General features: G+C 47.7%; 3 protein-coding genes and 1 pseudogene across 8 annotated transcripts; 2 read left to right on the top strand and 2 right to left on the bottom strand.

Moving 5' to 3' along the window:
• The first annotated feature begins 7,692 nt into the window (after positions 1-7,692).
• LOC130872049 (60S ribosomal protein L32-like) lies at positions 7,693-8,145 on the top strand (annotated as a pseudogene).
• A 36,512-nt stretch (positions 8,146-44,657) lies between these two features.
• On the bottom strand, positions 44,658-60,071 carry Mis18a (MIS18 kinetochore protein A). Its single transcript, XM_057765645.1, has 5 exons — positions 59,735-60,071; positions 57,136-57,202; positions 51,244-51,366; positions 45,835-45,931; positions 44,658-45,127 (listed from the first exon to the last, which is right to left on the bottom strand). The coding sequence occupies exons 1-5, from the start codon at positions 60,048-60,050 to the stop codon at positions 45,053-45,055; spliced, it is 678 nt and encodes a 225-aa protein (XP_057621628.1). The 5' UTR covers positions 60,051-60,071; the 3' UTR covers positions 44,658-45,052.
• A 10,093-nt stretch (positions 60,072-70,164) lies between these two features.
• Positions 70,165-80,618, top strand: Mrap (melanocortin 2 receptor accessory protein). The gene is made up of 3 exons (XM_057765595.1): positions 70,165-70,456; positions 78,881-78,980; positions 79,926-80,618. Exons 1-3 carry the CDS (start codon positions 70,222-70,224, stop codon positions 80,122-80,124), a joined length of 534 nt encoding a protein of 177 aa, XP_057621578.1. The 5' UTR covers positions 70,165-70,221; the 3' UTR covers positions 80,125-80,618.
• Positions 80,619-82,016: 1,398 nt separating this feature from the next.
• On the bottom strand, positions 82,017-140,955 carry Urb1 (URB1 ribosome biogenesis homolog). Of its 6 annotated transcripts, none has more exons than XM_057764459.1 (39): positions 140,799-140,955; positions 136,454-136,593; positions 135,408-135,559; positions 134,316-134,448; positions 130,750-130,846; positions 128,310-128,395; positions 126,918-127,052; positions 126,293-126,417; positions 123,575-123,770; positions 122,089-122,226; positions 118,627-118,800; positions 117,805-117,934; positions 117,077-117,193; positions 116,608-116,720; positions 113,698-113,817; positions 112,346-112,462; positions 111,814-111,952; positions 111,042-111,212; positions 109,951-110,144; positions 108,043-108,258; positions 106,868-107,047; positions 105,386-106,235; positions 104,655-104,853; positions 103,579-103,765; positions 100,997-101,055; positions 100,104-100,297; positions 99,089-99,199; positions 98,938-99,001; positions 97,954-98,125; positions 97,569-97,677; positions 92,372-92,532; positions 91,356-91,467; positions 89,779-89,885; positions 89,140-89,283; positions 87,546-87,655; positions 86,025-86,222; positions 84,676-84,917; positions 83,495-84,094; positions 82,017-82,733 (listed from the first exon to the last, which is right to left on the bottom strand). In XM_057764459.1, the coding sequence occupies exons 1-39, from the start codon at positions 140,914-140,916 to the stop codon at positions 82,555-82,557; spliced, it is 6,789 nt and encodes a 2,262-aa protein (XP_057620442.1). In that variant the 5' UTR covers positions 140,917-140,955; the 3' UTR covers positions 82,017-82,554. The 6 variants fall into 6 exon arrangements, with proteins under 6 accessions (XP_057620442.1, XP_057620443.1, XP_057620444.1 ...); XM_057764460.1 differs by having other exon boundaries at positions 122,125-122,226; XM_057764461.1 differs by lacking the exon at positions 117,077-117,193.
• Positions 140,956-143,462: the final 2,507 nt, after the last annotated feature.

Genomic DNA, 143,462 nt, shown 5'->3' with positions numbered 1-143,462 from the left:
GGTCCAGGGTAGCTGGGAGGACATGGGGACAAGGGGTAGGTCCAAGGCAGCTGGGAGGACATGGGGGGGCAGGGGTAGGTCCAGGGCAGCTGGGAGGACATGGGGGGCAGGGGGTAGGTCCAGGGCAGCTGGGAAGACATGGGGGGGGCAGGAGATAGATCCAGGGCAGCTGTTTTTCATAGTTCTTAAAAATGTCTCCTTTTACTCCTGTGCAGGTGATGAATACTTTAAAAAATAAATATGCAAGTGTTAAAGAGGTCACATTTTAAATGCACCTTAGATAGCCCAGTGCTGGTGGTGTTGTAGAGTTACTTCCCAGGATATTTGGTCTGATGACAGATAACTTGTCTTCTGCCAGTCTGTCCCAGGTGTCTGTGTTCATGGGGCAGCCATAGCTTATAACAGCATGGGGAGGTAGGAAGATGGAGTGGCTTTGGATTTTGTTTATGTGTTTGTTTGAGTTCTGTTATTGCACTCTCTCTGTCTCTTCTCTGTCTCTATCTCTGTCTGTCTCTCTGTGTCTCTCTCTCTCACACACACACACACAACACACTTCCTTTCATTTTCCTCCTAATCTAGCATAAATATGATCTTCATATTGAGATGTAAAAGAAAATTATAATGCCAAGATATTGAGTTTTCAGGACACAAATTAAGGCAGTACATTCTGTTTAATATGGTTTATGGTTTCAGAAATGCCCAGAAGAGTTCACTGTGGCTTTTTTGCTTCATGGTCCCTGCAGGCACTTGGTGCGGGACAATTGTCTATATTCTGTCAATTGTGTTTTAAATAAATGCTGATTGGCCAGTAGCCAGGTAGGAAATAAAGGCGGGACAACCAGGCAGGAAGTAGAAGCAGGTCAATGGAACAGGAAAATTCTGGGAGGGAGGAAGCCTCCCCAGTCCTGCCCAGACACAGGAGAAGGAAGATGTAACCTACCCAGCCGAAAAAGGTACTGAGCATGTGGCTAACATAGATAAGAATAATGGGCTAATATAAGTTATAAGAGTTAATAAGAAGCTTGAGTTAATGGGCCAATCAGTTTATGATTAATGTAGACCTCTGTGTGATTTCTTTGGGGCTAAGCGGCTGTGGGACCTGGTGGAAGGACAGAAACCAGACAGGACAGAAACCCAGACAACAGGCACTCTGGACCTCATGCTCAGAAGAGCCCCAAGATCACTTCACTGTCATCTTAAGAGCTTTGGTACCTTTGAAACAAGGACCCTGTGGTTTCATCTGGCAGTGGGTCCAGCGAATCGGATAGCCACTCCTACATGCACCTGGAAGTTCCAGGCCTCAATGCTTAAGGCTTGGACCCAGAAAATGTGTCTTTTTATTCTCACATTCTCCCTTCTCAAACCCCTCCACCGGGACAGAAGCTTTTCTGGAGACCTGTGGCTGTGCATTTTTCTGAAGTGAATCTCCCTAGTTTTTAGCGGGATCTCATAGGGTCTGAAGGCAGCCCAGGAAACTCAGCAACAGAGAGATAGTCTAGCATTGCTAAGGCCCTGGGTTTGCTTCTCAGCTCAGGGACAAAGTTCTAGGACCCTCAAAAGTTCTGGGAAACTTGACCTTCTGTTTCTTCTGTTTATGAAGCCAGCATAAAGATACAAACTTTGCTGTGCCACTAAATCTTGAAGGTGGCAAATGGCGCATAAATTATAGCCACATCAAGGGCTCACTGTCAGCTGAGCCCTGTGCTTGCATTTCTCAGCACCAGGTGCCCTCCTTGTAGAGAGGGTGGCAAGAAGTCAGCTAACTTCTGTTATTCAAAATGGTTAGAAAAGGCACAACTATTAGCTGAGTTCTCAGACGCAATGGTTCCTTAGCTGTAGCTCTCTGTCTAAGAGGAGACATTTTCATCATGCAGGGCAGATCATCTGAACGGAAATTCATTTATTATAGTGTGGCTCTGAGTCATTTGTAGCAGAATCCTCTAGGTATCAGTAAATTCAGAAAACACGGACCTAGAGTGTTAAAACTGGGTGTTAGAAGCATGTCAGAGGGGCTATGTATATTAGAGCATTTTAGGAACCATTTGCCAGAGTTTATTTAGTGTTACAATCTTGATAAATTAAATGGACCCTTGAGATCTTTCTGTCCAAAACCCACAAGCTCATTTGCTTAACAAAGATCTCTCCACCCCAAGAAGAACGGGAGGCTGAGCCTCACTCAAGTCCTCCTTATGCTTGGAGAATGTCTTCCGAGTCTGTGTCAGACTGTAAGGCAAAACGCCTTTGAACAGTTCCCAATAGAGCCCTGGTTCCCCTGTGAACCTTCCTGAGCCTCAGGAGTCAGGCCTCCAAATCCGCACTTCTCTGGGCACTCGGTTCTCCACACTCCCACCTCAGTGGTCCATCAGTTCCCCCTACAGCCTCCTGGGGCTTCTCTAGCCCACAGCTCCAAACCCCACATCAGTGGTCCATCAGGTCCCCCTACAGCTTCCTGGGGCTTCTCTAGCCCACAGCTCCAAACTCCACCTCAGTGGTCCATCAGTTCCCCTACAGCTTCCTGGGGCCTCTCTAGCCCACAGCTCCAAACTCCACCTCAGTGGTCCATCAGTTCCTCCTACAGCTTCCTGGGGCCTCTCTAGCCCACAGCTCCAAACTCCCTCACATTTCACCTGCAAACCAGTTTCAAGGACCGAAGAACCACACAGTCAGGTTTTCAGCAGTCACGACCCCCCACATCCCGGGATTGATACTTTGCTTCTTCTCATGGTAGTGCTGGGATTGAATCCGGGGTCTTCTGCCTGCTCAGCACACTCTCTACCACTGAGCTACATCCCAAGCCTACTGTTCTCGTTGCTTTCACCAGACACCTGACAAGAGGCAATTTAAAGTAGAAGAGGCTTCTTGGGCTCACAGTTTGAGGGGATAAGTCACTGGAGGGGAAGGCAGGGTGGTGGTGGTGGGGGTCTCTGTGACCACCACAGCCATCGGAACTGCGAACCACAAAAGGCAAGAAGATAGTTTGGCTCCACATGACTCAGCAGCCGGCGTTAGTTCAGACTTCTGTAGTCTAACCCCAAGTAGTTTGTTTTCAGCATATTTAAGCACAGCACAATCTTGTGAAAAAGTTTCTGGGGATAATTAGCTAAATCCGATGTGCACAGCAACGCTTAAGACACGATTACATCAAAACTCCTTGGAAAGTGTGTGACATTTCCCATAAAGATAGATCCTCTAGACTGGCAAGCTCATGGTAAGGGTCTTGGGGAGGATTCAGTGTGGCCTCAGTGACTCAGCACAAAAGTCACCATGTCCTCTCCCAGCCTTCTGCACAGACAACAGGTAACATGTCCCTCTCTTTGAAGGGACAACCTGTGTGTTTAACATTGCTGGTTCCCCTGGTGCTAATCTATGAGCACAAGGATCTTTGTGCCTCCCACTGAGGGAGGAAGGATAGGCAGAAGTTCCCTTCCTCAAGGTGGGAGGTCCTTGGACTTCCCAAAGTGCAGGGAACCCTGACTGCTCTTCGGGCTGATGAGGGAGGGGGACTTGATTGGGGGAGGGGGAGGGAAATGGAGGCGGTGGCGGGAAGGAGGCAGAAATCTTTAATAAATAAAAAATAAATTAAAAAAACAAATTTAATAACATTGAAGAAGAAGAAGAGGAGGAGGAGGAAGAAGAAGAAGAAGAAGTTCCCTTCCTCCTATCTTGCTAGAACAGAAAGTTGGGCCTCAGTGAGGCTATAAAACCCCAAAGCCCACTCCTCACCCTCTCACCCCCTCAGCTCCCTCACACACACCCCTGGCCCATTTCCTCCAGCTGGGCTCTGCCACCTAGTTTCCACAAAATTCTAGAATAGTACCATCAGCTGGAAGCCAAGTGTTCAAACACATGAACCTATGGGGACAGTTCACAGTAATAACTCTTCCATCGGCAGACTGAACAGTCCACCTAACAATGATGTCACAAGCACCAACTTTTCTGGCAAATTGAATTTATTGGTTACTTGGAATGACATTAGGGAGCTGAGCTATTTTCACTGATGACGGAGAGAATCTATGGTTTGTAACCGTTAGAAAGACGACACTATGACCCTCTCATTCTCAGTAGAAGCGTTCCGAGGAAGGCCACGGCTGTCCCTGGAGTGCAGACTCTGCCATGTTGCCAGCTCGGCCACCTTCTAACTAAGCTCTTTCCCCACCTCCTCCTTAGCAAGTCTCTGTCTCTTCCATGAATTAGAATCCCCAAGGGAACTCTCCCAAGTCTTCCTCCTAAATTATCTCAGAGCATCCCAGCATCTATCTGTCTAGCAAGTCAGCATCCCATGCAAGCCAACCAATGGGCAGGGTTTGGTGCTGGAGAAATCAGAGAAAGCAAAGATGCGACCCTGCCACCAAACCACCACACATCTCTCTCTCTCTCTCTCTCTCTCTCTCTCTCTCTCTCTCTCTCTCTCTCTCTCTCTCTGTCCATCAGGAGATCATGGGCACATCTCCAGTCACAAGCCTTCATGGAGACTTCAGGTATCACCCTACACTAGCAGGACCCATTCCTGGAAGCTACACCACCCGCTACACCCAAGAATAGACCTATGGAGCTTCCTCCCTCCATCTTTCTATTTGCATCCAAGGCGGATCCTAAGCAAGCTACCCATGAGGGGAATCTCAGACTTGATTGGAACTAAAGATTAGAGACTTCACAATGCTCGTGTTTATCTCCTCTTGCCGACCAGGGATCTCGGTGGTGGACTTCAAGGGGATATAAGTCACAACAGCAAAAACATAAAGGAACGAGAATGGTAAGAACGCTACTTACAAAGGGCGCAGCTTAAACTAGGTGATCCCATCCCCACCTGCATTAAGAAAAGGCACTTGAAAGTTTTTTTTTGTTTTGTTTTGTTTTTTGGTTTTTCGAGACAGGGTTTCTCTGTGGCTTTGGAGCCTGTCCTGGAACTAGCTCTTGTAGACCAGGCTGGTCTCAAACTCACAGAGATTCACCTGCCTCTGCCTCCCAAGTGCTGGGATTAAAGGCGTGCGCCACCACCGCCCGGCTCACTTGAAAGTTTTTTAGAGACTAAATATCTGTTAATACCCAAGAGTCCATATCCCCACCCACCGCCAGACCTCTTTACCTCAATTTTCTAGAAAAAAAATTCCCAGGCCTGCACATCCCACTCATGCTGGTTTTAGCAAAAATGGATACATTCGGAGAGCTACAGATGCTGCTGACATACAAGGACTACATCCCAACAAATCCATCATCGGCTGAAAATACACCACACACTTAATCTATATGGTTGCCTAGCGACACAGGTGTTGAGTCCCCCACCATGGCTTCTACTGAAGAGTATTTCCTTGCACCATGATGAGGTTGCCAAATCATGAAGTTGAATCATTGTGAGTTGGGGGCTGGTGTACGGGCTGACGGAACCGGTGCTTAAGCAATAAACCTGCTGGAAAGGGACAGGCAGTGAGACAAGTCAGCAGAAAAGCGAACGTCAGAACCCCTGGAACAATTGTTCTGGGATGGCTGGATGAGTTCCCCCTACATAAAGTTGTTACTCAGATTACCAGGCCAGATTTGATGAGTGTCAGATGCAGAGCAATCAGAAGGTGCAGCTGTAATGTGTCCTGAAAAGGCAGTCATGCCTTCGCCCTACTTCCCGGGCTGAAGCAGGACCCTGCAGCAGCTCGCTGCTGCCGACCTGTCCTCGGATGGCCTGGGCTTCCCCGCCCAGCGGCGAGCTACTTCATCCAGTTATGAGGCCGCCGTTAAAAAGGAGCCAGAGAGATCACTGTCGCAGCTGCACTCCCAGGAGGGCCAGGGCCAAACAGGGAAGCAAGTATGCTGGTCTCAGCTGCCCCAAGGACACAAGGCAGGAGCCTTCCAGGCTTGAACACTGGCGACACTCATCTGGCTTCTGAGTTAGTCAAAGTCCCCAAGCGCTTACCTACCAGAGGGTAGAAGAGATGAAGGATCGTGTTCTGTGTGGACAGAAGCTGGGGTGATGGCTCACCTCGGTAGCCAATTTGCCACACCTGGGAAGAAGCAACCACACTTAAAGAACTGCCCCCTCTGATTGGGCATGTCTTTGGGACATTTTCTTTATTGTTAATTGATGTGGACAGTGCCATCCCCAGGTGGGTAACCAGGGATATGAGGCTGGAATCAAGGCAGTAGCTGCATTCCTTCCATGGCCTCTGCTTCACCTCTGCCTCCAGTTCCTTCTTGAGTTCCTGCCCTGGCTTCTCTCAGTGATGACCTCTAACCTGGAAGTCGAATAAACCCTGTCTTCCTCAAGTTGCTTCTGGTCATAGAGTTTATTGCAGGCATAGGAAGCAAACGAGAATGCTGGGGGGGGGCAGATACTTTGCTGGTGGGAGCATTAATTTTCTGATGAGAGTGTGAACCAGGCACCTCAGTTCAATCTGTACAAATAAACCTATGCACAAGCCTCTTGGCCGAGCCATCCCGCCTGTAGATGTGCTTGTATGCACATAACAGGTAGTGGTGTGAGGATTGATGGAGGAAGGTCATTGGCTAATAAAGAAACTGCCTTGGCCCATTTGATTGGCCAGCCTTTAGGTGGGTGGAGTAAACAGAACGGGATGCTGGGAGAAAGAAGCTGAGTCAGGGAGTCGCCATGATTCTCCCACTCCAGACAGACGCAGGTTAAGATCTTTCCTGGTAAGCCAGCTCATGGCGCTACATAGAATATTAGAAATGGGTTAGATCAATATGTAAGAGCTAGCCAATAAGAGGCTGGCACTAATGGGCCAGGCAGTGTTTAAAAGAATACAGTTTCCGTGTAATTATTTCGGGACATAAGCTAGCCATGCGGGCGGCCGGATGCCGGGGACACAGCCCCGCCGCTCCTATTACAACAGAGGATATTAGTCGCATTATTGTTTGAACAAGAAAGAAACCAAAAACAACGCCAATGCCCATCACTAAATGAAAGACTGGCCAGATAATGATGATATCCAATAAAACCTATATCATTGTTAAAAAGGAGTCCATGTTAAACAGTCAGACAGGAAAGTACTTCCATGATAATGGCATGCACAGCACCGTGTGTAATGTGCTGTTCTTTGGATGAATTGTATGTTTACGTGTGTGCTCCTATGTGTGCACAGAATGTCCCTGGAACTATTCTGAGGCAGATGGTTGACTATGATTCCTTCTAGAGAGAAGTTGGTGGCTAGATCAAGGCAAAGGAGAGCCTCTACATTATAACCCTTCTTCGTTTTATTTATTTTATATTTATAATTATATTTATTCTCATTCTATATGTCTGAGTATTTGTCTCCACGTATGTAAGTGCGCCATGTGCATGCAGTACCTCAGAAGACCAGAAGAGGGTGTCATATCTCCTGGAATTAGAGTTACAAGTGACTGTACCACCATGGAAGTACTGGAGACTGAATCTGGGTCCTCAGCAAAAGCAATGATTATAAACCAGTCCTTACCCTTCTTAGGCTAATCAACTTTCTGCCTCTATGACAAGACATCTGTGATAAATCAAATTCAAGCTGGGTGGCGGTGGTGCATGCCCTTAATCCCAGCATTTGGGAGACAGGGGCAGGTGGATCTCTGTGAGTTTGAAGCCAGCCTGGTCTACAGAGCTAGTTCTAGGACAACTAGGCTATTGCACAGAAAAACACTGTCTCGAAAAACCAAAAGAAGCTTCTTCCTCGGCGCTACCTGCGAGGTGGCTGCCATCTCCTTAACGGCATCATGGCTGCCCTCCGGCCTCTGGTGAAGCCCAAGATCTTCAAAAAGAGGACCAAGAAGTTCATCCGGTACCAGTCAGACCAATATGTCAAGATTAAGTGAAACTGGCGGAAACCCAGAGGTATTGACAACAGGATGCGGAGAAGATTCAAGGGCCAGATCCTGATGCCCAACACTGGTTATGGGAGCAACAAGAAAACCAAGCACATGCTGCCTAGCGGCTTCCGGAAGTTTCTGGTCCACAACGTCAAGGAGCTGGAGGTGCTGCTGATGTGCAACAAGTCTTACTGTGCTGAGATTGCTCACAATGTTTCCTCCAAGAACCGAAAAGCCATTGTGGAAAGAGCAGCACAGCTAGCCATCAGAGTCACCAATCCCAACGCCAGGCTGCGCAGCGAAGAGAATGAGTAGATGGCTTGCGTGCACATTTTATTTGTGTTTAAATAAAACCACAAAAACTGCAAAAAAAAAAAGAAAAGAAAAAGAAAAACCAAAAGAAAAAAGAGAGAGATGTTTTTCATACAATATTCTGATTACAGTTTCCCCTCTTATTCCTTCCCACACACACTCAAATCCATCTTTCTTCCTTCCTTCCTTTCTTTCTTCCTTCCTTTCTTTTTCTTTCTTTCTTTCCTTCTCTCTCTCATTGGAATACAAATAGGCATCTAAAACTAATCATAAAATAAGATAATTTAGAAAGCAAACACCAAAGAATAGGACAAAACAAAGGGGGGGAAGGGTCAAAGAAAAAGCACGAGAAACACATATAGGTACTGAAATACACACATTTGCAAACACAGAAAACTCACAAAACTAAAGTCAGCAACCATAATAAATGAACAAAAGATCTATGGGAAAATTGATTGGTTGGTTGGTTGGTTGGTTGGTTGGTTGGTTGGTTGGTTGGTTGATAATGCCTGGACAAAGCATCATGAAACAAAAACCTCCAAACATGTCACTGAGCACCCTGCATTGACCATCTACTGCTGGGCCAGCACCCTACCCTTAAGAGTGGTCGTGAATCTAGGGAGACTCTATTGGAGAAGACGAACTTTCCTTCATAGGAGGTTATCTGTTAGAGACAGCTTCTGCATTAGGAATAGGGGCTTGTGTCTTCTTCCCCTCTCAGCCCTGGGGCTCCATCTGGCCCGGACCTGTGCAGGCCCTGTGCATGCTGCCTCCGTCTCTGTGAGATCATATGTATGTCAGTCCTGTGGTGTTGAGAAGGGCTTGTTTAGTCAAGGTCCTCCATCCCTTCTGGCTCCTACAATCTTCCCGCCTCCTCTTCCACAGAGTTCCCTAAGCCCCAAGAGGAGGGGTTTGACAGAGACATCCCATTTAGGGCTAAGCATTCCAAGACTTCCCATTCTCTATACAATGTCCAGTTGTGGGTCTCTGTGTTTGTGCCTGTCTGCTTCTGGAAGAAGGTTCTCTGATGATGGCTGAGTGAGGCACAAATCTGAGTACTGAAGAATGTCGTGAGCAGTCAATCATTTTGTTGGTACTTCCTTCAGCAGAACAACAGTACGTGGTTTTCCCCTAGTGCTTGGCCTCTCTTGTCTCGAGTTCTCTAACATTCAGGCAGTGCTGGGCATGGATTCTACATCGTTGAGTGGGTATAATGCCAAGAGGAGAGTGGTTGGTTACTTCCGCAACCTTGTGCCGCAATTGCACCACCATGTCTTGCAGGCAGGTCTCTGCTTCTGCCAGATCTCACTCCCTAGTTCCTGACAGTGCCACGGACTTGCAACCATTTCTAAAATACAAGGGCCTTTGGGAGGCATTTAAGATCTAAACCATAGCATTTTTCTATCTTTCAAAATGTGGACCATATTTAAGTATTAATTTTGAAAACTATTCTTTTTAGGAAAAAGGATAAATGGTGCTGTGAAGGGTATGCACAGGAGTTTTATTAACTTTCAGAAGCTCAAAACCAGCCTCACAGGGCAGACACCTAGGTGTCAACTGCTCTAGTTCTTTCTAGAAACTCCAGAATAAAAACTATTTCCTTGTTCTGTCCAGCTGGGAAGGGGCCTCACACATCCCTTGGCTTGTGGCCCCAGCACTCTGACCTCAGCTTCTTAGGCTGCATCTCTTTGTCACTGATTCTGACCCCTTGGTCCCCTTTAAAGAAGATCTGTTGGATCTGCTGCAACAGATTCAGGGGTTTGACATGTGGCCTTCTTTGGAGGCCACTGGGACTACAGACAGAAACACTTTGAAACAATAGCAGTGACTACAGCCATTCAGTCAGTCCTCTGTGTCTGTGGGCTCACTTCTCCCAATGCCACAAACCATGAGTGGAAAATACTGCAGGGTGGGGGGGGGGGGAGGGCGGGAATCCCATCCATACTGAACAGGCTCAAACATTTTTCTCATCATTATTCTCTAAACAGAGTAATATATCAGCTATTCACATAGAATTTACATCACATCCGGTATCAGGAGTCATGCGGAAATGTTTTTAAGTGTACAAAGGACATGTGTGTAGTACATGCAATACTGTCTCTTCATGCAAGGGCTAGGCTGAGGCAGTTCCTGTTGCTTAGTTCGAGCTCTGCCACCCATCTGAGCTAGGATGCCGCTCACCTGTACAGATCAGAGTCAGAGTCACCCCCTTTATAATCCAACCCGGCCCCTGAATTTCCCACTTCATTTTCCAGCGTCGGATTCAGACCATGAAATTTCTTAAGTTCTCTAGTGAGTCCATTGCAAGGTCTGGAATAAGGCTGTGGGCTGCAGATTCTCGGAGGACACCCAGGACCATGTCTGGTGTTAGGGTTCAGGCAGCCCAGGGGATTTACCCAGGACTCTGAGACAGGGAGAGCCAGAGGTCATAAAGAGAGGTGGACCCGTTCGTGGAGGCAGGAAGCAAGTCATATTGAGAACTGTAAATATTGACTCTGAGGGACTTAAGCCAAGCGGAAGCGCTCGTGGCCACTCTGACATTGGGTATCAAGTCAGTGATGGTTAGAACCCAATGCGATGTGAAAGCCCCTGGAAGAGACACTGGAAGTCATGTTCGCAACCAACCAAGGTCTGTGTGCTGCCCAAGCTGCTGTAACCTCCCTGACGCCACTGCCTTTCTCCTAGTCTGAGCCAAATCATTTCCCACCAAAACTTACAGGAGCAGCATCGGGGCCAATGTTCCCGAGACAATAAGGAGACTTTGGCACTCACCACAAGCAAAAGGCTAAAATTAGTAAGGGGCTCTGAGAGTCTCTATCAAGACGGAAAATCTGTATCTAATTCCACTTAAAGAAATATGGCATTGGGGGATAGTAGTATATATAGCTCAAAGGTATGTATACATTTATTGCTAAAATTCCTTCCCTGGGGGAAAGTTAAACACCACCTACCTATCCCTCCTCCTAAGGTCCCAATGACAAAACAATGTTCACTTCCACCAAAATTCACCCCTGAGAAATCAATGACTCTGTTGGGCTGCAGAGCAGTGGGTGAGAGGTCTTGGACAGGAGCAACCATACTGGAAGGTGCAGCTGCACCCAGCAGAGACGATGGCTTCCCATGACTGAGAACATGGAGCCCCCTCCCTCGTCCTTCTCCACCTACATACCCTAGGCCCTCCCAGAGAAAGCCACTCAAAAGTGAGACAGAATTTACATATAGTTGATTGAAGCGGGTGACTGGACACTCATGTGAGGGTCTCCTGACCCTCCCTACCACCTCCTTCCAAGAGGGAAGTCAAGAAGCAACAACGATCTTTGGCAAGCAGGCCCAACGGGACTCCTGAAGATGGTGACGCTTTGTCTCAGAGGATAGTCCTGTATAACTGCATAACATGAACCAGCATGGCTTTCTAGGTCAACCCAAAGCAACGGAAACAGAATGGCCCACAGAACAGCATTGCTACCCTCCACACGCTAGGGTAAGTTCTTCCACATCCTGGGGTGGAAAAGTTAAGTAACTCAGATTTTGTAATAAGTGGTGAAACTGGGGTTTGAATCTGAGCTGCACTGTGAGAAGGTTGGGCCATCCATGGCTGAGCTGGAGAGCCACTATTCTCCTGGGGTGGGAAGTGGGGGAAGCAAGTTGTTAAATGACGCAACAGGTCAACTGACTTCTCTGAATAGTCTTTTGTGTTTGTGTGGTATGTGTGTTCCTCTGTTCGCCCTTACTAGACGAAAACAGACCAACTCTACCTACTAATGGGGCGTCCGTGTGATATTTCAGTATACGCATGCAAAATCCACTGGTAGTCCAAGGACTGTCTTTATTTGATGTGACTAGAGCTTTTCCTGTACAGACAGCATTTACATGCCTTAAATACATATAACTTTAAAAATCCCATTCGGAAAGAAAAGGCAACATATGCTCACACAAAAACATATACTCAGATATCCCTAGTAGTGTTATTCCCAAAGCCCAAGGGGTTCTTTTAAAAAAAAAAAAAGTCATCAAAACCTGAATGACTAAATAAAATGTGTGTTGGCAGAGTATGTGCATGCAGTTCAAGATCTCTAGTGTGCCTGTCTTGACTAGGACATAAGCTAGCATCATTTTAGAAGAAGAAACTTCAACTGAGAAAATGAACTGGCTCGATTGGCCTGTGGGCAATGTTCTTAATTGCTTGCTCTTGGTTGACGACTGATGTGGGAGGGCCCAGCTCACTGTGGGCGGTGCTACTCCTAGCAGGTGGTCCTGGGTGGTACAAGAAAGCAGGTCCTCCCCACCTCCCTCCCTACCCACCCAAAGTAATACGGGATTCTGTATGCTGTGAATTAGTTTTTATTGCCATTGGTTAATAAAGAAGCTACTTTCGGTCAATGACTTAACAAAGTAAAGCCAGGCAGAAAATCTGAACAGAGATGTTGAGAGGGTGTAGGCGAAGTTGAGGAGATGCCAAGTAGTCATGGAAGGAGACAGATGCCCAGGAACCTTACCTGTAAACCACAAGCCTTGTAGTAAAATATAAAATACTAGAAATGGGTTAATTCAAGATGTAAGAGCTAGCTAGGAATATGCTAGAGTCATTGGCCAAGCAGTGTTACAATTAATATTGTTTCTGTGTGGTTATTTCAGGTGTGAAATGTAATAAACCCTTTCCTCCTGAAGTTGCTTTTGGATATGGTGTTTTATCGCTGCAACAGAAACACTGACTAGGATACCCAGTGTACACCTAGAAACTTGCATGGTCCCTGTCTTGACCAGGACAACCCAATGTACACCTAGAAACTTGCATGGTCACTGTCTTGACTAGGACACCAGTGTACACCTAGAAACTTGCATGGTCCCTGTCTTGACTAGGACAACCCAGTGTATACCTAGAAACTTGCATGGTCCCTGTCTTGACTAGGACGCCCAGTGTATACCTAGAAACTTGCATGGTCCCTGTCTTGACTAGGATGCCCAGTGTACACCTAGAAACTTGCATGGTCCCTGTCTTGACTAGGATGCCCAGTGTACACCTAGAAACGTGCATGGTCCCTGTCTTGACTAGGACGCCCAGTGTACACCTAGAAACTTGCATGGTCCCTGTCTTTCTACAGCTCTTAGCAACCTCAGTTCACAATTATTTTCTTATTAAGTCAGGAACTTCTGTCTTTTCTCATCAAGGTTGTATGTTATAGTTTCTCTTTGGCTTATCTATACCAACAGCACTTTAGAGCCCTTAAGAAAAACATTAACAGTACAATGCCATCCTGGTTGATCCGACAACGGACACTTGATGAAGACTGATGAGTGGGCAGTGTGTGCTGCGCGAGCATGCGGAGCAAAGGAAAGGTTCATAGCCCAGGCAGAATGGAGCTAGATGCTATTTAAAGGTGTGTGTCACCACTGCCTGTCTGTAACGCTGATCAATGGGGCTGCTTTACTCTGTAATCTTCAGGCAAGCTTTATTTATTAAAATACAAATTAAATACCAGTACAACTGGCTATTCTTCCAGAGAACCCAGGTTCAAGTCCCAATACCCACATTGTGGCTCATAATCTTCTTCTGACTCTAGTTCTGAGGGGTCTGATGCCCTCTTCTGACTGCAGGGGCCCTCACATATGTGGTACACAGACTTATGTAGACTTTATAGGCAGGCAAAATAACCACATCTGCAAAATAATAAAAATAAAAAAAATTTTAAAATCTTGACTCATGAATTGCTTATTTCTGGAACTTTTTCATTTGTTACTTTGGACTAGGGCTAACCTCTAGTAACTAAACAGAGTAAAGGAAGCCTCAGTTAAGGCGGTATACTGTTTGTACACTAGAAATAACATTTGCCAGTAAAAAGGAACAAAGTAATAAAACATACCACAGGGAGGCCGGCTAAGACATTAAGCTCAGTGAAAGGAGGCACATTTTATGAAGTCCATTTGCATAAAATGTCCCGAGCAAGTGAAGCCATAACAGCAGACGGGAGCTTGATGGTCGCTTGGACTGAAAGCTTGGGAGAGAGCGAAGAGCGACAGCCGGAGGCTACAGGAGTCTGCCCTTGTGAGCAAGTGACAAGGATGTTCTAAGAATTGACTGTGGTCACGGCGTGACAGCTCCGAGAAGAAAGCCAAACCGCTGCGTGGGTAAATCCTGAGGCTTAGGAATTATGCCTCAGTAAAGCCAGTGTCAGGCTAAAAATGGTCACTGCAGCTTTGTCTTCCTCCCTCCTCTACCTGCTGTCACACGGATGAGGCAAGAGGCCCGGAATCATTAGGAACTAAAAAAAGACTGTTTTATCTTGCCCAGCTTTGGCGTCCCCTCTGCAGTAACTTCTGTTTGAACACTTGCTATGGACTTAGCCTTAAAGCCCAAAGCCACAGTCCAGTGCTCCAGGGACCACAAAACCAGGGTTGACTGACTGACCGTCTTGGGTGGGCGCCTGAGTGAACGCCACAGTTATCCACCGTGTGAACGACCTATTTAAAACAGATCAACTTCCGAATTTTCTCAGAGCTCCTGCAATCTTTAGGGGTTGCGGGAAGAAACAAAAGAAGTATCAAATTAAATCTATCCCATAATTGGTAGGAAAGCATAATTTGGGGCTTTGTCACGTTGCTGTGTAGAGTGATACCGTAATCGAAATGACTCCCAGTGAGAGGCATCTCGGGCACGCTGGATTGTTCTAAGAGAATAAAACAGACCAGACTGGCACCTGCTGCCAAGCCTGACCACCTGAGTTTGAGCCCCGGGACCTGCACAGTGGAAGGAGAGAACAGACTCCTGCATGACGTCATCTGGCCTACACATACACACACTGAACGATTAGTAAATCAATACATGAAGTTGTAAAAGAGAATACAACACAGTTGTTACGTATTCAGTTCTGGTCAGAATCATCCAGACCCTCTCTGTACTGCACAAGTCATCCCAACACAGTGGCGTGTGTAATCATCAGCGATGTGTAAGAGTTGACACACGACACAAAACCTACTTGACTTCAGCCGGGGATAATGTGTAGATCGGAAAGTTCATTACAACACAAAAGGACCAAACTCTCTGGCTTCTTTCCCTGTTGCTGTGATAAAATACGTTGGCAAAAGCCACTTAAGGGAGAAAGGGTTGATTTGCTTCACAGCTCCAGGCCACCGTCCATCAGAGCAGGGACATAACAGCATCAGGGACTTGAGAGAACTGGCCACATTGCCCACAGTCAAGAGCAGCGAGCAGTGTGTTAGCACGTGTGTGATGTTCTGCTCCCTCTCCCCATCTCTTTCATCTCAGGATGCAGCCATGAAAAATGCTGCCCATCTGGAGTATGGAACTTCCCATCTCACTTACTCCCATTGAGAAAACCCTCAGGCAAGCTTGGGGGTGGGGGCGTTTCCCATGGGACTTTGTCTGGCTGACACCAACCACCACAACAAAGAGGCTGGGGGGCCCAAACGGCCTCCCAAGTTTTCAACTGCTCTCAGAAAAGGTCCCTGACGCGCAGTGTTCAGGCCTTGTTCAGAGACCTGTCTATCCTTTGTGTCCCTCCAGAACACCCAGTTTCTGTCACACGGAAGAGAGCGATGCTAGAGATATGTGGCCCCTGCTCCCAGCAGACAGCCATCGTCTGTGACGAGAGAGAGTCTCTCCCGCCATCATCCCAACAGAACCTGGACTGAGTGCTCGTAGGAGCAGGTGTGCTTGAACAGCATCACTGTACATGGCATAGGAAACAATCCCACAGTTGGGCATATTTATTACTAAATATAGCCTGGCTTTTTGCCTCTGGTATTGTTTAATGCCAGCTGAGTGTTTTTTTAAAAAAATATGTTTGGATAGGAACTGCGTAGAACTGATGGAAACCCAGAATAACCATGACCAAAAGGAATAAATTACACTCTATTTATCATTTTTGTGAACATCCAGGCTGCTGTGTGGATTGCTGATGACATCCACGAGGGCACGGACTCCCACCGCCTCTGTGTCTTTCTCATCCTCAGTGTTAGACTTTCAGGTGAGGGTTCACCTGCACGTCAATCAAGGTTTCCGCCAGCAGCAGCTGCAGAGAAACAGATGAGAAAGAACGTGTCCCTTCCTGCCTGAGCCTATTTCTTTGGCTCAGAAAAAGTAGCCATACATCCTTGCAAGGGAGACTGAGGAGCCAGGGTTTAATTTGGAAGTCACAAGTCTGTAGTAGGAGCTGCGGGCTGTGTTCCTGCCGCCCCAGCTCCTGGTAGCCTGGCTAGCTTATGCCCCGAAATAACAACACACAAACTGTATTCTTTTAAACACTGCTTGGGCCATTATATCTAGCCTCTTCTCGGCTAACTCTTGCACCTGGACTAGCCCATTTCTAATAATGTGTGTAGCAACCCAAGCTGCGCTTACCAGGAAGATTCTAGCCTACATCCATCCTGGGTCGGAGCTTCATCGCATCTGCCCTGGCGATGAGCTGCATTGCGTCTATCTCTGAGAGGAGCTGCCCTGCATCTGAGCTCACTTCCTCTTCCTCCCAGCATTCTGTTCTGTTTACTCCACCCACCTATGTTCTAACCTATGAGGGCCAAGCAGTTTCTTTTTTAATTAACCAATGACCTTCCTCCATCACAAGTCCATCTACAAACTGAAAAATGGAGGCCAGTTACTGGGGGCTAGACGCCATAAATGCAGCTAATGACTAGAGAAATAGCATCTGCTCAGAGATAGCCACTTTCCTCTTTTCTCTTGCCAAGCCCATTCCTTGCCACCCACTTGTTTTGACCAATGGGATCTCAGCAGAGGTGGTGTGGGTCACTTTCAGACAGAGTCTATAAAAGCAGACACGTGGCTCTTAGTCTCTCCCTCTTCGTGAAACCAGGGAGGGATTCAGTAAGATGACAGACAGTCTCTATCAATCTCAGTGCTACAAGATCCAGTAAGATGGCAGGCCGTCTCTATCGAGCTCAAAGCTGCAAAGTGGGCAGAGCCGCACTGACCTGGAACAGTCACCAGCAAGAATGATTGATAGATTATGTTGCTTTAACTTGGTTATTGGTGCGTTCATAGCATGCTCAAGCCTAGCCTGGCAGGAACAGTACCATGTCTTTTGCCAGCTGACTAATAGTAGAATCTTTGTTCAAAACATGCAACTTTTTGCCATAAGCACAGTAGTAGTAGGGGCTTCCTGTGGTGGTTTGGATGAGAAGGCACCTCACAGGTTCGTATAACTGTATGCTTGGTTCCCAGTTAATGAACTATTTGGAAGGATTAGAGGGTGTGTCCCTGTTGGAGGGGGTGTGTCATTGGGCGTGGGCTTCACACCAGGCCCAGTCTCTCTCTCTCTCTTTTTGTGTGTGTGTGTGTGTGTGTGTGTGTGTGTGCGCACGCGCGCGCGCCTCTCTGTCTGTCTATCTATCTATCTATCTATCTATCTATCTATCTATCTATCTGTGGATTAGGCTGTAAAGTTGCCTGTCTGCTCCCCACCACGACGATCAATGTCTAACCCTCTAAAACTGAGCAAGTCCCCAATTCAATGCTTTATTTTATTTGCCTTGGTCATGGAGTACCTTCACAGCCATAGGACAGTGACTAAGACACTGTCTTTCATGAGCATTTACAGTGAGCCCAATGACTTTATCAACACAAGGAAAATCTCAGCATCAGCTGGAGAATGTGTCCCATGTTTTCCTTCAGAGTTGCCCATACACGTGCACACAGCTTACTGTCTCTTGAGACAATATTGTCTGATGAAGTTTTACATAAAACGAGGAACTTTAGGGAACTAAACTCTGCCCATTAATATGTTTTCTAACTTTAGATTTTTCACAGATGGAGAACCAAAAACACGATTCTCCCAAGAATTATGAAATGCCGTAATGTTAACGATACAGTTGACAATATTCTACCTCCCTTAGAGGAACAGCTAGGAGACTTTGTGAGCAGGGACAAAATCAGCAAAACTGATTTTTTAACTGATCGTTCATTTTATATTTCTGCTCTGCAATCTTTCTGAGGCCTTCCTCATGGTTACAGGAAGGCTGCCATAGCCCCAACAACCATCTTCACATTAGAATACAATGTTTTGCAAAAGAATAACAGAAATAAGCTAAAAAATAAATCTTAGCAAAATTAACAACATTTATACCTGTGTAGTAGCATTATGGATAATTTTCATTTCCTTTTTTTGTCGGTAAATTTTGTTCTTTCATATTTTCATACATAAAGACTCGCTGCCCCCCACCTCTTCCATTTCACCTTTCACCCCTACCAGTTTTCGGCTTCTCCCTAGAAATCTCTAAATCTCTTCTCCTCATTTATTTGTTTATTTACTTTTGTACAGGTTTCTCTGTGTAGCCCTGGCTGTCCTGGAACTCACTCTGTAGCCCAGGCTGGCCTCAGACTCACCAAGCTTCGTCTGCCTCTGCCTCCCGAGTGCTGGGATTAAAGGCATGCGCCACCACCACCAGGCTTACATCTATCTGTTTTCTTTTGGTTTTTGTTTGTTTTTATCTCTTTATACTGTTTACTAGTTTTGGCTTCATGTCCAATGGGGTTTGATCAGGGTAGACACTGTGATACTGAGTTTGGAACTAGCCATCAGGGCCTGGGGGCTGACCAGTGAGTGCCCACTGAATACTGTGCTTCCCCCTTTCCCAGACCTGTTGGTGGCCAACAGATTAGCAGTCTGTGGTAGAACCCATGAGTCCCTAATCTTCGTATTCTTCTTAGGGTACAAATGTAATCCTTCAAGGATAAAGTAAGAGTATTGTTTTTGTTTTTTTTTTTTTTTGGGGGGGGGAGGATTTTCGAGACAAGGTTTCTCTGTAGCTTTTTGGTTCCTGTCCTGGAACTAGTTCTTGTAGACCAGGCTGGCCTTGAACTCACAGAGATTCGCCTGCCTCTGCCTCCCGAGTGCTGGGATTAAAGGCGTGTGCCACCACCGCCCGGCAAGTAGGAGTATTTACATCAGGTGAGTCATGCTGAGGGATCGGCTGTGTAGCTGTCGCTTCAGGCACCCCCTGGCCAGTTCATTCTGTATATAAAGTTTCAAAAGTTATTGGTTTTTTTTTTCTGATCTTTTCTCTGATGAAAAGGTGGGTACCAGGAACAAGGGGAAAGATACTTTTTTGAAATATCAGTTTTAAATTGAAACCATTTATGCAATTTTTGATTCCCAGAGACAATTTTTCAGTTAGCTTAAAAGTCTCCAGAGGCTAGCTGACACCAATAAAGTTAGATAAAAAAAATAAAACCCAGGGCTGGAGAGATGGATCAATGATTAAGAACACTGGCTGCTCTTGTAGAGAACCCATGTTCTGGTCCCAGTATCTCCATGGTAGTTCACAGCCATCTGTAACTCCAGCTCCAGGTGATCAGTGCTTCTGTGGCTTCTTCTAGCTTCTGTGGGCACCAGGCACAAATGTGATGTACATACATGTATATGTAGGCAAAACTAATACACATACAATAAAAATAAGTTAACAAATAAATCTTTGTGCTCACTTCAGCAACACATAGACTAAACCTCAGAACCACACAGAGAAGAGCATGTCTCCCGTGGAAGGATGATGCAAAAATCCATAAAAAATTCCATTAGAAAAAAACAATCATTTCCACTCAGCAACAGAGGGAAAACTGAAGAACCCGGGACTGTGGTAGGTCACTGTACCTGTAGTACCAACTACTTAGGAGCCTGAGGCAGGAGCATGGCCTGAAACTCCAGAGCTAAGGACAGTCTGTCCAAAACACCAACTCAAAAACAAAACAAGGGCTGGGCTGGGAAGTTGGCTCCACAGTTAAAAGCCTGTGCCTGTAGAGCATCCCGTTCCGGTTCCCGGCGCCGTGTCCAGAGGCTCATAGCTGCTTGTAACTCTGTCTCCAGGGGCATCTGGCACCCTCTTCTGGCCTCCGTGGGTACTGCAGTCTCACACACACACACACACACACACACACACACACACACAGGGATACCCATAACTAAAAATAAAAACAAAATCTCTACACATTAAAACAAAACAAAACAGAAAATAGCATTCCCGTCGCTAAGACTCTCTAAGGCCATTTTCTCGGTTATTCATGAGACTCTTACGGCGAAAGGCTCCCAGGCCAGGGTTGTCACTGCTTGGTACGTTTGAGCTATGGTGGAAGAGAAACGAGATCCTGACTGACTGACTGACTTACCAGCGGCTTTGAGATTATCCTGGCCCGGGAAGAGTCACACAGAGAAAGAACACAGAATGGGGCACCAGCCTGGTTTGAGTCTGCCCTTAAGGTTGGCATTTGTTGCTGCCGCTGCTGGAAAAAGAAAGCTGGAACTCCACAGAACCCTCTGGGGAGAGAAAGCTCCACACGACCAGAACGGTGATTACAAGCTGAGGGTGCTTTCCCGAGGAGAAAAGCTTCAGTGGTTTCAAAGAGAACTACAGTGAGACCTGACTGGAAGGGACTCTCGGTGACTCCTGGCAGTGCTTCCTGAACCACAGGCTTCTGGTTCTGTTTGGCAGTGTGCAAACAAAGGAAGCTGCGACTGAGGAAATGAGTGTCTGTCACGAGGCTAGAGCTGCCTTGCCAGGGACCTGTGATAAAAGGAGACCCTCGTCTGTGGGAAGCATGCTCGATAGCTGTCACCACTGCGAGATGGTAGAGACAAATGAACCAATGTCATACCAACATTGGAATGAATCCGTTCCCCAAATCCACAGGATGAAATGGATCTGCAGAGCAACGGTGCTAAGAGATTTGACCTCCGGGAGGTGGCTGTATGTAAAGATGGGGCCCCCAGTCTTTCAGGAGCTGCGAAGACCACAGTTTGACCTTCCATCATGGTGGACACAGGAAGACGTCCTCTGTGAATCAGGAAGTGAGCTCACACCAGATACCAAATCTTCCAGCAGTTTGATATTGGGCTTCCAGCCTCCGTAGCAGAGAGAAATGTTTTTTGTTGTATATAAGCCACCCAGCTTATATACAACAACAGCCTAAAAGGACTAAGACGAAGACAGAGCAAGATTATCACTTGTAAGAGAATGATCCCAATGCCCTACAGGTATGTGTAAGGATTACATATGACCTGGGTGTACAGCAAATGCTTGCCCGTCCTCCTTGCTTCACTTGCCCAGTCCTACTGCCCACGGATGCCTTTATCTCTGCATGCAGACAGAGAGACGTACCGCAAACATTCATGCTTGAAAATCCCATTTGGTATTAGCTTTATTTTTAAATGTGTCGTCAGGATGATATGTGCTGTCCCTTTGCAGCGAACTGTAACCTCAAAATATATTTACACCCTTCGTCCTTGGATTTGTTTATGGCAGTTTTTCTCACAGCTATTGTAGTACCCAGAGCTTTGAAGTCTTTAGTCCTGGTCCACCTCTGGATGCTGTTCCTTTGGGCAGAGCTTGCACTGCACATTAACCGGATGCGGTAGCATCCAGAACTCCAGCACTTAGGAGACAGAGACAGGAGACACAGGGTTTCAACGTCATCTTTGGCTGTACAGCAAGTTCCGGACCGACCAAGCTACATGAAACCAACCCAAAGTGAAAAAGAATTTCAGAGGTTTGCATGGCTTCTCTGGGAAGCTTGGCAAATGCTGGTTAAATGTTTAGACATTTTTCTTTAAAGAAAGGAGCTGAAGCTGAGGCCTGCCAAGCTGCTGAAAATGCAGTCCTATTCCTTAACCTACATCTAAACACTGTGGCTGTGTTTGACTTCTAGAGATCACCTTCAGACCCTCTTCCAGACCCTCACGGCCTAGCACTGCTCTTTTCACGGTCCGTGCGGATAGCGCTTATCTGTTTGCAATTTTCACACGAGATTTTATGGCTAGGAAAATTAAGTATAGAGAGCTATTTTCCTTTGGATTTAAGTAAATGGTTTGGTTTGATTATTTTGAAAGTAAAACATCAGATTCTTCACTACCCAAAGGAAGCTCATCTGAAATCCAGGTGCTATTTCTGTGGCACTCCACTTCACTCCAAGAAGGAAAGTATCTGTCTGGTCACCAGTGAGAAATACTCAAGAAAGTGGCAGGGTCTGAGCACAGTGGTATGCTCCTGAGGTTCCAACACATGTGATGTGGGATCAGAAGGCTTGGGCATTTGGGGCAGCTCTGGCCATCGGGATGTGGGATCAGAGGGCATGGGCATTCGGGGCAGCTCTGCCATCGGAATGTGGGATCAGAAGGCGTGGGCATTTGGGGCAGCTCTGGCCACATATCAAGTCTAAATTGGAGTTGCACTACATGATGCCCTGCCCCAAAAGGAAAGGGGGTAGGGAGAAAGGGTAAGAAATATAATTATCACAGATGGGGCACCAAGAGGCAGCTTAAAAACAGTCCCTCTCTATGATTCAGTCTCTGAAAGTGATAGACTGGATGGTGCGCTATATTCAGAGTAAGGTCGGTGTCAATCAGTGTTTCCATCAGTGACAGACTGGATGGTGGGAGCGGTCCACTCTACTACCCCCCTGTAGTGTCTGTGTCTTTGTGTAAGCACTCCGACGTCCATCCGGAGGTGAATGGCCTGATTCTACGTTTTGCTGAACACGTTCGTGTTGCTGAGCCATGCGTCACTACGTTCCCTTGCTTTTAAAAGGAAGGAACATGGAGTTTCTGAGAACCAAGACTTGAGGCCAACTTTCCCAGTCTTGTCGGCTGTCTACTCCACCAGATTGTTGGAAACAGAGATGTGAGAATCTGAACATCAGAGAAGGAACCGGGAGTTCCCCGCCTGGCTTCCTGATGCTCTTCCTCCCCTTAACAGGGAAGAGATGAGACACCCATGTGTCAACTCCAACCGCTCGGAAGTAACAGAAGCAAAAGTTCACTGCGGGGCTGGAGGCCCCTCTCGGTGGTAAATGGCATGTCTAACACGCACAGAGTCCTGGAAGAGGCAACCTCATATGGACCGTTTCCCAATAACCTAACCGCCCCCATCCCACAGAACGAGGGCAATAACCCCATAGACGGCCATACCTCAAAGATGCCTGGACATAAAAGCAATGCCTGCTCTGTATTTCACAGTATTTTAAATGGAATAGAATAGGTAAATTTAAGTACAAAAATACATTATTTTCCCCATGGGACTTAGCATAATTAGTTCATTTTGATGCAGAGGGAGAAAATTCAGCCCAGGAATATACTGTTTTCTCTAGAATTATTCCATACAGAGAGAGAGACAGAGAGAGAGAGAGAAAGAGAGAGAGAGAGAGAGAGAGAGAGAGAGAAGAAAAACTCCCCACCCTGCCGCATAGGAAAATGCCTCAGCCCCTCATTTGTGAAGCAGTCACATGGGAGCAAGAACTTCCTTCTTCTCTCTCTTTTAGAAGGCAGGCAGTGTTCATCCAGGGAACTCTTATTCATTTTAGGCAACAAATCTCGTGTCCCTGCTGCGTGGCAGGCCATGTGTCCCACATAGAAAAAGAAATGTCATATCCTTGACCTACGGAAGCCCACTGTGCTATGAGGCTGTGAGGTACAGGGGCAGCAAAGACCCAAAGGTGGAAGAAGGAGCAACCCAACAGCTCTCAGCTGAGTGCTAACACATGAGCAAGCTACTCACTGGCGTGCCTGGTCCTCCGAGGTAGTGTAGTGTTACCAGAATGAGACTGGAAACCTAGACACAGACCTGCACAAAGAGCAGGGTGCAGAAGCAAGTTGGAGGAATGGTCCATCCAAGAACAATGCTAAAGCAGTTGGCCCCCACAGGCAACAATAAAAGGAATAGCAAACAGACCATACACCTCACACCAGATACAAAAAGAGGCCAAAGTCAATTATTAAGTAAAGAATACGGAACTTCAAACTGTTTAGGAGCAAACAAGGAAGAAAGTATCTGTGGGCATGGCTTAGGTGATGCACTCGTAGGAATGATACCAAAAAGAAGATAAAAAAGTTGAATTGGACCTCACCAACAACAACACTCTCTGCTCTATGGACGATTAAACGGATGAAAGATAAGCTCCGCATGGGAGAGAAACTAAAGCTGTGTGTTATTCTTTTTATTGTGACCAGGTATCTGTCAAGCAACAACTCAGAGAGCTGGAGAGATGGCTCAGAGCTTAAGAGCACTGACTGCTCTTCCAGAGGACCTGGGTTCAATTCCCAGCACCCACAAGGTAGCTCACAACCATCTGTTGTAGGGATATAGCCCCACCCATTGGGGGCGTGTTCTCCTTGGGCTAATGTTTACTGATAAATCTGCTGGGCGTGATCCCAGCAGCCCCTTTTTTTGCTCTGCCTTTCCTGTTCTCCGCGGGAACCTGTGGTCCTGTAAGTCTATTTCCTTATTAAAGCTGTATATATTTTTATAATCTTTCTGCATTCATTTACGCCGCCACAATCTGTAACTCCAGTTTCTGAGAATCTGATGTCCTCTCCTACCCTCTGTGTGGGCACCAGGCATAGATGTGGTAGACCCATATACATGCAAACAAAATACACATATACTTAAAAAAAAAACTTTAATTTAAAATAAAAGGAAAGAGACAACTCATGATCTGAGAGATGGCTCAGCAGGTAAATCACCTCAGTTTGATCCTCAGAATCCACATAAAGGAGGAAGAGGAGAACTTCCTCCACTAAGCTGTCCTCTGACCTGCATATACACGCTGTGGCACGCATATACATGCTGTGGCACGCATATACACGCTCTGGCACACACATGCACATACACATCACGCACACACAGCAATTAATTATAAAGAAGCAACTCTAAAGGGGAGAATTACTTCCACTAGAAGGGAGGCATGGTGATAGGGGGCTCCACGGCACCAGGACTTCAGTTGGGACCCTTCTCCTCCTCATGTGGTGGCAGGACAGGAAACAGACCAACCTCAAAGGGGAGCTGGGCTCTAAAACCTCAAGTGGCCCCACTTCCTTCCATAACCTTCCAAAGCAGTGCCATGGGATGAGGACCAAGTGTTCAAATACATAGTACATCAGGGAACATTTCATATTCAAAACACAACAATCCACCCCTGACTCCCATTGGTCCATGGTCATCTCATAAAACAAATTTTGTAGTATGTATGTATTCAATCCAACTTTAAAAGTCCCCATAGTGGGTAACAGTCCCAACACTTGAAAAGTCCAAAACCTCTTCTGAGACTCCAGGCAACCTCTCCACAACGAGTTCCTGTAATATCAAAGCATCCCCGGTGTAGAAAGGCACAGAACAAACACCCCCATTCTAAAAGAAAAGAATGTGAGCACAGCAAGGAACAATCAGGTCAAAGCAAGACCAGACAGAGCAGGGCAAGCATTGACGTCTACAGCTCCATGTCAAGCATCTTGGGACTGTGATGGAATCATCTGGGCTCCAAAGGTCTTGAACAGCTTTCGCTCCTACAGCATGTGGAACCTCTGTCTTGGGCTGGCCTCATCCCATGCCTGTAGCTTTCCTTGGGAGATACCCCCATCTCCAAAATCCTGAGATCTCCAATGAAACTTAAGTATTACATTCACGGCTTGACACATGGCCTGGGTAACAGGGGGTCCTTTCAGGGAATCTGAAGCTGGTGCACCTTCTTTGGCCTTGATAGCTATACAGAACCTCAGCATAAGCCTCCACAATCACTTTTCTCTTGCATTTTTCATGACTGCGAAACCAGTACCTTGTGGATGATATTGCCCAGGTCTGCTGCTAGCTCAAGATATAGGCACAAACATCTTGAATATAACATACATCATCTGTATATGAGCAAGCACCACATACTGGCTAGACGATTTACATAAGAACCCAGAAGTAATAAAACATGACAATTTCAAAAAGAAATGGTTGAAGCACTCGAACAGACACTTTACCAAAACTCTATAGGTGACGAGCGCATGAAGGATGTCTATCATCTGTCCCTGTCCCAACTGGAGCGTCTACTGCTGCGACAAACACCATGACCAAAACGCAAGTTGGACGGGAGAGGGCTTATTTGGCTTACACTTCTATGTTGCTGTTCATTACCATAGGAAGTCGGAGCAGGAACTCAAACAGGCAGGGTCCTGGAGGCAGAAGCTGATGCAGAGACCATGGAGGGAGCTGCTTACTGCTTTGTTTCCCCTGGCTTGCTCAGCCTGCTTCCTTAGAGAACCCAGGACCATCAGCCCGGGGGTGGCATCAGCAGCCATGGGCTGCGCTCTCCTCTATCAATCAGTAATTAAGAAGATGCCTTACAGCTGGATCTCATGGAGGCACTTCCTCAACGGAGGCTCCTTCCTCTCTGATGACTCTAGCTTGTGTCAGGTTGACGCAACACTGAGCAGTGCAGTCATGAAGTGGATGAAAATGAAAACAGCTGTGATGAGCCCTGCACAGCTATCAGAGCCCTGCACAGCTATCAGAAGAGGTAAAAACAGGACCTAACAAATGCTGGTGAGAAATGCACAGAAACTGAAACACCTAAACGTTTCCCACAAAGTTAAACTTTACCATTTGACCCAGGAAACCCGCCCTTGGGTGTCTACTCAAGAGAAATGGGAGTCTGTGTCTACTCAGAAGGCTTTGGGGCAGGGGGACAAAGAATGAGAATGACTCAAGCAGCCATCACCACGTAAATGGTTAGACAAATAGCGAATATCCACAGGGTGAATGGCCACCAGCAACGAGAAGGAACAAATGAACAATCCTACAGTTTCAAAAAGCATTGTGCCACTGAAGAAAAGCCAGACACAAAAAACTACACACTGTACAATTTCCTTTTATAATAGGAACGGGGAAAAAGAACAATGGTTGCCTGGGGCCAGGGTTGAAGGGAAGGTTGACTGCAAATGAGCAGGAGGGAATTTTTTAGATGATGGAAATGAGATATGCCATAGCTATAAGGGTAGCTACATGGTGATATTCATGTATCAAAGCTAACAACTGTACACTCGGTTCATTTTTGGCTGATTTTATTACATGTGAGCTATGCTTTAAGAAAGCAGGAATATCTGTATACATATTACACAGCTCAGGCACAGAGTGCTTACCTAGCATACTAAAGGCTGTGTGTTCGATTTCCAGCAATGCATGCACCAAGATCTTTTGGGAGAAGCACAAGGAGAATTTGCTCTGAAAAGTATCAAAATATACTGTCTTAGTTAAGGTTTCTATTGCTGTGAAGAGACCCCATAACCATGGAAACTCTTATAAAGGAACACATTTAATTTTCAGAGGTCCAGTATATTGTCATCATGGTGTGACGGGGTGTGAAGGCAGACACGGTGCTAGAGAAGTAGCCAAGTGTCCTATGTCTTGCAGGCAACAGGAAGTGAACTAAGACACTGGGTGTGGCTTGAGCATATATGAGACTTCAAAGCCTGCCTCCACAGTGACACACTTCCTCTAACAAGGCCACAGCCAACAAAGCCATACCTCTTAATAGTGCCAATCCCTTTGAGGGCCATTTTCTTTCAAACCACCACATATACCATAGAATTACTATACTTTTTTGTTTTGTTTTGTTTTGTTTAGATAGGATCTCATTCTGTAACCAAGATTCTTCTCAAATTCATGGCAGTCTTACACCTCAGCCTCCTGAGTGCTGGAATTAGAGAAGTGAACCACAATACCAGGCAAGGTACTACAATTCTTCAAGTGTACTGTTGGTACAGCAATAGATACATAGCCTGACAGACATAAGAGCTCACAGGGAGAACAATGTGTAGTGGTGAGCTGCAGGCCTCTTCCCACAGCCCGGCTCATGGCTGCCTGGCTAGCTTATGCCCCAAAATAACAACACACAAACTCTATTCATTTAAACACTGCTTGGCCCATTTCTGTTCATGTGTGTAGCACCCCAAGGTGCGCTTACCGGGAAGATTCTAGCCTATGTCCATCCTGGGTCAGAGCTTCATCGTGTCTGCCTCTGAGAGGAGAGTATGGCGGCTGTCTCTCAGAGGAGCTGCCCTGCATCTGAGCTCACTTCCTCTTCCTCCCAGCATTCTGTTCTGTTTACTCCACCCACCTATGTTCTAACCTATGAGGGCCAAGTAGTTTCTTTATTTTTAACCAATGACCTTCCTCCATCAACAATGTGCCTAGTACATGCTGATTTCAGTGAGTGCGTAATGTGGATTCTTCAATTCTTCAAGTCTGAGTTCATTGAAAAAAAAGAATTGTTATCTACACAAGACACACTGTGCTTAAAAATAGAAAATTAATTATCTAATAGCTGACCTAGCTGTGAAGGCTCACACTATTCATTTCCTGACCCCGTTAAATGTTTAGGAGGCCACTGATTACCCTATGTTCTGATTTTACTATAAAAGAAAAGAATGCTATTACCAGCCAAGCTGATTGTAGTCAGCACTACCTTCTAATGGGAACAGCATCATTTATCTCAGTGGGAAGATAAATATCCGAATTGTGCCCTTCCACCCACACAGACAGAGGAGAGAACGGCGGAAGTGCTGAAACTTCAAGGTCCCTGCTGGTCCTTCCGGGACGTCAGCAAGTGGAAATCAAGCAGGGGGATGACTTCCCTTCGTTAGCAGTGCCCTCTGATGTTCCTCGAGGTACCCTGGAGGGGGGAGCGCTGAAATGCTGCCCCTCCATCCCAAGAGAGGACTTCCAAGAATACAAAAGCAAACTGCAGCCTTGGAAGCAGCCTGGTGAAGAACTGCTAACCGCAGGCAAGCTTGTGGGCTACCAAAGACAAGGAGAGCTAATGGCTGGTCGTCAAGGTTAAGCTGTCGGCATCCTGTAGCATGGGCTCTCCTGCTGTCACGCCAAGCCTTCAGTAAACACTTCTCTCCCTAAATATCCCATAAGCTGAATGGCTTTGAGGAAAGCAATGGTGTTGGAGGGAAGCCATTCTTTCCTCCTCCCACCATGAAGCAGGACAACCAAGGTCTATCTACCCTTCAGCCCCTGTATCAGTCTGTTTCCCATTGTTAGAACAAAGTGCCTGAAGCTGAGAACATTTTAAAATTTGTTTTGTTGTTGTGGTGGTGGTAGCGGTGGTTTGAATGAAAATGGCCCCTGCACTCATAGGGAGTGGCACTATTAGAAGGTGTGTTCTTGTTGGAGGAAGTGTGTCACTGGGGGTGGACCTTGAGGTTTCAGATGCTCAAGCCAAGCCCATTGTCACTCTTTCTTCCCGTTGCCTTGGATCCAGATCTCAGCTGCTTCTCCAGCACCATGTCTGCCTGCACGCTGCCGTGTTTCCACCAAGACAATGGACCAAACCGCTGAACTGTAAGCCAGCCCCCAATTAAATGTTTTCCTTATCAGAGTTTCCATGATCACGGTATCTCTTCACAGTAATAGAAACTCTAAGAAAGTTGTCCTGGGCTGGAGAGATGGCTCGGTGGTTAAGAGCACTGGCTGCTCATGCAGAGGTTCTGAGTTCAATTCCCAGCAACCACATGGTGGCTCACAACCATCTGTAATGAGATCTGGTGCCCTCTTCTGGCCTTCAGGTAGAACACTGTATATACAATAAATAAATAAATCTTAAAAAAAAAAAAAGAAAGAAAGTTGTCTTATTGTTGTGTTTGTTTGTTTTGTTATGTTTTTAAGCAGGGTGCCTTAATGAAGCCTAAACTGGCCTTAAATTTGTAGTTCTCCTACCTCAGTCTCCTGGTGCCAGAATAGTAGGCATATATATATGCTTGACACCTTGGCATTTTTCTTTAAAAGAGGTTTATTTAACTCAGTTCTATAGGCCTATAAGTATGTCATCTGCTTCTGTTTGGCTCTGGCTTCATGAAAGGTAGCATCACAATGGCAGGGCCATGTGCAGAAGAAATCTCACAGTGAGACAAGAACCCAGAGGTTGGCTCACTCCCCTACAACAACCTATGGGAACTAACATATTCCATGAGTGCAAATCCTATCTAAGGGAGTCTTAGGGTTCTATTGCTATGAAGAAATACCGTGACCATGGAAACTCATTTAAAGAAAACATTTAATTATGGTGGCTTACATTTTCAGAGGTTCAGTCTGTTATCATCATGTAGTCAGACATGTCCTGGAGAAGGAGGAGAGGTCTACATCTTGATTCATAGGCAACAGGAAAGGAATGGAAGTCACTGGGCCTGGCTTGAGCATCTAAAATCTCAAAGCCCACTCCCGGTGACACAATTCTTCCAGCAAGGTCACACCTCCTAATAGTGACACTCCCTGTGAGCCCATGGGAGCCATTTGCACTCAAACCACCGCAGGTGGTGTGCCCAAGAATCTAGTGCCTTCTCAGACACTCCAGCTCTTAAAGGTTCTTTAACCATGCGAAAGGCTCACTGTCCTTTATGTATGATGGTAGCCACTCAGTCGGCAGACAAGACAATGGCAAATAAAGAACTACATTGTGATGATCCAGCTAATGGGGAGAGGGCAGGCATCCTGAGGAGCAATCATAGCAGGGGGCTGATATGGGGTGGTTTAGGAGATGGGAGAGGGATTGGTGGATCCTTCCCACTATGGTGTTTTGTGAACAAGTGAGGCACATTGACCCAACTTGCTTGTCATCACGTTTTCCTACTCTGTAAACCTCAAAAACAAAGATCATTATTGTTCTTATCCCTGAAGCACTCCCAATACCACATAAATTGAAGAGTCTACAAAGATTCATTTCTGACTGATTAGAATCTCTGATTTTGAAGACATAGAATGCTGCAGGTTAGATTATCTTGGGTGACTCTAGTTCCTTTGAATGCCTTTCATTGTCCAGTCCTTTGACCCTTTAAGAGAGATCCATACCAGATCACTGTTTCCCATCGGTGCAGAGGCCAAGCATGTCTTTAGCTCATACCTGAAATCAATGGCTGATTTCCCACCGTGCTTTAATGCACCACCTGTGTTGCCATCAATGTATGTGATAAATGTCTTGACTCCCCTTGTTTTGAAACTAATAAAATCTCCTAATAAACTAATAAAATCTCCTATAAACATTTCCACAGTGGAATGTGTCTTTGCAGCAACCTACATTGCTGTTTCTGAGCCACGGCCATTCATATCTGTCTCAAGGGTAAATGAGTTCTCCGCGGCTTTGACACTGACATGGGAAGTGTTGCATCAAGTCCCCAGCAGACCCCACAGTGAACGTGCTAGGAGGGGTCCCTTCCCAGGTGGCAAAACCCACAGCAATAGAAGGAAGCCTGTTTCACCTGATTGTTGTGGACGATGAGGCAGATTTGCTCCATAATCTGGTCTCAGTTCCTTTTCAGCCTCAGGCACGCAAGCTTTGGAGAACAAACCACACTCTGACCACCCCCTCCCAGTTTTTAGGATGAGCAATTGGGCCAGCACGGCTTGTCCCTTTGTTCCCACTCTTGTCTTTGAGATCTAACTGGATCTAGATCTGTCTGAGTTGGTTTCCCTTCTGACACCATTGTCCACTTCTGTCTAGTTCCACAGTTCTGTTAGAAGCTCATCAGTGGGCCCCTGAGGCATGGTCTTCTTTTACCATTCACTTGGCTCAAGAGTCTGACCAGGAAGTGAGGATGTAAGTTCTGCAGCCACAATAAGATGTCCATTGTATACAGGAAAAGTTTCAAGATCCATCCACGTGGGCTGGCAAGGTGATTCAGTGGGTACGGGTGCCCTCTGGCAAGCATGGTGACCTGAGTTCAAGTCCTGGAATACACGTGGTGGAAGGAGAGAACTGACTCCAACATCCTGTGACCTCTACATGTGTGCATTGCACGTGTGTGTAAACATGTGTGCACATATGCACAAAGTAAATAAACGTAAACATCAATTTTTAAAATCCACCCACAGGGACAAAAGAGATGCATTTTTCTCCCCTGCAGAGGACCCAGGTTCAATAAAGCGCCCACATAGTGGCTCACACCCATCCGCAGCTACAGTTCCAGGGCTCAGTGCCCTCTTATGACCTCCAAGGGTACCAGGCACACACATAGTACACAGACATCCACACAGGCAAAACACTCAGACATATAAAATTAAAAAATAAAATGAAAATGAATGCACCCATATGGACGGCGAAGGGAAGGCTGTGTCCCTGAGAAAAGTTTGTTCCAGAACTCAGGGCTGAGAGTGCCTGTGTCTGGCTCTTGTTCTAACTCCATCCCCGTGTCACTAGAGTTCTCGTAGGCTCTTTGTCTTAGTGACAGGTCTTCAGGACTCCGAAGGCAGCAGCCAGATCTGTGCTGAGAGCCAAGCCGTGTCACCGGGGCCGGCACCAGGGCAGATGAGGCTGTGGCTGATGGGAAGGCACAGAATGCGCCTTTCTCTGAGACTCCCCAGTCACACATGTGCTGTTGGGGTACAGAAGGCAGAAAAATAGATGAGTTACTTTTGACCAAATAAAGCTAGCCAGTCATGGACGGTGGCTGACTGCCGCCCAGTTCTGATGGGAAGCCCTCCAGTCCAGGAAGCACAGGGCCTTGTCATTAATTCCAGCTGGTGCCAATTTTCACCCTCCCCCGGCTCTCTGCCTTTCACGGGTGCAAGGCTGGGGGTCAGCTGGCTACTGAGCCCACTTTCTTCTACCCGCTCACCTGTTTGACAAGAGAAACTACTTCAGAAGATGACATCTTCAACCCACTTGGGATGCGGTGGCATGATTCTGAGCAGAACCCCCAAATCCTGCGCCCTCACACCTCCAGGGCTCTGTGTGTGTGTGTGTGTGTGTGTGTGTGTGTGTGTGTGTGTGTGTGTGTTTGTAATGGCTCTGGGCATCATCCCTCTTTCCGGGAATGAGCTCCTCATGAAGAAAGCTACAGCTCTGCAGAGTAAAATGAGCCGACCCTGACAAAAATACGCCACGAGTCTTCACTAAACAATGATTTGGTGGAAATGCCTCTCTAGTGAGCCCCACCATCACGGCTAGAAGGATGAACCACAAAAGAATATATGAAATCTTAGCTCCAAGTATCTAGAATGTTACTATATATAAAGATAGGCTTTTTTTTATATATACAGGGTTTCTCTGTAGCTTTGGAGCCCGTCCTGGAACTAGCTCTTGTAGACCAGGCTGGCCTCGAACTCAAAGAGATCCTCCTGCCTCTGCCTCCCGAGTGCCGGGATTAAAGGCGTGAGCCACCACCACCTGGCAAAGATGAACTTTTAAAAATAATAATAATAAAGCTAGAATGAGACTTTTAGGGTGAATTCTAATACAGCACGACACGTGTCCCTATATAAAGAAAAGATTGGGACACATATCTGTACACAGAGGACAGAGGACTCATAAGGTCACACGGAGAAGACACAGACGACAACAGTATCGGTTATTTTTCTGCTGCTGTGATAAGCACCATGAGCAAGGGGGGTCACAGAATCTAGGGTTCATCTGAGCTCGTGGTTCCAGAGAAGAGTACACAGAAGGCTAGTCACAGAAGGTGGGGTTCATCTGAGCTCGTGGTTCCAGAGGAAGAGTGCACACAGGCTAGTCACAGAAGGTGGGGTTCATCTGAGCTCATGGTTCCAGGGGAAGAGTCCACACTAGGCTAGTCACAGAGGGTGGGGTTCAACTGAGCTTGTGGTTCCAGAGGAAGAGTCCACGCGAGGCTAGTCACAGAAGGTGGGGTCTATTTGATCTACTGGTTCCAGAGGAACACCAGCAGGGGAGGCCTGGCAGGAAGCTGAGAGATTACGCCTCCAACTGCAAACAGGAAGCAGAGAACACTCTGAAAGTGAAGTAAACACACAAACTCTCGAAGCCCTCCCCATGATGGTTCCTCCAGCAAGACTCCACCTTCCAAAGGTTCCAGACCTTCCCAAACAGCACCACAATCTGGGGGCCAATTATTGATACGTGCACCTACAGAATATGTTTCTCATTCAGACATCACACGTGCATACTGAGAAGTCTAAGCACACAGAAGACACGTTCTCAGACTTAAAACCTCCAGACTTCAAGCAAACCATGTCTATTATCTGAGGCACATGGACCGTGACATTTTTCTATGACAGCCTGACAGATGACCACAGACACCCACTCCCCAGCCTGCTATGCTTCTGACGAGGAATCTCTCCTTGGGCCAAAGGGAACCACCATGGTGCTGCTGGCCCAGCACCTCAGGGCAATGACTCTGGGGATTTGAACTGGGGTCCTTTGATGCTACACTTGATCCATCTTGAGCTAGGAACCTGGTGGCTCAGAGGTGCTCCTAAGGCTCCCTAAGATGTGAAGACACATGTCCCATGTATAGCCAAATGTCAATGGGTTTGCTGCGTGTTCAAACCACTGGGGGCTGGAGGGGGACAAAAGCCACATTGGAAACCTTTCACCCCGCCCTGACAAGGTCAAGGATCTAAACAGTGTCCCCCGGAGCCCTTCGCTTCACTCTGTGTGACCCCAAGACACAGTTGACCCCAGTGACCCTCAAGTCCTCTCTAACCCTTCACATCTGCGTGATGTTTGTGTAACCTTTGACCCGGGCAGCTACTTCTTCCTCAGAACTTTGCCTTCTCCAGAGAGAAAGGTCTGGGCTCTGGATTGCTGCTGCCCTCGGGATCCTGCTCCCTCTCCCCCTCTCATCTCCCTTACAGTCACAGCATTAGACTCCTTTCTGGGAGCCGTAAATTTGACTCGTCCCAGGCTGAGGAAGTTGCAGGAATCAAGACTCTAGAAAAATAACAGAAAGGGGTTCAGTGGGCAGAGACTTTCTAAGCATTTCTGTCTTCTTGATACAAATGAAGTTACTTTCTCCGACTTACTCTGGAGCGACCCCAAAAGGAAGCCAAGATGACTTGGGCAGTTCTCATTAAGGCTCCCTGACCGACCAAGACTCCAAGGCTCACTGGCAGAACTCGTGAAGCTGTTTGTGAGGGGTTAGTTTGTGTAGAAGCCTGTCAACCGCTCCCTGAGGGAGACTTTCACAATCCTATACAGAGGAGAAGAATGATTGTCAGGAATCAGCCGTCTCCTGTAGAAAGGAGGGCGGGAAAGCAGGCTGTGTCTTCTGACTTCAGTCTTTTGTTTGTCCCAATAAACCATCCCACAGCGAGGTCTTGCCAGCCCCCAACACTTGCATTTATTTGAAACTTAAATCTTATTTCAATATTTATTACAAAACATAAATATTCTTACTATTTTTTAAATAAAACATATCTATATTTATCATGGCACTGTTTATAATACCTACTGTATGGAACCAGTGTAGATAGCCAACAGGTCAATGAGTTAAGAAAATATGGCGTATATACACCAATGGGATATTATGCAGCCATGAATCACACAGTCATGTCATTGACAGGAAAATATGATCCAGCCCTCTCTTTATAATTTATCAGTCAATGGAAAGATAAAGTCACCAAACAAATCAAAAAAGAAAACACTTAACATTTGAAGCCAACCTCAAAAGGCAGCTATTACTCCAAGTCAGGGGCTTCCTCAGGCTCTCCCTACTGAAGAAGAGATTGGTTTTACTGCCTCCTGTACTGGGGAGACACTAGGCTTTAAAAACGACTGAATCGTAAGTCGCCGTTATTAGGGGGACTCAGTGACAGCCCCTTCTCCCAGGCCACCAACGTGGCTCAAAACTTGGTGGAAACGCGTTGATACAGGTTTTTTTGTTTTGTTTTGTTGTCTTTTCAAGACAGGCTTTCTCTGTGTAGCTTTGGAGCCTGTCCTGGAACCCACTCTGTAGACCAGGCTGGCCTAAAACTCAGAGATTTGCTGGTCTCTGCCTCCGGAGTGCCGGGGTTAAAGGCTTGCACACCACCACCCACCTGCATTGATAGATTTGTGCTCAGTCTGTATCACGTCACAAACAGATAATCATTCAAGAACTTTGGATAAAAGCAAGGGAGCCGTTGGAGGGAAGGCTCTCCTAAGGTCTCCGCTCCAGGAGGGTGGCCATGTTTCCACCTCTTCAAATGCCAGCTTGCCGTGGCCAGAAAGACGTCCTCATTCCGTCAGTCCAAGTCAGCTTCCTCTCGCTGAGCTCAATCTTGAAGTTCATTCTCTTTCCACCTTTACGTGGGTTCTGGGGAGCAAATCCAGGTCACCAGGCTTGCAGTGTCTTTACCTCCCCCACCCCCAACCATCTCCCTGACACTTGAGCTCAATGTTTGGGAGCCCAGACAGAAAAGGAAAACATGTTTGCTTTACCTTGTAGAAAAACGCAAAAATTCTTTTCTCTGTTAACTTGGGTTTCTAGTTCCTTCTAACCCAAAATACTTTACCACATGGATAGGAAGAGATACTATTTTATTTAGGGGATCACAGGGTTGTGAAATTTCTACACGCTGCCTTACTGGCGGGCTGGTGGTGCCAGGCCTCCCAAGAGTGGTGTGGATCGTGGTGGTGTCCTCTCTCTGGACTCAAAGCTATCCGTTTCTGCACTTGGTAAGAGTATAGCATCCTCTACGTGGTCTGGATGTCTGGGCTCAGCAGAAAGGGTTCCCTCAGAACCTCTCACAGTCTGTGTACCGAGGTCATTCCCACAGGCACTGGAGAGGGAGTGCCCTGGAATGCTCTTCCCATGGGCACGGGAGAGGAGGTGCCCACCATGACCTTCCCATGGGCACTGGAGTCGGGGTACCCCAGCATGACCTAACTCTCAGGTTAGACATTGGTAGTCTGTGAGGAGGAACATTGGGGGAAAGGAAAACTCCAGGCCCCTTTGTGTGTGGTCTGTGGTTCCCCCATGGTTTTCCCACTGCGCTGAGAAGACACAGGTACCGGAGTCCGTGTGGTTCCAGCTACACAGCTGGCTCATGGGGTCAGTACCGCTGCCAATTTCTTCATTCATATCACCCCCTCCAGCCCTCTCCCATGTGAGGCTGGAATTCCCAGGATTCTTCATCAGAATTCTTTCCCAGACTCCCCTTCCAATGGCTGTTTTTATCTTGACAGCAAGTTGGCCTTTGTCCCTAGGGCTGGAGAGCATCAGACCCGACACACACTGAGGGCCGAGAGCTGCCCAGAGCACAGCCTCCCCCAGTGGTGTGGAAAGGAAATAGAACCAGTGGGCCACCCACCACACAGCAAGCTCCCTGCCACCTCCGCCGCCGCCACCACCACCACACAGCAAGCTCCCTGCCACCTCCGACAAGGGGAGTTTTGCAGACCATTTGTGACAGTTCAGAAGGCGGACAAGCAGCCTGACCAGACTCAAACCTTTCTAATACCTTCTCCCCAGAAGGGCCCAGTCGGGCACCCTGCCTTCCCCAATCACTTATTGATTACAAAAAAATCTGGAAGGAGGCTGATTTTAGTAGAATTATTAACATTTTGAAAAGAAAATAACAAATCCTTCTAGAAACAAGTCGCTTTCTAGCTGTATAAACAAGTTCTTCTTCTTCTGTCTCCCACCCCTTCAGTAGTCAGTTCAAAGAACAGACGTCATTTCCTCTAATTGCTATAAAGTGGCGAGTTAAGAAAACTAAACAGAGAGGTTAGAGCCGGGCTTGCGGGTGAGTCTGAATGAGACAGGAGCATGTCTCTCTTTGCCTTTATCGTGTGTCCATCCCACCAGTGAGCCAGACACAGAACCAGACTGAGAATGTTGGGGACTCTCCGCACCCATGCAGCCCAGACTGGCCGTACGTGCATGGCGTCACCGTTTACGGCAGAGAGGGTTTGGGAAGAACCACAAACCTGATGCTGGGAGTTCAGCTTCTAGAACTATGTGATGTCCTGAAATGCCATTGTCAGTGCGCAGACACATGTGTATATCTGATGAGATGCAGAACTGTCCATAATACAATAAGAATGTGCTGGCAGCTGCCTTTTATAACTGTCTGAATGTGTAAGCCGCAGCAAGGAAGGACTAATAAACTCTCTTACTGGCCATTCCTGGTTAAACGTACAGATTATGCTACGTCTCTGTCTCCATTACCTGGACCTGCATGCTGCTTGCTCTCGGGCAGGGTCTCTTGTATCCCAGGCTGCCCCATCCTGTAGCTGAGGGGGACCTGAACTTCTGGCTCTCCTTTCTCTTCCTCCCTAATACTGGCATCCTCCAGCGCGCTGGGCTTATGCTGTGCTGGGCATTGACCCAGGACTCCGCGTGTGATAGAGAACTCCAGGCTAGACCTGGATCCCCTCCTTCCCGTTCAGACTCAGCCAAGTACAGATTACTTTATCAGGAAGCCTATGGTCAAAGAGAGAGTGCACATCTACCTCGGAGATGAGTATATGTGATAGGGTGGAAACACGCTGTGAAGGCAAGTCTCGGCTGGCAGCTCCGCTATATCTGGAACTAAACCTGGGTGCGCCTATAAGGAATTGTTTTTTTCTCAACTAATTTGAGGTAGGAGGACCCAGTTTAAATCTGGATTTCTTTTTTTTTTTTTTTTTACCCTCCCCCCCTAAATCTGGATTTCTTGAGGTGGGAAGATGCACCTTTAATCTGGCCACACCTTCTGCTTGCAGCCTCTATAAAGACATGGAAGAAGGAGGCTGTTCTTCAGGATTCTGGCACAAACTGAAGACCAGCTGAAGTATCCAGCCTGTGGACCGAACAACTACTGGGTTCTTGAATCTTCTGTAGGTAGTGATTGACTAGCTGGACCATAGCCATAAGCTATCCTAATAAATCCATATATATATGTGTATATATATATATATATATATATATATATATAATCAGTTCCTTTCCTCTAGAGAACCCTGCTAATATATACAGCTCTTCCAGTTTCTCTTAGCATCATTGTTTGAGACTAAACACATTTCCCAGCTGGCTGGTGTCTACCTTCAGCAAATGCTTAGGAAAAATTTTTTCTGCAGCAGTTAATTTGTTGTCTTGTTTACTGTGGCGGCATTGCTTCATGTGGCCCTGCTCAGACATAAGGCGAAACTTTTCTACTAGACAGAATGGCAGTCCCGCTGAGCCAGGCAGCTCGACCAGCCTGCCTTCCTGGGATCCTGCACCACAGAGCCTCTTCCCTTCAGTCTGTTTGATCCTCAGAGTTGCAGCCGCACCTCTCTCTGTTCCAGACCTCTGACTAGATCGTATTCCGCAGCCTGCAGGAGAGCTCAGAGGTCTTCTAACTCCGCTGGCTGAGAGAGCATTTGTTCAAGAGTTCCCACTGAGAGGCGGGGGGCGGGGGGGGGGGGGTGATAAACACCTGGATGGCAGGGAGTGTGTGTCTGTCACAATGCTTAATCATGAAGTTTCCTTTTCCACCGGGCAATGTGTCCTGGTTTGGACAATAAACTTTATAGTCCTATGAGCGTGAAGAGCATTGCAGGGGAGGCCTTGGGCTTGGGGACCAGGACTTGCACCCTTTATTATATGTGTCTTGGCTCATGCTAATCTCATCTGGGCTTCTCCTGAGAGAATCTGAATCTTTTGCTTTTTAAAGTAGGCAATGAATCAGGGCATTTGAGACTAGTGTCTGGGTGCATTCAGAATGTGCTTTTAACGCCCATCACAAACAGTTCAATCCAAAGGCTGATTTCAGAGAGAGAGAGAAATTAATGTGAATGAGACATATCCTGAGCAAGAAGAGAACAAAGCAGCCAGTGTCCTTATTCACAGACCGTCTCCCCCACACTGACTCTCTGAAGGACCACATCAGGACCAGACTCTTCTAGGCTTCCCTTCCGAGAGAGAGACAGCCGCCGTTGCCTTGGAGACGGTGCCCAGCAGGCTGGCATCACGAGACTTTGCGGGTCCTGCTCCAGGGCTGACAGCCAATGCTGACTAATTCAGTTTGACTTCGTTATGGCTTTGTTGGGGGACAGTGATGGAGGGGAGAGGACAGGGGAACTTGAGTCCGTGAAATGACTACAGCAAGATAGCTCTCTTTAACAAAGCAAGTTATGACCAGAGAAACCACTAGGGTGTCCTGACAGTCACGATGGTGGATGAAATGTCGGGGGCCGGAGAGGCGGTGAAACAAAGCACTCACGTGCCCACGTTTGAATTCTATTCAGAATTCTATGAGCCGATTCAAAAATATCTTCAAGACCTGCCACCTGCCAGCCAGCTACAGCTGCCACGCCGCAGCAGCCGCGTGGGCGGCACTTCTGTTCCGAACCTCTTTTCTGATCTCCTGCTCTAATAGGCAGGATATGACCAATGTCCATCAGGGCTGGTGCTGCCTGGGAACTTCTACCTGCCCAGGCACGGTCCATTTCAAATCAGCATCAGCTGAGTGCCCTCTATCCGAAATGCTTGAAGAAAAAAAAAGGTCCGATATTTCAAATATGTTTAGATTTTGAAATATTTGCATGATAAAATGAAAATTTATTTTAAAAATAAAATAAATGGGAAGGGAGCGGAGACCCAACAGAAAAGCAACCCTGCTTCTATACACATCTTCCAAGGGTAGTGCGGAGGGAACAGCACAGAATAAATTTAGCCTCGGGCGTTTTTCCCTGAGACCCAGCACAGGAGATTGGCTGTGGAATTTTCCCCTCATGGGGTTACATCAGTCTTGGAAAGATTTGGATTTCAGAGTCCAGGTTTTCAGATCAGTGACACTCATACCTTTACCTAATTAAAACAAATACAGCAGGGGCCAGAACGCCGGCAAGGGGTACAGGAGCCTGGTGACGAGCCTGACCAGCAAGATTTGACCGCTAGGACCCACATGGAGAAAAGCGACTCCTCAAGCTGACCTCTGGCCTCCACACATGCGCGGTAGTGTCCTCTGACCTCCACACATGCGCGGTAGTGTCCTCTGACCTCCCCACATGCGCGGAAACGTGCACTCCCTCCACAGACACACAAAAAAATAAATACTTAACAAAAAAAAAATAACATAACATTCTCCCATTTTTTAAAGTGAATTTGAAAGGGAACTTTGAAGGTCATTTTAATCCAATTCCCCATTACACAGTTGAGGAGACCAAGGCTGGGAAACAAGAGGCCATCTGTTAGAGCCATGGCGGGACCCAGATGCAGAGCGCCAGGTCCTGTCTGGCTGTACCTTTGCCAGACAGAACCACCTTTGCCTCTGCTGTTATGGTGAACATAATGTAATACACGGATGCAAGCGTCAGTTTCAGCAAATGGAAACATAAAACACAGTCCCTTCTCGGTACCCACGGGCCCTTCTACAAAACGGCGCTATATTTTGTACATAACCGAGGCACATTTGCACACGCTTTAAATTACTTCCCGATTCCTTTTCATTCCTAATACAATGTAAACGCTATGCAAATCGTGTTATATGCTATTATGTAGGAACTAACAATGAAATCTACAGCTATAGCTTTTTCCAAGTATTTGTGGGAAGTGAACAGTGTGTGTACGCGTGCGTGCACAGCTATAGGTACCCGTGGAGGCCAGAGTTCAACCTTGGGTGTTATTCCTCGAAGCCATCCTCCTTGTTTTTAAGACAGGGTCTCATTGGGATCTGAGGCTCACCGATTAGGCTAGACAGGCCGGCCATTGAGTCCTACCTCCTCTCTCTACCTCCCCGGGCTAGGACGACAGGCACTCAGAACCCTGGCCAGACCTTGATATGGGTCCCAGGGATTGAACTCCGATCCTCAGGCTTGGGCAAGCATTTACCAGCTGAGCTCTGTTCCCAGCACCTCCCAAAGCTCTGATCTGTGGTTCTTTATAGATTCATGGCTATGGAAGCTGCAGAGAGAGGGGCCAACTCTAGCTGCCTTCATCTAGTTACGTTTTGGAAAATGGACTGGCTGAAGGTACTTTGGACGCCTTGTTCCGTTAACAGTACCGTCTCCTAGGCCTTCCAAAGAAACTAGTGACATGGAGACAAATATGGAGAACTCTTGAGAAGTCTCTAGCCAGTCAGGCATTTTGGTGGGGTAATTAGAGGTATATCTCCCCAAAAGCCCAGCACCTCTCAGTTGGCAAATGGAGCTGGCAGACACAGGTATTAGGGAGTCAGCACTCGGGAAGGGGGTTTAGTAAAGAACCTGAGTCACGGAAGCATAGGAAGCGAGTGAAAGAGAAGCCATAATTAACTTCCCATGTGCAATCTGAGCCTCAGGGAGACTGCTTGCGGGACGTAGGAGGAAAGTTTTAGGGATGAGCTGAAACACTGTTAGTAATCTGATGGGGGCTGGGGTGTAAAGGGACTGGGGGATCCCTGGCTGTGCCATTTAACTGAGAAGCTTCTGATATGCCTGGTTAGTGGGAAGAGACTCCAGCAGCCTCTGGTTTGTCCCGGTGCTAGTGAGCAGCCAGACGTAGTGGATATTTATGTGGTGAAAGGCGCCCCCTTGTGGTCTGATTCAGGAAGGAAAAACTCTAGCTCCACCTAAGTGACACTAACTGTTCATGGAAGAGGTAAAGCGCATGGTGCAGCTCCAGCTCACTAGCCAGTCACAAAGGTGATAAGGACGACTACAGGAAAAGCCTGGAGTCTGGGTTTCTGAAGCCACTGCCATGGAGATGTCACTCAGCACAGCTCCACTTGGGCCTCGTCATTCTGGGATTGCATGTCCCAGGATGGCATTCTCGTTAAACTCCTGTCCTCCCAGCCCAGGGAAGGTTGGGGGGGGGGGGTATAATTCCTTGTCAGTGCTGAGACCCAGGGACCACTTCCTCCTGCAAACCTGACAGCCCTGCTGAGATCATCCTTCGGGGGGGCGGGGTCCTTGTGGGGAGCAATGTCCATCACATAACAAGGGGAGTCTTTCTATGGGAGGGGCGACATTTCAGGCTGGCTGTGTCTGTACCCTGTGGGATCTACATGAACAAAGCTATGGCTGGTTCTCCTGGCACTAAGTGCAGCAGGATGGTCTATCCCTGGCCTGTTCACCTCCAAATTCCCTCTTGAGATTTGCACACCCACTGTGCTCTGGTCAGAGTCCCATTTCACTCACACTCAGTGAGCACCCACTGCGGTTAGAGTCCTGTCTCACACTCAGTGAGCAGCCGCTGAGGTCAGAGTCCTATCTCACTCACACTCAGTGAGCAGCCGCTGAGGTCAGAGTCCTGTCTCACACTCGGCACACTCAGTGAGCACCCGCTGAGGTCAGAGTCCTGTCTCAAATAGTCATATTTTTATCTCCAATTCTAAGAATTCATTGTATTTGGTTAGAAAAAAACAATTTTGAATACAAAGTATTTTTAACCTGTGTGGGAGGAGAAAGACAGAATAGACAAACAGGGGAATGATCACAGGTGGGTGATTACACATGCAAATGAGCAGAGTTTTCTGAGTTCCCCTCAATTCCTGCTTACAGCTCACGTTCAATGCTAAGTCCTACACTATCACTCCATTTGGGGCTGTTTCTTTTTATTCTTATATGTTAATCCTAAAATATTAAGGGGAATTTAGACAACTGTTTTTCTAGGCTTAGCTTTTTACAGATGGTGTCATTTATCCTTGTAACTGATGAACAAGTAGATAGGATAAAAACTGCTCTTTTCACTTAAAACATCATCATTAATGCCTCCGATCAGTGTACAGGGCCCGACACTTCGGGATCTCAGGCAGGGTTGGAGGCATCTTAAGTCCTGAAGGAACAATTTCCCCCAACCTAAAATACGATAGCAAGATAGTGACGCCAGTGATTCACTGATGGAGGAATGAGGGCCACCACGGCTGAGCGGCCTGCAGGCTCTAGAATGCTGCTGGGCTTCAGAGGGGACAGGTGAGATCTATGGAGAAGCAGGTGTGAGCCGCAGGCACCTACGAGGAAAGCTCAGTCAGCCAGCTGCAAAGCAGCACAGGGGCAATCAGCAGGGTGGGCTGGCAAGGCGCTCTGTGGGTGAAGACCTCGTGACCTAAGCTGAAAGCTGCCCTGAGAGGCGGAGGTGGAGGGTTCTCTGGGTTCCCGGCCGGCTACTCTTGCCAAGTTGTCAAGCTCCGGGTTTAGTGACAGAAGTCACGGGACACCGGCCTCCAGCCTCCACACACACGTGCTCGAGCGCACACACAGAGGGAAAGGGGTACCACTACAAAGACCGGGTGTCCACATGTGTGCTTAGACGGAGGGGAGGGCGACTATTTCCTCCACCCGCAGACGCAGGCGCTGACCAGTTTCTTACTCGTGGAGAAGGACGATGCATGTGACAGCAACTACGGAAGACTCCAAGCTGTCTGTTTTCAAGTATTTTGCTTTTTCTCTGGAAGAAATGAAGAATGCAGCTATAATCCTATGGTCGTAATACACTTTCATTTTTTTACTTAATGAACAAGATGTTAAGAATGGTCTTTTGTGTGTTGAAGTATTTTCTTCTAAATGTTAAGTTAAACAGGATGGAGCAAGATTAAAATAGACTACAGTGCTAGGAAACCAGCTCAGAAGGGTGGGGAAACCTGATTTTTTTTTCAGTACTTGCTGATTTCTCTAGCATAATAACCACAACACCCCTTTCTGCCCAACTTCAAGCTGCCAGTGGTTTACCCAGCAGCTCAGGTATTTCTGAACATTTCAAATGTCAACACTTGCGTACCACAGGCCCTTCCGTGGCCCATCTTCTGTTTGATGCATATATTCAACTGTCAAATAAAACCACTAAAAGTAGTTCATGCATTCTGTACTGTTGGGTCTGAAATGGCCCCAAAGCCCAGGCACCAGGGGCACACCCTCAGCTACTCTTGCTGTAATTCTAGCGTTCTCAGAAGGCTCCATGAGCGGCGGATAGAAGCTGGGTGAGTCAGCCCTACAGGGCACCAAGACAAGCTTCACCCGTCGCACCTAGAAGGGGGGGCTAGGCTGGGCGGACCACAGTGCATGCTCAGTCAGTACGTGGAGTTCACGGCCCGGGAATTGTTTTTAATCTCACTTAAACAAACAAATGAACCTTCAAGCACTTTTAAATTTTTATTCTCTTCCTTATTATAAAAATACATGTTCCTCATAAAAGTTTTACATTATAGAAAATCCAAATCTAACACATTCCACTAAAATCTTACCCCAGAGATGAGTGATTTTTTACGACTCAGACATAAATATACAAAGTATTAAAAGTCACAAAGTTTTAAAAGAGAGAAAAATGTACACATACAATGAATTTAAAAGAAAAAGAAGACAGAAAAATCACTCTGTTTTTTAATGAAAATAAAATAAAATCTCACACACAAAAAAAAACCTCATTCCAGCATATATCATAAACTGGCTTTAAAATTCAAATCAGGTAACAATTACCTCTTTCCTCTAAAATACTTAGAGCCTGACCATATATTAGGAACAAGAATGGGGCAGGGTGGGGTACGGAACACAGCTCAGCTACGGTCAGCGGCCAGCAGCAGTCAGTTTTGATTCAACCTCCCATAGCTTCGTCTCCAAGGCTCTCAGGACATCTTCCATCTACCGAATTGAAAGAGCATGAAGAAACACAAGGGTTAGTATGATTAATTTCTCACAGTTTAATGGCTAAAATAACTTATGCCATTCTGAATGCTATGCAAGACATTAAGATGTTAGGCCTAACAAACTCCTTAGAGGAGTGAGTCTAACTTGAATAAAACACAATCATAATTTCATTAGCTTTATTTGCAACCCAACCCACAATCTACAGCTACACATGTCTCAAGGAACGTTAGTATTCAGCACTGAGCTGAATACCAGGCAAGCCAATCTGCTTAGGGCCACAAGGTGGCTGAGCAGGCAAAGGACCTGCTGCTGAGCCTGATCGTTTGGGTTCAACCCTGGGACCTGACTGGGGATTCAACAGCCTCTTTCAGCCCCCACAGGCACCAAGCAAGCACATGGCACATGCATACATGCAGGCAAAGCACACAGACACATAAAAGCATTTCAACAATTTAAATATCGCTTTGCTCAAAGTCACAGGTCTGGGTTAGAATGAGTGCTGTTCTGAGCTCAGCATGGACTGTGTTTGGTGTTCTGCTGACAGCCTGAGCTCACAGCTCAACTCCCTAACGGACGATGAGCACTTTCTCACTGCGAAGGGCTGAAAGCAAAACAGAAGACATCACAGGGTCAAGTGGAGGGGTCATCTGGTCACTGCAGGAAATTGTTCAAACGAAGGTATAAATTTAGAGCAAAATTACCTGCTTTATAGACTTCTCTATTTCAACTCTGCTCTCCAGACTGAAAAGCTCCTTGTCTTGCGGCACGATCTGCTTCTCAGAGGACCCTAAAGTGTAACTGAGATGTGGTACCGTAGGAGTTAACGTATGAGAAGGATCTAGCGTCAACTTCACAGCAGCCAGCAATGTCAGCTCCAAGTCCATCTCTCCAAGCACCAAGTAACTGAAGACTGCATTCCCTATTCGTGGAGCCCTTCTGAGGACACTGAACCACATATCTCACTCCTCCCTAATGGCTTCTTCCAAGTAGCCCCACACATCCACTTCCTGTTATAAATATTCCACTCTGGAATAAGCCCCTCCCCAGGCGGTCCGGGGGCAAAGCGACATCACGGCTCAAGGTCGAGGACAAGCAGAGAATCCCTAAGAAACCAAAGCTTGCTTTATGTAACTTTCTAGAAACGTGAATATTTCCAAGTTTGACTTTTAATAAGTAATAATTTAATAAGTAGTAATAATGATCAAGAGTAGAACAACCTCAGGGTCAGACAGACGGTTGGAAGGAGTTGGAAACACCTACTGCTCCTGGAGGGGCTGAGTTCAGATCCCAGTACCTATATGGCAGATGACAACCCTCCCTGACTCCAGTTCTAGAGAATCCCATGACCTCTTCTGGTTTCCAGGGAACCAGACTTGCATGTGGCACACATACATACATGCAGGCAAAACACCCACAAACATAAAATAAAAAGTGTCAAAAAATAAGATTTAGACAACCTCAACACTGTCTTCCAACTTGTTTTCCACAGCTCTCTAGGGTTGTGGAGTGTTATCATTTGAAAACGTACTAAAAATTTCTTTAAAAAAAAAAAAAGCAGCAGCAGCCTGGCCCATAAGAAAAGGAAGTCTGGTGCCAACTATCACATAAAATCTCAACAAAAGGAAGGACACACAATGCCTTCCTATTTCTTTAACGTTTTTATCCATGTAACAATTTTGTGTCATTTGTCAAGGAAGAAGTTTTCTGGGGCTGGAGAGATAGCACAGCAGTTAAGAGCACTGGCTGCTCTCCAGGGGATCTGAGTTCAATTCCCAGCACCCAGAGCACTACTGCCCTCTCCTGGCCTCCACAGGCACTGCACACATGTGATGCACAGGCATAAATATAGGCAAAACACCCACACCCATAAGATAATAAAGGGAAAATGGGTCTTCTTTGGAATCCTATGGATTATATTCCTGAAAAAGAGCACAGTAAACAAAACCACAGGAGGCAATTAACACCTTCTTTAGAAAAAAAGAAACTGGGGCTAGAGAGATGGCTCGATGGTTAAGGGCACTGGCTGCTCTTCCAGAGGACCTGGGTTCAATTCCCATACCCACATGGCAGCTTACAGTTGTCTGTAACCTTAGTTTCAGGGGACCCAACACCCTCACAAGGATATATATGTAGGCAAAAAGCAATGCTCATAAAATAAAATTAGAAAAAAAAAAAGAAAAAAGAGAACTAGAAAAAAGCCACCCTGTGAATAAAAGAGAAAAGAAGAAATGACCTGAGAAGACCAGTGCCATCTAAGTAGTATTTTAACAGTAAATAAATGTCACGCTGGACAAACAATTCCATATAAAACCAGGCTCCTCAGCATGAACTCTGCCCCAAAGGTAACACAATCCTAAACTCAACTCTTAAGGAGAAAAATAACTTCAATGTTGCGACCTTCTAGGGCAAAATATTCTATCCTGTGTCTTATACAGATAGAATCACTTTAAAACCTAAAGCCTAAGCCGGGCGGTGGTGGCGCACGCCTTTAATCCCAGCACTTGGGAGGCAGAGGCAGGTGAATCTCTGTGAGTTCGAGACCAGCCTGGTCTACAAAAGCTAGTTCCAGGACAGGCTCCAAAACCACAGAGAAACCCTGTCTCGAAAAACCAAAAAAAAAAAAAAAAAAAAACCTAAAGCCTAGCATGGTGGCACATCCCTGTGATCCTAGCCCTTGGAAGACTGAGTTCATGGCTAGCCAGGGACACCACCACCTGCAATCTTAAAAAATCTAAGAACAACAAAGCAAGCTGGGAATTTATTTCTGTTTCCTGACTGAGCTGCAGTGTGGCCAGCTGTCTCAAGCTCCCAGGACCGTCTTCCCCACCACTTGACTGGACCCACAAAGTCTGAGTCCAAACAAACCATTCCGTCTTAAAAAGAAAGCCGGCTGGGCGCAGGGGCTCACACCTTTACTTCCAGCCCTTGGGAGGCGGAGGCAGTGGATCTCTAAGAATTTAAGTCTGTACCACAAGATCCAGGCAAGTCAAGGCTACGTAACGAGACCCTGTCTTAAACAAAGCAAAACAAAAAAGGGAAGGTTTTGTTCCAACCGTACAGTGTTAAAATAATTTGTATCTTCCTTACGTTTTATCCTTACTGGGTAACCCGCGACACAGCTCCCTCCTGCCCTGCCTCTGGAGTACTGCGGCTACAGGTGCGTCCCCACGATGGGCTGAAGGGCCCTCTCTTCTATGCACCTGCCCACCCTGAGGTCACTGTCACTGACCCTGATGAGCATAAGTCTGGGACCTGGCCTTCTGCTCTATAACACGGAGCACCACTTGCTTAGTGATGCACGTGAGTTGATTTGTGGATTATAAAATTTTGATTTAGCCGGGCCGTGGTGGCACACACCTTTAATCCCAGCACTCGGGAGGCAGAGACAGGCGGATCTCTGTGAGTTCGAGGCCAGCCTGGTCTACAAGAGCTAGTTCCAGGACAGGCTCCAAAGCTACAGAGAAACCTTGTCTCTAAAAACAAAAACAAAACAAAACAAACAAACAAAAACAACAACAACAAAAAAAGAAGGGCTGGAGAGATGGTTTAGCAGTTAAGAGCACTGGCTACTCTTCCAGAGGTCCCGAGTTCAATTCCCAGCAACCACATGGTGGCTCACAACCTAGTGTGCAGGTATATATACATAGCACTCATATACATAAAATATAAATAAAGTTTTAAAAAAAGATTTCTGATTTAAACTTGTCTGGTTTTAAAAGATGCCAAACACAAAACTATTAATTACTGGAAAAAAATCAATGTTTTAAAAAAATTAAGGAGAAAAATGTAAGAAATTAAACAAGCATGGTAAAAGTAACTCAAGCAAGGAAAGTATTGTCATTTTCCTCTTAGATTGTCCTTTCCTGATAGACAAAGTCTTAGTGCCACATCTTTATAAGGACAAATTGAGAGGCATTGGTATGAGCTGATCTAATTTTGTATTTCCTATTTTAAAAGGTCAATCAATTGGAAGGTCATTAAGACCTCCGCAATTGTTCTGGGGGGTAATGGTTCCCATATCTAGCACTGGCTTTTTCTATCTGGCAACCCAGGGCTTCTGGGATGAGCATAATTTCCTATGTAGGGTAATTCCAATTAAACTCAGAAACATATAAATATATAATAAAACAGCAGGCTTCCATGTGGCCTTCTCAAATGATCAAGGAAGCTACAGATGGCTGATGGCTTCCGGAGGAGGGAAGAGCCATTGTCTTTCAGGGGCAGCCCTGGCAGGTGGACCGTTCCAGTGGACAGCCGCACACCCAGGAGCAGAGGCAACAAAACTGGACTTGATAGGTTATTTAAATTAAAAACAAAGAGGCTTGGAAGTCTTAGAGGGAAGCAGTGGGACGGAGCTGGGAAAAGTTGGGGTGAGGAGGGGTGGATGTGGTCGACACACTGTATAACATTACCACTAAAAACTGTTCATCAAAAAACTATCTGAAATTAGGGGCCCGTAGCACCTAATTCGCCTTGTTTCTTAATACTTTTTAGAAACCTTGAAGAATACAGACATTTTCTCGAATTTTGGAAAAAAAAAAAAAAGAAAATGAACAAAGCAAAAAACAAAAAAAAAAACACCATACAATTATTTTTTGTTTTGTTTCTGTTTGTTTTGTTTTTGAGACAGGGTTTCTCTGTAGCTTTAGAGCCTGTCCTGGAACTAACTCTTATAGACCAAGCTAGCCTCAAACTCACAGAGATCCACCCACCTCTGCCTCCTGAGTGCTGGGATTAAAGGTGTGGCCACCACCACCCTGCCAGACAATTCTTATTATAGTAAACAACTAAGCTTGTATTCCTAGTCTTCCAGAACACCAAAGAAACTCCTTTCTGAACCAATTTTATTACAGTAAATAACTAAGTCTATATTTCTAGTCTTCTATAATACCGAAGGAACTCTTTTGTGAACCAATTTTTGAAATGCCAGTTCTTCCTGACAAACTTCTGGAAGTCAGAGGGGATTCCAAGTCGCATGGATCGGCTGGGCGGTGGTGGCGCACGCCTTTAATCCCAGCACTCGGGAGGCAGAGGCAGGCGGATCTCTGTGAGTTCGAGACCAGCCTGGTCTACAAGACCTAGTTCCAGGACAGGCTCCAAAGCCACAGAGAAACCTTAGCTTGGGAAAAACAAACAACAAGTCGCATGGACCCCAAGGCCAACTCTCTACAGAGCTCGAGGCCGCAATCCTCCTGCCTTCACCTGCCAAGATCCCGGCGCCCCCACCACACTTGGTCCATGCCGTGCTGGGCTCTGGACAAGGGCTTTCTACACACTGCGCTGAGCTGTATCCCCAACCTTTCTCCACGACCGCTTAAGGCAGCAGCAGCTCTCAACCTATGGGTCCCCCTTTGGGGGCTGAACGATTTTTTCATGGGGTCATATACCCACTATTCTGCATATCAGATATTTACTCTGCCATTCATAACACAGCTACAGATAGGAAGTAGTAATGAAATAATGTCATGGTTGGGGTTACTACAATATGAGGAACTGCAAAGGGTCCCAGCACTAGGAAGGCTGGGAAACGCTGATCTGAGAGGTTAACAATGGGGATAGGAAAGTGGGGACTATGCTCACTGGTCCACACAACTGCTCCAAAACATCTTGCCAGGAGTACACATGATCCCAGGGTCTGGGAAGCAAAAGCAGGGGACCATGACTTTGAAGTCAGCTAACAGTGTGTTCTGAAACTGGTGGTGGCACACACTTGCAATCCCAGCACTTGGGAGGCAGAGACAGATGGATCTCTGAGTTCAAGGCCAGCCTGGTCTACAAACTAAGTCCCAGGATAGCCAGGGCTACACAGAAAAACCTTGTCTCAAAAAACCAAAATCAAAAACAAAAAAACAAAGCCCAAAAAAACAAAACTCAATATTTACTTCAAAAAAATTTCTCACATTTTCACCTCTCATTTAGTGTCTGACTTTCCCAATACCAAATAAATTAGACACAAAGTGTGTGTCGGGGAGGGGTGACCGTCAGAAATTATTCCTCAGAAATACACCTGAACCCAGCAGTGCCGATTTAGCTCTGTTGTTCTCATACTAATTCCATTTTCCAACTGTGAGAAATCAATCACGAGGCAGCCACACATCTATGAAGCCTACCTTTCGATGGCTTTCACGCTGAGGCAGAACAAGTCCCTCTTGTAGTCTAGGCTCTTGGGAGTGCATTTGTACACGTAGCCGAGGTTCAAGGAGCAGCCTGTGCAGTACAGAGTCTCAAGAATGCTGCAGTAAAGAAATGACTCTGCTTAGGGGAAAGTAGCAATGCGTATGATGGAAGTCCTCCTTGCTAAAACCCACACGCTGAGGGCTGGCTAGACGGCTCAGCAGGTAAAGGTGCTTGTTGCCAACCATGACAACCTGACTCAATCCCCAGAACCCATATGGTCAAAGGAGAGTTGTCCCGACCTCCACAGACACAGACAGACAGACACACACACACACACACACACGATTTAAAGAAATAAAAATTAAATAAAGCTCTACAAGTCCTGAGTTGCTTCAGGTGAAAAGGAGCTATCTTGATGGTGGTGTTTTCCTTTTGTGGCTTTCTGTTTGTTTTGGGTTTTGGTTTGGGTTAGGGTCTTACTATGTAGCCCACCCCAACTTCAAACTTTTGTCAGGTGTCGTCCTGCCCCAACTTCCCATGGCAAGTGCTGGGGTGACAAGCAAGTGCCACTACAACCAGGTTCATCCTGACTGTATGATGTCATATGTAAGGAAGAAGAAAAACGAGGGTAAGATGGCTGCAGGAGAATACAAACAGCCACTCTAGGCCACAGGGCTCTGGACAGCAAATGGCAAGGACATGAAGGAAAGGCTGAGGCAGGGTTTCCAGAATCTATAGTCCTTGATCTACTATTAAGACAAACTATTTGAAATCTGGAAAATCAACAAAGTCTACACATCCTTTACAATGTCCGATCAATCACCTCGGGTCATCAATGCTCTAGGTAGGAAGGTCGGCAGTTTCCCTGCAATAACAGAGGAGCATTCCCGGCTTTCAGGATACCAGGGTCTGCTGTAAACATCAATTCTGCACTGTGGCACAGAGCAGCAGACAAACAGAACCCAATTCTCTGCTCCCCTAAACACAGTCACACAACACAAACCCAGGCCAGGCCAGGAGTGGTGGCACAAAGTTTTAATCCCAGCACTCAGGAAGCAGAGGCAGGCAGGGTTCTGTGAATCTGAGGTCAGTCAGCCTGGTCTACAGAGCGAGTTCCAGGGAAGTCGAAACCCTATCTTGAAAAACCAAGAAACAAACACACATACACCCACTCCCCACACCAGTTTGCAATTCTGCTCTAATGGGGATCAGGCAGGTTTGCAGACCTTAGGAGAAAAGTTCTCCAAAGTTAGGAGAAGGCATATGGAAAGATTAGTCTGGCTGAGGCCTCTGCTAGGAGAAAAGACAGCCGCAAAGGCTGGGCTGTACTGCCCCATGCAGTGTTAACTAGGTTTGTCCAAAGAGCTCTAGCCCCACTGAGCAGCTCTACCTCATTCTGGTCCCTTATTAAAAAGTTAAATACAGCTTCATAGTTTTCCCTCTTGAGACAAGGTCTTATGTATCCCAGGCTAGCCTTAATCTTGCTATGTCTCTATGCTATGAATAATCTTGAACTCCTGATCCTTCTGCCTCCAAACTTCCAAATGCTAGGATTATAGGCATGTCTCACCATAGCCAGTGAAGGGACTCTGGCCAGTTTGAAAGTGGCAGGCATGGCTTTAGCAGGCCTTGCCCCTCTCTCCCATTCCCTCTGCCTTGTTAAAAACTGTTAGATTACATTCCTGTTGTTGGACTAGAAATCCAAACATCAGGGAGGAGTTGCTCCAGACACCACTCACACAATCACAATTGATGCAAAAGCAAGAGGATTTTTATTCTGTCATGACAGGGTCCTTCAGGTTCGGGATATGAAGGACATCCGATAGCTGTTACAGTCCATCTTTTAAAGCAAAAAGCCACAGCACAAGGGGGGAACTTATTGGATTGGCTTATTCAAAGGGTTACTAGTAGTGATTGGTCTATTCCAGGGCAGGAGAACAGCTGCGTGGTCAGGTGATAAGGGAGAGCATCTGTGGTCCATCCTGACCTTGGCCCAATAACTAAATCAATACATCAGGAACTGAGGTGACATCTGTGGGTTGTCTTTGCCTCAATTCCCAGAATGGAGTTATGTTTGAAGATTGTTCACAAGGACACAGGGGGATGAGCAGTCCAGCATGTGTGTGTGTGGGCGACTGTCCCGTTTCCAAGAGAGAGTGAGTGTAAGGTTTTAGAAAAATGTCTTAGGGTTGAGGGGGCTTACAAATGCATTTAGAGTCTTTCACTATCTCGAAAAACAATAAATAAATAAATAAATAAAGTAATAAACCTTTAAAAAAAAAGCAAACAAATAAAACCATCTGCTGTAGGAAGTCTTACAACCAGTGGTTTCCGCCCACTGGGGCGTGGCCTCTTATACTATACATGCTCATGTAGAGCTTGCCTCCAGCCTCTTTTCCCTGCCGCTCTTTCTGGTTGTTGGATTCACTTTCTGTTCTCCATTCAAGCAGAATTCTGATTTGTGAGTTTACCCCTAAATAAATAACCATCTATTTCTCAATTCTGATCTAGTGTGGGATTTCTTTTAAGCATCCTTCCACATTTGGCACCCAACGTGGGACCGGACTCCACGCCTCCTGGGTGGACAGCCTAACGGCCTAGCCAGTCCACGCCCCAGACAGTCTCTCAACCCTGCCCACTTGGCTTGCTTTTATCTAAGCCGTTTTTTGTAGAATCCCCACCACAGCAGAGTTTACTGCATGTAGCATCTTAGAAATTTCCCAAGTGCACCCACAACTGCTGCATTCCCTGCATTCCCTGGCCCGGATCCTTGCCCCATGGTGACTTGTGCAGCTTCCGGTTTCTGCTCCCTGCCCATGAGTTCTGGGTTTCTTGCTCCATGTATGGAACTGATTGAATTGCTTTTAATTTGTCAAGCAAAGCATATTTCTCAGTATCCTTCCACAAACATCTTAGTAGATCCCAAGTAGAAAACCCCACCTACACTGCCAATGATGAACAGGCAAATCTACATGCTCTGTCTATATCAAGCTTCATAGTAATTAGGAGGCTACATCACATTGTCAAGATTGTTAATCAAGAAAAAGATTTAGAAAAACCTGAGATTTGAACTCTAAGGATATACTGATAATAAGTGGGTAATCTGAATTTTCAGAATCAACCACAACCTGTACAAAACTCACATGAGCCCTCTCACATCTTGGTACCATTGAATGTGGTCTGTCTTCCCAAGCTGGTCAAGAAACTTAAGTGAACAGTGCATGGCCCTCAGAACTGGGGTCTCCTGAAGGTGACTAAGACTGGACAGTCATCATGGTAGAGTCCCAATGACTAAATCCTGGTGGCTTTATAAGAGGAAGCCAGAAGAGATACCCATCCTCTAGTTTCAATCTGGCCACAGTACACTCTGCACCATCTGGGGCTCTGTCATCAAGAAGGCTACCATTGGACATGGCCTTTAGACAACATACCCCCAGAACCATAAGCCAAAGTGTAGTGGCACTACATTTGTATTTTAATAAATAAAGCTTGCCTGAAGATCAGAGAGTAAAACAGCCCCACTGATCAGCCTTACAGACCAAGTAACAGTAAACACACACCCTTTTTTTGGTTTTTCGAGACAGGGTTTCTCTGTGGTTTTGGAGCCTGTCCTGGAACTAGCTCTTGTAGACCAGGCTGGTCTCGAACTCACAGAGATCCGCCTTCCTCTGCTTCCCAAGTGCTGGGATTAAAGGCGTGCGCCACCACCGCCCGGGTAAACACACACCTTTAATCCCAGTAGCCATATTAGTTGCCATAGAAACCAGGCAGTACACATCTTTAAACCCAGCCCTAGAGAGGCTTATAATACAGGAGGAGACAGCTCTCAGGCACAGTCTCATTCTGAGATTCCTGGAGGCTGAATCGCCATTTTCAAACAGAGGTTGAGGTGAGAGCCAGTGGCTGGCTGCTCTGTTTTTTTGATCTTCAAGTTGAACCCCAATTTCTATCTCTGAGTTTTTATTAATCGTGATTCAGCAAAGCAAGCCTCCCTCCTTTATAATTTAGCATGGTCAGGTACTTCATCACAACCCACACTAATCCAGACCCTAGAATAATCTTGGGGAACAGCAGGGAGTGGGTAGCCACTACTAGACTATCATTAGCAAGACTGAGAAGCAATACCAGAAACCATAAATGACTTTAATCAAGGAACTGGCTCAATCATAAAGCAGGGAATCAGAAAAGCACGGGAGGCTACAGTTACCTCCACAACTTAAGCCTTTTGAAGCCCACCCCTGTGCTCTGGCTGACCACTGGAATGCCCCAGTCAGTCACTCAGTAGAAGACATCCTAAGGCCTGGTAATGATGGTACACGCCTTTAATCCCAGCACTTGAGAGGCAAAGGTAAGTGGATCTCAGTGAGTTCGAGGCCAGGGTAGTTTACAAAGCAAGTTCCAGTAAAGCCAGGACTGTTACACGGAGAAACCCTGTCTCGAAACAAACAAACAAACAGAAAACAGAAAGAACATCCTAAAGCAATACAGCATTCACAAGGCCTAGTGAAACCCAAGACAACTGACGGCAACACAAAGGGATGTCTAGGTGACACAGTAAAGATCACTGGGTGAGGAAGGCAATTCCCTTCTCCGATCTCTACCAATTCTGATTACAAAAAGAGCAGCCCAGTTTTCACACCACACTGCTGTCAACATAGCTGTAAACTGTTCAGCATCAACAGACCTGACCACAGGCTTAGAACCCAGCACAATAGCTGTGAGATCTAATATCTGCTTTACCGTAGTCTCTAGAGCTGCTTCTGAGCTGACTTAATGAAAACATACTAAGTACAAAAGAGTGGACCTGGTCCACAGGCATGACAAATGGAGACTCGAGCAGGGAAGCAGAAAGGAGCACTGCAGAGGCAGATGGGAAACTCCAGCACCCTGGACTTACTAGGACCAGTGCCAGAGCCTAGTGAGAGGCAGCTCCTGAGCTAGAGAGATGGCTCAACAGTTAAGATCACTGGCTGCCCTTGCAGAGAACCAGGTTCAATTCCCAGTACTCACATGACAACTCACACAATTCCTAACTCCAGGGGATCCAATGCCCTCTTCTGACCTCTGTGGGCCTCAGGCACACATGTGGTGAACATATATACATAGCACTCATACATATGAAATAAGGATAAATAAATCTAAAAAACGTGAGATTTCTAAGCAGTACATCTATCCACCAGCAACATAACCTGTCATACCTACATATCATCTTTCCCGATACCGATGCAATTTTCCTTGAGTTTCTGTACCGCTGAACTATACTTTATCTGAATAAGGTATTCTAGATTATTAAAGCTTTAATGTCAGTATCACCTTTTGCTTCTCAGGGTACTACCTAAAGTTAGTTTCTATGCCTCAGCAAGACACAGTTCCTATTTGGGGTAGCAATTACAAAAGGCAGGAGGACTTCCCACTCAGTTTGTTGAGGACAGCACTTGCAGCCACTAGATGACAGCCACAAGGGCTCTCTCCCCTCAGCCCTAGCAGTGGCCACCAGAACCGAGGGCTGCCATGTAGAGCCAGTCTGTCTGTACCCAGTGGCTGTGGATGTGGATTCTGTATTACATTTCCTGTCTGTGCCAGGACATGGAAGAGGCAGGCAGCACTGAACAGGGCTCCTCAGGCCTGGAGATTTTCAGATGCTCTACGTTTACTTTTCATTTTCTTCACTCCAAACCCAAAGCCTTAAAATCAGTGTCAGCTACACCTTTAGAAACTTCCACTTTCCTATCAGGGCTGTCACCACTGAATAATGGATATTTACTTCTTTTATGTGTTTGTTCAATTACCACAAAAAGTTACATCCCAAGTAATCTCACAGAATTGTGGAAGACTTTTCCTTAAATATTTTCTCTACATGATATTCACATAAACACCTTACTTACCAACCGTCTTCACCTTTGCACTTGGACAGTTTCTGCTCTTTATCCACAGACACATTAGAGGACACACCTGGGAGAGCAGCACTTGGTTAGCACGATCTGTTACAGTACACCTGAGGACAGAGAACTTTTAACTTTTATTCTAGAACTCGGAGCACTAGGGGGGAAAAAAAGGACCAACTCAGAGCACTAAGGGAAAAAAATCACCCAAACACTGGGGTTGCCAGGGCATATACATGGTTCAACACTAAAGGTACAAGGGCCTTCTGGGAAGAGAAGGTGGAATAAGAACTACTTCATATCCTCTGAAAACTAACAGTACTCATAAAGTGAACAAAATTACCAGGGACATCAATGGTGGAGAAGCGCATGCTAGGTGGAGTGAAACTGGGCAGAGACCAAGGAAGATGGTCGTCCCTGTACTGCAGCACACAGCTCCTCTCTCTAAAAGTAACTGAGCAGGTCCCGGGACACCAAACATCTTGTGCTTGAGCACCTCACAGCTGGGCCAGGGAAGCAGTACAAAACACCCCCAGAGGGAAACGAAGAAGCGGCATCATTTAGTCAATGTCTCCATGTCACCCTTTCCACAGTTTGCCCTGGTAACCCCCACACCCATATATTCAGTTGCTCCGATTGGAAGCCAAGATGGAGTCCATGCGTCTGTTTTGGTTTTTACAGCTCTGGTGTCAGTTGTGCCTCACAAATCTACTCCACCCCGGAAACACCAGCACCCCCTCCCACAGGACAACTGCTGTAGCAGAGCTGGTTAGCCTCCTTCCCTCCTTGCCTGCTCCAGGAAAGCCCGTTCTGCCCCTCCTCTGCCCCAGATCCACTCATCAGATAGATCCCCATTCTTCATGACAGTCTACGGGTCCCTTCATCTCCTGGACCCTTCCGAAGCTTGCATTTAGTTGCACTTTGGCAACACAGGCCTGGGATCCTTTGGGTCCCCTGGGATGTGTGTGTGGGGGGGGGGGGGGGAACGACCCAAGTTAGCATCTATGGATAAAGGTTTTCCAGCCCCCAAACTTAACATTTCCTTGGGGACTAGAAAGACACTGGTGAGAACTAAACAAGCAATTCAGGAATGGGAAAGTTACAATTTCTTTTCATTTTTATTAATTCGTTTTTGAGTGTTTTGCCTGCCTGCAGGTATGTATGCACAGCAAGCACGTGTGTGGTGGCAGCGGACCCCTGTAACTGGAGCTGGCAACAGTGGTAAACCAGCCTGCCAGTGCTGGGAACTGCGCCCTCTGCAAGCACTCGACCCCGACTCATCTCTCCAGTCCCTGTTTTTTTTAATACGTTAATACAACTACTGGGGTTGAGAAATGAGTTTATAAATATACCAAGAAGGCTAAATCAGCATGTTGTGGCTGTAAATAAAATGTAAGCATTGAGCCTATAATCCTCACTACTTAGAAAGCTGACGTAGGATCAGTAGTTCAAAGCCATTCTGGGAAACACAGAAAACAATTTCAAAACAGGAAAAAAAAACCTAAGAATTGTAAATGTCATAAACATGAACAAAGCTAAATAAAACACTCCAACTGGGAACAGAAATTAATCTGAAAATTGATTAGTAACAATTAATAAAATTTAATCTAAAGATTAATCTTTTCTTGAAACTTTTACACCCTTCTGCATTGTTTAATAAATGCAAAGGGGGTAATTCCAGTGAATCACTATGGGAAACTTTATAAAAGACTCAGAAAGAATTATTAATATGGGGATAAATAAACTCATCTAGTTTACACAGGTTATATTCTAAAACCTAACAACAGTATTAATACATCAGAAAGCAAGATAGAAAAGCTATTAAAAAACGGAAAAAATGAAAGTCTTAACGTTATTTCTTTAAAACACATAAACAAAATAAACCCATTATTATACTATATCAAAAATCTCAGCCCAATTTTAGGCTGTCCAAATTAACAGTGGCAATGCTAAACTTCTATCAAAGATGCTAACAAGGTGGATCACTCCTAAAGAAATCGCCTATTTAATCATCCCGTTTTCCCATGTATTATCCCACATTCTGGAGAAGAGACAACTGAGGCACAAGCTATCTGAGAGTTAACCCAAGGACAGCTAAAGTCGATGGCGGCCCACAATCTCCCCACACACACACACCAGCAACTGTATGGGTTTTTTTTTGTTTGTTTGTTTGTTTGTTTGTTTTGTTTTTTGGTTTTTTCGAGACAGGGTTTCTCTGTGGCTTTGGAGCCTGTCCTGGAACTAGCTCTTGTAGACCAGGCTGGTCTCGAACTCACAGAGATCCGCCTGCCTCTGCCTCCCAAGTGCTGGGATTAAAGGCGTGCGCCACGACCGCCCGGCTAACTGTATGGTTTTAACACTTGAAGCTGTAAGGCCATGGGCTAACGGAGCCCGTCAGATTTGAAAAATCTTGACACTGCCCTGAAACGCTCGGTCACTTGTTTCTGAATAATGTCCACGACGATGCTCAACCGAGGCCCTTCTGGACCGGTCCCTCGTGAGCCACCGACAGGACTCCCCTCCTCCCCGTTTGCTCACGCCCCCCCCCCTCCGGGAAGCCCTCCCGCCGGAGACGACGCTACCGGCCCGAGCCAGAACTGACAGCTTAGAAGGATGCAGCTCTTGTCCTCCTGGCTGGTCACCCAGGTGAGCGAGTCGCCCAGCGGCCGGCGACAGCGCGCGCACAGGAACACGAGCGGGTAGTCCCCGGCCGCCGCGGCCGCCTTCTCGCACCGTTCCGGCTCCGCCTCCGTCTCCGACGCGACCGCGCTCGACATGCTCGCCCACTGCTGAAGCAGCTGGTGGCGGATCGAGCACTCTGACAGCCGCTTCTCCAGAAGCGAGGAGTCGCTCCACCTGTCCTGGCGGTTGCCTGCACATGAAGCAGGGTGGCAAGCCATCGAGCACGGACCCGCCATGGATTACAAATCCGCCGCGCCCCAGAGGCCCACGGGAAATGCACAGCTGCGCACGCGCGAGGACCAAGAGGCGGGGCTGCGCGCTAGGGGTGGGGCCCGAGGACCCGACAGCAGCTAACGCGCATGCTCGTCGTCGAGCTGGCGGGAGCTGTGCTCTTCTAGTCAGCGTCTTGCGATCTCCCTCGGCCCAAAAGCCGAGTGTTATAAGGAGACCTGCGTCTGTGTCATCTCCTTCCGCCACCGTAGAAGAAGTCGAGGGTCTCAAATGAGCTCACCTAGTCCTTCCCCACCGTGAGCACGAGTGGACATGCCCGGGCGGGGTTAGCAGAGCTGGGCGCTGGTGGCTCTCGCCTTTAATCCCAGCACAGCAGAGACAGGAGGATCTCTGAGTTCGAGGCCAGCCTGGTCTAAAGAGCTAGTTTAAGAAACCCTGTCTCGAAAAGCAAAACCAAACTTTACTTCCTATTTTAGTGTCTCTGGCCACTAGCAAAAGGTTTTGAATCCAAAGTCTTGAGGTTGACCTAGCACTTCCACAAAGTGGGAACACGCCAGGAAATTATTTTTGCCCTCTCTAAATATGACTAACTTCTTGTTTGTTTTTTGAAGCTGTTGTGTTGTTCATGCTGCCTTGGAGTTCACTATGTAGCCCACCCACAGTGACCCTCCTGCTTCAGTCTCCCAAATGCTGGGATTACAGGCCAGCCTTTGAGTGATTCTTCCCATATTAAATGATCGGTAACCCCTGAGCTATTAATGAAGACCAAACAATGGAACATGTGTGAGGATGCCATGCCTGTGTTAATTAGCTTCCAAGTAGAAGAAAAGCGCTTCAAAGAAATAGGGCTTTTCCACCCAGCGAATTATCTTTTTTTCCTACTGCTTTTTTAGAGTGACCCTGCCCTACACTGTCTGTGTTACCTGTGTTGCATGAGTAGTGGAGGTTGGGTGGCATCTCTGGAATTCAATGGACGATTGTTTGCCTCAGACTTAGGGATCCCACGGTCAATACTAAAAATATCCCAATAAGTCAGTCCTTCGTTCTCAGCAAAAATACCTTGTTGTAAGAGACACAACTCTCACCTGAAAGCGGCTAACAGTTTATTATGGCGCCAACTAGGAGTGGCCATGGCCCAAGAACTTGGATTCCATGTTCCAATGTGGTATCAGTTTCATCAAGTTTTAATAGTATGTGAGGGGCACAGAAAAGAAACCACCAAAATGACCCATTTGACCACGAAAGAGGGTGGGTTTTATTGTAGCTAAGAAAGAGAAAATGTCCAGAGGCATCTGGGAGAGTTCCAGAATAGAGAGAAAAAGATGCTGGCCATGGCCAGGGTTGTCTGCAAGAGAAGGGAGAATAGCAGGAGAGAATAGTAGAGATGGTGAGATGGGGGAGGGAAAACCTTGTCATTAGAGAATGAAGGGGTGCCTGGGGGAAGGGAAGCCTCTGAGCTGGGACAGGTCTGGGAATTTGAGGTAGAGGAGGGGGTGAGAAGGACTAAGATGTTAGAGTTGGGGGTTTGAAGTGTATGACAGCTACTTGTGAAAAGGGACTCTAGGAACCAAAACCAGCATGGGGTTTGATATGCAACCACAGGCATTTGTCAATGGAGAGCTGTATGTTCCTTCTGCCAGAGAGGCAGGGGATAACTCCTCTTGGAACCTGTTGCACAAGTTCCGGAGGAACGCTGGCTCTCCTTTAACTACCAGAAATCCTCTGTGGTCCAGCTTGAGGTGGGCCAAGACCTGTTAATTCAGGATATATGCACTTCCCGAGACTTAAAAGTAAGGTAACAGAACAAAGAATACCACAAACCAACCAGTGTTTCAAATACACTGGAAGGTACAGCAGGCAATGGGAACCCTCTGCCGGAGACTCCAGTGCCATCTGAGCAATGGGAACCCTCTGCCGGAGACTCCAATGCCATCTGAGCAATGGGAACCCTCTGCTAGAGACTGCAGTGCCATCTGAGCAATGGGAACCCTCTGCTAGAGACTGCAGTGCCATCTGAGCAATGGGAACCCTCTGCCGGAGACTCCAGTGCTATCTGGCCGTATTCTTAGCATTTGGGTTGGAAGCTAGGGATCTGTTTGTACATACAGGGAAGGGCAATAAATGACCATCTAAGGGGACTAAAGATAACCCAAAATAATTGGGCTCTGAATTTAACAGCATTCCAACCGCTGCCCGTCATGGAAGTTCTGGTCCTTCAATTGGCCTTTGTGATCTCTGCCTCTTTCCAGGAATTCCTTCAGAGTTCCAAGATCGCTGGTGGAGGCAGGAAATAGTATTCATCGCCAAACACTCTAGAACCCATGTTTTGCCAAACTCGATGGCGTAGGAGGGAAAGAGAAGGAAAGAGAGCTGGAGACAAAAAGAAGAAACTTCAAGAAGAAATGAATAGTTGAGGCCTTGACCATTTTGCTGGAAGAATTGTGGATTGATTTTATTTACATTTATCTAAGAGGGAATGCAAATGTTGGACGTCAGAGGACACCTAGGAGTCAGTTCTTTTCTTCCTGGAGATTGATCTCAGCCTTGTTGCTGGGCACCTTCAACCTCTGAGTCACCTCACCACCCTGAATTATGGATTCACAAAAGTGCGCCGGCAGCTGAGGAAAATGGGAAATTAATAACTGTTGATTACAATCACACTGATTTTAATTGCACTTGCACACCAGAATGACAATAAGGTGTGATTGCAGGTCCACAGAGGCAGTGACTGACTTCTCTGGTAGGCAGGTTTGGTGGCTGACTTCTCTGGTAGGCAGGTTTCATTGTGGCCGCATTCAAAGACCATTTAGATGTGTGTTGTGGGTGGGATCCAAATGGTACCCAAGGCTGCCTTCCCTGACCAACTGGCACCAGAATGACACACTATGTCCTCAGCCCCCAAGGACCTCTGTCACCATAAAGAGCCCTTCTTAGGGGATACAACCCACTGGATGATAATCGGGGGTGGGGGACTGGGGGCACGATATTTATATCTGTGTTCCAGGTGGGAATCAGGACTATTTCTCACCTTCTTAAAAGTCCTCAGGACATTCTTTAAATAGGGTTTCTTCTCTCTTCTATTCGATGAGTGGAATCACGATTTCCCAGTCCTCAACCAATCCTTGTTCCTCGTGAAGGTTAAAAACAAACAGGGAGAGCATGTGGTTATCCGCAAAACCGCAATACGATGGGGCTGAACAACCCACAGTCTTAATTGATGTTTCTGTTCTAATGATGAAAAAGCTGGCAGAGATTTATGAGAGCCTGGACTGCTAACTACTGAGCACACCCTCCCCTTCTAGGGAAGCTGCTCCCTTTCTCCAGGGAAAAGAATAGTGTAACCATCCACGTCTCGAGATATTAAACCGGAAGAAACGATGCCAGCAGTCAAGGCCTTGGAGGCATTTGTTAGAGTAAGTAAGCCTTCGTTATCTCAGAGTTGTCCTTCGTGGGAGATTAGCTTCCTCTAATGCCCAGAGATGGGAGGAGTTGTTTAATATGTAAATATGTTTAATATGTTCTTTTTTAAATCTAGAATGCTGTCACACCGATTACTTCACCTTAACAGCTGGTAAACCATTAGACAGAAGCCGAATTTTCAAACTAATCTAATCAAATTGTGCTCAGTTGGCAATGAAGGAAGGCGAGCAAGAGGGTGGAGAGGTAAAATCTCCAGCTCCTCAGCCGAAAACATCTGCACTGGGTGTGAAGCCCTCCCCGCCCTCCACCTGACCTGCTAGACACTTCAGCACAGACCCTCCCCGCCCTCCACCTGACCTGCTAGACACTTCAGCACAGACCCTCCCCACCCTCCACCTGACCTGCTAGACACTTGAGCACAGACCCTCCCCGCCCTCCACCTGACCTGCTAGACACTTCAGCACAGACACGTACAGAAACTTGATGACTTTTAGGAAAGTCCAAGAGTTCCTGAAAACCTCTTCTTCAACCCTGAGCCCCCATCCCTACCCCCAAATCTTGCTGGTATATGCTAAGAGTTGGGGTGCCTTGTGGCATAGGCAAACTTCTGGAGAAAGGAGTGTAGGCCATGAGACACCCTGACTCTTAGGGTGTACCCCAAGGAAAACCACAAGATTTCAGGTCATACACACACAGCTGGTAACCATGTCATGCTTTAGAGATGAATGGAACTCAGAACGCTAAGTTCTTGGGACTGGGAAAATGGGTCAGTCAGCAAATTTCTTGCCATGCAAGAATGAGGAACTGAGTTCAAGCCTCATAACCCACATTTATGAAAACAACAACAAAACAAACACAAACCAGGCAGCACTAAATGCGCACGGTTCTAGGGGCTGAACTGAGGGGCTCCTCGTGTTTGCAAGGCAGGCAACACTTTACCCATGGAGTTGTTTCCCAAGCAGGATAGCTGCTCGGCTATCAGATTCCCAGTTACACAACATGGCTTTTAAGTCATGTTTCTTACAGAAAGGTTTTAAAAGGAGCCAAGCATTTTCAGCTTCATTAAAATCAAGTTATTAACATTGGTAAAATGCTATTCATGAATCAAATATAAATTCTTCTGGACTCCCTCAGATTTTCCACTGACATCCTTGTCTCCTTCCTCAAGATCTAACCCAGAATGCCATGGTGCAGTGAGGCGTCTGTCTCCTTCATCTATCCCAGTCTCTAGGACATCTTTAGCTTCCTCTCGTCTTCCTGGCTTGGACTCTTCTAATGGAGACCAGGAAGTCATTTTGTTGGACACCCTTGATTTAGCTTTGCCTAATGTCTGAGTCAGAGTTGCTGGGGTCACACGTTTAGCAAGAGCACCACAGAGGGAGGTGATGTGTCCCTTGGGGCACATGGCAGGGACACAGCCATCACTGCCTGCCAGTACTTTGAGATGCAGCACCTGGAGGTTTCTTGTGGTTGTTCTTCTCTGTGTAAACAGTATTGCTTTATATTGTTATTCAAATCAGTGATTAACAATTTGGAGATCCTTGTTAAATTAGGCAAAGATTGTTTCTTGGCAAACTTTCGCTTGCGAATTTGACCTCCATCTTTACGGGCCCAACAGAGTCTTGTTCTCGATAGATGAGCTCGTTGACAGGTGACGATTTTCCGATTCAGTTTGATTCCTTTTCTCAGTCAAGGATTTGACCCATGCTATTGTTTTTAACTGTGAATGAGGGACTGAACCTAGAGCCTGGGTACTGGTAGGCAAGCATTGTCTCTACCACTGAGCTACATATGCCTCGAACAATATAAACAGATGGGGGGTAACCATGGCTTTTCACCCTCGAAGACTCCTCTACCCCATGCCCACTTAAATACTCTCCTATGCCAAGCTCCGGCCCCTGACTCCTAAAACCAATGAACCTTTTGTTTTCTGCTTGAGTTCACACTGGTTTAGGTTGTGACGATGTGGGATGCACCCAGGAAAGACATCTATCTATAACTACAATCCCACCCATGGCGTTCCCTTCTCTCGGTGTGGTTTACCCCTTTGTTTCTGTGGCTTTCTGGTCCTCTCTGGTGCCTCTGAATAGTTGTTTTATTATATCTTATCCATATTTTGTAATTATTACCTGGAGACCCATTAGTAGGATATGTGCTACTCTACACACACACACACAAACACACACTGATGGAGGAAGGTCATTGGCTAATAAAGAAACTGCCTTGGCCCATTTGATTGGCCAGCCTTTAGGTGGGTGGAGTAAACAGAACAGAATGCTGGGAGGAAGAAGAAGTAAGCTCATACGCCTTAGCTCTGCTCTCTGGGGCAGACGCGATGAAGCTCCGACCCAGGATGGACGTAGGCTAGAATCTTCCTGGTAAGCGCATCTTGGGGTGCTATACACATTAATAGAATAGGTAATCAAGATGTAAGAATTAGCCAGTAAGAAGCTAGAGCTAATGGGCCAAGCAGTGTTTAAAAGAATACAGTTTGTGTGTCGTTATTTCGGGGCGTAAGCTAGCCAGGCGACCGGGAGCTGGGTGGCAGGAACACAGCCCGCAGCTCCTACAGCAACACACAAACACACACACGTAGCATGATTAATAAAAACTCAGAGACAGAAATTGGGGTTCAACCTGAAGGTCAGAGAAGCAAAACAGCCAGCCACTGGTTCTTACCTTGACCTCAGTCTGAAATGGCGATCCTGCCTCTGGGAGTCTCAGAATAAGAATATGAGTGAGAGCTGTCTCCTCCCGTCATATAATCCTCTCTAGGGCTGGGATTAAAGGCGTGCACCACTACTGCCCAGTTTCTATGGCAAAATAGTTTGGCTACTGGGATTAAAGGTGTTTGTTACCACTGTAACACTGTAAGGCTGATCAGTGCATCTGTTTTACTCTCTGAACTTCAGGCAAGCTTTATTTATTAAAATACAAATGAAATATCACTACACACACACACACACACACACACACACACACACACACACACACATATATATATATATATATATATACCTACCTGATTAGGGTTTTAGTTTAGTACTTTCATAGTTAAACAGCTTAGCTTAGAATGGTTGACAGTTACAGAATTTTTGCAGCTTTTTAAAAATTTATGGAACAAGTTTAATCTGACTGATATTATCAATAAATTCTGACAACTGGTAAATCATAGTCTTTTTCTTACATATTTTACAAAGCATCCAGAGATGTTAAAACAAGTAAAGGAGTGGATTAAAAACTCAGCAGAAGCTGCCCAGACTGGATTAGGTAAAGGGACTGAAAGAACTGAGGATGTAAAGGAACAGCAACACAGGCATTTCACCAGTCACCTCGTGCTGTGTAAGACAGCACCCCAGATTAGAGACTTGAAATAGCCATTTGGGCTCGGGAGACGGCCCTATTGGTAAATTCTGCTTGCCCTGGACCTGAGTTCAAGCCCCAGAGCCCATGTCAGAAAGTAACAAGATGTGACAGACAGTGCACACGTGTAATCGCAGCACTAGGGAGGCAGATACAGGCACCCCCGGGACTCACTGGCCAGACAGTGAGATCCTGGTCAGTGGAAAATCAGGTGGATGGCTCTTGAGAAATGATAGTTGATTGTCCTTGTCCTTGGGCACACACCACACACCCCACAGAGGAAGGGGTTAGAAGAGACAGAAGGGGGGGAGAGAGAGAGACAGAGGAGAGAGACAGAGAGACGGGGGGAGAGGAGGGGGCAGAGGAGGTATATTATATTACCAGGGGTTTGCCCGGCTCTTGACCGTGCAACCTCACCCCGGTCCCCAGGAGGCCAGGCCCTGCTGCTGGGGCTGCAGAAGAATGAGTGTATGTCAGATAGCGAGAGGTTCTCAGCCTTCCTAACACTACAACCCTTCAATACAGTTCTTCATGCTGTGCTGACGTCCAACCATAAATTATTTTGCTGCTCCTTCATAACTGTAATATTGCTAGTTATGAATCATAATGTAAATATCTTATATGCAGGATATCTGATTCGTGACCCCCAAGGGGGTCTTGACCCACATTGAGAACTGCTGTCTTAAGACCTTGGCCTGGAACTTGCACAAATGTCTTTGTGTTTTGTTTTGTTTTCAGTGCTGGGAATTGAATGGGCCCAAGGCCCTGTAGCTGCTCTGCATTGTGCTCTGCCACTGAGTCACATCCCGGGTCAACATAACCTCTTAGATGCTGTATCAATTACTCAAAGTCAAACCAAATCACAAGGGCAGCTCGTGTCCAGGAGCTCGTGGGAAAGGGAATTATGCAATATCTCTATAACTACCTAGGAACTAAAAGGGGAGATTGCTTCATACCCTATGCTCATGACATCAGAGATCAAAGGCGTTACGCTGGGCTGCATTACACGATCGCTCATGTGTATGGGTCTTATTTGAGATTTCTGTGTGACAGGGTGAGAGAGTGGCAAACCAACTTCCTTGATCTGTAGCTGGGCTTTTATGCTAAAGAGGCGGTATGGAGACTCACGATTGTCAGAGGATCCAATCACAAGTTAACAAGAACTGGAACTCAGCCCACACTTTAACCTCCAGGGAGGGAAGGCTACCTCTCACCTTGAACTTGAGACCAGCTACCAGGACCTAGTGATTTAATGTTTCACGTCTGTACCCCAGAACCTCGAGACCCATCCAGGAGGATGGGGTGCAGGAGGTGATGGGGTTGTGCATGGAGAAGGCCAGGAAGCTTCCTACCTCTGCCCGGCACCTCAAAACTGAGGGAAAAGCCAAATAAACCCCTTCGTTTCCTATGCTTATAGCACCAGCCTTAGAGGACTCGCAGCTAACATCACCCTTGGCTCTCCTCCAGGTCACGCCTCTGGCATGTGCTAACAATTGCTAACATCACCCTTGGCTCTCCTCCAGGTCATGCCTCTGGCATGTGCTAACTGTTGTCTACATTTTGGTTCAAAATTTGGAGACCACTCTCATCTGTCTTTGGTGAGCTAGCATACAGCCCTTGACTTGTTCCTCTACAGAGGGTGATGTTTTGATGTCAGAGAGCTGAAAAGTCCACCCTTAAAGCAAACCAATATCACTGTGTTCTGAAAATGTGGCCTCTGACAACTCATGAAGCTAGACCACACATGCACAGGCCACTCATCATTCTATTGCCCTGCCCTCCCATCACCCCTTCCCTCCATCCCCCCATTCCCTTCATCACCCCTTCCCTCCATCCCCCCATTCCCTCCATCCCCCCATTCCCTCCATTACCCCTTCCCTCCATCCCCCCATTCCCTCCATCCCCCTTCCCTCCATCACCCTATCCCCTATCACCCCTTCCCTCCATCACCCCTACCCTCCCATCACCCCTACCCTCCCATCACCCCTACCCTCCCATCACCCCTACCCTCCCATCATCTTTTCCCCTGTCTCAGACCAGCCTGCTTCTTTACACCATAAAAGTCCCTACCCCCATCCTCAGGTTACAGAATTGAGACTTGGTTCTTCTGTGTCCTCCATCTTTGCCTCACAAAAAGATTCTCTACTGTAAAAACCACTTTCAGTGACGGTCACACGCTAGTGGACAAATCAGGCCTGGATGGGTAGCGACAGCTTCTGTCTGGTTATACCTGAGTGGTATCCTTTTATGATAAGCAAAGTCCTGGGAACCAGGGGAGGGGAGGAGAGGGGCTTGTTAAACCCGAACTGAGGTGACAACCTGGGGTTTGGGATTAAAGCTGAAGCAGGCAACTCTGTGGGACTGGCCCATTCCCTGAGGGCTCTTCAACCTTGGGCAGTTACTATCAGAACCGTGCTCAGGAACTCACCTGGTATGAAAATCCTGCACTTCTGCTGAGAGGTGAGACGCAAGTTACCCCTTGCTTTTCTAAGGAAAGACTGCCACTTTGCTTTGGAAATCCAAGCGCGACTCCCTCCTTCTAGCCCACTGAGGACCTCCCAGATCTCCCAGCAGAGTATCTGCCGTGGCATTGTCTGGGGTGTATCTGTTGATACCCACCAATGGAGACCGGAGTCAACACTTAGAAAACAAGCAGGACAACAGATCCAGGATTGGTGCAGAACTTCCAAAGGCAGAACTCCAAAGTGCTTCACGCATTGGCTGCTCCTTCCAGGATCCCCCCATATTCTTTCAGGAGAGCGTCTAGGAACCACGTGAACGAGTGGGTGCGTAACTTAGGGTGGGCCCCACAGACACTCGGCATCCGTTAAGAGCTGTGAGACTCCTATAGGATGCTGACGCAGATACACCGCTTCTCTGGTCTGAATGAATGCGCTGGCCACCACCCAGACGGCTCCTCTAAAAGCTGGGGAGGGGGGCCGTTCAGCCAAGTAGAGGGATTTACTGCCTTAGCTGACTGGTTGTGCACACGACAGATGTTGCAAGTACAGGGCCTGCCTTCAGAATCCAAGCCAGAGGTCTACTGGTTGCCTAATAATACCAAGAACTGGCAGGCTTTAATAACACCAAGAACCGCCTCGGTCTGAGTCAAGGGCACTGGCCGGCTTTCCTGAGCTTGATTAACTTTTCATGTATCGGAGGGAAAATAGTGCCTCTGTCCTGCTCTGTGAGTCATTTTCTGCTTCTGGCATCTGAGTTCTTGCCCACTTCCCAGTCCTTCCACGGAGAGGCAAGCCAGAGCTGAATGGGAAGCCGTGTCTCTAGCAGTCGGCTTTTCTTGCTTTGGAGTTTTTTCTAGGAGGGGCAGGATCCAGAGGCTATCTATGGGAACAGCCCCCTGACCTTCCAGCAAAGTTATGATAAGCAGGCCCCATGTCTGGAGACCCACAGACGAGCCCGGGTGGTTCTGACAGAAATGAGTTAAGCAATGTTGTCCCTGGGGCCCACAGCCCAGCTCCGGATGTGAGCCTCTGGCAGACACTGGCCTCCATAGCCACAGTCATGGCCAACAGGACCAACGCCTCTGTCCCGTACACCAGCTATGAATATTACCTGGATTACTTGGATCTCATTCCTGTGGACGAGAAGAAGCTGAAAGCCAACAAGCGTAAGTCAGAACCTGGGAAGGCAGCCAGGCAGAGGCTGGGCAGGAATGAGACGCTCTAGGCTTTGTCTCCACTTACTAGCTCCAGAAGGCTCACCCAGCATCAATAATGCTGCACACACAGACAGGAATGAGCCAGGCGCGGGACTCACAGTGCACCTGTAACTTTCAGGCGTAAGTTTATGAATGAACTATAAGCTAAGCAGAATGGTCCTTTTACAAAACACATATATTTATTTGGGGGTGGGAGTGCCACAGGGCATCTGTGAAGGTTAGGGGCAGCTTGGAGAAGGTGTTCTTTCTCTACCATATGGGTCCCCAGCATGGAAATCCAGGTGTCAGGCTTGGAGGCAAGCACCTTTAACCCTCTGAGCTATCCTGCTAACCTGGCAGGATGTTCTTTTAAGACAAATGCACATGTGCACACGCAGACTTTCACGCTTTATTTTTCCATTCATTTTATTAGTGTATATTATTCTACAAAATAATGGATTTTGTTATAATAGTTTCATACATGTAGATAGTTTAATTCTTTTGGTCTTGCTTCTTTGAGATGGCATCTTATTATATAGCTTTGGCTCAGTTGGTACTCTCTATATAGCACAGGATTTTCTCAAACTCATAGAAATCCTCCTGCCTCAGTCACCCGAGGGCTGGGACTACAGGTGTGCATTGCTATGGTTAGCTATGGACTTTGACCATATTCAACCCCCTATTACCCTCCCTCATCCCCAATTCCTCCCCCTGACTCCCCTTTCCCCAAACAGTTGCCCCTCCTATTTCTATGCCCTTTTTCCTCTCACCCTGCCATGCTGAGGGTTGAAGCAAGAGCCCCCACCACTTTGCTACACCCCAGCCTCCCCACTTCTCTTTTGAAGGTCCATTTCTTGATGGAGTTGCGTTTGTTTGGGGCTCCTGTAAGCTGGGAGAGTTTCTTCAAACTGCAGAGTTCACTTTTCTTCGTTGTCCATATTTAGATCTGGGAGACGTATTCCCCCATCTCTAAGATGTAAGTCATAATCTCTGCTAAACTGACCACAGCTGCCCAGCATTGCTGCTCTCAGGGACAAGCATGCGTTAACATCCACTTCTCGTCTGCTTATTCATCGCTTGAGCAACTTGGCGCTTTGTGGATGTTCTTCTCTGATCGGTCCAGCTCCTCGGCCAAGGCTAAAGGTCAGCTGAGGCGATGAGCAGAAAGGCACAACCCCGGAGCAGTGCGCGTGGCTGGGGACCTGCCTCTGCCTGCTCCATTAGATGTCTTGGGTTCTGGGGCTATGTCCCACAGCGTAAATGGAATGTCTCAAAGGAATGGAATAACGCCATATGGAAAGGAGACGGCTGGTTACAGATCAGCTCCAAACACATAAATGCTAGGGTTTAAGACAGTAAGCACCAGCTCCTGGACAGTCTTTTAGAAAAGCCTGTAACTTGCAGCATTGAAATGCACGTGCCCATCCATGTTTCCTGAGGATTTCCCTCGTTCCCAGCACTACAGAAAGCCCTTTATGGGGACAGGAGGTTGGCTGTGTGTTGTCTGACGCAAGACAGAGAACTGTAACGTTCAGGGCAGGGTTTTGCACACGTGACTCACCATGAAGAAGACTTAGTCAGAGGGAGAGAGTGGCGGGGCTGGAAAACACACCTCCTTGTAAATTTTGCCACGAGTTCTGAACTTGAGGAGCCGTGTTGATCTGGACAAAAAGGCTTTGTAAAACAGAACACTATGCAGATGCAAAGCAGAGAGATTTTCGGACACTGGAACTTTCTGAGGACGGAGGATGTCCCACTCGGCCACCACCTGCTCTGTAAAGCTGCCCCGCTGTTTTGGGTGGGAGGAATCTTGGCCATCTTAGAGTCTGCAAGCTTGGCCTTGCCTGATGGCCCAAGTTCAATCCCTGGGACCCAGGTGGTAGGAACTGACCCTCCAGGACCCACGCAGTAGGAAGAGAGAACTGACCCTACAGACTGTCCTCTGACCTCCACACACCCGCTGTGCTGCGTCACACAATACATGCATGTGGTAAAGAACATATTAATTTACAGGCTGAGGAGGGGGCTCAGCATTTAAAGCAAAGGTATGAGGACCAAAGGGTGGATCCCCCACACCCACATACAAACTGGGGATGGTAGCCCAATCTATAATCCCAGGACTCATACAGCAGGGTGGAGGGCAGAGAAAGGAAAAATCTGGGAATACTCATGGGCTAGCTAGCCTGGGGTACACATGAGCAATGAGACCTTGTATCAAATACGGTAGATGGCAAAGACCAAGTCATCTGACCTTCATATGTGTGCCATGGCACACGCATGCCTTCACACGTTATAGACATACAGAGAGGACCAACAGCCATCAGAACTCCACATGTGTGCCTTCACACGTCACAGACACACAATGTTAATTTGCATTTGAGGTGCCCTGGTTTCTTAGGAGGCTAGTTCTAACTATGTCACAAAGGATAACAGATAACCAGTTTTACCCCAAGTCACCACTGTTGCCTCAGAAGAAAGGAAATCAGCACTGAGCTGAAGGCAGTGGGCTGCCACATACAGCGACAGGTCATAATCTGGTGTGATCCTGTTACACGCGCTTTACAAGGGCATTAGCCTTGTAGTTTTCAATGCTGCTCAGGACGGGTTCATGGAGATGTGTCAACACAGTAGAATACGCAGACATGCTTTAGAAGAATCCCTCGAAATTGTAGGGTTTGATTTTGTATCCATCCCCCTCTTGGATGCCAAGCTAAGAAAACCAATCCTATATTCCAGTCTTACAGAGACAAACAAATTATTCTGGTAAGATGGGTCTCCAATGGCTGGTTAGTATTCCCATGCAGAGAGCAGTGAACTGGGTGGCCCTCCCTTGAGGACAGCTGGCTTCATGGCTCTCTACCACCATGGTCCACATGTCTCCTTCCTTCCCTTTAGTTAAGTGGTAAGAAGAGTTTGTCATGGTACAAACCGACCTCTGCCGATGCCTGCCTCTGTCTATTCGCCTGCTGCTCCCAGAGCACGGGGAAGGGGAGCAGAAACACCATTAATCAGTCTCTTCCGAAAACAGCAGGGGACTCAATGAACACATAAAACAAGGGCTGCATCTAACTCCCTTCTTGCCTGGGGAACGTCAACTTCAGACTTTACCCATGATTTCAGTGTCTTTAGCAAATGGCCCACCCATGCACTTGACATAAATCCTGAAGGTGACATTTAAATAAAGATGTCACAATGTTTGCTTTGGAACAAACTTTCATCAGATGTCCTTGTGGGGCACAATACTCGAAAGATTCTGTTCCCGGACCCTTTGACTGGAAACTGACTTTAGACTGACGTGCTAGTTTTCTGTGCACTAGTTAGAGGAGGGCTGTGGATATTTGATGAACAGATACACTTTGGGAAAATATCTCTCTCCATGGAGGAATGAGAGTTTGCATTTGCATTTGTCCTTGCTGTTGTTCTGGTATGTTCCATGAGAAAGCCATGGTAAGGATCATTGATGGCAACTCACAGAAGAGCGGACGCAACACGAGGTGATGGCTTCTTACACACGAGCCTGCAAGAGCCCCATGAAATCCTCAGGAACCGACGACTTGGGGCTCACTCCTCTATCTTTCCCGAGACACGTCACTCAACCCCACGCTCCAGGCTTCACTCATGACCTTGCAATCCACAGCTGAGCAGAAAAACGGAGTAAGGGAATAAGGAAGGATGCAAGGTTTGGGAAGTCCAGCTGCGGCTGGAGGAAGACCGCAGGACCAGTTCTTCTCATTCCCACTAGACAGAACTAGCTGAATAGGAGGCTGGGAGATGTAGTTTTTATCCCCGACAGCCATGAGCCCAGATGAACCCGGTAGAGAACAGACCCCAGGACTGATAACTAGCACTCTCACTAGTGACCTTTGTTCTGACCCCACTTCAGCAAGGTCAGAGGACACCGTGACACCGTATCACGGTGAAACTCCCCACGGCAACAAGGATCTTAGTGTTCCCTGAACAAGAAATCACGCCAGGGAAGTATCCTAATACATTTATTTTATTTAATCATCCAACTTAATTGGCACTATTGCACACAAACAAATATAGAAGAAAATAAGACTTAGAGATGTAAGAAAATGTCACATTGACCGAGGTCATAAAGAGAAAATGAAAGGGTCAGAATATGAACATAAAACCAATCTGCCTGGGCTTTTACCACTTTGTTATTCCCCAAGCAAGAAAAACACATAAGCAACAAGCACAGCAACACCCGAGGCCGACTTCCTACCAGAACCCTGGGATGTTGGGGATGCTGGACAACACCAGAGCTAAAGCACCTTCTCTCAGGGGCTTAGTCAGCTCCTAAGATCACCTGCTAAGGACCCAGTCAATGCCTGAGAAGCCGCTGAGAAGTAATAGAACCTCTAAGAGGCGGGGCCTAATGAATGAAAGGTGAGGTCATTGGCCGCATGCCCTCGATGAGAAGCCTGGGGTCCTGGACTCTCTTTTTGCTCCCAGCTGCGGTGGTGTGAGCAGCACCATCACCTGCTCTGCACCACGGGCCCCAAAGGGACACACTGAGCAAACACAGTCTGAGGTCTCTAAAACCATGACCAAAGAAACCGTGCCCTTTTAAAGTTGCATGTGTCAGGGATCTTGTGTGTGTCACAGCGTTGTGCAGCTGACACACTCAAGGTTAGTGAGGAGCCCTAAGACGTAAGGCGGAGTCCATTCGTGCTTGCTGGAATTTGACTTTTAACAAGCAGGGTCTTGCTATGTTGGCCAGGCTGCTCCTGACTTCTCAATGCCAGACATCCTCCTGCCTCGGTCCCTAAATAGCCAGGATTACACCACGTAATGCTGCACATGGCTCAGACCCTGGTAAACCCTGTTGGGGTTTGCTTCTTCACAGTCCATAGTGTGAACTGGGGAAGGAAGGAGAGGAAAAGAAGGGCAGAGGAGAGAAGGGAAGGAGGGGTTGGAGGGGTGGGGCAGAAAGGAAGGGAATGAGGGAGGGAAGAGAAAAGAATGGGCAGGAAGGCAGGGAGAGGAAGCTGAGGGTTCTCCATGAATGAACTGGCTTCCTTCTCAGTCCAGCCAGGGGTTCTGTGTAAAAACAAATCTGTGGGTGTGAGAATCTTTCAGACACTGGGGATGACGGTTCTTGCCTTTAGAACAAAATGTTCCCTGTGAGCACTCAAGATGAACTCTCAACAGTAGAGGAAGAAATTATTTTTCTTGGCTTTCTTTTTTCAAAAGAACACAACGTAGCAGTAGCATAGAAACTGAGCAGTGGCTCCTCATCCTGTTTTTGTCTGACAAAATTAAAATTTCACTTATCCATAGGCAGTAGGTTCCAAGCAAGGGGCCGTCTCATTTCCTGCTCAGAATCAGGGATGATGACCAGGGCTTGTCTGTGAAGTGCCTGAAGCTGTCTCCTCTGAATTTATGAGGACCTGTGTGCTATGGACCTCACATTTTAATCATTTTTATGAAGAGGAAAAGGGAGCATTAATATCCACAGAAATTACCCATCCAGAAGAAAATCCCCAACTAAAGTTTCAGAAAGTACATGATCACATGTGGACGATTACAAATAAACTGAACTCTGAGAATATGGGTACATCATGCGAGAAAGCCAGGGTTCTTTTGAAGGGATGTCATATAAACTAACCACTGTGGATAAGGGGAAGGTTTTTATTGTAGATATGAGCGAGAACAGTTAGAGACATCTGGAAGAGTCCAGGGCAGAGAAAGTAGACTGAACATGGCCTGCAGACCGGATGTGGCCAGGGCTGTCTGCGAGAGGGAGACCAGGGAACAGAACAGTGAGCAGGAGCAGTACAGAGAACACGGTGAGAAGAGCTGACTATAAACAGAATGAGTGGCTGGGGGAGGGAAGCCATGAGCTGGAGGGGGTCTCAGGAAGGAGGTGACAGGGGCTAGGGTGCCTGAATGGACTTTGAAATGTGTACCAGGTGCTTGTGATGCGGAGGGAGCCTGGAGGCCAGCATGAGCTTTGAAATGCTGGTAGGCGCCACAGGCGAGGTAAGGGAAATGACTCCGTTGGCAGGTGGGAACTATCTTCACAAGTTTCTGAGAAATGCTGGCTTTTACCTAACTGCCAGAAATCCAAGTTGAGCTCATTTCTGGATATCTGGACTGCCTTTTGGGGTTTGGAGAGTTGGAGTTTCCTTTGGATTTGACATGTTTCAGCTTAGGACATCCACTATGACCTCATTTTCCACTTCCCAGGAGCCCAGAGGTCCCCTTAAAAGTGCTTAATGTTTCTTAGCGTGGGGCCGAAAGGCGAGAAGATGCAAAAGCTGGCGTGGGTCTTTGTTGTCCTTGCCTCCGTGGAGTATAAATGCTGTAAAGGGCTGAGATTACAATGCTCCTTTTCAGGCATTGCATCTTTCCTGTGTGTGTGCGCGTGTAATAGTCTAGTGTGCAATGTGCAAGTGTGCATTTTACCTATATAACCAGAGTTCAGTGTTGGGTGTCTTTCCTCAATTGTTTGCCACCTAATTTGAAATAGGGTCATTCACTGACCCTGAAGCTCAGCAGCTCAGCAGTTGGCCTGGCTGGCCAGCTAGCAATCTCGGGAACCCACCTGTCTTCACCCCTGATTCCCAGCAGCAGGGTTACAGATGAGCATCTGTTTTTTCCACGTATACCTCAGGTCCTCATGTGTGTACAGGAGGCTCTCTAACAGCTGAGGCTCCTCCTCTACCCTCAGCCTCATTTCTGACATTAACTGTTCAGGTCCAAGGTTGGCCACTTTTGCAAATTTTGGTTGTTTTTGTTTCATTTATTTATTAATTTTAAATCTGTCAGGGTCATGGAGCTGACACTTCAAATATGGCCAGTGCTATATATCAACAGACTGCAATGATCTGAAATAAAATTTGGGTACATACTAAAAGTGGACAGACCTCTCTCTTGTCTTATTCCCAGAACACAGCAGCTGCTTATACACAGCCATGCTGAACTGGGCCTCCAGATTCTTTTGGATAATTTAAAGCTGACACAGTCTTATGCACGCTGTATGTATTTACCATGTAGGCTTCCATACTGGAACGTCTAGGGAGGTTGGTACCCTCTGAGGGGGGCCTTGAAATGGCCGGAGAGTCTGAAAAGCAGGGATGCTGTAACAGTCAGAGCCTTGCTTCATCACATCTTGATGCCCTACACATCCCTCACAGCAGTCATTTCTTCTCTCATTTGTCGGTACAACTCTCATAAATATCTTCTGTTTGAAAAGGCACGGACCCTTTCCTTTGCGCTAGCTCATAGTTGCGCAGCGTGGCGATCCATACTAATGGAAGCTTGGCTTACAGCTTGTCTTAGTTAGGGGTTCTACTGCTGTGGTGAGACGCCACGGCCACAGACTGGCGCTTACAGGTTGAGGGGTTTAGTCCATCATCACCATGTCAGGAAGCATGGTGGCGTGAGGCAGACAAGGTGCTGCAGAAGGAGCCGAGAGTTCTACATCTGGAACTGCAGAGGCAGCGGGAAGACAGAGTGACACTGGGCCTGGCTTGAGCATCTGAAACCTCAAAGCCCCACCCCCAGTGACATACTTCCTCCAAGAAGGCCACACCTACTCTAATAAGAACATATCTAATAGTGCTACTTGATATGGGATGTCTCTCTGAATGCTGTAAATATGTTTTATAACCATTGGTTAATAAAGAAGTTGATTTAGCCAATAGCCAGGCATAACAGAGCCGGACAGGAAATCCAAACAGAGACACAGGGAGAAAAAGGGTGGAGTCAGGGAGATGCCAGCAGTTGCCAGAGAAGCAAGATGTGAACACCATGGCCACACAGCAATATACAGATTAATAGAAAGGGGTTAATATAAGATGCAAAAGCTAGTCAGTAATAAGCCTGAGCCATTGGCCAAACAGTTTGTAATTAATATTAAGCCTCAAAGGGGGTTTTTGGGAACTGGCAGGTGGGAGAGAAACCTCTAGCTACAGCTACTCCTGTGAGCCTGTGGGGGCCCTTTTCATTCAAACCACCATACTATCTTCAACAGGCTCTTTGTCACACAGTGAGGGGTGTATAGATTCCCCCAGCTTGGGCATCTTGTCCTGAGGCTACCCTACTGGGGCTGTCACCAAGGCTCAGAGAGGGTCCTTGTCACACAGAGCTGCACACAATGAAAAAAGGAAGTTATAAAATCACTACTCAGGATTCTTCCTCCAAGCAACAGGGTAGCCGGAGAAAGCTTGTGGGAGCCCCAGGGTTCTATTTAGTTTGCCATCAGCTGGCATCACCCTAAACTAAGACAAGCCACTGGCACATTTCCCTCTTTCTAAGGTTGTTACTGGAGACCCTCCCAGCCAATACCGTGGAGGCACTGGCTCTGTAATGCCTGGTCTCCTGACTTCTTGCTGAGGCCCAGTCTGCTGTCAGGCTGACAGTTGATTTCGTTCCTTCCTGTAGATTCCATTGTCATTGCCTTTTGGGTGAGCCTGGTGACTTTCGTGGTGCTCCTCTTCCTAATTCTGCTCTACATGTCCTGGTCAGGCTCCCCGCAGATGAGGTAAGCAGGGAGGTGGGAGCTCGGACAAATGCAGATGTTAAAGGACAGTAGTATAGGGCATGCGCACACATCCGCAGGACGGGATAGCGCCCATCCGTGCTAACCATGGCCTCGCAACGACAATCTATACACAGAGCAGTGGTTCCACAAGATTGTGGGTACGGCCTGTGACATCTAGAGTGAGATCCCCTTGGGATCCACTTCTTAGCAGTTAAGAGCACTTGTTGTTCTTCCAGAGGACCAAGCTGGGTTCCCAGCACTCACAATGGTCAGTTTACAGCTGCCTGATACCCAACTCCAGGGCGACGACATCCTCTTTGGGCCTCTTTGCACAGCACAGACTTACTCTGACACACACATAAAGACAATTACTTTTAGAATTCTAAAATGGCCCCCAAGGCACTGTGTGAGGATCCTTCCCTCCCCTGCAGAGAAGGGCGTCAGCACCCCAGCAGCTTCCCCTCCCGCATCTTTGTTTTGTAGCTTTGCAGCCACACGGAGAATGGTTCTCCAGCTTAGCTAGTCCCTGGCCCCTGCTCACCCTGATGTCACTCAGGAGGCAGAATCTTCCCATTTGGGGAATAAAATCCAAATGCAGGCAGGAAGCAGGGGCTAAGGTTGATGCCAGACACTCATGGTCACTGTCCCCAGTACCCTGAGGGCCTGGAAATCCAGAAGACAGACTTCTTAGCTAAAGACACACTTAGTGTGGCCATAGGAGCTGACTTGGATCCGTGTCTGGATTAAAGGCCAGTAGGCTCCCGTGTAAGAAGAGATGAACACAGCAGCAAGGACTGTTACTGAAGGAGGGACTCAAGGCCTGACTCCCAACAAAGCTGACTTCCCCAGGCACAGGGCAGGCGCAGAGGGATAGGGGAGGCCTCCAACTAACAACTATTCTCTAGCCGGTCCCTTTGATGTTTGCCTCGTTTGCTCTGTCCACAGACACAGTCCCCAGCCCCACCAAATATGCCCGTGGAATCACAGCCTCCACCTCCCCTTCTGCCTCCGGAGGGCCTCCCCGCAGACAACAGAGGAACCAGGAAGCAGAACTAGCTCTGATCAATGGTTACAGCAGGAGAGTCCCTCTGCCTCACCCCCTGCAGCTCTGGCTCTCCCCTGGGACCCCCAGAGCATCAGCTGACCTCAGGAACGAACACAGCAGTGTAATGATGAGCAACCTGGAGACAAAACTTCTCAACTGTAGAGCTGACGCCAGGGAGCCAGTCACAGTGAACTGGTAACTCAAACCAACATGGACAGCTCCGTCTTTTTAAGGCCATTTACAATGCAGCAAGAAACGGACTAGGTCAAAACAAGTCAAAAAGAAGACATCACACACACGTTAATATCCTAGCTAAGACGGAGACGCTGCCCCAGACATAGTTATGCTGTTGTTGAATATGCTTAATCTGCTTGCTGCTGACATTTGCTTCGGGATGAATAGGAAAATAAAACATGAGTATTACCCTTTGCTTTGCCTCTGTCATTCCTTCTGCCTGAGCACACGTGGTACATGTGAGGATGCTGGGAAGTCTGCAGACCTCCCGCGTGCCCTCCCAGGCCAGCTCTGCTGGGTCACACTTTCCCTTCCCGACAGTCTTTCGAGACAGAGCCCACAGAGCTTGTGAGAAGCAGGGCCTGCATCCAGGAGCCAGCCAGCCTCCAGCACTGTCCCAGAATGCTGAGTTCTCAAAGCTAGCAAATGGCTTCCCAGCTTCCCATTCTAGCTGCCGCTTTAAGGACCGAAAACAACCAGGTCTCTAGTATCAACGGCCCTGCCTGAAGAGAGAGAGCACAAGGCAGGCCCAGAAAATTGGCAAGTGTACCGCTAGCACAGTCGGGGGTCGGCAGGTTTTCTTCTTAAACAATGGCCTTCCCTTTCCACCACCGTGTTCAGGCTAAGTGGGTGATGATAAAACCACGATGAGCAAATCCCTTCTGTAAAATGGTACCATCTTTGCAAATGGCCTACCCACTGAACATCACTCCTGGCACACTTTAACCATCCCCAGACTCCCTCCATTCGGGGCAATGGGAAAGTGAGGTGTGCAGCGACTGCTTTGGGAAGGAGGAAAGCTGCCATGGTACACAGGCAGTCCGCCTGCGATCACAGACGCGGACCGTGGCTCTAGAAGGCCGGCTGTCCTGCTCCATGCCAGGTGCGAAGACCATGCAGGACCCACTCTCGTCCACAGCGTGAGGGGTCAGGCATACTCGCACCAGACTGGGGAGGGTGAGTCTAAACAATACGGAGAGGAAAGAAGGGGAGCTGCTGAGCTCACAGGCTGCTCTAAATCATGGTCCTCCCTTAAGGCAGTATCTCTACAGGCACTGGCCACAGGCTGTGCCAGAAGAGGGGAAGGAAGGGACATGACCCATGACCTCTCACCAGGGTCAAGACAGAGGAGGCTGATGCAATCAGACTGCACATGTGCTCACCTCACAGGAGTAATCACACCCCACCTAGTCACTGGGACCATGAGCCCAGGGGATGCTGAGGACTGGAGCTTGTGCCGGACTGGGGAAACTTGCTGGGGTCTGGTGGCCACTTCTTTGCGTTCAGAAGCCTGGCCTATAGGGACGTGCTCCAGATCCTGTCTTTCCAGCCACTGTCCCTCTGTGTGCCACTCAGAGGTACCCTAAGCAGGAGAGTGTCAATAAATGGCAACCTACAGGCACTTTCCACCTCAGCGTCCTGGGCTTCCCGTCTGTCCCCGCAACTGAAGGCGAGTGGCTGTCCGTACACGAGCCTGTCTGTGGAGCAGGACGACACACACAGAAGTGCAAACACTGAAGTCGAAACCAGCACCACACACAGCACACCAGACACCAAGTCACCAGCTCACAAACGGCAGCTCAAACACAAGGGACCAGCACATTTCATCTGCGAAATCTGTGAGATTTCACACTGACCTCAACCGGAAACAACACCTAGTAACAGTGAGCCATAACAGTTAAATTATGACATTAAAATGCAGGCCTCTCAATTAAAAATTGTTTGTAAAATGAAAGCAAAATACAAAGTGACTCACAAAAATTACTATTTATTATCAAAACAGTATAAACTCAAAATCCTCTTTGAAATATAACTTAAAAAAATAGACTGTCTTCCCAAAGTAGAGGTGAAGGCATTTTACCTTAGGGGCACGGTGTACCATATTTAAATAAACAGCAAACACAGACAGGAGCTCACTCACTTGGTCACGGGAAGTGCCCTATGCCGTCTCACAGAGACAACTGTACACATCTGCCATGTGCATCCAAAGACACGGGCTTTCACATTTCAGCTTGAACACCGTGAACCCATTCTGTACCTACGAGTACCACACCCAGGAGCTTCCTCTGCCAGGAGGGTAGCAGCCATCTGAACGCTCTGTGAGCTCATGGCCTGGTAGTGCCCAGCTACTACAACTGTGGCTGTAAGGTCAGCACCCGAGCCTCTTGTTGGTCAGCTAATTCAGTCCACGTAACCTTTCTTTCTGGAAGTAGTTGAATGTATCACTTCACGCCTCCTGGAAACCTTGGCCTAGACTTTCTGGAAGCTGCTGGGGAGCTGGTCAGCAGGGGTGAGTCAAGCGTCTGTCTGGGTGGAGGAGTCGATGTTCCTGCAGAGTGCAACAATGGCCTCCGCCTCACCATGTGGCTTTGCAGTCTCACGGACCATTCTGACGTGAGCGAGGAAGGTGTCTGGCTGCTGGGCCCCCAGCCAGATGTCCTTAACATACAGAGACACCAGGAATACTGTGGGAGCTGGGGAGAGTTGGAAAGGTCATTAGGATGTGCACTTGCTCAGATGGAAAGCAAACCACCCACCCATAGTGCACCAGGGCTTTGCACAGCTGCCAGATACACTACACCAGAGCCTGCAGAAGCACAGGCGAGCATGTGAACAAAAATGAATTTCCTCTTGTGCTATCCTTCCTGATCATCTAGATTTACTTTCTTCTGATGACTGTATATTGGCCTTAAAAAAGAAGTTACTCCAAGTCCCATCCCGGTCAGAGGCCTCATGGTCACGGCCATCACTGAGTTGGTTCACAGGCAGAAAGACTCTATTCCTGCTGCAGCTAGATGAGACCTGACAGGCCCCTCTGCTCTCAGGTGGGGTTACAGGCCAGCCTACTGGCTTTTCCCTCCCTGTGAAGGCGACCATTCTCCCAGATGGAGGACACAGCTGCCACTCCACCTCACAGCCACCAAAGCCAGAGCAGGCCACTCATCCACTCACTCGTGTCTGGATGCCACGCACAAACGTGGGTATATGTGTGTGGTCCCTATGCAACCCCAGTCCTCTGCTCTGTAGGATGGGGTGTCCCTCAGGTTCTAGGGGGTGCCTGTCGTCATAAACACAACTGCCACTAAGGAGGAAGACCGGCTCTCCCTTGACACCCACTCTGTAACTCCCAGTCTCGGGAGGGACTAAAAATCAGAGCACCAAGCTGAAGAGCTTTCTAGCCCACCTTCTCCCACCCCATGTATTTCTCTAGCTCTGACCAAAGAGTCCACATTACCTCGTTTGGCTTCATCCTTTTCATCCAGACAACTAAGGCACAGGGCCTCCACCACTGGGTGGAAAGGGCTATCTATCCGGCCCCGGGCCGCCAACAGCTGCAGCATGATAGTGTTAAACTTGCAGGCCACAGCCTGCGCAGGCTCTGCCAGGCCCTGGACACTGCAGTGGCGATTATACAGCCTAAAGATGCCACTCGTCACAGCACTGTCCCCGAGAAGGTCAGCTACCACCACTGGGTGTGGCAAAATGTGGCTCTCAAGCCAGTCAAGGAGTCTTGTGGCCTCTGCCCTGCTGAGGGGGCACTCAGCCAATGACCGCAGCACCCAGTTGGCCACCAAAGCAGCAGCAGCGCGAGTAGAGTCCGGCGCTTTACTCCCAGGGGCAGCCTGGCCCACAGACTCCTGAGTGCGTCCCAGGACGGGGACAATTGGCCCCCAGTGAGTCAGTGTGGCCCTCAGGAGGTCCTTGCACGTCGCCAAACTAGATGCTTCCAGCTCAGGCTCAGCAGCCTCCTCCACTTCTCCATGCCTCTTCCTTCGGCCTCGTGGGCCTCCGGCACGGGCAGCTGTCATAGGCTTGTTCTTATCCTTGAGCATTTCTGTTAAAGACAGAGAGGAAAAAAGTGAGGGTGGGGTTGCCACATCCATACAGAGTGAGTGTGTGTGTTTGTGTGACAAGCACTGTATAGGCTGCACTTTCCCCCAATCTGCTCTTCTGACTTCAGAGCAGTGAACAAGGGAACAGCCACTCCTGGGCGCTCCTTCCCAGCAGGCTCCTCAGCACTACACCACTGCCTGGGTCTTCTCCATCCCCAATGCTCCAGCGCAGCAGTGCTGAAGTGAGCGGTTCAGGAGGCCCTGATCTTGTGGGCGAAGGCAGTAGTACATTAGTGCTATAGGGAGATATGGAAACACTGGAAGTAGGTCACTGGTGGTGGACCCTTGCAGGGTGTGTCTGATTCCAGATCCTTTATCTTCTTGGGCATTTTGTCACAGTAACATGGAGCTAACACACTTGGGCACTGCCTTATCTAAAGGCAAAAAGGCCACCAGGCATTGGGGAAGAATTCAAACCCAGGTCCTCACTTCCGCCTCTGTGCCCCATTTCTCTGGAGCCGTGGCTAGGGAGGGGCATGTTGGTGGACTCAGGCAGCAAAGGGCAGGAAGGAGGAGAACTTACTCATTAGGTCCTTGACTTGGTGCTGCTCAATGACGACTTTCAGGGCTCCTTGGAGCTTCGTGTCTCTTTCAATGAGGCTCCACTTATGCAAGAGGACCAGGACATCTTTGGTGGAAAGTGTCACCTTGTTCACAGTCAATTGACCTAAATCCTTGAAGGTCTTTAGGATGGTGGCCCGATAGCTCAGAACAGACTCAAGTGTCCAAAAGAAGTTGATCAGCTGCGCAGAGGCCAAGGTGCGACTGTTTGGAAGTCAATGTTACAGTGAGCAAAAGTCGACCCTGTCCTGACTAGCCCAGGAAAGTCAGGTCAGACAAATTACACTTTTTTTTTAAAGGTCAAACCAATGTATGCTCAGGACACAGAAGAGGAGACGTGAGAGAGGCTCTCTAGAGATCTGGAATCTGAATTCTCTGCTGGAGGAAGAGAAACCTCTTTAGAAAGCCAAGCAGGAAGATGGAGGGGCAGGGCCAGGGGGTGACACAGCTCTGAAGGATGCTGACTCCTCCCTCTCCAGCTCAGGCTCTCTTCAGCATCACCACACGGGCAAAGCCCGAGTGACGCTCAGTGGAGGGAAGACAGCCTTCTCGTCTTCTAATGTCACCTGCTACACACAAGGGTGAATGCTAACAGTTATCAGTAGTCGGGCAGCAATGTGCCAGACAACCCCAAAATACAAGATACGGTTGTCCAGTAGAGTTTAATTTAATTTGGGGCAACATGAAACCAAGTGTCCTGTTCTTATTTAAAAAAATAAAAATAAAAAGCCTCCAATTCTGAGACCCATTCTACCCCACTGACACACGTCAGTTCAACATGAGAAATCTAAGCACATGTTTTCTCTAACAGTGAATCTGAGGAGAATTCAGCTCCCAGAGCTGACGGACTGATGAGCTTGAGGATCCATGTACATGTGCATCTCTGGAGGCTGGAGAGGTGGTGGAGATGGCTTATAGGTACCCGGGCTAAGACTAAGGTCACAGAAAACACACTCTTCTGTGGAACCTCATTTGTTTAAGCACGCTGTGTGTGTGCGTGTGTGTGTGTGTAACACAGATACAGATGTTTTTCCTACAAAAAGTGCTCTAGACTTAGTGGGTTCTAAGTCTGCTAAGCTTTCAGGGCCTCCATGAGAACCTTGGAGACGGAGATGAAAATAAAGACAGAGCCACAATAGATGTCCTGATGCTGGCACAGCACTCTGGCCCACACCACATCAGGCCAGGGCTCAGGGGTCACAGCTGGGTTGTGAGAGAGATGTGGTGACCACAGGTGAGAGGAAGGAAGAAGCAGCAATACCCCATTGTCCTGATTTGCACAGCAGGGTATTTATCTCACAGCAGGCTCACCTCAGGTGCGTTGTAAGTGTGATGAGGACATACAGGAACTCGTCGACAATGTGCAGGGCAAGCATCTTCTGGGACTCCTGGGAGCCAGGTTGGCACGGTGGCTGCCCGCCCTGCTCTGGTACTTTGTTGCCGAGGTTGGTCACCCACAGGGTGTGCAGCAAGGAGATCACATTGGAGAGCAGCCGAGTCTCCACAAATCTGAAACCAAACATGGCAGCAGCCTAGTCAGGGAGGCCAATGTGTGAAGGTAGGATGTGAACCACAGAGTAGGCCAGAACGCTGGTGACTGCCCCGCTTTTGACAGTCTGACCTGCCCATCCCTCAGCACAAAGCACTCCCTCTAAGTAAAAACAAGGTGCTTGACGTAGAAATGCAGCATCAAGCCAGGACGGGGCTCACCAGAAAACGGTACCAAGTCCCTGAAGTACAGGAGAAACAGCAGTGTGGTTATGGTAGCAACTTGAACTATAAACAAAGTTATTATGGGTTGTTATTATTATTATTGCTATTAGCCAATTATGCCTTTAAAAAAAATCTGAAAAGTCTTGAAGCTGTTGACGTTGGAAGACACAGTTTAAGCTGCTTCTTTCAGAAAGATCTTACTCTATTTGTCTTTGTGAGGCAGGGTCTGGCACTGTGGCCCAGCCTGGCCTCGAACTCCCTGAACTCCTCTGACACAGTCTCCTGAGTGGTGGGATCACATGCATGAGAACCGTAGAAGACACCTTCTTGATGCCAATCTCCAGCAGTGCTTGTTTCCAGTATGAACACCTAGCTTTTATATCAGAGTAAAAGACCACTGATTCTAACCTGTGGTTAAAAACAATTAAATGAACGACCAACCGTCTTCTGCAACAGCAGGGTTATGACGTCACTGCGCCACAACCTGGCGGGATGAGGTGCAGGCGCCCTTAAGAAGTCACCTAGTGCTGTAACAAGCAGGACAGTGAAACATGCAGAGTTCCCAGGGCAGAGCCTGTGCATGTGCCAGCTTCTCAAAAAGCTGAAAATTACTTTTGAAAAAGGAAAAAGAACAAAAAGACCCAGTGGCCCCTGGGCATGTTACAATTGCCCCGTCACAGACAGAGCCCTCCTGATAGTGTTGCTGTGTCAGGGACCCCAGCCTTGCACACAGACTCACGCGATGGAGACTATGAGGAATGACAGGCATCTTCTGTCCAACCCCCACCCCGTGCTTGACGACCTATCTACCTTCACTGAGCATTTCAACAAGCCTAGAAGCAGAGTCTCAGGAGACGGGATACCCTCTATGCAGCTGGCCCCAGTGGCTGAGTGGGACATAAAGACAGGAAGGCTAGTGGGGTTCTGCCAAAGTGGATGCAGCTGTGCTTCAAATCCAAGGCAGACAAGAGACCCCGAAAAGCAGGAGTTAATGGAAGAAAGGCCCTTTGGCTATTACCAGGAGCTGGACTGCAAGCTCACAGGAGTACGGGTGGGACCCCACTGCACACAATCTATTGATGCTTAAACCTTTAGAGGTATCATGCAAAAAGCACTTACCTGCTCTCAAGGATATGTAAAATCCATGTTAAAAGGCTATAGTCCCGGATGACTTCATAGGCAGATCTGGTGATACGAGCAACATTCTGCAGAATTTCCAGGATCCAGTTCTGCAGAGTTCAAAGAGTCACTCCTTAGTGACCAACAGGGATTTTCTCTCTCGCTGGTTTAACTTTTAATAGTTGTTAGGGACTCACACTGGTTCCAGACTTCTGAGGGCTGGGATTACAAGCATTATTAGCCATAGGCCCAGCTCCAGAAGTGCATCAGCACACAAGTGACAGGAACAGACTCCCAGCAGTCAGCACTCCAGGTGGGATGCAGCCCAGACCAGTTGTGAGCTGCTGGGATCTACCCAAGGGAGACTATCAACACGGGCCTGTCCCTAACTGTTTCTGAGCACCTCAGAATTCTCACTACCAAAATAAAAAGGTACCATATTCAAATTCCATTTATTACAATGTATTTCTTAATCTTGACTGTTACTCCCCACATCTTACATAAGACAAAAATAAAAGTTTGCCAGGCTTTTCCCATTTACTTCTTTCAGCAGTTGTGTATTTAGAAAACATAAAATCAGCTCTCGGTCCCAGGACAGTCAGGGACAGGGCAAACTCACTGGTTCCTAATGGGTGAGAGGAGGCAGTCCCAACTCTCTATTCTTCTTTACTATGCTTTCCCCCAAATCAAAAGCAAATTAAGAAATAAATCTTTAATTAAAATTCAGAGTGCCTTTGACTTTTAAAGCTTTAGTGAAAACTCTGAACTGTCATTTACTTAGATGATGCTGACACCAGACAGTCAAAAAAGAGAGGGATCCTGCCTGAGGTGCCACTCTGAAGCTTGCAGATCAGTGCATGGTGACATGGGAAGGGACACAAGAAGTTATGACCTCAAACAACTAAAGAGAACGTGTGTCCAGTGCTTACTACTTTAGGGACTACATACGGTATAAACTTTTTAAGAGTCAACTTCAAGAATGGTCATGACTGCAACCCTAGTTTATGAGAGGTAAGAGGAATGTTGCAAGTTCAAAGCCAGCAACATCAACTTCAGGCCAGTCAGGGCAACAAAGTAAGACCCTGTTTCAAAAACAAAGAGAGTAAATTCCAGAAGAAAAATATAACTGACATGAACCAATAAAACTGAACACACAGTGTGACTGTCTACAGTCAACATTTATTTATTTGGAACATGGTTCATGTTATGTATTCCAGGCTGGCCTTAATCCTCCTGCCTCAGCCTTCTAAGGGATGGGATTCTTATACAAAGGTTTTATGTCTCCAGACACTACACGCAAAACTGGGAGCTAGAGGGTTCCTGTCACTCAGGTGGGATAATTTGCATCTTGGCTTTCAGGTCAACTCCACAGGGTTATGATCAGGAACTAGCTCCTTTCCCTTGATAAAATAAAGATGCAAAGGTCTTTCTTCCTATCCACCACGGTGTGGTAAGAAGGCCACAAAGAAAATCACCTGTTGGGATGAACAATGCCAGACTCCACACACACACACACACACACACGCACGCACGCACACATGCACGCACACACACACGCACACTCCTGTGCTGTGAACCAGAGGAACATGCTCACCTTAGCCACTTCGTCACACAAGGGGCTGCTGAAGAACGACAGAATGATGTGGAACACCCCTCTCCTAGAGCACAGCTCATAACAGTGTTTGTCTCTAATCCCCTGCCGTAGAATTCCCAATACCCATTCTTGTTCTGTTTTTTGCTAGGCCAGACAAACAAGAAAGCATCGTTAGATAAGTTACGGCTCTTCTGTGGGACAGGCAAACAGCAGTGTTTCCAGGTGATGGCCAATAGCTCTGGCCTTACATCATTAAGAGTCTTGTCCTTTGATTCCATTATCAGCTCAGAAATCAAAGATCAAGTCAAATCAAACAGCAAGCCATGTTTAAGTGGGTGGGAGTTTTACAGAAGGGTATGTTCTACTTAGTCCAGGGGCTCAGCAAGGAAACACAAGAGGGATGCTAAAGGCTCCCAGACTCGAGACTTTTAATAAGCAGGTCTGGGAAGTGCCAGGACACAGGAGTGTATCTGGCTTTGTGGGGCAGCACAGACGGTTCCTCTCTGCGACCTTGCTCTACACTGCTTGTGCAATGGTATTGTGTAGCAAGCTGCATTACTGAGGGACAGAGGAGACGTGGGGCTGAGTGAGTAATCTTGTTCAAAGTCTATGGGGACCTTGAGGACTTGGCCACACTACCTGGAAGTCAGAGCTGTAGAAGAACTGGTAAAAGCCTGGCAGTTTGTCCATGTTCAGGTTCTCGTGAGATAGCAAGAACTTGCTGATCTTCCAGTACATGTGCTCCTCTGAAAATACAAGCAGACAGTCACTAATGTTCTTGGTACAGCCTGGCAGTATCTGGACTGGGGGATAAATCCCTACCCAGCAGAGATTCTGCATCCTAAGAACCACAGTAGATTGGAAACCCAAGACCACTTATGCACATAGTGTTCTCCACATGATTTAGGGACCACCATTCCTGGACTTGGCCACAGAGACAAGAGCACAGGGCCCACACTGTGTTTCTAGCCTCTCCCAGAGAGGAGCTGACCCAGGAGGGAGGCTCAGACATCTGGCTCTAGAATACAAAGCTGGGAGAGTATACATCTCTTTCTGCTGCAATCTCAAAGTCCAGCTGGGTGGCCTGGTCATCACACATGGTCTTCCTTGGCATGAGGACTAATGTGGACAGCTGTACCCCAGGCACCATGGGCTCAATGGGAGGCTATGACGATGAATACCTAAACTCTGCTTTATTTTCTCCTAACAGACTCCTTTAAATCAGACAAGTGATAACAATTGAGTTTCCGCCACAAGTTTCCAAGGCAGGGAAACTTAAGTCACACGAATTATATCACAGATGAAAATCAGGCCTGAATTCTAAGAGCAATCTGACTACACAATTGACTACACACTAACTGAGAGGCCTGAGACACGCTACCTCTCCTGGGGGCCTCAGAGGGTGAGACGATGGGGGGAGTCGGCTGGAGGCTGTTTTCTCAGCTGAGATTATGACCTTGCTGGACTAACAGAGCCCTGGGGCCTTCAATGGTACTAACCTTCTCCTGATTTCCTCTGGCTAAACCCAAACAAGGCCTTCTGGTGCATCAAGACCTGTTACTTGCACATCCTTTCAGAGGCGGCCTGGTCCCCAGGAGCGGTGTTCCAACATCCTGGTTACAGCTACAGAGTGACTCATGTGCTTTCCAGCTGAGCACCTGGAACCACACACACCACGGCTCTGCCACACACGGGTCAGCGAGCAGCAGTGTCAGACAAGCTGCTGATGGCTCAGATGGGTGGGTGCTGTGCCAGGCAGTCTACAAGTGCTTTGGAGGGCACGACTCGGACCCTCTCACAGTCCTAGAGACGGGGGCACTCCACAGTGAAGAAACCCATGGGATGGACTCCCAGAGCCTCAGTTTTGTCTGTTTCTCCCCAACCAGAAGCTATGAGTGTTATTCCCCAGAAGGCCCGAGCGTGGCTCGCCTGGGGAACTACATTTCCCAGGAGCCCCTAGCATTCCACGCAAAGGCTGTGCAGAACGTGGCGCTTGACGCACGCACGTGGGGGACCCTTTAAAAGGCTGAAATGCCGTCTGTTCTTTCTCTTTTTCCCCTTCTCTCCTGCACGCCGCAATAAACCTCGCGCACCAAGTTTTGTTGTGTCTTGCGTCCTCCTTTCCCTCCTTTTGCGGTGAAGAAGACGAAGACGAAGAAGACTGAGAAGACGAAGAACAGAAGACCAACAGAACAAGACGAAGAGAAGAACGGTACCTGGTTTCAAGATCTGCACTGCTGCCTTGGCAATGAAAAGAGCCACGGTGAAGGGGAGCCTCAGGTTCGGAGCTTTAATTCCATTGCGGACAACATCCAGCAGGTACAGAACCTGAACAGAGGAAAGACAAGCACCTTCAGGGTGTGTTTGTTTGTCATGGATCTGCAGGGACGGTCTGTCCTTCCACTTGGGGACAAACAGGAAGCCACAGCAAGACACTGTGTGCCTTCCTCTTGGAGATGCTCCTGCCTTCTTCTTTTAGAAGCAGACGTGCACAGTGGTTGAGAGAAGCCGAACACTACTACCAATCTGCTCCTGTCCCTCTGGCACATGGGGTGTGGGTTTCTGGGTTAGACGATGTGGATAACAGTTGCCTTCACCGCTTAGTTTAGACCAAAGACACATTCAACAGAAGGGACCCCTTCCCCACTGGACCCTGGGGTTAGAAGGCAGCCTCCCAAGGCTGAGCTATGCCTGAGCAGTGATGTGGGAAGGTCATTTGTCAATCTGTTGTTTCATTGGTTAATCAATAAAGAAAACTGCTTGGTCTGATAGGTCAGAAAATTAGGTAGGTGGAATAGACAGAACAGAATGCTGGGAGGAAGGGAAGTGAGCTCAGACGCCATGCCGCTCCTCTCCAGGGCAGATGCAATGAAGCTCCAGCCCAAGAGGGACTCAGATCAGACACGCTGAATCTTTCCCGGTAAGACACCACCTCGTGGTGCTACACAGATTATTAGAAATGGGTTAGTCAAGATGTGAGAGTTAGCCAAGAAGAGGCTAGATATAATGGGCCAAGCAGTGTTTAAAAGAATACAGTTTCTGTGCTATTATTTCAGGGCATAAGCTAGCCAGGCAGCCGGAAGCAGGGTGGCAGGAACGCAGCCCGCTGCTCCTTTCTACAGAGCAGGGCCTCTCACTCATGCCTTCTCTGCACTCCTCCCCCTGCCCCAGGTGGCAGGCACCTTCTCAAAAGCCTCAACCGCATCCCCACAGACACTTGATTCCTACTTACTTGTGACTGCTCCCGGAAGCGAGCTCCCTCCAGGTGTGAGTAGTAGGCTGCCAGCACAGAGTAGGCTGCAGCACGCATCTTGGGGTCATAGCTGCTGAGGGCTGCCACAGTGAGGCCCAGAGCATTTGAATCCAAAAATTTTCGACAATCCACCACAAATTCTACAGAGAGTAAATTATAGCATTAAACACATGATCCACATTTCATGATGCTTGTACAACTCTCCCTTCCATCCCACCAATGCCAGCTGCACAGGCTGGACACTGAGAACAGTGTCTCTCTGGCTGCGGAGAATGGACCACGGTATCTTCTCTTCTATGGCCATGATTACCCTGCTTCTACGACACTGGTCAGCTCAACCACAAATGTCAGAAGTTCAGCAGAGTGAGGGTAACACTGAGACCCACTCTGAACCTCAGCTCATCAGCATAACAGGACACAGCAGGGGCCTGGCTTCTGGGGCCTTTGTTCAGTCCTGTGCCTGTCCCATGTGAAAGACCAGAAGGAACAGAAAGTGGGAAACTCAACCAGAGCAAACCAGTGGGGTCTGGGCCTGTTCTGCATACAAAGGATTTCCCTACTTCCACTCTGGCAACCTTCCTTCCTTTATTCTTTAAACACACAACAAAACTCTCTGTAGTGTGGTTCACCACGCTCAAACAAAAGCAACAGTCAAAACGTCTGTTGGGGCTGGGAGGCAGGGACAGCTCAGTGGCACAGGTCTTGTCTACCACACACAAGGCCATGAGGAGATCCCAGCACTGACAGGGTCAGGGAGCGCCTGCTGGCTGACATCCCTTTGCTCTATGTAAGGCCTTAAGGCACCTCCAACTGCTATGAGAAAGTACAAGACAGCTGGATCGCACACAGGGGGCCCAATCCCAGACAGCTGATGCTTACCAACAGAATCTGTATTTTGTCAGCTCCACTTTAGTGGGAACTCAGTCCTTCCTTTACCCCAGGAATAGTTCTGTTTAAAAACTTCCCTTGCTGAAAAATGAGTAACCTGGTGGTAATTCTAAAGAGGCTTTTTAGGCTAACAGAGGCAGACGGAAGCAAGTGTCTTCTATGAACAATCTTGGGATAGACTGTCAATGCAATAACTAAAAATGGTGCGTGCTAAGACAGAGGTGGAGAGAAGGAGGAAACCAACAGTTTCTGGAGGCGGCTGTTGGGATACTCAAGTTGAAAGTTGCTGTTGAATAATCCTTTATGTACGCTGTGAATATTTATTACTCTCAGGGATTTAATGAAGAGCGGACTAACCAATAGCTAGGCAGGAAGAAGCCGTGTGAAAGTCAGACTAGGTGGAGACTGCTTATTCGTTCCCACTAGGGGGATGCTGGGAAGGAGCGTAGGTGGAGACTGCTTGTTCGTTCCCAGCCACCCAGACCCAGAATAATCACACAGGAGTTGTATTAATTACAACACTGCTTGGCCAGTAGCTTAGGCATATTCCTGGCTAATCCTTATATCTTAAATTAACCCATTTCTATTAATCTGTGTATCACCACATGGTTGTGACCTACTGGTAAGGCTCCATCCGGTGCCTGTCTCCTATGGCGGCTACATGGTGTTTCCCTGACTCTACCTTCTTTTTTCCACTATCTCTGCTTGGAATTCCTGCCTTGCCCCATTCTGCACTGTCCTAGGCCCAAAGCAGCTTCTTTATTAACCAATGGTAATAAAGCGTATTTACAGCATATAGAGGGGAATCCCACATCCAAGGAGGATAGAGACGAGGGAGTCGTCAGCCGTATGCAGAGGAAGCAGGATATGTACAAAATGAGGTAACAAGTCATGAGCCACGTGGAAACAAATAAATAGAAATGGCAAATTTAGGTTATAAGAACTAGCTAAATACAAGTCTAAGCTATGGGCCAAGCACTTATAATTAATAATAAGGCTCTGTGTATTTGGGAGCAGTTGGCAGGACAGAGCTGACCCGTGGTCCTGATGAAAAACTTCACCCACAGGAAGTGCACTGGCTGGGACCAAGATCAGAACACGCCAGTGACTTAGAAGACTGCAGTGGAAACTATCTAAACTCAAATACAGAGGAAAGAACCTGCAGACACAGGGCCTGGCGTCTCTCAAGCCACCCCAGTGGGGCTGCACAGTGCAGGAGCTCCAGCAGTGCAAATGCAGACATGAGAGAAAACTACGAAAACTGAAGTCCAAGAAACAATCTGAGGTTTATAGGTAACAAAGCAAGTGCACTGGCTGGTTTTATCAACCTGACACAAGCTAAAGTCATTTGAAAGAAGGGAGCCTCAATTAAGAAAACGCCTCCATAATTCTGGGCCGTACACAAGCCTCAAGAGCATTTTTTATTTTTTTATTTTTTTTTTTAAAGATTTATTTATTTATTTATTATGTATACAACATTCTGCCTCAATGTATGGCCCGCATACCAGAAGAGGGCGCCAGATCTCATTACAGATGGTTGTGAGCCACCATGTGGTTGCTGGGAATTGAACTCAGGACCTCTGGAAGAGCAGCCAGTGCTCTTAACCTCTGAGCCATCTCTCCAGCCCAAGAGCATTTTTTAAATTAGGGATTGAAGAAGCAGAGCCCAGCCATAGCAGACGGTGCTATCCCTGGGTCTGTAAGAAAGCGGGCTGAGTAAGTTATGGGAATCACACCAGTAAGCAGCACCCTCCATTGCCTCTTCATCAGTTCCTGCTTCCAGGAGCCTGCCTGCTTGAGTTCCTGTCCTGACTTCCTTCAATCAAGGACTATCATCTGGAAGTGTGAGCCAAATAAACCCTTTCCTCCCCAACTCGCTTTTTGTCATTGTACTTTATCACAGCAACAGACACCTACCTACAACACTAAGGAAGGAGAAATGTCTGTGCTATGGTTAGCCCCTTACACAATGCATGAAGCAAAGCCATCTGGCTGGAGGGTAAACTCCTAAAGCAATCACTCCACCCTTAGAAAAGATAAGACCGCATCAAAGCTATGACTTCATTAGGTGTGCACAGTGTCCACATCAAAGCTATGACTTCATTAGGTGTGCACAGTGTCCACATCAAAGCTATGACTTCATTAGGCGTGCACAGTGTCCACACTTCAACTAAAAGAGAGACGGTCAGATTAAAACCAGAACTCATAGCCGGGCGATGGTGGCGCACGTCTTTAATCCCAGCACTTGGAAGGCAGAGGCAGGCGGATCTCTGTGAGTTCGAGACCAGCCTGGTCTACAGAACTAGTTCCAGGACAGGCTCCAAAGCCACAGAGAAACCCTGTCTCGAAAAACCAAAAAAAAATAAAAAAATAAAAAATAAATAAAAAATAAATAAATAAATAAGAACTCGTTACTAACTACACGCTGCTTATGAGAACCTACTTGATGTTGAAGCACACATTGGAAGGAATAACCAGGTAATGTACAGACTCAGATTCACAATCTCTAATAACTGATGCATTCTGATGTGGAAAGAGAACTAGCATGTGCTTTAAAAAACATGCTTTGGAAAACAAATGTAGTTAAGAGAACTATGCACTCATGAACAGAGTATGTTTGGGAGAGAGAATAGTCCAAACATTTAATTTACACTCAATGAGAAAAGCTAAAGCTCTGATGGCTGGCATAACTTTAGTAGATACTGATACTCTAAGACAAATGAATTTTCCACATGTCCATGAGGAAAAATTAACTTCCTATTTTGTGACTTTCTCTGCTGCTCTATGGTCTTGGCTTTGTACTTATGGAAAAAGGATGCCCTTGGGTGTAGAAAATATAAGGCTATTTAAAAGTGGTTATAAATGCTGCTCTATCTTAAGAACCTTTTGGACAGTTTTCAAACCCTGAGCTGGCTTAGTCAGGACAATGACTGTGGAGAGCATCAAACACACCCAGGGTCAGTGGACAGTCATGGTACTGTGGCTCTGTTCCAGGAGCTCCAGGAAGTGCACGTCAGTGTCTTTTTATATGACATCCTTGGTCACAAACTGTAAACGGTTCTTTACAGAGAGCAGAGTCCACAGGGCTGGTGCACTGGGCACCTGGCAGTGGCACTCGGCTCACCCTGTGCTGGCTGCCTTGGCAGATGCAGCCCCTTCTGTCTGCACCAGAGCTGCTGTGGAAGAGGCATCTGTCACTGCCACTGCTAAGCCTTGGCTGGCCTGTCTCTTGGGCAAGCACTCAAAGTGGGGGTAGGGGGTAGTAAGGTTATGAAAATTGGTTTGCATTCTCCTCAAAGGGCTGAAAGTGGAGCAGTAAGACAGAAGAATCAAGGGCCTGACTTAGGACAAGGTCAGCAATACCTGGCCATGGTGGAATTGCAAACAGACTTCTGGGGCCTCTTGCTACACACACATGCAAATAAATAAAAGGGAAGCCATGTCTAGAAGTCAGATGTAGCAGTTTTTGACTGTGCGCCTTAACATTTTAATTTTCTATCATCTAAATTTTAAAACGTGAATGCATGTCCAACACGAAATTTAATTAAATTCTCAATTCTGGAAACAAGAATTAATATCCCTTGTTCTTCCAAATAAGCATAGCTAAAGACCTTGAACATAACATTAAGTTAATCCACGGGCAGGCAAGATGGCTCAGAGGATAAAGGTGCTTGCTGAAAAGCCTGGCAACAGCTCAAGGCTCTAAGCCCGAGAAACGACTGTGTGTCCCTAGGCCCCAGATTTGGTGCTGAAGAACCCAGTCACACATTCAAGACAAACAAAACCCTAAAATGATGTGGGATGTCCTTCTGTATATGTGCTGCTTTCACTGGTTGATGAATAAAGTTGTTTGGGCCAATGGCTTAGCAGAGTAAAGCCAGATGGGAAATCTGAACAGAGATATAGAGAGAGAGTAGGCGAAATCAAAGAGGAGTCATGTAGCTGCTGAAGTCGAAACCTTTCTGGTAAGCCACAGCCTGGTGGCAATACAAAGACTAATAGAAACGGGTTCATTTAAGATGTAAGAGTTAGTTAATAAGAAGCCTAAGCTAATAGGCCAAACAGTGTTGCAATTAATATAGTTTCTGTGTGATGATTAGGGTCTGGGTGGCTGGGAACAAACAAGCTGTCTACACTAAAAGAATGTTTTTTCTGACTCAGGACTAACCTGGGAGCCATGATAACAATTAACAGCAACTGGCCGCAGAAGGCCGGCACACTCACCTGGCCTGGCCGCAGGAGGCCGGCACACTCACCTGGCCTCGGCGCAGGAGGCGGGCATACTCACCTGGCCTGGTCAGTTCCCCAAAGAGATGGAGAAGAAAGGAGGGGTCATAGAGGCTGTCAAGGTCCACTCGCGCAGTGTTATCCTTAAACACCAGTGGCTCCCCTGTGTCCTGAAACAGCCCAAGCCAACATGATCATGGACCCTGATCATTTGAATGCTGACCCCACTGTCAGAGCACATAAGCCTAAGAAGTTTTATAAAAAGCAAAGTTTTCACATGGTAATGTTATTGTTGAGACTTGTTTCAAGATAAGCTTGTTGGGGAGGGGTAATAAATAAAACAGTGGGACCAGTGGGACCCAGTTTCAGTATGGACATGGGGGCACAGTCTGTACCTCTGTACAAAGTTGGAGGGGCAAGGGGGAGGGGGGAAGAGCAGACCACACCTCAGTGGGCAGCAGCCTCCGGTACTGTGGGAAATGCAGGATGGTCTGCATCATCTGGTCAGGGTCCAGGAGGCGGAGGATGTCCCCAACACTTGGCTGCTGCCACAGTGACTTGCCCAGGCTTCGGCAAGTCTTGTGATGTTCCACGGCTGCTGGGCCCCACAGCAGAACCCTAGAGCCAGAGAGGAGTGCAGACTGGTCACAGGACCCACCAGGAACAACAACCCCAACATCAAGATCCTAGCTCAAGCCAAGTGCCACTCTGGGTAAGCACGCATGCTCTATCACTTCATCCTCAACAGCTTCTGAAATGGGCATGATGGTGATGGGGCTGCTGGGGGTGCAGGGACAGCTGGTGATGGCAGCAGAAGTCAGCACCCACATACTACTCTTGGTGTATCTGGCTTGACTCTTACCCTTTGCGCACATTGATTCACTTATTCTGTGCAATGATCCCTTAGCTGACATTGCCACCTCCTGTGCAGTTGGGGGAATAAGTACTGAAAGGACTGGGGAAGCTGCATGGCCACTCGCTTGCCAACGGACGAGTAGCAGAGCAGGGACTCTACATGACAGGGTGTGGCTCCAAGCCAGGCTAAACAGCTATAGGATCCTGACCTCAGACTGCCCACAGGACTGCTGCACAAGTCTTTGGTCAGTCCTGCCTAGAGAACCCACTCTGTGCAGCCCGGTATCCCCTGCAGCTGCCCACAGATGTCTAAGAGACAGGGCAGCTACTATGGTGTGGGTCTGGGATGTGGAGGCTTTGTTCTAGACCTCCAAGTGTGCACTGTGGCATGAATATGCTACACATATGACTACATTTATACAAAATAAGGAATACAAATATATTAATAATAGTTTAAAACAACAAAAAGGAACGAGAAGGCTCAAAACTAGAGCTCCCTGAAGAGGGGGCTTCATCACTGGGCCTAATGTCCCACTGTTCTTCTGTTCATGACCACCCATGAAGCCAACATTCACCTGAAGCTGATGAGACTGAGGTTGTTCTGTTCATACGCCCAAAGGAGAAGTAAAATCTTCTGGTCTAGAAGACAAATGAACCCCTCAAATACAGGAGAGGGTATACCCCACCAGCCCTGCCCACATAGCCTGGTCATCAGGTTCTCCTCACCCAAGACACTGAGTGTGGCACTGTAAGCCCCGAGTAGCACGGCAAAGTGGCTGCTCTCACAGACAGAAGGGCACATCCTCACCACTGTGGACATCAGGTCCACCAGGGCTTCTGGAAGAAACAACACAGGACATAGTACCAAGGAGACACACTCTCAGGACACAGAGGAGGGGGCACTGCAGTGGCTCTGGAAGCCGGTACTATCCTTTCTGAGTAGGCTGGACTTTGGGCATCCATCAGCCTCCTCGCCAGGATCACACGCGTTCCTGTAATAACACATCTTCAGAATCACCATCTCCCTATAGGCTCAGGGTCTACCCATCCCTTTCCACCAAATTTTTAAAAACCTACGATTTTAAGATCTAAGCATACTCCCTGGTTATGCTATCACAACCTCCAGCATTTATACTCCTGCCTGCACGGGGTGTGGAGCCCATTTTACTTTTTAACTACTGTACCAATAATTGGCATCTAACCGTTTTCTGTCTTTAACCAACTCTTTATGACACTCAGACCCCGGGGTGATGGCTTTGTCTCTACACGGCACTGCCTTGAGTGGGCAGGGACATTCAGCCTCACAGTCTACACTGCACTCAGGACTCACAAGCACAAGTCCATACCGACTGAGTTGGACACAGAGTGTAAGCCTGGCTGGAAAAGACAGCAGTGCACTAGCACCAGGGAAGTTCAAACCCTTCCCGCTTTCATTCAGTTTTCCCTAAAAGATTCATGAGGTTGATCCAGTCCTTGCAGGACAAATGTCCACATTTGTTTTCCCATCCCTGTCAAGCTCTCCTAATTCCCAGGCTTTTAACAGCAGCTCATGACAGGCTACATGACCTCCCACAGACCCTCCACACACCATACAAAGCCTTCAGGACAGGTGGCAACCCTGGAGTTGACAGACACAGAGACCCCATTACTACACTCTGGAAACAAATGGTGCACGGCTAGCTGGAAGAAACTGGAAGCCGACAGCTGCCACAGAGCTGGGAGGGCAGAGTGTGGGGGTCACCTTTTATTTGACTGTCCAGATTTTCCTCCTCTCCAGATGTCAGCATAGTTGGCAAAAACAGAGAATGCTGGGTGAGCATCATGTGGACCACCGGAAGCTGGACAAGCTTTGTGTGCACAGAGCTTTCTGGACTATACAGGAGCTTTGTGGCATCAAGCAGAGTCTTCAAAAAGGTGAGGTCCTGGTACCGAAATCTGGGAGATAAGCCAAAGGAAAAGAGTGTCATGAAGGAAAGTTTATTGTTTAAGAAACAAAATTTGTTCTTAGAATTCTGAAAGTACAGAGTTGAGAATTTTACAGAGTGTGCATTCACCACTGGGCTGTCAGTGACATGGCCTCATCCTTGCTTAATCACAGTCCTATCTGTTCACTATGGTGGGGATCACTAACCTACACCATGAGGAGAGTCTGTCATGATACAGACATCACAGGATGGGCGGACAGAGACTAAGACAGCTACATCCCTAGCTACACAACCTCATGTGAGATCACCACCACACACTCATCTTTGAGCAAACCATCCTATGTATGTCCACACGTCAGAGCATGCATATGAAGGTCGGAACAAGTGGGTCCTGGGCCAGAATCAAACTCCGACTGTCACCTTGCCAGCCTGTTTTGTTTACTTGAGATAGTTTCATGCAGCCCAGGCTGGCTTTGAGCCTGCGCTATGTAGCTGAGTGAGGATGATTTCAACATTCCTCCCAAGTGCCACATTACAGACATGCACTATCACGCCATTTCCACTTCTGTGCTTTAAAGATGTTTTTCTTCTCTACAGACAAGGCAACAGCTATGCTGTGACAGGTACTTTAATGACAAGCTAAAGAGACCTGCATGGTTGGAACACCCACATCTTTCTAAACGGCACCAGGAAAATCAAATCAACTTACTTGAGTCCTGTCTTCACAAACTGCTGCCAGTCACCAGGTTCAACTTCTTTAAGTGCATGCTACAAAAAAAAGCAAACAAAAATGGACATGAAACATGTCAGTGAGCTGGAAACACTGAGGGCTCCAGAGTGCAGTCTTCAGGGGGCAGTGAATGAGCTCTGGCTCTTCTCCATAACCTTCTGAATCAGGGCTACAAAAAGCCCTGCAGCTGCTCCAGCCACCTACTGCCATTCCTGCTGACACTAATAGGATCTTTTTTTTTTTTTTTGGATTTTCGAGACAGGGTTTCTCCGTAGCTTTTTGGTTCCTGTCCTGGAACTAGCTCTTGTAGACCAGGCTGGCCTCGAACTCACAGAGATCCGCCTGCCTCTGCCTCCCGAGTGCTGGGATTAAAGGCGTGCGCCACTACTGCCCGGCAACTAACAGGATCTTACAACGAAGACCAACATGCAGATTTTGGGTTTAACAGCAAATATAAGCAAAGTACCCAAACCATTATGGGGCTCTTTTTGAGACAGGGTCTCATGGAGCCAGCCTTGAGCTAACTGGGGATGAGCTTGAACTTCAAATCATCCTGCCCCTGCTTCCTGAGTGCTAGGATTAGAGCTGTGAGCGACCATGCTGCTTATTCCGTGCTGGTGATGGAACCCAGGGCTTTGTGTATGCTGAGCAAGAGCTCTACCCACTGAGCTAGAAACCTTTGTTTCATTATTTGAAAAACAGCACTAACATTTTACTAGCACACCAAACATGCAAAGCGACATTTCCCGAGCGCTCCTGTTATGTTTCCATGCCTGCCTGGTCAGGCGGCACTAGTGGATTTGCATCTCAGAGGACACGCTCACCCTACCCAGGAGACACTGCACAAAGGGAAGAGGTCTGCCCTGAGGCAGCAGCTAAGCGCAGTTCACCTATGTCACTGTCTCCACCAGGCCGGCCATGCCTGGAGTCCTCAGTGACAAAGACTGGGAAGTACTCCCAGGGCACTGGACTGTCCTCATCACATTCTTAAATCCTGCTCTCTATGCCCCAGCAACTGCTCTTTCAGGAATTCACCTGGATATAACCGATCAAATGTACAGAGGGCTGTGGTGCTCAGTGCTGAGTTTGGCAGGATGTAGGATAATCTGAAGACAAAACCTCTGGACATGGCTGCGAGGGAGCTTCTGACACTCCGGATTCAGTTTTATCTCAACTACACACATGCAGAGATCATCCACCTGACACGGTGCAACAGCCTCCTCTAGTTTTCTGGCTTCTCCTGGTACTGGTGGCAGGGCACTGTGGGTGGAGAGCAGGGACCTACAGAGCTAAGCCCGTACTCTACCTCTCAGCCGCCCCAGCTCTGCACTGCTGATTTCTGTAGTTGCTATGTTTGTTAGCTTTATGATCACAAAGCCTAGTAAATTTAAATTTTCATGGGATTGGAGGAGAGCGTGTTAGACATCGCACATGGAATATCTATAAAGTATTATTTAACCAGGAGAAGAGACACTGAAGGGTTCATGTTGAAATTATGTCATGTTTGGGTTCCTGTTAAATTTACAAACCTGTAACAAAACAAATTAAGTCTGAAAGTACAGCTCGTGAAATTTCTTTATATGTACATATATACATACATATACATAATATACATATAATATATATGTATACACACACATATATATATCACTTTGTGATTCATAATGAACACACAAATAAAACCATCAAGCAGTTAGACTGGTAGCCACGGGAATCCTTGTCCATTGGGGCTTTACATGATCGAGTTATGGGGCACACGTGGAAGCTCTATGCCATACCTCTGGGGCAACTACTAACCTCTAGGGTACTGTTTCCATACAAAACATCCCATTTTAAAAGGGCAAATCAGCACAGACCATCTCTCAAGTTTATAACAATCACTAAGCTGCAGAGAGCGCTTCCTGAACCCAGTGCTTAAGAAACTAGGGATGGAAAGCAAACTGCTCAGCCCATATTTCCAAAAAAACCCTAAATCAGCCACAGGGGAAAAAAGGTGCCATGTATTGATGAATCAAAGTAAGAATGACAGATTTCTTACGGAAAACTAAGTAAAACAGTTAAGAAAAAATAATTGTCAGCTTGAATTTTAAACCCAGGGAAACTTTCCCCAACTCATCCTGTGAGACCTGCCTCACCCAACACAGAGGCCTCACAAAAAAGATACATTGAACACGACTATTCCTTACACACACAGGAGCAAAAATTCCTAGTGGATTTTATTAACAAATCAAATTCAACAACACAGAACAAGGCTATTCCACGATGACCAAGTACTTTATCCGAGGAGTACAAGGCTGATTTAGCATTAAATAAAATTCACCCCATTAACAGACTAATTAAAAACAGTCTCAGTAGATGAAGGAAAAATCTGGTAAAATCCAACATCCACTCCCGATAAAGATGGCTCACAAATCAGTGCCCTCCCCCCACTCTGCCCCTAGACACTGCTCCCTCATTTCCTCTGAGGTCTCAGTCATAACACACAGTTGGAGATGTACCTTAGAAATCCAGCTACATGTCACCTCAGCACATAACCAGGATCTCTAAGGAGACGCGCTTACCAACAACTCGCTTAATCGGAGCAGCATCGGCTTCTCTTGCTTCTGGGTGTTTTCATCCCCTGGCTCCCTGGCACTGAAGGACATAGTCAGCCATTGCACACAGGACACCAGAAGAGTCTTCCTCCAGGCACTCAGCTCTTCTGCTGACTCTGCCAAGGCTGCTGAGACAGAGTCGGCCACGATCCAACTGCAGCAGGAGACCAAGTGGCAGGGTTACATCTCTAAGGCTGTCTGTATGGCACAGAGGCCACACTGCCCACTCTTACTTAACATCACACTGACAGTGGGATCAGCACACCAGACAAAACACAGTCTCTCCAGAGACTCTGTGTGTGTGTGTGTGTGTGTGTGTGTGAGAGAGAGAGAGAGAGAGAGAGAGAGAGAGAGAGAGAGAGAGACATCATTTCGTTAGGTATAGAATACTGGGTTGGCAGTCATTATTTTGTAAACATAATTTCGTTATTGATTCTTTGGGAATTTCACATCATGCCCCCAATTTTGCTCACCTGTTCCCCATAGCCTCTCCTCACCCCTGCAGTGTCCTCCCAAAGAAAGAAAGTTTAAAAACCAAACAAAACAAAGCAACCAAACAAACAAAACAAAAGGAACAAACAAACAAAACCCAACAACCCTCTTTCCTTCTCCTTCTTACATCCTGGTGGGCCTGGGGGCTCTGTGTCACACAATATACCCCTTTTGTCCAGTCAGCTTTACCAGCAAATGCTCACTGCAATGAGTCACTGGGCTTCCCCAGACTCATTCTTATCTAGGGTCTCCCCCACCTCCCTACTGTACATCCCAGAACTGCTGCTTTTTTGGAAGGCTGTTCTATTCCAATATTTAGTGGCTCTGTCCTCTCTACCCTATGGAGACCACAGACCACACCACCTTACCCAAGGCAGACACTGCTAAACAACTTCTGCGGAAAGCCACTCTAATAGAGTGCTCTCAGGACGTCAGCCCCAGCCCTCCACGTGCAGCATGGCTGCTCTAGTCAGAACTAGCACAACAGGAAGACAGACACTTCATTAACTTTATACATAGCAAAGACCACCCAATGGCCTTGGCTTTCATACCTCTTGTGACTACTCAAAGTCCGAAGCATGCTGGGTAAATGGTCCATGAGAGCATGCAGATCTTTGGTTCTTGCAAATGGAACGAGCTGAGCCAGGGACTCCAGATGCAGCTCATGTTTGGAGAGCCCATCAGCATGAAAAAACCTGTCTCGCACTTGTCTCCATAGGGCCTTCAAGACAGGAGTGACAGCGGAGCTCACTAGGCAGAGACAAAGCAGAGGTTACGGTGCACAGTGCAGGGCACCTCCCTCTAGGAAGCACCTGGCACGGATAACACAAAGCAATAAGGGAAACACTTTTATGTTTACTATAAGTGATGAAGCTGGAGGCGACTGGCGCCAGACTTGAGGCTCAGCAGGGGGAAAGAATTAGATTCACACTGCCTGGACTCAGTGGGAACTCACCAACAACTTCCCTGAGGCAGAGGACAGAGTAATGGGACAGTTACTTCCACTCAATCAGACACAGCTAAACCACCCCCAATTACTGCCCACCCTACCCTGCTTTTCTTATTAGGAACGGATAGACACCGCAGCTACACCTCAATTCCCAAGGTTAGGAGACAGAGAGGATGTGGAAAATTCTCAACTCTCAGCCTAAAGGGATTACAGTAAAGGAGGAACAGAACTGTACCATGCCCCAGAACACAAGTGACAGGGTTTAAGATGGCAAGCCATCTTCTGCCTTTCAGGGAGAAACTCCCAGCTGCCCAAAGCCAGGTCCTTCCATACCTCCTGTTGGCCGCATGAGGCATCCTTGTGTCCTGTGCTGGAGATACGCATGGATAAGGGGGAGGAAGTCATCCAGGTGCTCCTGCAGGAGCCCCACTCCAGGCTGCCCACACCAGAGCTCAAACTTCAGCAGGTGGGTGCTGCTATGCTGCAGGAGCAGGCTGGCAATGCCCAGGGCTGCCTCTGTCCGTCGGACCAAGCAGTACTCAAGCAGGTCAGCTGGGACCACAGAGGCCAGCACAGGGTCTCTCTGTAGAGTCTGAAGGAATACAGTGTCCAGCTCATGCTCGGCCAGAGTGGGGAGCAGAGCCCCCAGACCACGAACATACTCAGCCCACCAGAGGAGCTCACTCCGCTGCAGCTGATCCTGCGGGCTGCTCGTCAATAGCTGTACCAGGGTCTTCCCAAGACTGCTCAGTTGTCTCTCCTTTTCTGGAGTCTCTGCGGCTTGCTGGGTCAGCAGGTGAGCCTCTGGAAGGCCCAGCAGGGCCAGCGTGACCTCTCGAATCTGGACACTTTCCATGTACGGATGCAGTTCCCGCAGGGCCTCCATCTGAGGCAGGGTCTTGGGTGTTGGGGCAGAGTTCACCGTTCTGGCGCGCAGCTCTTTCAACACACTTTGGGTAATGGCTTCTGAGTATTTTGCCAGGAGACCCAACTGACCCAGTTTATGGAGAACCGGGGAACTGGCCACCAGTAGCTGAAGGACACCTGCACTGAAGTGGGCTGCTAGGAGCTTCACAAGGATGGGGCTGAGTGTGTGTGGAGGCAAGGCTTTCCGCTCCAGGGCTAGGAACCAACTCTCCAGTGTGGGATGTCTAAGGATGGCCACCAGCACCTCTTCTACTGTCTAAAAAACAAGGTCGGCTGAGCAGGGCGGGAGTGGCGCACGCCTTTAATCCCAGCACCCGGGAGACAGAGGCAGGCAGATCTCTGTGAGTTCGAGGCCAGCCTGGTCTACAAGAGCTAGTTCCAGGACAGGAACCAAAAAAGCTACGGAGAAACCCTGTCTCGAAAATTAAAAAAAAAAAAAAAAAAAAAAAAAAACAAGGTCGGGGCATACCACGTGTAACATAGGGGCAGGGGAGGCCACAGCTACCCGAAAGCATTCTGTGCTCTCAGGGAAACAAGGCAGGAAGCACTTGGCAAACTTGCTCTCTTAGCCCCAAGTTTTGATGCCACTCGCAGGCCAGCTTGCAGCATCCAGCCACACACGTGCTACACAAGGCCCCAGTCAGCACAGGACATAGCTACTCGAGTCTCACCCTGACCCACTCAAGAGGCTCAGTACAGGTACAAATAAACACTGTAGGCGGGCATGGCTATAAAGGAGTGATCCAAAGACAGAACCCAGATTAAGCTGTCATCCCTGGGCAGGGGTCACAGCATCTCGGCCATAGTTTTCTACATTTCTCTACTCTTCTACAGCGGACACACTGTTAAATTCAGAAATGAACAGCTACTATCTGCACCCAGTGGTACCTTGTCAGCAGCCAGCTCAAGTGATGTCACGGACTCCATGTCCAAAAAGAGATCAGACTCAGCACGGATGGCCTCCGCCTTCTGCTGGTTCTGGGCATCCAACTGCTCAGAGTGGACAACCAGGTGCTTAAGGAGATCCAGGAGGAGCTGCAGGAGGGCCGGGCCCACACTTTTGCCCAGCTGTAAGAGACACGTGACCCTTAGACAAGGAAGGGCTGACTAGCCAGCAGAGTCAGGAGACTGGAGGGGCAGGTCGACAAGGCAGGACTCATACACGGAGACTGTCTTCCTCCAGGACTGTGAGGCAGTCTCCCTCACCATGCTTCCCATTGGCCTAAGCTGTACATAAGAAAGCACTTGTGTATATACTTGCTATTTAGGGGAGCATGGGATAAAGGAAACTTGTGCTCCTAAACCTCAGTGAAATACAAATGTTAACTTTGGCTAAAATAAAGGGAAAGATGGCTCAGCAGGTATAGTTACTTATCACCAAGAGTGATGATGACCTTAGTTCAATCCCCAGGACCCGTATGTAAAAGGGGAAAATCGATTTTTACATGTCATCCTCTGGGCTCAACATGCATGCTCCTGCACATGCACATAAATCAACAAGCACATGCACATAAGTAAATAAATGAACAAATATGTATTAAGTGTGGTTTTGTTATTCTTTTATTATTTATTTATTTTTTTATTTTTTGATTTTTCGAGACAGGGTTTCTCTGTGGTTTTGGAGCCTGTCCTGGAACTAGCTCTTGTAGACCAGGCTGGTCTCGAACTCACAGAGATCCGCCTGCCTCTGCCTCCCGAGTGCTGGGATTAAAGGCGTGCGCCACCACCGCCCGGCCATTTTAATAAGGGGAACAGGTCAACAACAAAACCTAAAGCGCTATACAGCCCAACAGCAGGAAGTTCAACAGTGAGCTGTGGGACTGACAAACCGTGAAGAGTGGGCCTGGCTATGCACCACTGTCCAGGCTACCACAGGAGGACCCTTGTCCTGAGTATACACACTGGCCACCTCAGCACAGCTGCTTGAGGACAGGGCCCAGCAAAGGAGCAGCAGAGCCAAGAGCTGGGGTCTGTCTGGTGGTGTATTCTGAGCACTGCGGTGCAGACTCAGACAAGAGCACACTCTGCAGGTGGAGGGCTGGGAGGAAGAGGAGAGCACTGACCTGGCCGAAGTTCTCCACCGTGCTCCTGAGGTAGAGCAGCACCTGCTTGGCAGAGCGCACTATGTGCTGCAGAGCTAGACACGGGACAGTAGCTAGCAGCTGGGTCTGAACGTTCTTGTCCCCAAGGGTGTGGCTCTCATACGCTGTTTGTAGCAAGGTGGAAAAGCGAGAAGATGGGGGAACATGGGGTACAGAGCTGTTGGGCACCTGCAGCGGCTGAGGGATCAAAAAGAACAGAATGGAAAAGAAATTACCTCAAAAGCGAAGGCTGCACACACTGGTGACAACTGGGTAACGTATGAAGGGCATAACCCCATCCCAACACTAACAGCCTGATATCACCTGAAGCGTGCCTGCCCAGAGTGCAGAGCACCTAGCATGACGTGTGAACAGACCTTTTAGTGAGGAGCTGACTGCTACAAAATTGGGATCTGATCACTGCCGTTACCAGGACAAACTGCTGGAAACTAGGAAAGGACCACCCAAAGCAAAACCCTGCTACAAGCGACCTACCTGCCCTGAGTATCTTGTCAAGATGACTGGGAAATGGATAGAAGTAAAAGAAGGCTCCAGAACAGTCTGGTCCACCCGGCTGACATCTAAATCCACCCACGGGACTTAGGCTACTTGACTTCTTTCGGCTCATGAGCTCAAGGCCACAGATGCTCAGTGGCTCTCAAAGCATGGTCTGCGCCCTTGGAACAGTGTGACAAAGGTTGATTCTTAAGATCCACCCATCCCTGTTAACTAGTTCACACTGTGGTCAGGGCCTGGCAGCCAGGTTTAACTAAACATCATGAAGGGTAAATCTCAGCTGGGATCCACTCAAGAGAGGGTGGACACCCACTAGCACACAGGAGGAGAGGCACTGAGCTCAGCTGCTTGCTTACTGGTGGGGATCATGCCTCTGTGCAGAGGGTGGCAGTGACTGTCTGGACATCAGCTCTGGAAGCAAACTGATCAAATCCTGCCCCACCACTAATAGCTGGTGGAAGTTTGGTATGAGAAGTCCTTCTGTATATGTGTTGCTTTTACTGGTTAATGAATAAAGCTTTTTCAGCCAGTGGCTTAGCAGACTAGAACCAGGTGGGAAAACTAAACTGAATGCTGGAAGAAAGAAGGTGGAGTTGAAGAGAAGCCATGTAGCCACCACTAGAGACAGACATGCAGGAACCCTGCTGGTAGGCCTTGAGTGGTAAAATATAAAATAATGGAAATGAGTTAATTCAAGATATAAGAGTGAGCTAGAAATATGCATAAGCTGATAGGCCAAACAGTGTTGTAATTAATACAGTTTCTGTGTGATTATTTCGGTTCTGGACAGTTGGGAACAAACAGTCTCTGTCTACAGAAGTTCTCTGCACCTTAGGTTCCTCATGTGTGTATAATGGGTGATTAGTCTTGACCTATTTCTTAGAGGAGGTGGATCAAATAGTTTAAAATATACGTGGTACACCATCACAAGACAAAAGTCCTAAGCTATCTGCATTTCTAAACACAAAGGAAATGGACCAAATCCACACAAATCCACAGCAAGTTTCGACACACAGCAAGAATCCTCGCCATCTGCTCTCCCAGTTTCAGCGTGGGGCTCATGGAGTACCGACGGGGCAGGTCTGCTGGCCAAGCACACTAAGGTCACAGAAGACAGCCGAGACAAGCACTCCACTGTACTAGGTAAGGGCGAAGAGGAAAAGGCCACTTCTTGTTCTAAGCCAAAACAGTGATGAGCCAATTATCGTCATCAGGGAGCTGCTCGCTCACACCGGCTGAGCAGTGATGACGGGCATCCCTCTCTGACGCAGAGGAAATGGGAAGGTTAGGCTCCCACGCACTGGATCATGCAGCAGCACATCCAGCTACAGCATCAGGAAGGAACACTTTGGAGGAGCAGCGAGTGCAGCTCACCAAGACCTCCTGGGCTTGCTCAGGAATCCAGAGGCTGTAGTAGCTGTGAAACCGGGCAAGCTGCTGACGGCAGAGCAGGCTGGCAGGCTCAAACTTGTCATAAGACTGAAGCAGAAGACACAGAGCCAGGGGATCCCTCTGGGTATGGAGAAGGTCAGTCAGCACCATAATCAGATACGCCATGATGCTTTCCCCTACAAAGGAAATAGGTGGGCAGGGTTAGAGAGTAGAGTTAGACCGCTTCTATGACAAACTGACACAGCCTTCTTCCACATGCACATCAGACACGGAAGATCGAATGCCAGCTCCATGAAGGGTCAGATACCCCCAAGGGAAGGGGCAGGCTCCTGCAGTGTTCTGGTTACAGTTTAATACATAGAGAACACATGGTCTGAAATCAGGTCCTCCAGCCTGGAATAGGAGACCAGGCGTATGTATAGCTGGGACTTGCTGGTAGCTCTCCTGTCCCTTCCTCTGACTTGACACACAGGTCTTTCCTTACACTGCCTGACCCCCTCTCCAAGTGCAGCACTGCCCAGCTGATCAGATACTCTGGGATGGCCAGCATCACCTTCCCCAGTGATCCGAGCTACTATGCTGTCAGACGGCATAGCTATAAGATGAGAACAGCCTATTATCCCTGGGCCTGTGGAATACAGCCACAAGAGCTACCTGGTCTGTATTTGCCTATGACAAGGTCAGAAACAGACTTTACCCTCAAACCACTGCTACAGGGGCACATGTGTTATGGTGAAGTCTAGGTACTCCGAACTCCTATGATCTATGAGTGCTCTCAGGTCTAACACACTTGGGAAACCCAACAAATAGCCAAGATTCATCCTTATCCTGAAAGCAGGACTGAGTAACCCTGAGAAAAGCTCAGGGTAATAGCTGGTTCCATGGGGACACGTGAACACATTCTTCAAGGACCGCACTGCCAGCAGCCGGCTCAGCTGTACATCCCCCCCCCGTGCTCTGAGCTGCAGGCTGAGGCCCTTTTACTGGGGGGTATCTGTCTGTGGCTCTTCACACTTTCAGCCCCCCGCACCCCACCCCCAGCCCCCACAGAAACCCTGACGACGCACAGGTACCTGCTGTACTTTCTGTCCCAAGGAGCAGCTTATTCCTGGCTTCCAGAGCTGCAGGAACCAGAGCACTGAAGGGGAAGGTGAGCAGAATCATATCTTCATCCAACAGGAACCCGATATCCTCGTCTAGGCCTTCGCTGCCTTCCACCAGGACATCCACCATGTCCAGCACATCTGAGACAGAGAGAGGAGGCTAGTTTATCAAGGAGCCACCACAGGATCCCACTGTAAACAGCCCAAGGCAGAAAGAGGCAAGAGAATACTTAAAAAAATAATAAGAAGAAACAAAAAATTCAAACTTCTCTCAGGGGAAAACACTTCCTAGAGCTTGAGAGATGAAGACGCTGTCTTCAGTTTTTATGGCATTTGACTAAGTACAGGCTACCTACTTAAAGGTTAACTAAAGCCCCTTACCCCGATATTCAAACAAGCAAGCTGACACTCGAGAGGGCTACAGCACAGACCAGCACGCGGGCATCTAGGTTCAAATCCTCAAGGTGCTAGGAAGTAACTGTGAGAGCCAACGTGACTTGGTCTCCGTCCCCAGCTCTTTTAAGAATATATTAAAGGAGGGCAGCAACTCCTTCCATCTTAGAGCTGTGATGAGGATTCTGTGAGCTCTATAAAGAACAGTGTCAGTCAACAGAACTTAACAACACACAAACAGGAATAAGTTCTCCACACACAGCAAAGTGTGAGGAAATAGGTTGTCTGCATGCATCTTGTCCTGTCTAACTTGCTACTGTAGTTAGAGGGCTCTGGGCACGGAACCTACCATCGATATGGGAGATGGGAATGCTGACATCATCTGCATCTTGCTTCCCCACAGTGGCCTGCAGGGTGCTGGCTTCCTGGACAAACTCAGAAGCTTTGTCCGTGTATGAGTGAGGACTCACCACCAGTGTCAATAAAATCTGAACAAAAAGGGACAGGGGAAGACAATCAAATGGCAACAAGTAAAGAGAAAAAGCCCAACACACCCTTGGTCAAAACTAGAGGAAGGAAGAAAATGCCAGGTGCCCTTGTTAAGAAAAACATAACTTTCTTTTTATTATACAATTTTAAAGGGATCTCTTCTATTCTACTGCTTTGCAACTTGGCTTTTTGGATAACCTTATTCGTTCATGCAAAAACAAACTTCCCAAAGAAATGAAGAAGCATGTGGCGGCATACTGCTATCTCAGATGCTAACACTGAGTGGGGCGCTCAGTGTCAGCAGCATCTGCCATGGGCGCAAGAAGAAAGCCTCGGTGTGGCTGAGTCAGCTGCCCCAGAGCACATCTGCTTCCATGGAGCTATGCACTCACACGCTCCAGGAACTGAATGACGGTTTCCTTGTGCTCTTCTGCAGTGCCATCCAGGTGCTCCAGCCACAGCTCCAGCTCTTTCCACGTGTGTTCAAACACACCTGTATCCCGAAGAATCTGTTGGCAGCAGAGCCATGCAAATGTCAGAACAGATCCTGTTTGCTGTGCAGCTGCAAAATTCATACCAAGGTGCCAAACCACAGGGGCTGCATGCACCACTCTCAGGTGTACTCCACAAGCTCGTCTCCTAGGATGGGACCCCCACTACTGAGGACACAGGCCAAAGAGATCACTCCATGCCCCGTGGGGACAACATGGTTCCTTTCTCACTGCTGTGTAATCATTTTCCTTTCCTAACCTGGTAGAAGATGGAGAATGAACCAGGTGGTGCTTAGGAAACTATTTTTTTATCTGGATTTTCACAAAGACTAGGTAAGTATATGTCATGACCCCTCCCAGTGACTCAACTCTTACTGGGGGAACTCTAAGCCTAGGCAGGAATATCATTCCTACCAGGGCAGAGCTTGGTGTGAGGCAGGACCTCAGTTTGCCAAATAATGATACCCTTAGTGGTTGGCAATGAAGGCGATTTGGGTATGTGCTCTTGTGGCACAGGGCCCTGCAACAGTGTGCACCTAACTCCCTTGGACTGTCAGTCCTACCTCCGCAGTTATCAGTCACAAGTGGCTGGGGCGTCTAAGTGGTCGGCGAGGAAATGAGAAGACAGGTCAGGGATTCAAACAGGGTAGCCTTCAGGCAGCCCAGAGAAGAAGCTCAAAAGGCAGTTAGACTTTGAAGGAAAACTGCAAAGTAACACCATGGCACTCTAAAAGCACTAACTGCCACTGTCAGTGTGTCTGAGAAACTAACGGTGTGGAAATCTGGTCTCAAACCCAGGGAGTCTCGACTGCCAGTACATGTTATGATGCCTGGCTGAAAAAGCAGTCCTGGAAGAAAGAAGAGCAGAGGACCAAATCCTCACTCCTGCACACTGACTTTGGAGATCAAGTCAAATGAGTGGAAGGCTCGGAGAAGAACCATGTGGAAATGAGGGACTAGTCAAGTTCTCAAACAGTTTCCTATGGGAACAGAATACATGGAGAGTCTGTACTGTGCAAGCTGTGACTGACTATTTCATAGTTCACCTTCCTGGAATGCACATGTGCACACACGCATGCACGCACAAACACACACACTAAATAAAAACATTATAATAATTTAAAATGTACTATACTCCAAATAAAAGCTCACACAAATCTACTGTACTCCACCACACACCCAATCACCCACCATAAGGAAGGCCAGGTACACACTCCGTATTTGTCCGATGAGAAACTGCTGCTGCTACTGACCTTTATGATCAGAAGTTTGGTGGATGACTTGAGCTGCAAATGGCTACTATTCACAAACATCTTCATCAACAGGTAAAAAACCGAGCGTTCTCCTCCAATGATTTCAGCATCGTGGCTCTCCTACAGTTTGGACATTAGTTCAAACTGGTAAGATGTACAGTTAACATGGGCCACTACTCACTGAGTAAATATGTGACTGCACGCCCAGGACACGTACTATTTACCTCATTTTAGCTACCATTCAGTGAGGAGCACTGGGATTTTACACATAGAAAACCTTAGGTTAAGTCATTCAAAACCTCCAACAGCCATGGGGACAAGTACAGCAGCAAGAACGCAAACACATCTCTGTGGGCCGCAGCTCTAGGATCTTCATGCATATGGCTCACTTAATCTTCTCTTCAACCAGGAAGTGGCATAGCTGTTTCCCCATCCGGCTCACATAGAAATCAGAGTTCCAAAAGTTAATTATGTGCTGGAAACCAAGCTCTCTCTGGTGTAGACACTGTGCACAGGTAGGTAGTGAAGAGCCGCCTTGGCCAAGGCTGCACTGTTGTGTTTCATCAGGACACTGTGTGAACCCTAACCACTCAGTGGATTCAGCACAGAGTCTTCTAAAAAAGCTTCCAGGCATTGAACACAGGCCTTAGAGGGCTACAGAGCCTTGGCGTCAGAGCCCAGGCCATTCTCTGTAATGTGTCACAGCCCTCGGCGAAGAGGCTGACCCTAGTAAGACAACTTGGTCCAGTACGCAATGACAGCAGAGAAGACGCACGGAGAAGCATGAGGTGGGTGGAGCACAGCACGTCGATTACTGTCCTAGGCTGCCGTTGCTTTCACAGTAAGCCTCTTTGGTGTGCAAAGACTGTCGCAGTGTGGCGCCCCTTGTGACACTCACAAAGCCACACCACAGAGCAAGCACCAAGCGACATAGCACTGTGCCACTTGCCAGCCCTTCTCCTGGTTAACTGCTTCTGCCTTCACTGTTTCTGTCATTCTTTAAAGACTCGCCTGAACACACTCGGGCAAGTGATTCACCAGCAGATTCTACCTCAAAACACTGACTTCTTGATACACAGACAGTGTGGTTATTCATTAGTGTCTTTTTAGAGGATATGTTTGCCCTTTCACTTTTACTTCCAGAGTTTTCTTTTTAGGAGTTCCTATACAGGAGTATAGGAATTACGCTTCTCTTCTTCAATTCTTTATTTCTTCTAGAGATAACAAGTGTCCTGTTTTCCGTCATGTCTTTCTAGTAATGATCTGTGCACATACATGTGAATGAATAGTTTAGTGAGCATGCAAACATGTACACACATTCACATGTATATTCCCCCTTTAAAAACATAACTGATAAATATGACTGTTTCTCTTTTATTGTCTTATCAGCACATCTGCACGGGCTCACACTCCTGCAAATGCTTGTCTTCTTGACTGGCTGCCGACTCCACAGCACAGGACAACTGGATTGCTTCTGTTTTTAAGATGAGACCCAAGTTTCTTGTATTTAAAAGAAAAAAAAAAAAGGTGTGAAGGAGAGGTGGCTCAGTGGTTAACCAGGATCAACAAGGCGAGCCCTAGTACCAGGGTGAAAAACTTTCTGAACTTTCTAAGTATATCATCAATATCTATTGGTCCAGCTCAGCTGGTATGAAACTCTATCAACATCTAACGTGTCACTTCAGGACGGAGACTGCTGAAGGCTGGGAGGAGGGCTCTGGACAGCACTGCCTGGGCCCACCACATAGAGCTGGAGTACTGCAGAACCGTCCCGAGCACTCTCGTCTGATAGGATGTGGGTGGAGCGGTCAAAGCACCCTGTGCAGCCTGCCATGTGCTGAGTCCTTGTCCAGGATGACTTGTCCTCAACTCGGAAAGAGAGACCCCAGTGCCACAGCATTCTTAGACCTTTCTGGAAATGTCGTGTGTATAAATGCCAAGATACATTTCCAGGCTACTGGTTCCATATAAAAATTGTACATAAGAACCAAGCCATTTATGTCATTAAGTATTTTAAGATCGAGCCGGACGATGGTGGCGCACGCCTTTAATCCCAGCACTCGGGAGGCAGAGGCAGGCGGATCTCTGTGAGTTCGAGACCAGCCTGGTCTACAGAGCTAGTTCCAGGACAGGCTCCAAAGCCACAGAGAAACCCTGTCTCGAAAAACCAAAAAAAAAAAAAAAAAAAAAAAAAAGTATTTTAAGATCTTTGATCTTAACTAGATATTCACATTTATATTACAGAAGTCATAATTTTGATTATATTCTACCTATACCATCTTTATAAGGTGATTTGCTTAAAATATGAATGTATTTCCACTATACTATGTATACAGCAAAGCAATGAACCTAGCTACTTTCTAAAGACAGATTTATTCTTATCAAGAGTATTTCAAATGGAAAAGATTTTATAGATCTCTAGGCTGTAACAGCTTTCCAAAATTCATTTATTAAATGTGCCCAATTTTAAGTAACTGATCCTCTAGGGTTTTGCAATTGTCAATTCAATTTAATTAAGTATTGTTACCAAATTAAAAAAAAAAAAAGAACCAAGCCATTATATGATCTGAGCTACTCAGAAGCACACTTAAGCTTGTTGGTCATGTCCTCAGCGTACAGCAGGAACAGATCTGGGGTTCAAGGGCACAGGTGAGCATCAGTACCTGCTGACCTTCCTTCCGTGAGGTAAAATTCTGATCCCAGCAGACATGCAAACCCAGTGCCTGTCTCTGCCAGCCTCGGCTTTCTGCTGGCATAGTGGCAATCCCACCTTGACCACTGAGATGTGCAGGGTCAGAACAAAGGAGAGGTGATGTGTCTTGTTTGCAAATGTGCTGACTGACAAAGCTGTGAGGAGATGGAGAGAAAAGCCAGCCTGGCAAGTTGGTAGCAGGAACTTTCACTTCCTACCTGTGCCTTCAGCCACAGAAACTTGCTAGCAGGCAGTTCCAGGGCCACCTTCAGCATGTGGTGCTGTAAGATGGGAGGGACCTCCTTAGGAGGGCCCTGCTCAGAGATGATTCCTGCACAGAGATCAGGAAAACACAAGGTTACCCAGAGCTGACACCCTGGCCCACATATCCTCTACAGAGCTCTCCTTTCTGCTGCCTACGCAGCCCTGCCTGGGAGCCGCTCCAACAGGTTGGCTTTCTCTTCTATACTCTTACTGCTATCCTAAGGGTTCACTTAATGTGTATTTATGGGGGCCCAGTTATCAAAAGAAATAGTGGTACAAATAAGTAATGGTGGTGGATCATATCTGCCGGTAAACTGCCCTTCCTGGTCCTCAGCTCCTAGACTCTGCTATAGTTTATTGGACTGTCCTTTATCCCCACTGGCAGAAACAGAGGCAGCCTGCCCACTGTCCCTTAAGACCCACCTTTTAGGAGTTTGCTGAAGTCAAAGTTGTACTGTATGATCATGTGGGGGACAACCTGTTGGTAGAGGCATATGACCTGGAGCAGAACAGCTTTCAAAAGGATGGTTTCTGCATCATCTGCACCAAAGGGAGACAGCTTGCTTTAGGACAAATACTTGCTCTTTGTCCCTGATCAGGGGAGCATTTCTCCCACAAGTGATAGCCAACTGCATGCTGAATACTCAAGCTACAGAAACCGTAACAACTACATTTAAGGACCAGTGTGGTAACAGGATAGACACTGTTCCACGGATGTGGTCTTAAGGCCACTTCACTGCTGCAGCCTGGTCAGGTCAAGGCTACCAGTCTTCATCTAAGCAACAGAGATACACAGTGAGGGCTGCCCTGTGGTGCTGCTATAAAAATTAACCAAGACGTAGACATGGAAACCACACCTGCCAACAAGAGTGGCCTCAGAGCCTGCGTCCGTCTGCACAGCACCTAGAGTCCTCACCCATCTACAAAGCAGCAGCAGTCAAGTCCTCAGAGAGACATGGTGCTGGCATAAAGACTGAATGTACTGCTAACAGATACTAAGGTTCAATCTACAATTCCATCTAATGCTTCTCCCTAAACAAAAAAGGGTACACGATCTCTTCATAGCCAGAAGAGATTTGATACAGAGCTACTTGAGGATTCTCTTGGAGCAGCCGTCCCAGGCCAGGAACAGAAGTAACTGAAGCCCTCACCATGCTGGACAGCCTTAGAGGCGGCAGGAGTCTTGTTATTGCTCTTCTTCCCTTTCCCATGGTCTTGCTTAACCTCTTGCTTTTTAAATGACTGCCAGACCCAAATAACCGTGTTCAGATCTGGCAAAATCTAAGTGAGAAAGAGAAGTGAAGAATCAGTCACTTGAAACATGAAAAGAAATCATGGCACTGAATGCACTAACAGGGAAAAAGCAAAAACAAAGCCAGAGAGGAAAGAGGAGCAAGCACATGTAAATGCAAGAGTCGTGTACACAAACAGGAGGGTGGGTGAGAGCAGGCTCACGCCTGCAAGCTTGCTTCTGCAGTATATCCTAGAACTACACTTGCTCTTTCACTCTTCTTGGGACAGCTCTAGTAACTAAATGGCCAAGCACCACCAGGGTGCTCAGCACTGCCAGTGTACACAGCCATAGCTATTAGCAGAATTAGCCATGGGGGAACACGAGTCCACCCACTAGCATTTGCTTTTACTTGAGCCTAGTACCATTAGTGTGCGTGCACTCAGGGGCAGGGGGAAGAAGCACAGCATAGCCCCTAGTGAGCCACAGGTCCCATAAGAACCAGAGCCTACTGCTTCTATGCAAAGGTGAGTGCCCGGTCTGACTCTTCGCTCACTCAAGGACCTGTTCTACGTGAGATACACAAGCGAACATTTATCATCTGCACCTGTCCACTGGCTTCTACTACCAGCAGCTAAGAGGACACACTCCTTGGCTCCCACCCATGTTCCCAGGACAGTCCTTTCTTCTGAATTTGGTGAAGGGGTCTGCAGCAAAAACTTAGACAGGGACCTGCACGCACCTTGCTCAAAGCTTCTCTGAAGAGCTGAACAAATTCTTCCATCATCTCAGCTGTGTACACGCCGGAATCTTGCCAAGCCTCCTTGTCCAGACAGTGGTCAACTGTTTTCAACGCTCTCTTCAAAATGACCGAAATAAGGGATAATGCTGAGTGTTTCACAGGTATGCTGTCCAACTGGGAAGGAAAGACAATGAAATCCATACATGTCTCCAGGTGGACGCTTGGGCATGGCAGGCTCTTGTTCCTCAGGTTACTACTGGGGAAAAGCATAGGAGCTGGCTGGACTCTACACTAAGAAGAGGTGATGTGGGGACCTTCCCACAGACATCCATTCTGACTACAGCCATCGCCAGGAAAGCAATTCCAAAGGAGCTTGTTCTTCCCAGTCAGCCGTCTCTGACCAGCACTCGGCCAGGACAGACTGCAGCACAGCACAGGAGCTCCCCAGCAGACACTTGGCATCCACAAGCATCCACATGAAGAGAGGTAGAAAGAAGGCAAGGGAAGATGTCAGACCGTTCACGATGAAGCCCACCTCTATGAGGACTAAGCAACTGTGATGGCCTGGATAAAATCTGTCCCCCAGAGGTTCATATGCTAAAGCTTGGCTCCGATGTGGTGGTACTGAGAGGTAACAGAACCTTTAGGAGGCGGATAACTGAGTAGGCTTAGTCATGAACTAACACAGCTCTCACGAGAGAAAGTGTCATCATGGAAAGAACAAAACTGAGGCAAGCCTCGTGGTGCACACATATAATTCTAGCACCCAGGGGACGGAGGCAGGAGAACCACCGTGAGTTGACCATCACAAAAACAAAGAAAAGGAAAGCAGCCCTGCCCTGGTCTCTGGCTTCCTATCTCACCAGGTGTCCCCGCCCATTTCTCCAGGCATTCTGCTTTTCCCTTTGCTCATCCGCTCATCTGTCTGTGACACAGTGAGTGGGGCCTCACTAAAGCCTAAACGCACGCGGTCACTCAACCTTGGGCTTTCTGCTCTAAAGCACACAACTTATGGTGTCGTGACAGTGACAAAGGACGGTGCAGCACACACAGCAGCCATGCAGACTTCTGACGGTCAGAACGCTTCTCCAGTGTCAAGGTCCTCGATGACCTCAGAGGCTGAGTAGTGCTCAAGGACCATAGATCCCATTATCAAAAAGAGGAAATGGGTCCAGGCCCTGGCCAGGATTAGTGCATTCTTCAGCCACCATCCTGCTGGTCTGGCACATAGGAGTAGAGACCCTGGCCCTATACCAATTCTAGCAGAATGTGCACCTTTCCAGGACCCCCAGGGGTCCCATCCATGGGAGGGTGTGTGGAGCTCTGGGTGGAATAGTAGATTCACAACGAAACACAAAAGGCCTTCTGACCATTCTTACTAACCATGATGGCCTAGTACCCCAGATTCCGGGCAGTTTCGGTTTTAAGCAAATGTATACGTAAGGACAGAGATGTGTTCCAAACCCAGGAATGGCTTCATAGCTGGGATCCCTTCAAAGGCAGGCCTTAAAAAGGGGTCCCAAGTGCCCACAGTGCAAGGAGCACAGAACTAACCCAGGACTCGAGACTCTGCGCCAAATCCTTCTCATTTCCCACTTCTACAAGCAAACGCTCTTCTTTCTAACTCTGAAATACATGCTGTTGGAAAACTTCTCAGAGGAAAGCAGAGAGCAAACACAGATCACAACTGCAACCCTAGAAGCCATTCACTTCAATGCGTCCCCAACATGTAAAAAGTCTCAGCTCTTGGGAAGGGCATAGGCTGTGGCTCAACGGATCTGGGCCAGCACAGAATGGCTGCCACTAGGAGAGACAGCTACGTGCTCAGTCACTTCCGAGCCGCTCAGTCCAGGAGATGGGACACCCCTCTAGAGATAAAACCCTGGTCACGGAAGGGAAGGCAGCCTGTTGTCTGACTGCAGGGACTAGGCAGGGGAGGAGTGCAAACGAGGCCTCCAAGGAAGTGCAGCCACTGAGTTCTTTCCCGTTTTCTTGAGGCCCCTGGGAAAACGTTAATCTCGCCACACAGCAGACGGGACCTGATGTTGCGATGATTTGTCACAGAGAACAAAAGCCCTTTCTGTCTAGTCCCACACAGGTCACCTCTCCTCACACACTGTACACTCAGCACGAACCCTGAATGGGGCACCAAAGGGTTCCCTGCATTCTCAGGAACTGAGGCCGACACACGCCTGTGCAGACCACCATGGCTCCTGTCACATAACCACCTGCCCTCTCTGGAAGGCTGGGGATGGCTCTCTGCGTGCCAAGACTCTCGGTAGACATTAGACTACCTGGGCTTAGAATGGGCTGCCAGAGTCCAGTCAGTACCAGGTGTGTCAACAATCAACAACTATTCTCGTAAAACTAGAACACTGGTTAAACAAACAAATAAACAAACAAAAAACCAGGAACTCTCCGAATGTTGCTTCTGATGGGAAATGGGGGACACCTCTATCAGAAATAAGTAAAGATGTGAATTTTTTTGAAGTTTATTTTTATTTATGTGCAGGTGTGTCTGTATGGGCACATGAATGCAGGTGTCTGCAGAGGTCATGAGAAGGGTGGCAGATGCCCTGGGGTTGGAGTTACAGGCAGCAGTAAGCTGCCCAACATGGGTGCTAGCACAAACTGGGAGAAAACCAAGTGCTCTTAGCTACTAAGAAACGATGTGAAATTTAAGTATCATTTTTTTCCCTCCAACACTGCCTGAAAAAAGCTGCCCCTCTAAGTAAATGTTTCCCAGAAATCCTAACACCTGGTCCAAAAGGCCCTTGAAATAAATAAGAGAGTTGGGCAGTGGTGGCGCACGCCTTTAATCCCAGCACTTGGGAGACAGAGGCAGGTGGGATCTCTGTGAGTTTGAGGCCAGCCTGGTCTACAAGAGCTAGTTCCAGGATAGGCTCCAAAACTAGAGAAACCTTGTCTTGAAAAAACAAAAAACAAAAAGAAAGAAAGAGGAGAGTTTGGTCCCACTGTTTCCAGGGAGCCTGAAATAGTGAAGTTCTATTGCAGAAACTTCCCACACCCACATGGGACTACAGACATGTGTGGAGGGATGGGGTCCTCACAGCACGCTGAAGCGGGGATGAGGACGCCATGGTAGTCACCTCTGGAAGGAATGCTAACCACAAGTGAATGGATCTGCCCTCACAGGTGACTTCAAACTACAACCCTGTCTGACAAAACAGTCAAATGCGCTCAGCAGAGGGCTCTGCAAGAGAAAGCTGGTGTTTGCGTCTGTGTGTGACTTGTCTTTGTTTTTATGTGTGTGAATGTTTTGCCTGTACGTATATTTGTCTGTGCACCACGTGTGTGCAATGCTAGCAGAGGCCAGAAGGTGTCAGAACTCCTGAAACTGGAGTCACAGATAGTTGAGAGCCACCAGATAGCAAAGACCAGACTTGGGTCCTTTGGGCCAGTGCCCTTCCATCGGCCCATCTCTCTCTCCCTGTGACTTACATTTAATGCCTGAGTGAACATGACCTTATTGCACACCAGAGGCACTGTGGTCACCATCACCATTGCAAGGAGTCTTGGTAAGGGGATAAACTCTCTGGTCCAAAAGGCCTGGGAAATCTCTGGCTGGGCCTCATAGATCTGAAAGAGGGAAGGAAGAGAGTGGGTTATGAATGGAAGAAAGTTCTGGCTGTAAGAACCCCAGATCCACTCACACACAGTACACAAGCTATCAGAACAAGGGTTTCCAGTGTCAGCCTGATGAACCACACCATCCTTTTCCCCCTTTTCAAGACAGGGTTTCTCTGTGTGTATTCCTGGCTGTCCTAGAACTGGCTCTGTAAACCAGGCTGGCTTTGAACTCACAGAGATCCAACTGCTTCTGGGTCCTAAGTTCTAGGAATAAAGGTATGAGCCAACATTGGTCTGTTAATCACACTGTCCTTTTAAAACTCCACAAAAATCCTTCAGAGAGAGATATTTAACATACAAATGTGTTCATGGTATCGAAGCTGGACCCCAGTGGGATTACCAGCCACACAGTAAGCAAGCCACATCATAAGTACTCAAGCCAGGCTATAAAACCACACAAGTGCCCCTTCAGCAGCATGGGGCTAGGCAGTGTCAGAGTAGCTCTTAGGATAGATGCTGGCCACAGGGCAGCTTCCCCAATGTGAGTGCTTCTCATGGGACTCTGTAGAGGCCTGCACACATAGGTTCTCTAATAAAACCAGGAAATATATGAGTAAAACAGCTGGTTTTAGAGATAATGCCAGTACCAAACGGAGACACAAGCAGTCAATCATGGGACTTTCCCCGACCAGGAAGACCATAAGTCAGAGAGAAAGTTTATTTAGCCTCACCAGGTATCACTACTACGGTTCTATTTATTGTTTTGATTGACCTGAAAATTCAAAATCCACAGGTCTTTGAACGTCAACATTAGTGCTGAAGTGTCATATCTTACAGCATTTCAACCTTCCAATTTCTAGAGATGCCTCAGAGAGTAAGAGGACTTGGTGCACAAATACATGGACCCATAGTTCAATGCCCCAGAACCCACATAGAACGCCAGTCATGACTGCGTAGGTACCTGCAACCCCAGTGCTGTGTGTCGGAAGACACGGGAGGGTCCCTGGGCTGCGAAGACCTTGCAGAGGTGACACAAAGATCACAAAATCTACCCCGCCCTCACCAAGCACTCAAGAATGGCACGTGTGATCTAGAGCTGTGCTGGCAGAGGAGCAGGGCTGGGAAGGGATTAGTCTGCACCACTCAAACACTTCACTCCCTGCGAGTCCTACAGTCCTCTTCGGACTCCACAGACACAGCCCAACTCCCAGCCAGAAAGGAGCTCAAGCGTATCAAAAGGAGAATCCCAAATACAGCTACTGAGAAGCCGATGCTACCAGAGGACAAGGCCACCAAATTCCACGTCTAAAGAGTCCCTTGTCCCTGAGACAGGGCTTCACTGCACATCCCTCTGTACCTTGTTCAGCAGCTTCACGTTGTTTAGCCAAGTGGACTGCACTCTTGGGAGAAAGGAAAAGGTGACTTCCTTGAAGTATCTTGTCAGCAGGTCCGGGCACACCTTCAGAATATTTACTACCAGACTGGCCACCAGCTCATCCCCAGCCGCAGTTTTCAAACTCAACAAGAAGTGCAAGAGTGTCAAGTTGCCTCCTCTGTTAGGAACAGGGACAAGGCCAGAGGGTCAGCAAGAGAAGTCGCTCTCGGGGACACAGCAGTCACATAAGAGAGAGTACCTGATGGGGTATGACATGGCCTACAGGGGAGCCCTAGGGAAAAAATCCCATGGGGAAAGAGCCATGGTGTCCCCAGACAGACAAAGGCATCTTCAAGCACAAGATGAAGATGAGAGTGAAGTCAGGCCTGACAACATGCTGCTGAACACTGCTCGGGAGGCTCAAGCGGGAGATCACTGTAAGCAGGCACGCTCTGCACCAGCCTGGCCAACAGACAAAAGCCCGTTGAGAGCAAACCTCAGTGGGGAAGCACCAGGCCCAGGATCTCTATGGCTGCAGCTCCAGAGCTACTACTTCAGAGCATCCAGACGCTCCAGGCCCTGTCACTGCTCACCAGGGTCGCCATCCTACAGCCTACCACCTGCCTTTAAAGTCTTACTGACAGTGACAGCGTCTCTCTTCACCTGTGGGCACTTCAGTCCGCAGTGGCAGGACGGGGTAGGCAGCTTTCCGACCCTTACTCTATGCTGGAACCTTGTCTGCTGACCACTGAGTGTACGGCACCACCATCCTAGGCAATGACAGCCTCTGCTCTGACCACTTCTCGCCAATCAGACTAGGACCAGAGAAATAACTATTCATGGTTGTGAGAAGTCACAGAAGCCTTGGCCGGGCACGATGACATGACAACGGAGGGGCTATGTGAGCAAGGGTTACCAGAAGAAATGAGGGGATGAATCCCATGACTGCTGGGCCACCTTGCCTTTAATTCCTCAATTCTCCCCATTTCCAACCAGCACAGTGCTCCCTCCCCAACCCTTAAATAAAAACACTGCTTGCCGAAAGTTTCAAAAGTCCCACATTAACTGCAGCTGTTTGCAGCGGCACAGTTAAGAGAGGGGAAATGTTTGGGGGGGTGTAATCAAGTTCTAACGGTTGTAACATTGTGTTGGATTCTAATCTCTTTAAGCTGCATTTTAACAGGAAAATGAGTTCACTCTGATGAGAAACAAAGCTACTATTATGTTTCTCTAGGTTAGGGCTAGAGACACAGCTCAGAGGTAGAGCACTTGCCCAGAATGCTCAAAGCCCTAGCTTGAGTCCCAGCACACAGAAAAAATATTAAAAAGTAAAAGAAATGTAATAAATTAAATCAAAATAATTTCAAAACAAATCCACAGTCAAAGGACTTTCCCACCATGTACCACGCTGAAGGAATCAATTATGCCCCTTCAGTCATTCCAAGTTACAAGTGACTGAATTCTTTTGTGTGTGTGTTTTGATTTTTATTTATTAAATTTTATGCATGAGTGCTCTGCATGTATGCTGCAGGCCAGGAGAGGGCACGAGATCTCATTATAGATGGTTGTGAGCCACCATGTGGTTGCTGGGAACTGTCCTCAGACCCTCTGGAGGAGCAGCCAGCGTTCTTAATCACTGAGCCATCTCTCCAGCCTGTATGTGTTTGTTTTTTGAGACAAAGTCTCTCTGTAATATAGCTCTGCCTGTCTTGGAACTCACTATGGAGACCAGGCTGGCTTTGAACTCACAAAGCTCCAACTGCCTTCCAAAGGCTGGGATTAAAGGTGTATGACACCACACCCAGCCTGAATTCATAAAGAAATGCTCCTCAGTCAAGAAGAGGAAAAGACATCACTAAGGAAGCTGGGTGGTGGTGGTGCATGCCTTTAATCCAAGCACTTGGGAGGCAGAAACAGGCGGATCTCTGTGAGTTCGAGGCCAGCGAGTTCCAGGACAGGCTCCAAAGCTACACTGAAAAACCCTGTCTTGAAAAAAAAAAAATAGAAAACACACTCAACCTTTTACCAGTGAATGAAGATGGGACAGATTGATTGTTTTGCCTTGTTAAAGAAAAGAAAAAAACAAACAAAAACATACAGCTATCTGCCTACAAAAACACATTTAAAAGAATTAATACCATTAGATTTGGACCTCATATCCTTACTGATAAAATCTCATAACTGTGAATTAGGAAATAGACAAAAACGCCACTCTGTTGTCCTACCCACTGGCAGCATGTAGGAGGAGCAGGGGCTGTTCAGCTATGACATGGATCAGTTTTGGAATCTGCTGCTCACAGGACAAGTGCCTTGCCCTCTATGTGGCCTCCTTCCTCTTCAGCAAAGGTGGGGTAAAGCTCCGGGCTACTGTAAAGCCTCTGTCAGCAGGCTTCCCTTGCCTAAGAAGGCCCACTCTGGGGACTCTTTCTCAGATCCAGAAAACACCATTGTCTTTAGTACACCCATGCATGCATATGTACTACCTTACCCTGTAAGTGCTCCTTTTTCTGTGTGCCTAAATTGCTATTGTGAGCACTCTGCCCCCAAGGATACTGATGGAGAGACTCTCTCTAGGTCTCCCAGAGCCACCCCTAAAATAAATGTAATCAGTGCCTTCTCTTAGCTGGTTTCCAATAGACAGCCAGGATGTGCCACTCTTTGAGGAACACACACAGAGGTTCACACGGCAATGTATTTTACCTGCCAGAAGTTCCCAACGAGGCGTCATAAAAACTAATCCCATGCTTTCGAGAACAACAGAGATCTATCAGGAAGTTATGGACGAGGTCCCTTACCATGGTTTTCCCCGCCTCTTCAGCAGACACCTAGAAGGTTTAACAAACTATCAATTCCAAAGTCCTAGCTACAGAACAAAAACAGGGCAGTGTCACCAGATGACAACTAAGAACTATTTTAAAACAAATGCTTGAGGTCAGTTTAAAATGCAAGCAAGTAACCAAGGTTGCACTGATCACCATGAAACAACACTCTTAAGAGGGCTGAGCCTAAACTTGTATTCTTAAAGTTAAAAATGAAGTCCTCTAAGCCTACTAGGCAGGCACCACAGGGCCACCCAGAATGTCACTCAGCAGGAGATAACTATTTTCTCATTAAAAACAAAAGGTTTATGCTCATTGCTCCAAGACTAGAATACCTTGTAAATTGTGTCACATCTTGCAAAGAATTAACACTAATTTACCTATCAGCCAAAAGTCAAAGGGAACAGGTCTGACAGGAGTTCTTTAAAGGCCTGCAGTAGTTGGGATGCTTCCTCCTCCTGATTGTGAGGGCCACAGAAAGACAAAGATAAGCAAACCCAGATTACCTCAATGCTTTCTGGGTTTTCTGGGACGACATCTGTGATCCCATTCCAGTTGTAGAGAGCGGCAATGTGGTTCAGAAGCTGCCCAGTAAAAAAGCGCACCTTCTGGGTTTTCGTGATGTTTTTATTGTGAATTACCTGGAAGCAGCAGGAAGAGAAAGGAAAAGAAAGTCAATAACTTTTACAATACTGTTCATTGTTTTCTATTATTATAAAAGTATGCATACCAAGGGGAGATGAATTATTAGCAAAGAAGAAAGAAAGAAAGAAAGAAAGAAAGAAGGAAGGAAGGAAGGAAGGAAGGAAGGAAGGAAGGAAGGAAGGAAGGAAGGAAGGAAAGAGAAAGAATAGAAAGAGAAAAAGAATTTGCCAACATCTCCAAATATCTTAGACTACATTTTGGTGTTTCCTTTTAGCCCTGCCCACCTACACCCACAATGCACGTGTGTGCTAACTGATTATCTTTTTTGCCTGAGGTCATGTTTATTTATGGTTTGGGTGTCTCCTTTATTTACATGGTTTATCTTTTCCCACATCATTCAAAATTGCCTTATTTTGGAGGGTTTACCATGGCTCCCTGTGGCGGTTGTACCTGTGGTCCCACACTCAGCTATCCCCACAAAGCCATGACCAGCATCCTGCTAAACAATTTTCACCACATCTCTGACTAGGGAGCAGGCACTGCTTCTTACAAAGAGGACCCCATTCAGGACCTCTGCCCCACCCAGAGTTACCCCAAATCCCTGTCACTGTGATCCAGGAACAAGTACTCCAAATGTATCCTTGGGCGGTACTGATTCAAAAACCAACTGTAGGTTCAGGTGTAAGCAGGTTTCTCAAGCCCCACTCTGGGGGATGTACTGTAGGATGTCCCATAGTGACAATCAAAACTATCTCCAGACATCTCCAAATGGTCTCCCCTTGGGGGAGAAGGAGTCAAACACCCTTAGCTGAGAAACACTATGGCAAATACCACCTAATGTATTGTCCGTGCTTAGTAGCCTTGGCTTCTGACTTTTCATTCTGGAGGGTCAGTTTTTTCACTGACCACTGAAAATATCTCTTAAGAAAAGTCCTGATCCTTTCATCACATTTTAAAATGTCTCTTAAGACACCTGAAAAAGGCAGACTATGCAGCACAACTCCAATGAGCTCAGGCAGACGTGTAAAGAAAGCATCATTTACATTTACAGGTCAAAGCACTGCAGCTGAGGTACCATGAACTGCAGACTGGCAGCTTTGCTGTTATGGTAACAAATGGGACCAGCTCCAGGACTAACTCCCCACCAAGACCAAGTTTAAGCCTAATAAGCTGCTGTCTCAACTCTGAAATGGGGGGGGGGGGCAGGGGCAGGCCTCTAGGCCTTCTCAAAGACAACCAAGATGGACACATACCTTTGTTTTCAGTGTAGACAACAAAATGTTGATGGTAGAAATCTTATCCTCTTTTATGCCTGAGCTAAAAATACAGGGGATAAATTCTGAAAATAAAAGTTGCAAAGAATTAAACATCGGAGTGCTTTGAAATAAGGAGCAAACAACACCATACCTGGTTCTAGTTCTGTACTAATTACACAAGTTTTCAAGAGCAAACCTGCTCCATGGCCCAGGGTAAAATGACTGCAGGACTTGCAGGATGCTTGGTACGGCCCAGCTACATTTAATGTTTTCTTACACGAAGCAAAAGCAACTTGGTCCTATCTGGGAGAGGACCCTCTCCCACTTAAGCAAGCTCAGGGATGCTTAAGACGGCCATCATTTTTGAGGCTGCTGGGGTGGGAAGTAGTTTGTTCGCCTTTCACTCTGACGAGCCCTTTTCCGAGAATACAACTGAAATGTAGAGGTGACACAGATGTCACCTGATCCACACCCGCCTAAAACAACACACAATTTCTACAACAGAAAACGCATCTTTTTTTGTTTGTTTTGTTTTGTTTTAAGCCAAACCAATGTTTCAAGTTAACCATGACCATCTAACTCAACCTCAACACTGTGATAGCCTAGTTGACTGTTGGTTTCTGCTGGGTCCATAGTCTCTGTCCAGTGTTCATGAAATGATATTCTACACTCAGCCACCTGTCACTCAAACACTGACATCTGTGTGTATTTTCTACCTGACAACTAGTACTCAATTTGCTCACCTCCTCCCTTGCTAATGGACAGCCAGGAGACCAATCCCTAACCAATCCTCTACTCACATCCTTAATTATTTCCTTGGACAACTGACTAAACACAGAATTGCTGCATCAAACATCTTTAAAGCCTCAATGCACAAGGCCCACTGCCTTGCATAAGTTGTCTGTTGGCAGTGTCTATGGGCATGTGCTCATCCTTTAGAGAGAGGCCAGGCGGATGAGATGATCCACAGGGGAGCCCTAACAGCCACAGCCTAACCCTAAGCTAGTTCCCGGCAAGAGCAGGGGAACTGAGGCTCTACGATGGCCAATTCTCACTGTCACCCTGACTAGATTTCAAATTGCCATGGAAATAAGCCTTGTGCACATCTAGGAAGGTGCTTCCAGAAGTTTAATTCAAGAGGGAAGGCCGCCCTGTTTGTCGACAATATGGGCTGGGTTCCCTGACTAAATAGAAAGGAGAAAGTGAGCTGAGCACCAGCATTCATCTCTCTCTGCTTCCTGACCATGGATTTAATGTCACCAGATGCCTCATGCTCCTGCCACCAAAGATTATTCTCCACAAAACACAAGCTAGAACAAACCCCTCCGTCCTTCAGCTGCTTCTGTTGGGTACTCCGCCACAGCAACAAGGAAAGTCACTAATGCAGACCCTAGGCAAATTAGTAGATCTCCTCCCATAATGCTCTGCTACAAGACAGCAGAGCCACCACACAGCCCAGGCTAACCACAGACAGTCCCGCCTCCACTCCTACCCTCACCTGCTGCATGAAGCTCAGACCCCTGTCCTGGGGAGACGGAAGGACTGGTCACCAAACACTTAGGCTGTAGCACACTGAGGACTCTTCCAAGGTCTCAGCCCAGTGTTCTGCCAGGACATGAGGGTCCAGGACATGAGGGTCTGACTAGAACTCTGACTGAGCAACTGCCATGTGCTACCCCAGGGCAGTCACCATCCTTCTGAAATGCTTAGTAAGACACTAATGTTCCGAACAAGCTCTAAAAAGGTTGCACAAAGGAAGCAGCCATCAGAAGGTGGTCAAACTGGAGTTCCTTGGTGCCTTGATATTCTGATAGCATGGAGTGCAGTCATTAGGGAAATTAAATTTGTCTATGTTACTTATGATGATGCAGGGAATCAAACTCCTTGTACATGCTAAGGAAGTGTTATACCACTGAGTCATATCCCAACCCCTTATACTTCATTTTAAAAATGCAATTACTGGGAGTGGAGAGATGGCTCAGTGGTTAAGAACACAAGCTGCTCCTCCAGAGGACCCAGGTTTGATTCCCAGCACCCACAATAGCAGATGAAAACTGTTTCTAACTCCAGATCTGTCGTCTGCAGGAAGCACATGCACGTGGTGTGTACATAACACACAGGGAAAACACCCATACACATAAAAACATAAATACAAGACGTTAAAGCTGCAGGTGCTAAGGAAGTCAGGCAACCAGGCCATGGTTCTGTGCGTCCTCTCCTCACCTGCCTCAGGCTGTGCCCAGCACTCTGACAGCCTCAAAGGCCACCAACCAGTGGTATCAACACACAACTGCTCAAAACCTTGCCCCCAAACACGACCTCTGAGCACTGCAGTGCAGAGCGCAGCTACCAAGGCTGCAGATTCTTTTGGCAGAAACTGTTTGCAGTAGGCTTTTCTGAACTCCAGACTTTCCAGAGCACAGAGAGGAACTCCCACCTTTTAGTGCCAGCACTTGCCCGATGGTGTTGTCATCACCCGCAATTAGGAAGGAGAGGGCGAACTGGATGTAGGCCAGCCGGACGTCATGCACTCCCTGGAGGACAAAGGAGACTCATGTCACATGCAGCCACTAGAGACAGGAACACAGAGGCACGTCCACCTTCCAGATTAGTATCGCCAGCCTCGTGGTCTCGGCACAGCACACGGATTCCTCATTCTTTATGAGAAGTTAACTTTCTTTGCATTTCCCCAACCCCTTAAGTCTTCTCTGCCTTTCCCTCTTTTTAGAGTCCTATTTTCTATACAAAAGTATGACTGAAAACAGTTGTGCCCCTTCCCTGACTTATGACATAAATTTCTTTAGTTCACTCTAGGATAGGGCCAAAGATCCTTAGGCCTGCTGGGATCCATTCCCTCTTGCTTGCTAATGAAAACAATCTATTGTGCTTTCGAAAAGCCAGAGATAATGGAGACATGGTGCTGCTTTTGATGAAAAGCCAGCATGCTGATATCTGGTTTTTATTAAATATTGTAAATAAGTTACTAAATCACAGTAAAGACTAAAGCACAGATGCTTCATGTTATAAACCCATGGACGGCCCAGGATACAGCCCACAGGCATCGGCATGACCCAGGGAGGCAGGACACAAAGACCAAGACAGTGAGGACGGAACAGCCACATAAGGCTCCCAGGAAGTCAGTGACCAGGCTGAGGGCAACACCGACACACAGCAGGCAGGAGGTATTGACCTTCTATATCCTTGAGGGTCCTAAGGCTGCAGGCTTTCCTGAACATGGCAGACTGGACCTGCATTTTGTTCTCTTTACTTGCAGGATGTGATCAGCTTTCCCCCCACAGTGTTGTTGTTAAGATGCATTCATGTCCCAACACAAGAAGAGAAGGCACAGGTTTCCACAGCTGCTCCAGCACTGGAACGTGTACCAAGAGCCTCCACCACTTAAACTGAAAACTGTTTCAGTCCCAAATTATTCCAAGGTGCCTTAATGTATTGCCAGGATATTAAGACAAGAAGTCAGCATCCCTGCCTTCCAGATCCTCCTGGCCAACTTAGCAGCAACAGAAGAGGTGGTAGCAGTCATTGTGATGGTGGTGGGGACAATGACAACGTATACTGAGGCGCTCCATGCATGCCAGGTACTGTGGCAAATGCTGAATCACTGTCATCTCATCCAGCGCTCAACACCAGCCAAGGGGGAGCATGGACACTGTGCAAATGAGTTAGGAAAGCATCAGCATCCGCATCAACATCAGCAGCGGCATCCACTGAAGCACCGAGAGTCAGGGCCCTGGGATCCCAGTTTATTGTCATTGAGATTTTTCTAACCTGTGGATACAAGCAGAGTTGGACTAATCTTCCTGTGGTTCCTCTAACAAAGATTTCTAAATGAAAAGAATTTGGTTACCACCTGTTGGTTCCCATCCTATACCCCACCTAATCTCAAATCCTACACTGTACAGAAACTAGCCTGACAAGTCTCAGAGACAAGGATGTCTACCTCCCCAGGCTGGCCACTGTCAATCCTTCAGAGGCATCCCTTTCCCACGGAAAGACAGCCCATGCCTACTCCTCATTCCCACCCCATGACCTCACAGGGTTGTCACCCCAGAAAGGAAACAACCTGACATTCTCTATGCTTGTTCTGAAAACACTTTCTAAAACAGACTGAAACGCTGGAAAAGCCACTCTCTGGCACAGGCTTTACCAATGCTCTCACTGGCTGGGTGAACAGGGCCCTGATCTGTTTCTTCAGGAACACTGAAACACACCTTACAAACCAGAATGACTCTCCATCCCCAACCACAGATAAAGAAGGGGAAAGTCGGGTGTTTAAGGTGTTTAAAGATGTTCAACAAATCTACCAGTCAAATACAACAAAAAAATGGATCTTGTTTAGATCCAGTTGGAACCAAGAAGTATAAAAAATTCTTTAAGCTAGGAAGACCCAAAGACTAAACTGGGTGTTCACAGTAAGAAATTATTAATGGTGGCAGTGCCATAATGGCATTGTGGCTTTGTTTTCAAACAGACCTTTTTCTGCTAAGAGTGCATGCTGAAATATTTATACTGAGATATGATTCACGTCTGGAATTTGCTATAAAAGTCACTGACAAGGTGGGGTGCTAAGTGGGTAAAGGAGCTGGCACCAGCTAAGGCTGGGACACAGGCTTCCTTGTGCTGCTCTATTTTTAAAGCCCCTTGACGTACGGAGTCACTGAGCACATATAGAGAGCCCCTAAGGTAGCCTATGCAGATCACACAACGGGCAGCACAAGGACTTTCAATGTGACAGCTTCCATTTTACAGGTCCTAGAGGTAAAATAGCCCACCCTGAGAGCCGGAGGTGGACCAGCTGCTGCAGCCGGGGTTTGGGAGGGAAGCCTGAGCTGGGCTTTTCCCTGTCATCCAGGCTGTCTGGGTGGCCCCTCTAGGCCAGTCTACTTTGACAGCTTGGATAACTAAATCAGAGTGTGTGTGTGGGGGGGGGGGGGGGGAGGATAGATTATCTGATAGATAATCACTGCTAGGCTTACTGCCAGATAAGACCAAAGAACATCAACATTTGCCTTACTGTGTAAACAGCAAACACTCTTTTCATTATAAATGCATTTCATGTCCAAAGCCCTTGCCCACTGATGGGAATCTGTTGACATGCTAATAAAGCACAGGGTCTAAGAGAGACACTAAGACCTGGACTTTTCTTCCCTCAGAGACTGCCTGATGTGTAATGTCATAAAACCCTCAATACCAGGCTAGTCTCCTAGAGCCATAAAAACAACCTAGCATTATTATTAACCCTTCGGTTTACCTTCTAACAATTAAGAAATGTAATCCCCAGGCATACTGGGACAACTAGCTAGCATACCGTTACACAGGAAATACAGAACAACATAGTTCTCCACTTCAACAAATGGGGTGGTATGTGTTCACTGTGCTCTTCTTGGGCCTTGACCATGCACACCACTGGGCACCATTAGGAGCCAATCTGGCAAGCAGGAACAGGTGCTACCAAGACCTGCAGCTGGCCCCTGTGCTGGGAACTTAATTTGGTCTTGGTTGGGTTTCCTTCCCCAGAGCTCTGTCAAACCCAAGCGACGCCTCCAGAGCTACGACTGAACTCCCGCAGTGCTCCTGCAACCCGAGCATTCCTGCCCTCGTTCTCGCTGGCACATCCAGCCTCTCCCCATCACAGGAGTACCACACAGCCCAGGGGTCCTCTGGGCTGAATTCTAAAGGATTTCTCTAGAGTGGACAGAAGACAAGAGGCCTGGGAGCTGGATAAACTCAGCAAGGCTCTTCGAATCACTCAGAAGAGAGGGTGCTTACAAACTGTTCTCTCAGCCCAGAGCCCTAAGCCACCAAGCCCACCTCGCCTCCTTAGGAAGGCCTGCATCTTCCCGGATGTGCCAACTGTTCAGGCTCTGTTGAGGCCTCTCTTTGAAACTGGGTGGGAAAGGCTGTTGCCCCACTCAGAGGCATGGTCTTTGTCAGGTGTAGAGACCAAGGGAATTGTGGACAAGCACGACACTGGAAGATTCTCACCTTTGAATCTCTCTTGGTCACCAGGGTATACAAGGCTTTTTTATTCAAATCAAAACAGCTGCACACATCCCTGGCGGCTTCAGGACCCTGGGTCACCATGGCAGCCATCAGATCCAGGCAGGCTCGAGCCAACCTGCACAGGGACAGGAAACCAAGTGTGAGGAAGAGAGGCAAGCACTATCAGGAAGCCCAGTGCACACCTGGTTTAGGAACTGCTACCCAAAACCAGGAAAAAGAAGGAAACACAAATGTTCTTTTCATTCATAGTTTTTAAGCACAACAAAACTTTAAAAGGAATTTAAAAGCCAAGGAAAGATTCTAAAACGAAAATGAGAAAAAAAATGTCATTATTATTTGAGACAGAGTTTCACCATATATGTAGCTTTGACTGAAGGGGAACTCACTATGTAGAGACTAGGCTGGTCTTGAACTCACAGAGATCTGCTTGCCTCTGCTTCTTAAGTGCTGGGATTAAGGTATAAGCCATTATGCCCAGTGCTAAAGATGAAAATTGTATTTCTCAAGTAATCATCAGTGACTGAGCAGACACATCTTAGTCACTGAGTTTTGAGGACACAAAGGACCGCTTCAAAGAGGTATCTCCAAAAGTGCCCTCTTGGCAGCCTTCTGCTCTGAGCTTGACAGAAGCGGTGGCTCCATACAAGGTGATGCTCTAGACATTGGGTCCTCCACATACATACTTATGGGAAGAGGACGGTGCACAGATGTGGATCACTGTGTCAGCTGCACAGGTACTTGTCTACATGCAGACACTAAAGTGGGACACGGAGACAGAAAAGACCTAAGGTGGTCAGTGAAGACCACACAGACCTCTCCTCAGCAAAGTGCTGTGGAAGACAGGGCCCATGACCACCTGAGAGAAGAACCATCCAGGCAGGACAGGCATGTCTGGGCCCCAGGGCAGTGAAGGAAGCTACAAGGCGGCTAGAGCAGAAAGGACACTTGATGTGATGAGACAGCAACGGTCCCTGCTGGTCACTGGTGAAGGAGGGGCTTGAAAGACACGGTCCCCAAAGCCTCAGTAACAGCATATACAAAGGCTGGTGTCTGCCCACCCAGGCAGGCACCCACCTGTAACCAGAGGCATAGAGGGATTCACACAGGAGCTTCATGTGGTTGTTCAGCAGCTTCTTCACGATGTTGGTGCCCACCACATGGAAATGCGCAAGATCACTGGCTGTCCTCAATAATATGGCCTCAAAAACCTGAAATATTAGCAGCACCTGCGAAGGCATAATTGAACACTATCGACCATTTCATTCTTGTCTTACCAAGTTACAAAGTTAGGCCTTCCCCAGATCCTGAGCCGAAACAACAGGGAAGTGGACCAGAGTTGAACAGCCTCAGCGGCCGTCTGTTTCTGAACCAGAAACAGACAAGAGGCCGCTTAAAGCTTCACAAACACAACATGAAAGCAAAGGACAAAACTCTACTGAGACTGAAACTCATTCAGTTCTCTAGACTGACAACAAGAGTCCTGAGATCAACAAGCTCAAAAATAGTTCCAATTTTCAACCTCTGTAAAACCAATCAATTCCACGCGGGTTCTGAGTGTAGCAGGGCTTATTGCTAAAGCAAACCAAGTGCACTCTAAGAACCTGTAATCCTAGCTAGGGCTGGAGAGATGGCTCAGCAGTTGAATGCACTGGCTGTTCTTGCAGAAGATCTGGGTTCAGTTTCCAGCACCTAAATGACATCTCACACTCGTCTGCACTCTAGTTCCAAAAGATCAAACGCCCTCTTCTGGCCCCTGTGGCACTAAGCATGCATGTGGTGCACATACATACATACACACACACACACATATACATACATATACACATACATACATAGATACACACGTACACACACAGATACACACATACATACATACATACACACAGGCAAAGCACTCATAGAAAAATAAATGAATATTTTTAACAAACTGTAACCTTGACTTATGACATTCCTTATAAACGATTAAAGAAAAGCTGCTTTTTCACAATGAAATGATATCAAAGGCCACAGAGGCAAAGCACTGGGACTACAGCTCACTTCCTAAAGCAAGCTGCTGTCACACTGCCAAGCTCAGTGCCACACACACCGGCCTCTTCACCACACAGGTAAGAAGCACCTACTTCACTCTCAGGCCGCTTCTCTCCACTCAAGAGCTGGAAAATCTCTGCACACTCCATGGAAATCTTGATGTAGCCCTCAACGACATCACACGTGGCTTCCTGTGGTAGCTGCTTGGCAGCAGAGACGAAGGCTTCCAAAGCTGAAGAAAGAGATAAGAGGCCAATGGGACATCTCCTCAGAAACCCTCACAGCCCCTACACTTTCCTTGTTCTGGGATTCCCACACCTAACGGACCTGAAGAGGCAGAGAACCCACTGAACTGAAGGGTCAGGTTAAGGCTGCAACTTCTACAAGACTATCTGAGGACAGGGCTCCTAAGAGACAAGGATGATTGGGGTCATCAGGTCGATGCCCCAATCCTATAGGAATGGTGTCCTAATGCTAAGAAGGAGGCACCAGAGAGATCCTCCTTGAAGAGGTGAGGTCACATGAGGACACGGAGAGAGGCCATTCTGTGCAATCCAGAAAGAGCTTCATGCACATGATCCTGAGTTCTTTCTACCCAGAAATGCAAACACATAAATGTTGTTCAGCATCTGGCATGCAGTCTTTGGTTATGGTAGCCCCTTGCAGATGAACCCAGGTGGACATCCTAAAAACACTCATATGAGGGCAACATAGGAATAAAGCCAGTGGTGAGCAAACTCAGGCTGCAACCACGGCTCCAGCCCTAGAAGAGGACTTGGGTCTGCAGGTGAGGGTTATAAGCTGCATAGAGACAACGACATCTTTCTCACTGAATAGCAGGTCTATGTGGCTGATCCAAGTCATTCTGTAACATCCGGTCAGGTGTGAGGAGCAAGGAGCAAGGCCTTATACCACAAACATACCAAGTGAGAACACAGCAGGCAAAAACTGAAATTTGACCCAAACACCTGGGCCCACACCCTAGAGTGGCAACCTTTAGCTTCACGGTGGGCAAGTCACTGAACCCCGAGTTTTGGGTCCCTCATCTATGAAATGAGCAGGGATAAGGGCATACCTAACAGGGCTTATAAAGTATAAAGGGGATAATTCCGGTTCACATACAGTACAAAGTGAACCTTTCAAAGCCAGCAGCACTGAGGTGATATCTGCTCACAAGGCCTGCTCCAACCTCACCTTATGATGAGCGCAGCGTTTTCCCTGACAGCAATCCTCTCAGCTCAAACCTTTCCAAGCGCTCTGTCTAAGCAGTGCTGCTGCCCTAGGCACCTGCAGCAGACCAGTCAGGCAATAAACAAGGGCCATGACATCCTCACGGCTCCACCCGCAGGTCCTAGAGCCACTCACTCACAATGCCGACTCCTCTTCCAGACAGCTGGAGTCCAGGGGCTGCCACTGCAGGGAGAACAGTCCTAACACCTTCTTAAAGAAGCCCTTGCTCACACCCATCCTTCCACTCACTGTGCACTGAGCACTTACCATACCAGACCTGGGATGAGCTGGTAAGCGAACAGCAAATGGCCTCCACCAAGGTGGTATATTGTGGACTGCATGAGGCCAATATTCATTCCATGGGTAGCTATAATGGCCCTACCAGTCCCTTAAGCAGACATGTATTACAGACTGAGTGCTATGAAGACAAGCAGGGGCAAGGCTGCCGAGAACTTATAACTGCAGAGTGTGATTCTGACCAAGGGCTAGGAAGGTGTCTGCAAAGTAAGGCACCTGCTGCTGCTGCTGAGTGAGCTGGGGGAACAAAGTGAGGGTAGGCACAGCGGGACTGGGGTTGGGTGAGTGGGGAGGACGGCCTGAGATGAAGACAAGCAGGCAGGCTAGATGGAATAGTAGCAATGGCTTTGGTTGTTAACCTAGTGCAGTAGGATCGCACCAAAAGATGCCACGAGAGGAATGACACAGAGCAACGGCACCTCATGCTGCATGTTGAATGGGAGCTACGAAAAGAGCCCAAGCCTGGGCAGCTCTGGCCACAAGCACAACAGAGACTAATGACCATGGAGGACGCTCTAGAGACACCCAGGAGGACCATCAAGTGAAAGGATGGATTGGGCACAAGGAAGGATCTGGGAGGAACATTTAACCTTTAGCACACTTGTATTCACAGTGCAGCCTTCTCCGTCACCAGGGAAGGGCCAGCATCACAGCATGGCCTTCTCCGTCACCAGGGAAGGGCCAGCATCACAGCATGGCCTTCTCCATCACCAGGGAAGGGTAAGCATCACAGCATGGCCTTCTCTGTCACCAGGGAAGGGTAAGCATCACAGCATGGCCTTCTCTGTCACCAGGGAAGGGCAAGCATTACAGAATGGCCTTCTCCGTCACCAGGGAAGGGCCAGCATCACAGCATGGCCTTCTCCGTCACCAGGGAAGGGCCAGCATCACAGCATGGCCTTCTCTGTCACCAGGGAAGGGCCAGCATCACAGCATGGCCTTCTCCGTCACCAGGGAAGGGCCAGCATCACAGCATGGCCTTCTCCGTCATCAGGGAAGGGCAAGCATCACAGCATGGCCTTCTCCGTCACCAGGGAAGGGCCAGCATCACAGCATGGCCTTCTCCGTCACCAGGGAAGGGCCAGCATCACAGCATGGCCTTCTCCGTCACCAGGGAAGGGCAAGCATCACAGCATGGCCTTCTCCGTCATCAGGGAAGGGCAAGCATCACAGCATGGCCTTCTCCGTCACCAGGGAAGGGCCAGCATCACAGCATGGCCTTCTCCATCACCAGGGAAGGACCAGCATCCTCAAGAGAAGCAGACGTAAGCAGACCCTTTCTTGCTCTAGATTCTGACTTACTGATCATCACTTTAGCCCTGACCCTGGTCCACTGAGCACCCTCTGCAATGGGACCTACATTTACCTAGACGTCAGCGTTGCCACATCTTCCAATCACTTCACTCCACCTACCGCCTGTCAAGCTAGCTGTCCCTTGACACCTGCTCAGATGGCCTGCTGCTCTCTAGCCGGTCCTTGAGATGTAGACATATGCTTTTGAGTAACCACGCTTGCTCTTTGCTCCTGCCAGAAAGGCTCCTGTCCCTACACCATTCTACAATCTTGGAAACCTACTTCCTGGGGCAGGCCTTCTAACTCACTGATGAAGGTCCCAGGCACTTTGGAACAACGCATGGCTGTCTACTCTGGAAGACTTGTGACTGCGTGACTTTACTGACATCTGTTTTATCCACAATAGCAAGATCCGGATCAAGGTTTTTTTTTTTTGGTTTTTTTTTTTTTTTTTTTTTTTCGAGAGAGGGTTTCTCTGTGGTTTTGGAGCCTGTCCTGGAACTAGCTCTTGTAGACCAGGCTGGTCTCGAACTCACAGAGATCCGCCTGCCTCCGCCTCCCAAGTGTTGGGATTAAAGGCGTGCACCACCACCCCGGATCAAGGTTTTATTCACCCATTTAATCTCTACCTCACAAATAACAGCTGCTAGTGTATGGACAATGCAAAGGTGGAATGCTGGATTCTGTGCTGAAAATAGCATCTTCTCCCAAGCAAACTACCAAGGGTGGGCACCAAAAGTTTAGAAATAAAAACTGTAAGAAAAAAAAAATAGCTGAGAATCCTTTTTGAAACAGTCTTTCTGGATAGTGTTTCCTGAGTCCTTAGGCTGTCAGTCAGCCCACTCCAGTTCAGAACACAGACAGCTTACTGTTCTTCAGGATGTCAGCAGCAGCTCCCTGCCAGATGTCACTTGTACCAAGTTCCAATTCTGTTCCTGACCTACTAGCGCTCCTAATGGAGGAGGTCAGGTGTACCTGGTTTGGAACTTCTTAGGCAGATCAGGCTAGCCTCGGACTCACAGAGAATCGGGTGCCTCTGCCTCCCTCTCCGAAGTCCTGAATTAAAGGCCTGCGCCACCAAGCTCTGTGACAGATTATTACCTGAGAGAAAGATTTCATTAGCTTATTTTACCACAGCACTGATGTCTGAACAGCACAACATGCTTCACTCTGGTTTCCCTCATAACCAACGTGACACGATTAGAAGAAGTTGTGAAGTGTGATCACAGTCTACACCAAGTGAGAGCAAGTTACAGAATCTGGTCCATCTCACTCACGAGTCCGACCCCAGTCACTTGACAAGGAGCTGAAGGTCCTTGTGGGACTTGTCACACGTGACCCCCCGCCGCTCTCCGGGCTGGCAGGGGGTTAGGGGTGCCTAAGGGGCCGGCTACCGACAGCCCAGAGAGAGCAAGCTGTCCGGCTCAAATGCTCCGGGCAGACGTTCGCATGTGAACGACATCCCTTCTTCTGCTTTCCTGACCATCCCGGTCGACAGGTTTGGGAGGCTGCCCGGGGTATGGCATAGCACGGACGCGCGGTCACCGGAACCCCCGTGTCCCCCGAACCGTGAGAGGACTGTGGCGGGCGGGCTGTCCCCACGCCGGCCTCACTCACCAGGCCCTGGGCCCTGCGCGTCCCTCAGCTGGGTCTTGAACTGCACGCCCGTGAACTCCTCCACACGGGCTCGCTTGCCTCTGCCCGCGGGGGACGCCTTCCTCTTGGGGACCCCCATGGCCCAAACCGCCGGCCCCAGACACCCGCACGTTCACAAAACCCACGCGACCGGAAGCGCTGACGGCAAGGAAGGGGCGGGACTGGAGAAAAAGCCGGAGCCTGAGTGGGAAAGCCGGTGGAAGGGGCGGTCTTAGGGTGGCGAAAGGCGGAAAGGGCGGAGCCTGCTGGAGGGGGGCGTGGAGGTAAAGAATACCTGCAGGGAGGAGCCTGTTGGGGCAGAGTCTCGGAGCGGGGCGGGGCTTAGTATTGGGGGCGGAGCCTGGAGGGCAGGAGTTCACCTGTGGCTCTCACCTTCTCGTCCCAGCAAACCGTGCAGTCTGGGCGGCAGTCTGGGCGGATCAAAGCGGTCCTTCTGTGTAGGCAGTGCTGTTGGTTGGGGCCCCTGAGCAGGGAGAACTCCCAGACCCTTCCCAAACGCCACCTCCCTGACGCCCAGAAAGAGCTCAGTTTTTTATCTCTGGGCTCCTTGATGGTGTCCCTTGAACAACTCCACAGGATTAATATTTTGCAGTTCAAGCCCCTGCGTGTAGGCCGGGCGGTGGCAAGTGCACTTAGTGCGGAGAAGCCCTGGCTTGAGATTGTGAGCGCGCGGCTGTGCAGGCGCCCCTAACCCTGAATTCCAGTTTCTGTCACACCCCTAGTCAGATGGGCAGAGCTGGTAAGAGGTCACTCCTAGACTCGTGGGCTTACATACAGTCCTTCTTGTAGTGCGGGGGTGGGGGTGGGGTCCAAAGAAAATAAACATTTAAGAAAACTCCTTGGACAAAGTAGGGTGTCCACATCTCCGCTCCCTCATTAAAATGGAGACAGCAAAGAGCGCTCTCCCCAGTCCTGGGCTGGAGAACAGGAAGTAACATAATGTTTAAAGAACGACTCTGAGAGGGAAAGGGAGTATGCTACTTCTTGTTGTTGTAAACTGTTGATTTACAAGCCACATTAAACGCTCGGACATAATGTGGAAAAGTAAAAATGAGTAAAAGCAGGCAGCTACATTTTGTTAAAAACAGATCATATCAATACCCGAATACGTATTTTAAACCCCGAACTAGCCTGTGACTTGGGCATTTTGATGGTTCCTGAAATTCTCTGTTATGCTCTTCTAGTCTGAGGAGACACTGCCTCGTGTTTTGGAAGCAAATATCTTTTTGTTTGTTTTGTTTTGTTTGTTTTTGCTTTGGGGTTTTCCCTGTAGCTTTTGGGACCTGTCCTGGAACTAGCTCTTGTAGACCAGGCTGGCCTCTAACTCACAAAGATCTGCCTGCCTCTGCTTTCCGAGTGCTGGGATTAAAGGCGTGCACCACCACTGCCCGGCAGGAAGCAAATATCTTTTAAGCATCTAAGAATGTGGTCCCTTGTGGCTACTATGATTTCTGAGTTCCTAATAGAAAAAACTTTTGTGTTTAACTCTGAGTCTATGACCTAGAAAGACTACTGCACCTGTGGAAATCCCTTGGTCACAGGCTCGTCAGAAAAATAAGGCTCACCAAAGCCATGTAACAATAAGGGAAGAGGATAAAGACAGATTTGTAACCGATCGTCCATAGGGATCCTCCTTACGATTAATTAACGTTCATTGACAGTCACCAGGACCCCCGCAAAAAGAGCAGGAGGAGGAAGTAAGAAGCAGCCAAAAACCCCAAGCTCAGTTTTTGTGACACTGGGGGAAATCACCCTCTCTCTTTACTGGTGTAATAAAGAATGAGAGTGGGCTGGTAAGACAACCTCAGTTCAAACCCAGAACCCACATGGTGGAAAGAGAGACCCTCTCCCACAAGTTGTATTCTGACCTCTGTATGCATGCTGTGTTAAGTGCAACACACACAGAGACACACAGACATACAAACACACACACAGTATTTTTTAAATCACAGAAATTAGGGAGACTGAGGAATTTACCAGTACAGCCAGCAGGCTGGCCCCAACTGCATAGACGCTTGCTATGTCCGACCTAGCTTTAGCTAAAGAAGTACTTGATGGCAGATAATGACTCAGACTTACAGATGGGTGTTTAAGACTGGCTCAGAGGAATTTGCTAAATCACCAAAGCCAGGTCTTTGATAGCTAGTCCAATGCCAAGCGCTCTAGCCAATAGTGAGTTAGCTTTCCAGGAAAAGCCCTGCCATTTGTCCCTGTGGTAATTGCTTTTCTTGCGACAGTGACTGAATACCTGACAGGAACAAGGGAAGAAGGGTTTCTTTTGGCTAAGAGCGTCAATGAACTTCAATTCACTATGGGAGGAAGGGCTCAGTGTTGGGGGCAGCTCACCCACGGAGGTGGGGGGTGCTGCACAACTTTTTCACAGGTTAGAAGATCAGGAAACAGAAACTTACTTGGTTTCTGGACCGCACCCAGCGGTAGATATCACCTTCAAGGCCTGCTCCCAGGAACTCACTTCTGCCTGTGAGACTACAACCTCGGGTTCTGCCTCCTAACTAGGGCCAGCAGCTGAAGACCAAATGCTCAAATGCATAGACAGGGTTATTTCATACTCAAACAACCACAGTTTTCAAGGTTGCTCTGGTCTGTTGAAGGCTGAGCATCACT

The sequence above is a fragment of the Chionomys nivalis genome, chromosome 3 (assembly GCF_950005125.1).
Source record: "Chionomys nivalis chromosome 3, mChiNiv1.1, whole genome shotgun sequence".
NCBI lineage: Eukaryota > Metazoa > Chordata > Mammalia > Rodentia > Cricetidae > Chionomys > Chionomys nivalis.
The sequence above is the reverse complement of the archived record's forward strand: the minus strand, read 5'-3'. Positions and strand labels throughout refer to the sequence as shown.

Bases quoted from the DNA above. Each gene is read 5' to 3' on its own strand.
- Mis18a (XM_057765645.1), bottom strand. From the start codon at position 60,050: ATGGCGGGTCCGTGCTCGATGGCTTGCCACCCTGCTTCATGTGCAGGC. The intron at 45,932-51,243 runs GTAGGCTTCATA...ACCACATCTCAG, and splicing joins AGCGTGAAAGCCATCGAAAG to TTACACTTTAGGGTCCTCTG. The intron at 45,128-45,834 runs GTAATTTTGCTC...TCAATTCGGTAG, and splicing joins TAGAGAAGTCTATAAAGCAG to ATGGAAGATGTCCTGAGAGC.
- Mrap (XM_057765595.1), top strand. From the start codon at position 70,222: ATGTCTGGAGACCCACAGACGAGCCCGGGTGGTTCTGACAGAAATGAG. The intron at 70,457-78,880 runs GTAAGTCAGAAC...TCCTTCCTGTAG, and splicing joins GAAGCTGAAAGCCAACAAGC to ATTCCATTGTCATTGCCTTT. The intron at 78,981-79,925 runs GTAAGCAGGGAG...CTCTGTCCACAG, and splicing joins TCAGGCTCCCCGCAGATGAG to ACACAGTCCCCAGCCCCACC.
- Urb1 (XM_057764459.1), bottom strand. From the start codon at position 140,916: ATGGGGGTCCCCAAGAGGAAGGCGTCCCCCGCGGGCAGAGGCAAGCGA. The intron at 126,418-126,917 runs GTAATCTGGGTT...TAAACCTTCTAG, and splicing joins AAAACCCAGAAAGCATTGAG to GTGTCTGCTGAAGAGGCGGG. The intron at 99,200-100,103 runs GTGACCCCCACA...TGTTTCTTCCAG, and splicing joins TCTGGACAGTCAAATAAAAG to AAGCCCTGGTGGACCTGATG.